We start from the raw sequence: 121,791 nt of genomic DNA, 5'->3' as shown, positions 1-121,791 counted from the left end.
GTGAAACAAGCAACACTTAACAATTTCAAGTTATTCCATTTTCTTTGAAGAAATTTCTTTTGCTGAGACAACGCTGAAGGTATGAAAACGAAGTACAGACAACAAGATACGGTCCTGAGTTCAACCGTAAACCGCCTGTCTGGTTGAGCACGCACCCGCGTCCCTCGAACCTGAAGGAGTAACAAGGAAAGAAAGTGCTTGCACACTTACTTGCAAAAACCTGTTCCTTCAGATCTTTTTCGGTTTTCTTAACAATGATTTTTCTGCGTTAAGAATGTCTTATCTATTGAAAATCAATTAACAACATACAACTTCTCTAAAATTACACTACTAATCACACAATTGCGTCTCATGTATAGTTGTTATATACCTCCATGTATATCGTTTCTATTGTTTCTCATTCCTTTTTTCTTTTCTTTCTTTCCTTTCTTTCTCATTCTACCCTATCACTCCATCCTCTTTACTGTGTCTCCTTCTTTCCTTACTTTTCCTTTTTCTCCTATCAAGATCCGGTCTCTCTTCTCCTCCTCTTACCTTCCCTTCCTCTTCCCCACCCCAGCCCTTCTCGTATCCAGCCGTCCCTTCCTTTCCCTTCCCATCCCTTCCTTGTCCTACTCTTTCCTTCCCTTTCCTTACCGTCTCTACACTTTCCTTCCCTTCCCGCTGCAATCCCCTTCCCCAATGCATATACTGTGTATGCATGTACATACTGTATGTATGTATGTATGTATGTGTGGACGCGTCTACTTTTACAAAATTTATGCATATTATATTATTTAAATAATATAATACAAATTTAGAAATATAAAAATAAAACCATCGCATACATATATACGTAGATGTACTTACATGCATATAATTATGGAATTACTAGACAATACTATTTATCGCGTGACTGTTTGATATCGTCGCTGTTTTTACTAAAAATTTCATTTTATTTTTGCACATGTACTTTATGTATAGGTATTGCGATGTTGGAAATTTAGCACCATCAAATACGTTCCATTTGATGAAAGAAATACCCCTCCTCATAGTGTTTTAAAGATACCAATTATTCGTAAATATTTAATAGAGGATTAAATTCATCAACATTTTTAACTTTTAACTAACGAAAAAATATTTTTGGTGAAACAAAGATAAAATACACATTTCAGTATATGCATGTACATTGCGTGCACGCAAGTACACGTGGGAACACACATGTATATGTATAAACGCTAAAAAGATACGATGATATATATATTAATATACCTTATAAAATTGTTTCTCACGTTAATATTGAGAATGTTAAATCTCGTACCGGATATCAGACAAATTTTCTCAGGAGGTAAAGCAACAGCAGCAGAGCGGCAGCCGCGTTAAGCCATAAAGTAGAAGACCCCCAGCAAGTTGTCTCCCGGTAATACTTGTTTAGCTATGAGAAATTTTCTTTTCTTTGCAGATAAATAGGGGTGAACCTGTATTGGGACAATAATGCCAGACCGAGTAGAATACTGACATGGCCGGGAGAGTCAAACCCCTAGGAGGTCGTTGGACGAGAGCGCTATATGAATTACCATAACAAAACATATTTAAATGGTATCTCATATTCTGCTACAGTTTAGTACTTTTTCCTTCTTCTCTTCTGAAAATGCCACTTTCCTTCTTTCTCATCAATTGCAGATTACAGATAAGAATTGTATTCCATTCAATTCAGAAATAAAAAGTTACATATGCACATAGCGTATAGCGTATAGTGTGTGTATATATCTCATTGTCAGTCAGTATAACCAAAAATGAACACTTTCTATAAGCGTTAACAAATTATTACAGAATTGAATTTTCTTTTGCATACTGTAACGTAAAAACATTGGAACAGTATCGTGTCAGAGGGAACACGGTTAAAAACACTTTCGTATTAAATATGTATATGTAGGTATGCATTGTATAGTATAGTACACGAAGTGTGCTTTCATGCTTTTTCTTGTCTTGTCGATTTGCTAGCCTGTTGCTGGAACGCAGTGTAGCGCATGGTGTAGTAGAGTAGCTCGAATGAACATAGTATCGTCGGTTACTTTTTTCTTTTCGTTTTGCCTGTACTATTGTTATTTCATGTTTGCTAGAATTAGCAAAGTAATGATACGAATGAAAAAACGAAGTTAAATATTCTCTAGTCAAAATGAAATGTATTAATTCGAAAATCTATGCGACGGTGATTGTGTGTTTCTGCTGTTTGGGCGTTGTCGGGCAATATGAGTGGCAAGCTAGAGATGCATTTGACGAAATTCGGTTGAGAATGGATAAAATTGACGAAGAAAATTGTCCTATTCAACATCTCGGAGATCTGTATTTACCGGAAGACACGGTTTCGCATTTGCCTGACATCAAGGACATTAATATCAATCCTGTATTCCCAAATAGAACTGCCTTACTGCATCTTCATAATATGGCTCTTAGTAGATCTTTCTTTTGGAGCTACATTCTACAATCACGATTTATACGTCCAGCTATCAATGATACATACGATCCAGGCATGATGTATTATTTTTTATCAACAGTTGCTGATGTTTCTTCAAATCCGTATATAAATGCTTCTGCTATATACTTCTCACCAAATATGTCCTATTCTCCATCCTATAGAGGCTTTTTTAACAAAACCATGCCTAGATTTGCTCCGCGAACATTTAGAGCTGATGATTTTAATGATCCAATACACTTGGAAAGAATATCCACAAGAAATACATTTACTGTAAAAGATCTTGGTGCATTTGCCAGTGATAGTCTTAGCGAAGACTATACAACGGATTATTATCGTATAAATGAATGGTAAGCGAATATTCTAACGAAAATTTTCATTATTTAGATGGTATTATGTATCAATATTATGAATTTAGGTATAAGAAATGGCTACCAGATAATGTTGAAAAAAGGCACGATACTAAAACTACTTATCAAGTTGAGATTCGTTATGCTAATAATACCAATGAAACGTTTACATTTCATGGTCCTCCAGGTATAATAATGTAAATAATAGACTAATATTAAGAAGTTATTCGCTCAACAATTTCACATGTTCCTTATTCCTTTGTCTTACAGGGGCAGATGAATATCCTGGGCCTGTAAAATGGACCAGACCTTATTATGATTGTGGCAGATCAAATCGATGGCTTGTGGCAGCAGTTGTACCTATTACAGACATATATCCAAGACACACAGGATTCAGACATATAGAATACCCAACGTATATTTTAATAAATCATCATACCTGAAATTGTTCCTTTAGAGCCTGTTGTAAACCACTTTCTTCTTGTTTTAGATACACTGCTATATCCGTAATAGAAATGGATTTTGATAGAATAGATATAAATCAATGTCCTAAGGGGAAAGGGAATAGTGGACCAAATAGATTTGCAAATACTGCTAGATGTAAAACAGAAACTACCGAGGTATTGAACGTAAACGGAAGTGCAATATATTGTACACCTTATAATGTTGCTCCAGTCAATCTTAATTCATATTTGTGTGTTTAGTGTGAACCATTACAAGGCTGGGGCTTTCGAAGAGGGGGATATCAATGTAGATGTAAGCCAGGTTTCAGACTACCAACAGTAGTGCGACGGCCGTATCTTGGAGAAATTGTAGAGAGAGCAACTCAAGAGCAATATTATAATGGATTTGATTGTACTAAAATAGGATGTAAGTTAATCTTCCTTCTATTTCTCTTCTGTCTCCTTTTTTTACGGTTTTAGTCGATTATAACGACTATTTTTGTATTGTACATTTTACCTTCTAGGGATTCACAAGATGCCAGTACAATGGGAAAAGGCAAAGCCACATATTAGAGAAAAATATCTTGAACAATTTTATCATTATAGAAATTACTCCGTTGGACCAGAAGCATTACGATCCGCAAAAGTAAACATAGATCAAACAGTTAAATTTATTTTAAGCGTCAACTCGAAAACGTGCAAAAAGTAAGTTTTAATGTTCCTCTATAATATTCTTCAAAACTCTAGATTCAATGAATAAAAGAATCAGAATTATCACGTTCTACATTTCAAATTACACGTATGCAGTTACACGCAAGAAGATTTAACTTTGCGCGGAGATATAAGTTTTGGTGCCAAAGAATTCTTTGAAAATGAAGCAAAAATGGCGACTAGATTGGCAAATTTTATTAGCGCGTTCTTGCAAATTTCTGATCCCCACGAGGTGTATTCCGGAAAAAGGGTAGCGGACAGACCGCTTACAGAAGATCAAATGATTGGCGAAACTTTAGCATTAGTTCTTGGAGATACTAAAATATGGTCTGCTGGGACATTTTGGGATCGTAACAAATTCACGAATAGAACGTTTTTTGCTCCGTACGCTTATAAAACTCAACTAAATACCCGTAAATTCAAGGTTGAAGATTTGGCCAGACTCAATAAAACAGGTAACGCTGATGCAAACATGTGTCTTTCGAATGAAAATCTTTTCTTTAAATGCGATTTGAACAAATGTTTGCAGATGAGGTGTACACTGAAAAAAGTTATTTCCAAGTATTGAAACAAAGATGGGCAACAAACTTCGATGAACTGGAAAAGTATTACATGAAAATAAAAATTCGGTATAACGAGACCGGGGAATATTTAAAAAAGTATGAACATTATCCAAATTCGTATAGGTAAGAAAGAACGCAAGCAGAGAATATAAAGAGGCGAAATTGATGAGATTGAGAAGAACGAAAAAAATTTCATATTCGAAATATGATGTATTTTAATGTGTGGGAACACATGTTTGCCGTCTGTACAGGGCAGCAAACCTGAATCATGGCCACTGGACAACTCCATACTTCGATTGTAACGGCAGAGTGAAGAAATGGGTAATTACATATGCATCCCCGTTTTTCGGCTTGGACAGTTTGAAAGAGAAACTGGAATTCAAGTAAGTACTTTTATCCACACGTACAACTGAACCGAGTCATAGTATATGTACATGAGGAATCGAATGCGAGATACTCTACAAAGAATAGAAAACCTGTTTGATTACAAAGAAAGAAGACAAGCAAGATTGCATTTTATAATACAATCCTTACACAGGGGCGTTGTAGCTGTTACCATGGACCTACTTCAGCTCGATATCAATCAATGCGATGATATGTTCTACGCATCGAACGCATTCAAGGGCACTCATAAATGTGATAGAAAGACATCATACGTAAGATATTACATTCTCTCTAAATCAATTATTCGTTATAAAGAAGAAATTACATAAAATGGACGATAAACACTGGATAACTTCCTTCCTTCCTTCCTTCCTTCCTTCCTTCCTTCCTTTCTTCCTTTCTTTCTTTCTTTCTTTCTTTCTTTCTTTCTTTCTTTCTTTCTTTCTTTCTTTTTTCTCTAGTGTGTCCCAATCCTTGGTAGAGGTTTCGAAATAGGCGGTTATAAATGTGAATGTAAACAAGGTTTCGAATATCCGTTCGAAGATTTAATCACGTACTATGATGGTCAGTTGGTAGAAGCCGAATTCAGCAATTTAATCAGTGATCAAGAAACTAGGTAATTAGAACTGATCACGTGTGATAGAAAAATTGCTAAATCTCAATTCAAATAATAATACAGTGGAAATGATACATATTTCTTTCATAGGTACGATATGTTTAAATGTCGTTTAGCTGGTGCTTCATCGACACAAGTTAGCTGGATACTGCTCTTCGCATCGATACTCAGTTATTTAATTAAAAGTAAATAATTTTTTACGATAACAATATCAGCAGATATTTATGTACCGTTATGCCGTCCATTAAGCAAACAATTTCGAGTTTCATAAACTTACGGTAAATGAACAGTATTGTAGTCCGCCCAATGATGTTCACACGTTACATTTTATACTTCTTAAATAGTATAATTATCTGAAAATGTTTTTTCATAAGATGTAGAAATAGGAAAAAAAAATTTTATATATTTATATAGTATTGTTTGTATGAATATATGCTTTTTCATGTGCAAACAATGGTTTATCTAAAGATAGAAAATGACATTGTATATTCATGTACATGTAAGTTTGTTATATTTTTTAGTACAGTGTGCCAGCAATTATAAAACTATTTCTCTTACTGTATATTTTAAAACACACATTTTATACCTTTTGTATACATGTTATGACAAAATATATGCCATATATAATCACGTTTAATTATTTTCAATGGATTTTTCTTGTTTGACAATCTTTCACCAATACATGCAGTGACTTTACTGTTCCTAATAAATATACTATGGAGTCTGGCTTGTACACTATTATTTAGTTGTTTTTTACTGACCTGTTTGAATACTTTACCATACTTTATCTTAGATAACTCTTCCGAAATAAAATTTATCTTTCATTGCAAACAGTTGTTTATTATTATATATTTACATTTGCATTTCATTCTAAAGATAACTAAGACTATAGTTAAGAAGATTAGAAAAATACTTTATACAAAGTTAATACTTCCTATCATTCAGTCTTATCTAGTAAGTGATACTTAATAAATCTAAAACCTTGAGTGAGTTGTGCACCTTCGTTTACAAAGTGGCAGGCAAAGAGAAGCAAGTTTCTTGGCTGGACTTTGAGAGCAAATCGCATGAACATTGCCGAATATAAGCATAAAGCTGAAAAAAATGATTATAAAGTCTCACAAAAATATTAATACTTTTGGCAAATAACTCATTTCTGTTCTATATTCTTTGCGATGTGTCATATTATATTTACAGAAGAGTTTGATCATTATAAACTTCTGTGACTGAAGTTTGAAACTTGGAAACTATTTGATACTTTTTTCAAAATTCTATTGCTTTCAGATATTTTAATAACTTTTTAGTCTAGTTTCGGATATTAAACGATTAATGTGTAAAATTTAGCAGTGAATAACAGTATCAAAAAACAATAAAATTATCGATAAACTAACCAAATGTCATCTTGCCGCTGATGTATCTCGGATCTCTTTGCGTATCGATGATCGCAGCAACTGGAATTCCCCAATTAGCCACAGGACCCCAAAAATGTGTACTACAAACAAAAGTATGACTTTCAAATGTCAATTTCTTTTCAGTTTAAAGAGCATGACAATGCATATGAATATGTACCTACATATTTTTAGTACCTGATGCATACACCACACACAGCACACGAATGCACACACCATGCACACGCACGCATACATCTATACGTAATATATAGATTTAGAGACAAAAATTTTTAAGTAGCTTGCCTCATTAAATATTCTCGAGTTTCTTTACTGGAGAAGAGTTTCTTAAGACGATTCATATTGGCGATTTATCTTTTTTCTTATTTCTTCAAGAAATAGGCTTTTCAAAACAAAGTGGCCGTAAGGTACGTATCTGTATGTATACCAGTATACCAGTAACCCGCAGGCGCACGCGGAGTCAGTAACGTATATATAGCAGGATGTATGTGTGTATGCATATACTATGAATGTTACTTCGAAAGCACACACGCGTAGATCTGGTTACATAAACGATAAATGTGATAAAATATTCCTCAACTAATAGGAATTCATTTCCGATAAGAATTCCATGGTATTAAAACCCTTTAATGCACTTCCACCAGATCATTGTAATATTCCATGATAGTGGATATATATTCTCTTTTTCCACAATCTTGTTCCTTACACTGTTCTACGTATGTAGGTACTGTTTAACCAATTGATTTTAGAGTACAGCGGCTGGATTACGTAACATCGAGAAGCCCGCGGATATTTGAAATTTTTCTGATAAAAGGTCAATCACCTTGAATGTTAACCGAAAAAATATATGTATATTTACGAAATATATGTACGTTTTAATCGTGATTTCATGTTTTCTTTCTCAATGATAATCCAACGATTCAATAGACACTATCAACTTTAGTGGAAAACTAAAAAAGAAATTTTTTATAAAAAGTTTATCACTCACTCAGGATAGTCCAGGTTTCATAATATATAAGATTCTCTAAATATTTCTATGAAACCTGCATCTTATTTAGACCAGAGGATTTATTGATAGCATTAGACAAATTAGGATGACATAAATTGATTCATGGTAATGTGACATATATAATAACTTAGAGTATGTAAGCGCTGCGTATTGTTTTAATTTAGAATAATTATCCAAAATATATACAAAATTTAATATATATTATAATGTGTTACAAAACTAACTTGTTTCTCTTTTCTTACTTTAATAATGTAGGTAGTTACAAAACAGAAAAAGATGATACAAACTGTACAATTATATCTAATTTGAAATCACTTTCCTTTGACACATGGGTTAATATACCTCTATATTATATTATCGTATAATTCCAATAGAATATAATAGAATATAACCTGTAAAATAATTCTATGATGTGAAACGTCTTACACTTGTAAGGATATTACAATTTATTAATCGAACTGAGTTTAATTCAGATATATTTAAATCAATGGATATTATTTTATAATCATATATGAATAATGTTTAGAAGTAAGTTATTATATACATATACATATATTTTCTGGTATAAAAATATCTTTTTTTCAATATAAGGTGAGAGGTACCGACTTGTCAATCATGAAATGTTCGAATCTAACACGTCGACTGCGAATAATTAGTTTGTAGTCAGAAGTCTTATTCCGTGCGTACTTTTTTATGTAAAGTACCAGAACAATGTTTTCATACAAATGTTTCGACAAATGCCACTTTTCATGATAAATCTTCAGCCTTATAAGAAGAAGTTAAGTGCTCTGTTTTGTATATCGATCGATGCTTAGATACTATTTCAAAGGGTCGTAACGTATTAATTGTCTCGCGATGTGTGTAATCGATTTCAAAAAAGTCTCTTTAAGAATCCAATCAAGATAGAACCATGGATATTACGCAGAATATGTTTTACACGAATCGTGTCAATTTATGGCTGACCGTTTGTGATCTATTATACAGAATGAAAATTAGTGCTTATCGACGATTTCTGTTAGCGTCTTGGTCACGTAACTAAGCGACTTAATATTTTTTTGCAATTGCTTCTCACACATCTATTAATTAAAACTACACATGCAAAATTCTGTATACAACGAATAAAATTAGCGATTGTAGTATACAAGGATTACTTTCATGATAATAAGAGTAAATCCCTTTGGTATTCATTATTTGTCAAATGTGATGTAACACAGTATTTGATTCTTTCGTCAAGCAACAATTTACCACGTTGTAAGTCTGATCTTTCTTTCTTTTCTTCCTGCACAATTCAAACAAATGAATATTTTACATACATACTATTGGGTACAAAACGACTTAAATGCGTTCTATATAAAATTCATACTTCTATTCCATCCATCTTCCCTGTCTTTATTCTCTTCCTTTTCTTCACTCTTAAAGCATTGACACTCTTAATGGACGCATCTATCGTCCGAAATTCAAAAGTATAAAAATACTTGCTTTTTTTAATAGTCCCTCTTTCTCTTCCTATATGTATATCTACATACTGAATTTACATCTAACAAAAATCGTTCGTTAGTCGTATGAACGCGTTATTGGTAACAAATCTTAAATCGTTCCTGGCTTTTCACTTGTTTCTTTCCTTTCGTTCTGTTCTTTTTCATATATGTAGTACCCTATCTTCTTCATACGCACAGTAATGAATAAATCATGCGATACGAGTACTTATTAACATTAATCATATATTAGTGATACAGTAACGTTCAGATAACCGTCGCTTTCACCAATTTCTTTGTTTTTTATGGTCTATTTGAAATAGGAGATTTGACGTTTTTCCTCTTTTGTTATATACAGCATGAATGTGAAAATTTGAAGTATTTCCAAACGAATATCTATGGAAGAAGGACCATGAAACTTAGTAAAGCTTTGGATCAAATTCAGCTGAGTTATTTTTTTTAATACTGATCGTTACTGTTCCAGTGTTACATCATAAAACATGCTCTCATATTTGTCAATCTTCATCAGTCATCTGTAAATATAGTTAGCCATTAAAGATTAATGATCCACTTTCTGTTGTCAATATGTATAACCATACATAAAACAATTTATCTTTATTTTGTACACAGTACACATATTTTTGATGCAGTAACATAGTACTTCCCTCTTTTTCTACAAAATGAGTAACGTCAACATCCTTGGAAAGAGACTGATAAAAAATCTAAATGTTTGATGAAGAAGAAAAAAGAATTAGTAATGGTAATTTATTATTCTAGGCGCTAAATCTTGTTTATCAAATGAAAAAATAAAGAAGAAAAATGAAGAAAGAAACATTTATCATTCATATTATAAATAAAATATGATTACAACGTTTTGGATGTTATACATGAATGAAACAGGCTATTTTATAAATGTTACTTAGTTGACGTTACATTATTTACTTGTGTGTTCACTTAAATTACATTTAGAATTCTTTTGTATAATTCATCATTCTAACTGTTTGCCTCTTATCATAATTATCGTTCGCCTCCTGTCTCGTAAATTCTCTCCAAAGTTTTTAATCAAAATTATACGTCTAATCTCGTTGAGAAAATGTAAAAGGCATATACGAGACATATACAGTATATGAAGCAAAATTATGTAGTGTAAAAAAACAGAGACGAAAGACAAAGAAGAAGGAATGAAGGGAGGGAGGGATGGAAATAAGTAACAAAAGGAGGAAGAAAGAGAAAAAAATTGAAGAAGGAGAAACACATTGGAAGAAAGAAGGCTTGACAATTAAAAGCTGCATAAAATATGCAATGAACACATTACATCCATCCAAGAATCTATACAGTAACAATTAATATTTAGCAATAATAATTATTTATATTTGTTGTAGCATTCGATGTAAAAAAAAAAAAAAAGAAGTTAAATAAGACCGATACATTTAAAAGCCACATTATTCTAATTATCTGCAATATCACAGTACTTGCTGAAACATACAAACACGTGTTTCCAATGGGCACAAAAGCCAGTACCAATGAAAATGGCAAGCACAATACCTTTTCTTTAACATAAATATACTACGTAAGAGTATATGTTGCCTAGCCATCGATCATTTACTTTCCTTTCTCTTGATTGACCATTACGTTTAATAATTACATTTGAGATTGCATGCGCTTCGATGCAAGCGAATTTAACAGATATTTTTAACAAAAAAGGGGGAGGGGATAAAAAAAGGGAAAGATGTTTTTTACCACGCATTATGGGATTGTGGGGTTACGTGAAAGCTATCGTAACTGAAGACCCTAAATCAATGTATGTATATTGTGTCACGTTGTGTGACAGTAAAATTATAACAACTGTACCATAAACACACCATAAATGCCCATAAATTTGGATTTCATAATTCCATGTAATTCCGTTTTACATTTATTTCATCGACTGTTCTAGCCAAAAGAAAAGATTTAAAAAAAAAATAAAAAAAAAAAAATAAACGTAGATGTTTGTGAAAAGGCAATTCGAAATTCCAACGATCTCCGATTATGAGAATAACTTGAGTTAAAAGGGTAGACACGGGGTTGAAGGATGGAGATCAGGGAAGCGGGGATAGGAAAGAAAACAAAAGAACACGATTAATGAAACGCGTGAATATATGTGTATCGTATATATATATATATATATATATATATATATATATATATATATATATATATATATATATCGAGTTTAAGGAACAAACGCGAGGGTCCCGTTTTACGATCGTAGTACTTTTTCACTTCGTCTAATATAGTACGGTATACGTTCGTTCACGACTTAATGTTTTTTTTTGTTTTAATCACCCGTCAGCGATCCTGAATAAACCCTTTCGAATAATATTTACAAGTAATAGCGTCCAATCGAACGTGAAACGATATTGCATTATCTTATCTTTGACGTGAATGAAACTTACATACCTATTGTCATACGTAAACAGGACCTTGATTGTCATTATCGTCCAAACTTATTCGACTAGGATACGCAGGACCACCACCGTCGTCAAAGAAACGTCTAAAAGTGAACTCGAAAAAACCGTGAAATGGTTTTCCATTATCCAATAATTCATCCGACTTGTTGGAATCAGATGATTCTGAATTCCGCAATTTATCGGGATCCACGGGATCGAAATTACTCGTATCGGTAGGATACTGTATTCGAGGTATGTGAGGGGCCACTTGGCGACGTAAACCTTTCTCAAAATCGATACTTGCAAAAAATGGATGACTTTTTACTTCATCCGCATTTTTACCTAATCGACGATCCGCACCAACGCAGAGCTTTAATATCAAATCCATACCTTCCGCAGATAGGTTCGCTTGTTTCGGGATATGTAGAGTCGTTTCCCAATTAATCACCTGCGATGTAAAATAGAATTTTACGTAATTCTCTACCTTTTTCTAACTCTTCCTCTTAATTACACTCTCACTTACTTTGTACTGTGTCTCAGCAGGAGTATTTGCAAGGAATGGTGGAGATCCAACTAACATTTCGTACAAAATTACACCGACACTCCACCAGTCGCACAACTGAGTGTATCCTGTCCTTTGAAGTACTTCAGGCGCGATATAGTTTGGTGTCCCAACCAAGGAATGCGCTAAACACCTTTGATGTTCTCTGTGCCTCCTACGTTCCAATGGCTTCAACTGAATGCAACGACATTCATTATTCCAGTCATCAGCGGGATCCATAGAATCTTGTTTCCCGTGACCTGTTTTCACGGTAACACTTATTATGTAATCGCAATTTTATACGAATTATCATCGGAAATAACAATAAAAAAAGGCAAATAACTAAACAACGCCGACAGACGTACAAAAGAAGTACAACTAAGCAATAAAACGCTGAATAATTTGCTTCTTTGTTCTTCTTACCATTTTGTTGATAATATTTGGAATTGTGAGTCCAACGAAACCCTGTACATAGGCCAAAGTCTGTCAATTTGATGTGGCCGTCCCGATCGATTAAAATATTATCCGGCTTAATATCTCTGTGAATAAAACCCATTTTATGAACACTTTCTACTGCACACGTAAGCTCGGCAATATAAAATCTTGCCAGAGGTTCCTTAAAAATTCCAAATTTGATCAACAACGACATCAAGTCACCACCAGGAATATAATCCATTACAAAATATAAGTTATCCTTATCTTGGAAGGAATAATAGAGCTTCACTACCCATTCATTGTCAGCTTCCGCTAATATATCTCTTTCGGCTTTAACGTGGGCAACTTGATTTCGATTCAGTACATCTGCTTTCCTCAATGTCTTCATTGCGTAAAATTGGTTGGTATCAAGTTTCCTAACGAGCGTTACTTCACCGAACGCGCCAACGCCGATCGGTTTGATTTTCGTAAACATGGACTTGTCCATTTTCGCTCGTTTCAATCGAATGTAATTTGACTCCTTTTGCGACAACATTTTTCTCATTTGACACTGTGCTTCTGCACTAAGACCTATTTTAGCCATTTCCGTTTCCAACTGTAGCCGACGATAGAGTCGTTGTTTATGCGACTTCAGTACATTTTCAACGTGCTGCTCCATAAAAAATTTAAAGGCTTGCGGTGAATAATTGCGAACTTTACAATCTCTGCGTTCTTCTTCCTTTTCTTTGCTCATATGTTTTCGTTCAGGTATTGGGGATTGATGTTTGATCTTGTAAGGTGATGGTGAACTGCTACCTCCCTTCATCCCGTTACTATCTGGTGAATGATTGTTGTTGTTGCTGTTGTTGTTGTTGTTGTTATTGTTGTTGTTGTTGTTGTTATTGTGGTTACTATTGTTGTTATTGTTACTATTGTTGCTGCTGCTGCTGTTGTTGTTGCTGTTGTTGCCGACGCCGCCAACGCCGCCGCCGCCGCCGCCGCCACCACCACCACCACCACCGCCACCACCACCACCACCACCACCACCACCACCCCCACCACCACCACCACTACTACCACCACCGACGCCGGCGCCGCCGCCGCCACCACCACCAACGCCGCCACCACCACCACCGCCACCACCGCCGCCGCCGCCGCCGCCACCACCGCCACCACCACCACCACTACCGCCGCCACCACCGTTACTGTTGCTGCCAACACCGCCACCGTTGTTACTACCATTACCGCAGCCACCGTTGCTGATATTGTTTCCATTGTTATTATTTCTTATAGGTATAGAAGCTGACACTATCAACGGTAAAGACGGTGTTTCTATTGGATGTTGACACGTGTCAGCTGGTGAATATTTCCTTTGTAAAGGAGGATGAAGTGCAACCGGAGATGATCTGAGAGTCGTATTGTTTTCTATTACTGCGATTCCATTTGAATCTTCAGTGGTGGGTGTTCCATAAGGGGGTGGAGGCAGCGGATGATGTATACCCCGTTGTGCCGCTAATGCTTGCATCGTAGTCGCATAGCTTGGCGGTTCTGTGGTGGGTACTCCAATTGGCACTCCTACGTTTATGTTATTCGGACACGTTGTACCAACATTATTCACCGGTGGATAAGCAGGTGGTGGCTGCTGTTGGGTCGATGATTGTTGTTGTTGGTGTTGCTGTTGTTGCTGTTGCTGCGATTGTTGAGATTGTGGTTGTTGTTGTTGTTGTTGTTGTTGTTGCTGCTGCTGCTTTTGTTGAATGGAGGAAGCATAAGATGGAGGAGGTGGAGGTGTGTTGCTAGTGGTGGAAATCGGTTGCGGAGAAGTTGGTGCAATGGCTGTTTGTAAAACTGGTTTTTGTACTTGAGTACTTTTAACGGATTGCATGATTATCGGCGGCTGTGTTTTAGCCTGTCGCGCACCCCAAGCTTGTAACGGAGTTGGCCTAGCCATAGAAGATTGGGTAGTTGGTGACATGGCGGAGACGGTAATGGGGCTTGGCGATCCGGCGGACGTCGGGCCAGAATAAATTCCAGAGGAAGGACTCTTGCGGTAATCTTGCTGTGATTGCGTTGGACTTTGTCTGTTCTGTATAGAAGCAGTGTACGATGGTGGCTGCACCGGGCCGCCCGACGAAGAAGAGACTATAGGATACGGCGGTGGCGGTTCAACTTGAGTATTAGAATTGTTGTTGCTCGTTTGATATATGCTAAGAGCCTGCATTTGTTGAGAAAGCTGCTGTTGAACTTGAGGACCGTTTTGAACTATCATAGGTTGACGAGTGTTGGAACTGCTATTAGAACTTGCCACCGGACTCGTACCTCTTTGTGGTATATTGACTGACGTTGAAATTGGTCCTGTATTACCAGGTGTAGTAGGAGGCGGACGTGTAGGAACGACTGGGGCAGGAGACATACGTTTGAGCATTTGCTGCATATTAGTAGGTACGTTCGACTGATTATATGGAGCGTGAGGCGGTGGTGGCGGCGGTGGCGTGGAACTACATCTAGGAGGTGGAGGGGGAGGTGGTTCTCGTTCCACAAAGTTGCTCGGAGAATACTGCCGACTCAACTGCGGATGCGGACTAAGCTCCGTCAAACGGGGACTATCAGATCGTGAGCTTCCCGCTCCACTGTCCAATGCGGGACTACCACGCTGTAAACTCAATTCCCTTTCCAAACTAGGTTTTCTGATCAATTTGCTGTTGAGTTTACCAAGACCGTTCAGCGATTCTCCTTGCGCTTGCTTTAAAAACTCTATAGCAGCATCTAGTCGCCAGCCAGCTAGCTTTAAAGCTCGCAATGCAATTTCCTGTACATGCCAAATTTTACATCAGACATCAAAATATTTCTTTGGGACACGTTAAATATGTCATTTTGATTTTGTTTTAAAATCAACATACCTCTGAATAACCCATGGTTAATAGTTGGGTCAACAACTGTCTCTGATCTGACTTATCAATGGTAGAACCGGAAGCTCCAGAAAGACCGCTAAGACCAGAGGCTGAACTAATGCCACTGGTTGTTGATAAAGTAGATATAGTGCTAGCGGCACTGGAACCCACTTCACCTGTTCCTCCAATATTTGCAAAAGGTAACAGAGAATTACGAATTTCAGCTAATGCCTTTTGATGATATCCAGAGCCACGAGTGCTCGATTTGCTAACTGCGGGTGGATTCATAGTGGCCCATGCTAGGTCTTCTTAGACCCAGCTTTAATCTGGCTGTGACATGTATATATACGTACATACATCTAAAACACAACACAAGTTATTCTCTTATGATATCATACAAATTCTACAATATATTTATAATATCATTTATAGTTTGTACTTCTTTTAAATGTGCTATAGAATTCTAACCCAATATTATTTAGAAAAGAGCACGAAAAAAAACTGATTGAAAGAAAATGATTTTTCAGATACTATAATTTTAGTTACAATAAACTTTATAATGAATTCTTTAATTGTAAGTTAAACAAATATACTCTGTGTGCGTGCGCGCGCGCGCGTGTGTGTATGTGTGTGTTAACAAAATGCTTACTGAACTAGATGGTTTGATGCTAATAAGCTTTTAGCTTAAATCTTCCATAGTGTCATTGTAGTGGTAAAACTATATGCCAAACGCCACAGAAACGTTGATTCAATGCAAGAGTTATAATGTACATTGCTAATTCTAATATTACTTTGAACCAAATACTTGCTGTTAAACGTAATAACAATTATATGTTGGACGTTAATGAATAGACGGATAACAAAATACGTTATTTGTTATGTTACAGGCTGTAACAATTTCAGTAAATGACGAAATACGTTTTACTTGTGCATCCATAATTTGACATATATGTTACTTGAATACACGGACTACTGTAGATCGAAATAAATTTGCAAATCTCATAAATATTTATCCATATCTATAATGTACGATATTGAGATCGTTCGAAAATCTAACCTATTCGTTAGGTATGTAACACTTTGATTAAGAAGATCCTTTGTATATAAAATAAGCCACAGTAACACACTTTTTTTGTACATGAGAAAACATTAGTTGAAAAATTTCTTCAAATAAGTTCGATCGAAGCAACAATCAGGACAGAACGACTTCAGAGCATATTCTATTCTCACGTTTTCGCACAACTCATGTGATGAGAGTAACGTGTACATCAAATCTTCAATCCACTATTTTTCTTTAAAATCAATTCCACAATCTTCCAATACACAGTTGTAATTACATTAGCAACAACAAAGAAAGATACAGCCGTAAATTACCAAAGTAACTGGCAGCCATTTTGAAGTGCCACATTCCTATACAGACTTGACACTCTTTTTCGTAATTTACGGTGTACAGAGCTGCTGCGTGAAAAAACAAATTGATGCTTCGCAATTAATGTTCTTCTATATACAACGGATAACGTCTATCTTTTCTTTAGAAAAGAAGAGGATGACATACGGAAAGCTACATTCAAAAGATCAATCGTGTAAGCATTTCTTCTGAGATTTACAATTGCACATTCGTGCTAAATACTATGTGTCAGTATCGTATCAATTACTTTATTTCTTTTTCGTCAGCAGTTATTCTTTGCATTTAATAAATTTATATACACACAAAGAATACATCGAAGTATTCATCGAAATTGTATTATGTATTTTCAAATTTTAACAATCCCCCCCACCACCATTTTTCCTATCCCTCTCTTTCTCTCTTCTCAGTATTTTCTTCATCACCTTCCTCGCTCATGCTCTTTGACTTTGATACAGTGATTCAACCGTCTAATCGATACAAGAAACAAAACCAACAGATATATAACATTTGGCACAGACGAATATATCCAATACACTCTTTTGACAGGTCACTCAACAAAACATGGAAATATCGAAATTACGTATATATTTTTTACTTTATTGTAACATTTTTTGTTCCTTTACATATCAACATATATTTATATACGTACATATAATCGTTGCTAAAGGGCAGAAGGACACAATTTATATCTTTTCATTTTCAATACACGTACATTAATTATCAGAGTTTTGAATTTCATCATCAGTTAAATAGCTTTGGATGTACACATGCAAACATACAATGTATGTTATAATAGACTTGTATCCTGCGTTTAAAATTTTCCTCCCTTTCCGTTACAAATGCAAAATGCACATTCGATCTTCTGGATCTCCATCAGAATGAAAATCAGATGCAAAAATTATAGACAGAGATTGTCAGGCAGCTCGATTTTGGTTCACGTATGTAGTACATATGTACACACGCGTGCGTAGGAGAATACTGTGATACTGTGATGATTCCTCTACGTTATAGTTCACCAACGGTAGAGGAATTTCAATTTGTATATCCTCCAAATAAATATATTCTCTGAAACACTTATAGGAATTCCGCAACAAACACAGGGTCTGCTAAATCTCCTGCTAGTGTTTTCTGCTACACCTATTTAACATTTTGTCATCATATCGATTGGCTACTAAATAAAGCCACTGAAACTGCAAACTAGGAAGCTTTTTCGAAACAACTTGCTTACACATAAATTCGAACGAGTCGATTACCGACAGAACGACTATGCGCGCCTGGCGCTCAAGATCACTTAAGACTACGTCACGAAATCTAATGTTATACATAGATGGGAATACTGTTTCTCATAGCGTCTCTACCTGGACAAAAGTTAGCTAAATATTCTTTTTTACATACATACAATTGTAAGCATGTGTAGTGTCACATACTCATAAGAACGTAACAAATTTTGTATGTACAATACATATGTACGGGAAACGGGCTATGTACATAGAACATACGTGAGCTGCGCATGCCAAAGCCACCGAATATGTACGTATTCATGTATGCACCAATTGCTTAAACCTAGTATTGATATATGTACATCCAGCTCAAACGAATTTGCCCGCGCCAACACTCTATTTCTTTCTTACACGAGAGTCATTGAACAAGAGAGAGGGTAAGAGATAAAGAGTACTATACTAACCACTCACATGCATACATATAATATAAGCTTTCATTAATTGGATAGTAATTATTAATGATTCGCGAAGAAGGTGATAAGTTTGTAATAGTGTTATGGAAAAACTTGACCCGAGGCTTTCGGTCACTATTACATCTATTACAAACTTGTAGTTAAATAAATTCAAGATAGAGTATGTGAAAATATTCTTTGTTTGTTGGGAAAACTACATGGAGTACTGTTTCGGTAGTAGAAAGAAGAGAAAGATAAGATGCTATTTTATTTTAGGTTTTAAGTGATATATTTTTCTTGCCATATCACACGCATGATAAATGAAAAAGTGTAAATTTTATACTAATGGAAGGTCAAAGTACATCATCTAAAGTGAGTAATTTGACTAAATGACATTCTGTTTATTGCACTTTTCTAGTAAATAGTAAATATCTAAGGTTTGAAAGAATATTGAATTTATTGATATTTCAAATTGAACGAACTTGTAGAAAATGTTAGAGTTACCGATAAAATCTGAAAATTTGACAAATCTAAAAGAAGAACTGGTTCAATATAAATTGCAAAGGGATCAGTTTAAACTAATGGCAGAACAAACACAAGAAAGGTTTTTACAATTAAAGAAACAGATAAGCGATACACAGGATTCAAGTGGGTATGGAGTTGTTACATATAAATATTGCGATGAATAAACAGTTACAAATTGAATTTTGAAAATTAATAGTTATAAATGGTGAAATATTTTTTAGGTGTTATAACTTAAACGATCATCTGAAGACATTAGATCTATTAACAGAGACACGGGAACAAAATAAATGCCTTAAGCTACAAGTAGAAACGTTAAGACAAAAATTAAGGGACATTCAAAGAGATGCTGCAGTGCTTTGTACAAATGATAAAGAAATTCGTAAGGGGCCACGAGATGCTTGGTCTACCCCTGCTGTTCATCAAAGAGAAGAAATGATAGAACAGCTAGAAAAATTAAATATTAAGGTAATTTAATGTTCAATAGATATATAGATTAAATTTTTGTACTTATGAATACAATATTTTTACAGTGTACTCAATTACAAACAGATTTACAGACAGTACTAGATGAGAAACATGAATTGGAAATGGAAAGGGATGCATTTAAATGCAAAGCACATCGCTTGAATCATGAATTATCGAAAGCATTAAATGCGTCAAAGCCAGTAGATCTGGATGCGCTTATTAATGAAAATAGGTAAGGAATAAGCTGCAGAAAAGGTTGATAGAAAACTAAGGAATACGATACTAAATTCCTATATGTTGTAGATATCTTCAGGAAAGGTTGCAGCAATTACTGGAGGAGAAGGAACTGGCAAGACAATCTCTTTCAAAATACAAAGTAACAATATATAATACGTACGATGTTCTCAGTATCTTGTTCAGTTAGGATATGTTACTGCTCCTCAATGACGGTTCAATAATATTTTTAGAGCATGCTGGATAGTAAACGCGTGAAAGGGTCTATGAAATTAGGTGCAAATACCGCAGCTGGCACGATTATGACCCATAAACAAGGTATCTGCTTACTGGTTTTGTGCATTTCGAATCGGTATTATTTCATTGTGTAAGATGAAATGCATTCATTCATATTCGTAGTCGAACAGTTATTGTATCACGAATCCCATGTACCGGTTCAAAAATCAGCAGCAGCGATATCGGACTTGCGATGTTTGTGCATAGCATTGCTAGAAGCATTAAATGACAAAACTTTGGCTCTGGCGCATCAACGAAAAGCAAACAAGTTTGTAGAATGTGTTACATTAGACTCATTTCATACTTATTTTATTTTTGTCAAAGAATATGAATTTTATCCTTCTTTATGATGTTCATTATAGAATATTAGCATTGAGAATATGTGAACTGGACAATGCAATACAATCGCCGACAACGAAATTATTAGAAGGATATACGAGTGCGAATGTTGACGTGAAATGTAAGTAAAATTATTTTTTAAAATAAATGCTTGTATACATTCTCTGTATGTATACATTACAATTATATCATCATTGTAATTTTGTTAGGCGAAAAGAATTTTTCCGAATTAATACGGACCTCTGACTACAGTGCAGATCCTATCGAAGAATGTGACATTATGACGGGTAATAACGCAAAAGGTAATATGTCTGTTCCTGAAGGTCAAGTGATGCAACATTTACATTCTATACAAATGAGTCTCCCGAAAAATTTGGGAGTTTTAGTTCAGAAAGCGATAAACAACTTGAAAGAAAGTGACAAGGAGAAAATTTGAATTGGAATGAATATGCGAATGTCTAATTGATCGGTCGATATCGCGATCGTTAAGTCTGTCGTAATTAAGACGAACGTAACATCGTACACTGTATGCTTTAACAATGGATTCTGTATTACCGTTGTTGGACAATTATTTAGTACATCACGTTACAACATTTTAAGATTTCCACAGCGTAAAAAGAATTATTACGAATTACAAACAGAAACGCGCAAACAAACTATATATGGTACGAAGAAGTGAGGTAAGACTAAAAGGGATCTCTATCACTTATCTTGCACATGCGATTCTATCACCATAGTAAATGGGTTGACAATAGAACGATCGCACAAGATGTCGTCGTTCTCTTAAATACTTTTCATGCAGAACCCAATTCAATTGATGTAACCACGAGTCGAACGTAACATTTTCCATAAATTGTATCCTAATTGCTTTATCCTTTTGTTGAATCTTCACACGATTCGATTTTCTGAAAAGTATCAACAACAGATTTTAGATCCTAATTCTTTTGCTTCTTGAATGTTTCGATTTAAACAGTGATACCGCATCATTTTCGTTGTCTCTTCATTAAATTTGATGCCTGTCTGTTTTTTCGGTTCAGTGAAACCATGTCGTTCGGTAACAGTTCGTTTTTCGTAACTTCGACTACGATCAAACGTCGTAATAGAATTTGTTTTACTTATTGCTTTCAGATGCTTCTTCAATAATTTACGGTTTCGCTGTTGTTTTAGATGTTGTCTATTGTGCGTCTATTTATGATCGTAGAAATGACAAAATTATACGGAGATATTTAAAACGTGACCTGTGTTACGTGTCGGGAAAAGCTTGAATAATTATAATTCACGAACCTGTTGATCGATTTTTTTTCGTTCCCTATTTATTAAATTTGCAAGCAGCCGTTTCACGTCTCCTTCTTTTCTCTCTAACAATTGCTGATACGCTATGGTTTTCTGTTTTTTCCAAACTTCAAAAGTTAATTTCTCGCGATTTGACTGTTTTTTCAATAATCTAGAACGCGATCATTCTCTTGTTAGGCATAAAATTCGATAAAATCAGTGAAAATCGATTGTTGGCCATGTACATACATTAGTTGTAACGAATCGTAATAAGTTTTTTGTAAAGGAAAGAAATCCTGGAACTATTACCCGTTGTCACGATTGCGTGCTGAACATTTCTCTAAAACATCACTTATCTTGACCTCTAATTCGTTCGTTTCGCAATGTTTAGTCGAGTGATTCCAAATTTCGATAACTTTCGTATGATTTCGAACGGTTTTGCGAGCAGTATCAGTTCGATCGAGTTGCTAGAAATAGATCGATAGGTGTCTAGATACATAACATGTTTTTATTTTTTCGTTCATGTTCGCGGATGCGTTTAACACGATCTAACGAGATGCTTTACTTGAATGTCATTGTCTCGAGGAGATTCCGTACGTTGTAGATGGAAAATAACATTGTTCCCGAGATTTAACGATCCCTTATCGTTCGTCGAAGAAAAGGTATTCACCATTAATATTTCTGAACGATCGCTTACAACACCATTGTTATCTGGGTTAATCAGCATAGACGATTGATTGCGTTGACGCTTGTAATAACTTTCTCGAATTCTTCGATGCGCAACAGTTGCTGAAATAGCCTGGAAGCGAATCGGTAAAATAATAAGATTCGAAGAGTTATAAGATTCTGAATAAAAATACCAGTTCTTCGACTTGTTGCAATTTCGTGTCATTTCCATCATTTTCTCCGTATTCTTCATCCATTAATTCGAACGGTTTTTTCAAACGGTATTCTTCATCGGTTGTCATTTGATGGAATTTCGTCGAATGCTCTACATTTGAATACGTAACATGTATGAAAGCAGAATTGTAGTTTAGTTGTTCGCAAAAGCGTAAAACTAACCGTTATCTTTGAATGTCCCATTCGCTATATGCTTGATGAGATTTTCCAAGTTTTGAACTGATACACTTCCAGCTATCATTTTCGAAATATGAAAGAAACGATGGTTCGATGATGGTGCAGACTGTGACGACGAGTCGATCACGATGGTTCAATAGCAACTAAATTTCTCTTCTTTTATTTTCGCGATGTACGACGTACGCGTAGCGTACGATTGATAAATGTAGTGATAAAATATACATCGAGTACAGTAATTATACGAAAATTTAACAAGTTTGGAGGTAAAAAACATTTCGGTCCATAGTTGGATGGATGGATGTATGTATGGATGGATGGATGGATGGAAAATGAGTGGATTTTATGTATGGATAAAAGAATGTACAGGCAAACGAATCGATTTAAATAAATGATTCTCGAATTGAAACAACCGAACACGTATCTATCGGGTAATCGTCATATTTGCATATACGTGACGTGTGGAATAGTTAAGTATCTTGCGTATAAACGAAAAAAATGAATTTAGTCATTGTCGATATTGAAGAATTGTAATGGTATTAATTCGTAATTGAGTCGTAATTGAGACACAGAACGTAAATTGGCAGACGTGTGTACGTAGAAAGAAAAAAGGCGTAGAAAAGAATAGGCGAACGAACCGAGGTCACTTGAGATTGCTCTTAATCCAATCGATGTATTCGGTAACGCGCGTATAAACTCCTGGGTATCCGGGTTCTCCACATTTATTGCCGAAGGAAACGATACCGATTTGAACCCATTTACCATCGGCCCTGAGCATCAATGGACCACCGGAATCGCCCTGACAGGCGTCTTTGCCACCTTGACTGTAACCAGCGCACAGAAAGTTGCTCGTGATCGGTTGAAAGTAAGCCGCGTTACAATCCTCGTTCCTCCATACCGGCAGCACCGCTTGTCGTTGCACGGTACTCTCCTTTCCACCTATTCACGCACACGCGATCGATCAGTGCGATCAGAAACGATTCGCATAAGGGTTGGAAAGAAGGTGGATCCGTACGTACCGTAATAAGTAGTACCCCAGCCAACAACGGTGGGCCTGGCGCCGGCAAATCGTTCGTTTCGATAACGCAATTGCGGCAGGCAAATCGGTATCACGTAAGGCGATCTTCGAACGGGTCTAGCCAGCTCGAGTACCGCGATGTCGTTATAAAATCCGACCCTAGAGAACTTCGGATGCGCGTAGATTTGCTTGACGGCGTAAGTTTCGGGGGCGGATGGTTCGTCGTTTCTCTCGAGATCTATGTCCCCGAGTCGTACGGTGAACTGTCTCGCCGCGAATCTATTCAAACGTTTCAAATCGATCTGTTCGCTTTCGAGTTGTTAATCAAATGGGTCTTACTTACGAATTGGTAACTTACGGCCGTTGTCGTTGATCGCGTGTACAATGGGCCGCTGTAAGAATGTGTCGAGGTCCGATTAAAGAACCGCCACACCAAAATTCTGTGCGCTTCGACCCGTGTAGAAATATCGCTGCCATCCAAGGCCAACGTCCTGGCAGAGCTTCCTCACCACCGACTACTCGATACTTGCCCGAGTTTCTTACACCACACTCTGCGAAATCAGATGGTATTACGATGAATCGTAGATTTCGACTGTTGTTCGAGAATACGTATGTATTTACCTTCGTCTTCCTGAATGAAATTATTATCCACGGTGGCAATGGTCGGCTCAGTAAAACTGTTCGAGTTGTTGATAAGCTCTGTTGCGACATTTACAGGATTGCTCGTCGTCGTCGTCGTCGTCGTCGTTACCGCGGATGCAACGGGGAAGAGCGGAATGGGCCGCGGAGTCTGTGGCTTAGTCGGACGGATTGGTGGACGTAACGTATGTACTCCACTCTCGATTCCTACAGTCGAAATTACGCCGGATGTCGTGCTGAAATGTCCATAATTTGTTGACTTTCTTTCCATCCAACTATACATAGTTGATCCAACTATATTCTATTATTATTCATGAGTTATGCATACCCCGCGCCATCAGTTTTATTTAACAGTGGACAACAGACACCTGGTACGAATAAACTTTTGAAGCATAACGATTGTCTGAGTTTAGTTAAATCTAACAAAAGCTGAGGACAGTTGCTCAGATCTCGACATTTCCCAGATGACCCTTCTGCCGTGATACAATCGCTCGACGTCGACGACGATTCCTTTTCTCGTTCGACAATTTCTGTTGTGGAAGGTAAAGTGGAGGTAGACAGATGTTGATCAGACACGTGAGGTGTTGCTCGAAGCGGTAGCGTGACTCCGCGCACTAACGGCGCTATACTGTCCGTCACGTTGCGACCTGAAAAAACCGATACGATGTCCAAGGAAATGGTTTTTCATCGATCCGTCGAAAGAATGGAAAAGAGGAGAGCAATTGTACCTAAAATATTTTTTGAAATGGTATATATAGCTGATGGTAACTCTTTAGGAGGATAATTGGAGTTCTCGACACCTCTGGTCATGTTAACTATATAACTACCGACTGTGTTTAAAGCGCCCAAAGTTTCACTGATCGCGATTAACGGGTCAGACTCTACTCGTCGCTCTACCGTTGTTAATCTGTTGTACGGTCGCCTCTGGATTTCTATATCCCTTCGGAATACTCCAGATCTTTCTAATTCGACAGGATTCGTAGCAAGCCACCTTTCCGTTTCTACCCACGTTCGCATCGGTGTCAGGGATCCCAATGAACTGTATCTCGATACTATGTATAAAAGTGATACGAAGATGATCGGTAATGAATTATACAAATACCACCAACAGATACTGCAAATAGTCAAATCGAGGATTACTTACACTGGTGATAACGCATTGGTGACACATCTGCGGTGTACGACCAACACCCATTCGTTAGAATCAAACTCCATATCGCGTAAACTTCTGAAACATTTACGTTTGCATAAATCCCATTAATAGTGCATCGTCCAGAATTTGTAAATCGTTAAGTGCGACCTCGCTCCGATTTAGATCCCTCTGCTACCGACCTATTAACACGATTTCCCAAGCTTTGCACCTCAGTAGAAGTAAAGATCGATAGAAAAATCGTTTCAAGTTTGAACCAAAGCTAAATCGATTATTCGTTCAATCGACTTAATGGAAATATAACGAAATTTTAAGTGAAATTTCTTATGCTCCAACAACTAAATTACCAATTTATTATACGTATGTTGAATCTTCGAGTTGATGCCAATTCTTAGCAGTGATATGATAAGGAAATCGCCACGTAGAAGATGAAAGAGAAGAAAATTGAAGGGAAATTTTTAGTGGATTCGTCGCGCTTATATTAATTTTGTCGTCGAACTCGTTCCTCGAAAAGGAACGAGTTAACGCTTACAGGCTTCATCGATGGTGAAAGTTGCTGGATGAGAAAGCGCGCCTTTCTTCCGTTCACTGATTCATCGTTGATACACGTCGAGTGTTTCGCGAAAAGAAGAGAGTCAGATTGTCTTTTGTTGAAACTTCAGGGAACAAAAGAAGGGTCGTTAATCGATTGGAAAATGATCTATCCGATTATAAAGATGCGAAAACGATGCATACAAGTTTTTCAAATTTTCTACACCGATATTTACTTCTACTTCTTTTTTCTTCTTTTTTAACAGTTTAATTATTCGAAAGTTTCTTTCCAATGACACAGGTCTACATACGCATGTTTCGCGCGTGTTTGAACCCGTAGCGTGCGGGTTTGATGTTGTCATAGGTCGGTTGCAATCTCTTTCGTTTCAGCTAATACAATACAAATTTTCGGTGAAAATGAAATACAGTCGATACACGCGTACGTGATACCCTTATTTTCATGAAAAGAAAAAACTTTGAATAACGCAGAAACAACAACAAGAGCGAGAATACGTTTAGGAAGCTGAGAGGAAAGTTGAAATGTTCCCCCGGTGTAACCGTGATCGTGATCGAACGTTCGATTCAGGACGCGCGAACGAACAAATGAACAAATGAACGAGCGAACGCGTGCAACTTTCAATTTTTTTCCTCGAAATCAGCAAGAGATCACTTACCGAAAAGTACGGTGGACGATGACATCCTGATTAAATAAAAAACGTTAATTATTCCCTGTCACGCACATTTCAACTGATTCTGCACATTTGGCACATTTGGCACATTTGGCACATTTGGCACTTGTAACAAGATGTGTGGTATCTAACTATTTCGACAAAGTTGTCGCACTCGTGACACTACCAACCAATTGTCTGTCCATCGTCTGCCTATCGAGGCCCGGCAGGGAGATGGAGATGGAGATAGAGATAGAAATAGAAGGAAAAAGTTGAGGGAGGGGAAGGAAGAGAAAGAAAGAGAGAGAAGGAAGCAGGAGTAGAGAGGGGAGGAATCGTTGAAAAAATTTCAGCAAAGGAAGGAAGTGTCCACGCGAATCGCAGAATAGGAATGACTGTACACGGGGCAAATCCCGATGTCGTACGATGGACTGTCCGTGAAAAGACCTCGACACACTTTGCTTTTCACCGACTCCTTACTCTCTCCGTTCCGCTTCTCTTTTTCCTCCTATACTTTCTTTCACTGACGAACGCATCTCTGATTCTACTCAATCGAGGGAAAGTGTTCTCTCCTACCATTGGCTATTCATTGCGAAGCATCTCAGTATGTCATCAATTTATTTATGCTGTAATTATTATCGCTACACTGAAATCACGGATACGTGTGTTTCACGTATCAGTATAGATTTCAACCTTCTTGGGTATACAATTTTTCTCGAATTCAATATACAAATTCAGTCATATTCTCGCAGAATATGTATTTCTTGGTTCTATGTAGTCTCTAAGAATTGGATCAAGATACACAATGTAATTGCCGATGATACGATCCTCTATACGATCATATCTTAATATTCTACAAGAATATCTTCTGATCGATGTAAACGAATACGTGTTATCGTTCGAAATAAGATGCAGCAACAATCGATGGTATAGCGTTGTTGTAAAAATCTACTTGTCAACGGACGAAATCCGAATTTTTCGTTTCGTATTGAGCGTCCCTTTTTTATTTCAATATCTAACTGCGATATCTCGCGTCTATTAACAAATGTACAAAAAGTCACTTCAATTCGGTGTGTCAAGAGTATCGTATATTGTACATGTTACGTACACTTTGTAGAAACTATGTATGGATTCAATCAAATAAATACCGTACAATTCACTGAATGGTCTGAATGGTGTTAAACGTCTGATGTTATAAAACAAGTGTTTTAGTACCTCTTTTAATTTTTTTTCGTAACTTGTCGTTCTAATGAAGAGAATGTTTTGTTTCTTATATTGTAGCAAATTGTTATAACCGAAAATGCAAGTATAATCGACTTTTGTATAGATATAGAAATGTAATTTACGGAGACGTAGGCAAGTAGCAAATGTTTCTTCTGTCCTACGTTTGTGTGTACATGTATATACATACATACACGCACACACCGCGCGCCCGCACACGCACGCACGCACGCACGCACGCTAATGTGTACACGTACGCATACTAATATGCGTGACAAATGCGTTAACATTGATTTTACTGTTATTTATCCAAGTGACATGTACCAATACAACGAGATCAATATTTTCTCATGCTTGGCATAGACGATTTATATGGATCAAAGCGATCGTAAGACGGCGTCGTTCCTGGTGCTGTTAACCCCATGGATTGAATAGGACCGCTCTGATAGGTCGGTGGCACTGGATGTCGTAATGTGTTTCCCATGCTGCTCGAATTGCTCCATCTAAACTCAATCAATTTATACGTCTTACATGTTTATACAGCCATCTTAACGTTTAAGTATTCGATAGATGAAAGGATTAGCATGAGAAAGTAGTTCTCGTCAAGTACCTATTTACGTTTTCGGAGGACCTAGAACTCCAGCTGGATGGTTCGTTTCGAGGATCTCGGGTTCCACTACTTGGTACGGAATTAAACGATTTCGTAGACGGAGGTCCGGAGTGCCAGCTACTAGTTGTTCTGTTGCTTTCCACGTAACGACTGTCACCTGTAATGTGCATTAGCACGAGCACGTTTTTACAACGTTACTTTTCTATTTCTCTATTTTCTTTACTCTCTGCTTTCTTTCATTTTCTTGCATTTTCTTCTCCTACTTTTTTAAATAAACTAAACGGTTTCAAATCATAACACATTATACTAACGTGGTGTACTCGAACCTGTTTGCTTGAAACTTTCACTATATCTTGTGTGACTATCTCTGGAGCTTCTATGACTCTCGGGTTCGGAACGTCGAACTTCGCGCTCACGTGTGTAACTAGTTGCACTTGGACGTTCATACCTGCTATAAAGTTACGATATAAGAGTTTCATATCCAACATCGGTTAATCTCGTTTAGTGGAACTTGAAACGCTGTAATTGACACATCTTTTTCTAACTTACCTCTCTTTCACTTGTCGAGGATCGATCGATGACGTCGAACTAAGAGGTTCTCGGCGAACTATTACTTCCCTTCCGCGAGATACCTCGGAAAAGCTTTCCGGCCGACTGCTTCGGGAAGTGAAATCACTACTGCGTTTAAATTCCTTCTTCAATCCTAGATCTTGAGCCGATCTGTAATACACAGAGATCACTCACCGTATATATTCGCAATCAATCAAATTATTCTTTACCTGCTGGATTCGTAACGCGAAGGAGGCGATGCGTCTAACCGTCTATCGGATACACGATCCAACATTTCGCCTCGTCGATCGCTAACTCGGTCTGGCGTGTGTCTTCTACTGTGATCCGTCGTCATACGTTTTCTGTCCGGTTCCACGTACATGTCTCTTGGATCCCTTCTATCACTGGAAGATCGCTTTATAGACGGTGGCGGTGGAGCGCGTCTACTCTCCTCCAGTCGCATTTGTTGCCTTTTCAGTTCCAATCTCTCTCGTTCTAATTTCTCTCTTTCCAGTTTCTGCCGCTCTCGCTCGAGTCGAAGTAACTCGGCCTTTTCTTGTTCGATCTTTTCTCTTTCCCTCCGTAATTTCTCCCGTTCTCTTTCCAATCGTGCAGCCTCTTCTCTTTGTCTACGCTCTATCTCTCGCTGTCGTTCCATATCCTCCCTTCTTCTTCGTTCCTCCTCGCGAAGCATCCGCTCTCTTTCACGTAATCTTTGCCTCTCTCGCTCCTCCTGAAAACACACCTACTAATCTCGTACCAGTTTCTTTTTCTTCTTCCGATCATGGAAAGATCATGGAAACAGATCATGGAAAAGTCAACTTTACCCTAATTTTTGCGAACGTCAGTACATCGTCGCGTCTACGTCGTTCACGACTACGAGATCGAGTATGAGATCGGTGATGATCCCAGGATCGAATTCTCTTCTCGTCGCGTCTTCCCCTTTCGCTCTCTGGTTTCTTACTCGTTGACTTGGTCGATCGAGAATCAGATTCCTTTGAAACTTCATCCTTCTTGTCCTGTGCTTCTACCTTCTTGCTTTCACCGCTCTCAATTTTCTCATCTGACTTTTTTGCTGTTACCATTAAAACGTTCCTTTCTTTTACACCAAGTCAATGAATTTTTCTTTTTTCTGACTAGCTAAATCGTCGCTAAAAATAACTTACTTGCTTCTGAACCTTTATCTTCAGTATCTTTCTTTGTTTCTTTATCCTTTCGATCGCTCACTTCATGATTATCTTTCGATTTCTCCTTTTCCTCCTTCTTCTCGGACTTTCCGTTCGCAGTATCTCGTTTTCGCATGTGACTTTGTTGTGTATCGCCTTTTGCCTTTAAACACAAAGAAATTCGGCTTAAATAAAAAAGATAGATAAAACGCGTCTAATAAAAACGCATGTATCTCTTACATCAGTTACCTTTTCTACGGATATTACACGTCCGTGAAGTTCCGTTCTATGCAAATGCTGTATACATTTCGCGGCATCCTCGCTTGTCGACATCGTCACATATCCGTAACATCTTGCACCAGGCGTCCTCGCATTCGTTACCACCTTCGCGCCGATAACTTTCCCGTATTTAGAAAATATCTGTTTCAAGTCTGTAGCGCGAGTGCTGGATGACAGTCCAGATACCCACAAATTTCTGCTACTCGCATTGACAGGACTGACTTGTGAAATCTTTTTATCTATGGATATAAAATCAAAATCAAGAATAAACGTACGAAATGGTAACGCGACCTACATACGTATAGAATCATAATCGAAGTTAGTACCTTTGTCGTCCCTTTTCTGGTTCTTGTTACTAGACTCCACGCTGAAAATAATTATTTCCATTACCAATCAACGATCGTGTAAAAGACACTTATTACGCATGAAACATAATACTTTAAGAATTACGTGTTGCTGTCTCTCTCTCACTCTCTCACTCTCTCACTTTCGCTCTCTTTCTCTCTCTCTCTTTTTCTCGCTTTCTCTCTCTTTTTTGGAGGCTTAATAAGTACCTCTGTAACTATGTTAAGCATATAAATTTGGCTAGCAACTTTTTGTTTTGTTTTGTTTTGTTTTTAATAATCATTGTTATAATGACGACGATGACAACGACGACGGTGACGATGATATAATAGTAGTGAAAACAACAACAATAGCAGCAATGATAGTAAATACTATAAACAGTATTACTTTGTAACGATTAAGCATTTATACACTTTGGCGTTCACTTTGACATATCGTTGTTATATAATAGTGTTACCAGTTTACTCGAGTTACAATTATGCATATTTTCGTTGTGGTCTGGATCCAGTTTCATCACTCGTGTATAACGAAAATATGTAGCCGTTTGGAAACGTTCGTATTGTGCATCCCCTCTAGGTATGCTTTCCAAAAAGGGAACATCTCCTTGGTAGTTCTTCCGGGAGGGCACTTCTTGTCGAGTTCAAACAGGTATCGATACGTACGAGCGATATTAGATAGTGTGGCAATATCTTCTGCAAACATTGAGATCACTTCTTGTCGCGTTAGGATTTAAGAGCAGTCTGTCAAGTGTACAATTTACCTCGAGATACAAAACAGTCTTGCTCTATCGTACTCGATGAAACATCACTGTTTGTTTTTTGTAAGTGAATGATCTTCGTCAGACATTCATTTACGAATAAGAGCGATATAGGACTCAGTTAAGTTTGCTAGCCAATTTCTTCATTTCTTAACATACTTTCCAGAGTTAAGAATTACAGCCTAAACGTACGAACGGAAAGAAAGTTCGTATGCGATTGAAAAAAATGGAATAAAATAATCTTGCTTGCTAGTTTGACGAACAACTTCATCTTGGGAATCCATTTTCCGACAGTATTTTAATCCTGATGGTATATATCATATATGCGGTGGAAGAGATCATCGCTAGCATAGAGGTGTGTGACATTTCGTTGTCGTACCACTGTGAACCGTTTAGCAATGAGAGACCAACCTCTTGCTTCCGTCTCCACCGTCCTGCTTGTTCTTCGTCCCGACATTCGCACCCGAAGTCGTCCCTTCCTTGCTGTTGCCACCGGTTTCTGCTCTACTGCTCCCTTTAGACTCTCCCTTCTTGTTCTCTTCCACTTTCTTCTTCTCTCCTCCATCTGCAGAGACAATCAAGGTACCACGGTCACTTTCTGCGAGGCCAGATTTCTTCTCCCTCCCTAACACTCCTGTTTAGCGGTTTGTATTTCCTGTATAGAATTTTTCCGAGCCACTAACAGATTGCGCGACGAATTACGATGAAGATCGCATGATCGCGACATCACAAATTTGTTCTTCAATGGTATGTTCCGTAACGACCCCAAATTTATTTCTCTTTACCTCTTTACACCCCCCGCCCCACCCCCTCCCTCACTCTTTCTCTCTCTCTCTCTCTCTCTGAAAATTACCTCTACATATAAAGTTCGAAATTGAAACCTGAATTGACACAAGTTAGAGAATAAGAGGCTGAGTTGGAACAGTGGATCAAGGGTAACACCCAGAGAGAATAAAGAGCAGGAGAAGGAAGACGCAACATTATGTTACTGAACATAACAGTAACAGCAAAACGTCCACCCTAGAAAAATTTGTCTAAAACTATACGATTTTTTCCTGTCTAGAGTTCGCGTAATTCAGTTTTTTCCCGTTATAACGAACAACGTTGCACCTGTAACTGTGCGCGAGGAAGGTTTGTGGCTTGATACACAGTTGACTCTTCTTGTATCCAGATAATTTGAAGGCAGCACGATCCAACGATGCTCTATGCGGTTAGGTAGAATTAATGTAACTTTATATCAAACTCTAGCGTTAACTAACTTATAGACTAGCGCTTATCGGATAGACTTTTTTTTCTATGAAACATGGTTCAGAAAGAAGGCTCAAGGACAACGATGATTATACGTTTCTTTCTGGGTGAAACCTTGTTGATTGCCGTGCCGTATAACAGTTTCTGGTTAAATCATTGCCGTGTGCCAGTTCCGTATAACATGCCGTCGCATCGTATCCATTGTACACGTGATTGTTCATGGAAACACGAAGCTCGAAGAACAGATGCAAGACGAAGTATGAAGTGCAACTTTGTAGGCAAATTCATCATGATTGCGGTTCTGGGTAGATGAGATGTTTTACACGTAGAGGAACAAGTCCCTTGCTCTTGATGCCGTAGATTTAAGTAACTTACTTATGACCATGTACAAAAGTAGTTCTATATCTATTCTTTGAAATCTTACATCTAAGTATATACGTATTAAGAGCTTCGTTATGTAGCAAAACTTACCCTTATGTCTATCGTGCGATTCTGTCTGTAACATAAAAACACACCGTTGATGAAATTCATTTTTCGTAATCGATACAATTGACGATATTGTACACCGATTCTGCCGTATAATATCCTGCTTTCTCGGCCAAAATACATGGCTTATCGGTGTACAACGTGTTAATCTAATTTTAATCAATTTTATTACCTCCTCAGCGAGGAGATTTTCTTCATCTTCTCCAATAGTTAGATTGATTGAATCTTCATTGTCGATACCGTTAGCTTCGACAGTAGAAGCTGAATTAGTCGACGTTTGATTTACCAGCACGGTTGATTCAGATTCGATTTTTTTTTCAGTAGTTTGTGCAATATCAGTTGTCACTTTATTAGATTGAGCTTCTTGATTGCAATCTATTTCTTTATTAGCACTGTTCTGAGTTTCATTTTCAGGTTCCTAAAGCAATACTTCTTTGTTAAATAGTTAAATGAATATAGCTTTCAAACATTAAGTAACAATATTTAACAAATACAATCTCTGTTTTAAAATTCATTCTGATCATTTTGATACGCCTACCTCTGCTTTAGGTACAGTTCCATCGTCTTCTACTGGACTCTTTACTTCCAGTTTGGGTTTTGTTTCGTTACTATCTGCTGTCTCTGTCGTTTCTTCCTTTTGACTGTCCGATACTTCAACTGTCTCGTCTTGACTCATAACACCTGTTGCTAAATATAAATAGATTGAATTAAATGGAATAATTAGGAATACTGTGCACATCTTAAACGATACATTGTTTCAAATGACTTACCACTATTCTTTCGAGGACTAATTTTACACACTCCACCGCATGGTATAATCAGATATTCATCAGGATCTTCACCTTCCTCAGATATGGCCTTTCCATATGAAAACAACAATATAGTTTATATGATTAAGATACTTAAAATAATAAGTAATGTATAGAAACAATTAATGCATTCGTTACCATCGTCACGTTTACGTCGTTCGATGTATATGAGAGTTAATATTCTACTAAGAAAAACTGTTAACGAATGCAATAACAGTTTATTCTACAATGTATGTTAGAAAAAGAAAAGAAAAAAAGAAAAAATGGACAATATTCGATTTACTTAAAAGATTAACATCCTTCAATAATATGATACTAGACTCGTTATGCTGGCAATAAACTACTAACGAAATCAATAGGGTTAAAATGGCGACAAAACAGCAAATGATATGTATGAAAGGTTCAGAGCAACACTTTTAATCGAAAAGGAAATTTACTTTGGAAAGACGTTCCAGGAGTGCAGCTTTATTCCCACTTTTATCAAGTCCACGCCGTTCAAGTTCTGTTTTTAGATCTATAACTCGAAGTTCAGTTAGCTTTTTCCCTTCAACATCAGCCATTATTCTTGGGCAAAAATGTGTCCAATACACAAGGCACGCTTATGTTTATAAATCTATTCGTTTTTCACGCACACGATTCCAAAAGAATACCCATACAGATGCTTAGAAGAATAACAGAGTCGCTATGTGAAGAAAGACGAGTTGAAAAATCCTTTAAAACCACAGAAACAAATTCACCACAATGCACTTCGAAACAAACTACCCATCGCCGTCGCCATTTAACGGAAATGACCGGAAGTAATTCCAACGCCAAGTGGACAGAATCGCCAATTTCAAAACTTAAGAATAGAAATATTAAGATATTACTAGGATTACTTCCGCCATTCTAGGTTCTAAATGATTCTTCGATCATTTTAAAATTACGAAAAGTTATAAATACAATAAAAATAAGTACGTATATAAAATTCTTTTCTAAATTACTTAACTATTCTAATAACATTTTTTATTTTAGTTGAATTTAAAATAATAAAAGAAGCAATCATATGAATGAATGAATGAATATAATTTTGCCGCGCATGCGCGAGTGCGATAAATGTATGTGAATTACATTTTAATATAGAAAATAATGAAATGAAATACCTAAAACAAAAAAATACAATACAGTTTTAGAAGATTAATATAAATTTTACTACTACTAAATTTTTCCCAACTTCCTACGGAACTAATTGCGAGACATGACACATCCTGTTGATTTTTCGTTAAGCGATAGCTAGGAAGAGTGTACTCGACGAAGTGCTTCCCTATGCGTAATTCAAGGTGCTATTTCGATATAAAGTTTTCGAGAATTAATTATTGTCAATAGCATATTTCCAAATTAAGTTATCAATATGCCGGTAAGCAATAGACTTGAATGTAACAGCGACTTATAGTTTATAAAAAGTTTCAGTCATTGTTTGGGCGTTACCCTAACCTGCTTGAACTATCATGTGTCAAGATTTATACGATCTATCTATGATTCGTTTTGTATTTAACAACAATAAGACTGGTGAAGACGTACTTTCAAATAAACGGAATGAATATAACCATACTTCGAATGAAGTGTAAACAAGATTGATGTACAACGGTTTCAGATTATTCTTACTTTTCTTCATAGGCTTACCATTCAAGTTTCATAGAAAACAATGGGAATATTGGTAATATGGCACTTTTACCAATTAGAACACATTTCAGAGGTCCTGCACCTTCTTTTAACAGCAAAGATCTAGATATAATAGATGAAGCATTATACTTCTTCAAAGCAAATGTGTTTTTTAGAACATACGAGATAAAGGTAACTTTTACTTGTACAACTGTTAACTGTAATATTTACAAATGCGATATGATTTTACAGAGTGAGGCTGACAGAGTTTTAATTTATATTACATTATATATTACCGAATGTCTGAAAAGACTACAAAAATGCGCAACTCAAGCTCAAGCCACAAACGAAATGTATTCCTTGGCTATCTCAAAGTTCGATATTCCTGGTGATCCTGGTTTTCCTCTGAATTCTGTATACGCCAAACCAACTAACCCTACAGAAGCTGGTAAATATCATATCCAAATTGTTATATTTAAAAAAAAAAAAAAAAAAAAAAGTTGTTACAACGTTATTCTTTTAGATATTATGAGACAGTATTTACAACAAATAAGGCAAGAAACGGGCGTTAGACTTGTAGAAAAGGTATATGGGGAAGATGGAAAACCGAGTAAATGGTGGCTTTGCTTTGCTAAGAAGAAATTTATGGATAAATCATTGTCCGGTCCAGGACAGTAAAGCACATTTCCTACGCTCATTTTAAAAACTGTATAGATTAAATAAATACAAAAGTGCATTATATCAGAGATTCCAACTTGTCTAAAGTATAGGAGAATGTAAACAATATTTAAGAAAGATGTGTTTATTTCGCGCAAGACATACCATAATATTGACACCGAAATCCTAATTATACCAATAAAATGATTTATCTTGATCATGCGAAAATGTGTGTTATTAATATTCCAATAATTTATCGCTTTCTGCGAAGTGATAGAGAGTTTCGCCTCAACCATGCGGCACGTCGGGAGCCACCGATAGTTTGCGAGTAGCGATGGCCTTTACCTAAACCTCGAGAGCTTCGGCCAGCTGACGTTTTTCCACGAAGTTCACGGTGTTTGTGTACAGCGTTACAGATCCAATTAACTTTAGGATCGTTACGAATTTCCTAAAACGGAAGATGATTATCGATGTTAACGGGATACTCGTTATCGTAAAATACAAGTGTTAGTTGTTTAAATAATTCAGACATCCAAGGAAGATATGATAAATCATGTGCTATCAATAATACATAACAGTTTCATCACTTTACTTAAATTCATTCTGCAAAATATCAGTTCGAGCCACAGCAAAACTGAACTAGATTATTGTATTACCTTGTGCGCTGGATCAACCAAGATAACTTCATAATATTTGTACGAAGAATCTTGAGCAACCCAATAGCTGTTCAGTACTCTAAGACCCCCGCAACGGCGTCCAACGCGTTCCTACACGGATTGCCAAATCGTACGTAATATTGTCAGCTGAATATTTCAAGTAATTGTTTACACCAAGGAGAGCATATTACACACAAAGAATACTCACTTCAGCAACAGATTGTAGCTTTCTAGTCGGTTTCAACTGATTAACCCCATGGCTTTTTGGTTTTCCATATGTTGCTCCTTTGGGAACAGGGCGTTTACGTCCTCCTCTTCTTACACGAATTCTGAATATGACAAAACCTGTATATGAAAATAGAATCTCTCATTTTCTTTTCGTTTCATAAGTTCAAGAAAGTACAGACATGAAAAACTCGAAAACTGTATCAGTATCAATACATATCTCAGCACGTAGTTATAAGAGTGGTGCATGGTATGTTTCATCATATACAGTAATGTAAATTTTTGCGGAAAGAAATGTTTGCTAAGAAAATTAGCTCTACCTTGTTTAGCTTTGTAACCTAAACGGCGAGCTTTGTCTGGTCTGGATGGTCTGGGTGCACGGTGCATTTTGGTTAACTGACGGTACTGCCAACATCTAACTCGAAGTAAAAACCGAAGCACATCGCTCTGCTTCTTCCGATACAGTTCTTGCATGTATTTGTACGCACCCATTGCGAACCCCTAGAAATATAGGAATAAATGTTTCAAATGAAATGGTAAATAGAAGAAGAGAAACGAGAGAACATAACTGAATGAATGATATACGATCAGTAACGTAGAATATTAAACAAAGAACGAGGTTAACTTGAACGAAACGGCAAATGGAACGTTTTTATCGGAATAACGTATAAAAATCATAAGAACATTTTATACGATTGAGCCTGGTAACGAATCTCCTTTCCACGAGGACTGGGAAAAATCATGGATGGTCAGGATATAACAAGATTTCCAACGCGTGGCACTCACCCTTTACGATTGGAACACAAGGAAAGAACCCGGGGTCGTGCCGCGTCGACGTAGTAGACGACTTATACAACAGCATGAAAGATGGTGCACTCGATGCCTAAAATATGTACCGAAGAGACATCTTTAGATGAACAGATTTACTAATTTATTTTGTACTCTATCGATAAAGTCGCTTCAAATAATTTTATATGTTGTGTTTTACGTTCTACACTTTCGATATATTATATGGATATATGCTATCATTTTGTAATCGACGTAATCGAACATCCTATATCGATCAGACGAAACATTTCAGTTTAAAATACACTTAAAGCTAGGTATATATGTACAACGTTTAAGAAGATGAATGCAGTACTACACACATATGTATGTGTGTACATATCTATTCTATATATACGAGCATATACGTTCGAGATTGAATGCGTCGTTACGCGTTATTCGTTATTGACAACAACTCCTAGAAATGATCATGAATAGTTTGAAACTGATAATTCTAAATCTGATCGCGATAAAGATAAGAAATTGCGAGAAGGCAGGCTAACGAAAAGAAGGTCGAGGCTCGAGGAAAGTCACAAGACGTGCGGTTAAGCGACAAACGAATGCGACTGACGCGTTTGTTATCGAGCGACCCGGTGACCTCTCGTCAACGAATTGATTACTACTTGCACAGGTAGCCGTGCCATAATGTATTCTCAGGAAGGAAGCGTAGTTCGATATGGAGGGTCGTTCGGACAGCATAAAAGATCCGATTTATTATCCTTCGATGCAGGATGCGGTGAATGGGCAGGGAACGGCTACAGCGACCGCGACCGCGACCGCGACGGTGACAGAAGTTGAGAGTATCGAGAGAAGCAGAAGTTCTGCAGGAAGTCAGGAGCTTAGTCTTGAGGAAAGCAACGCATTGAAAGTACCGCGGAAATTTATTACCAACTGGCGACAAGCTTGCGATCGTACACGTGACAGGACTAAAGACTTGTTAAAGAGATGGCGAACGGTTGCGACCAACGTTGACGAGATTGTTGGTGCTCCAACAGTCGATGACAAACAATTGGAACAACCTGGCTGGAGTGTACATGTTTGGAGTAAGCTTTCTTAGCTGTCGCATGTCTCGTCGCGTCGCTTCGACAAGAAATGCGTAGAAATACTTGCTTCTAGAACGGAAAGCATGATTTTCACGAAAGCACAAGCATAATTGATTAAAAAAACACGCACTATAATCTTACACTTATTGTACAACACGTATACCTAGATATTTCATCGATACGCTAATAAAATCTATTTTCCTTTTTTTCCTTGCTTTTTTCACCTTTCGGGTTTCGCTTTGTCGTTTTTCGCTCGGATACATGTACAGCGACTTGGGTGAGCCGCTATCCCAGCGATGAAAATCTCACCGCTACAGAAATTGGCAAAAGAGGAAAACTAAAGGATCTAGCTGCCATTCAACGTGACAAATTCTCCCATTTTTTCACCTACCTGTTGGATCATGATAAAGACGGTTTCATCGATCGAAAAGATTTTCGAATATTTTCCGAGGTATTTGTCTACGACTCTACGAGTCAATTTTTATTCGAATCAATATTTTATCAAGTCCCCCAAGTCACCTTCAATTCCAACGATCAAATGGTTTTACTTTCTAAAAGCGATTAAGAAGATTCGCGGACTGGTCGTGGAATGGACCGGAGTATTTGCGATTAATGGAAGCCGAGCAAGGACTAGCCGAATTGATTCTTCAGGAAAAGAAGTACGAGAGGGATCAAGGAAAGAGGATTAGTTTGGAAGACTGGTTGTGTTGGTGGGGACAAATCGTCGCACAAACCGCTAACAATAGCAGCGGCGGAACAACTTACAACGACATTCCCTTTTGGCTGAAAATCTTACCACGGATATTTTTCCTCGCGATCAATAGTTCCGCGAATGGAGTGATTTCGAAGAAAGAGCTTGGATCGTTTTACGGATCCGTCGTTGGCTTTGATTCCAACAGGATTTCCAAATGTCTGGATATCGCTTACAATTCCATGACGTCGGTAAATACTTCTTGCCATTCTAAACAAAATAATTACCTATGTACGTAGTAGGTACATACCTACAAACAACATTCGATTCGTCTATCTACCTATCTAGTGCATACATATGAAATATAAAGAAGAGATATTCAGAGATGCTTATGTTCTAGGAAATTTCTCAGAGAAAGAATAAAGCGTAGGAGAGAAGAAGTTGAGAATAGATTAGTAGGATCACTTTTGTTTTTTCCTTAGAACGGAGATCATCCTCTTGGGTGGCCGCAATATCAGCTCGTGTTCGCCAACTTCCTCTTTGGTCGAGGTCCTTTTGGTCCAGGAGAGCATTTCCTCGGGATGACGGATTCCTGTTTACTTCGGGGAAATAACGTACCATTTCCAATCGATTATTCCGCGATGAACACGCCAAAGGACAAACTGGAAGTGTACAGTCCACACTGTAGAAGTACCCGGCGTAGCGTAGTAGTCTAATTGCAAAAATGATCAACTCAATTATTAGTCGATTGCATACCTAACGGCGAACACTTGTTTGGCTGATACCTACTATCTGTGCATGTACATACTTATAATAAAAACCATTCCATCGCAACTAAAAAATTCAATTCCTTCGTTCTTCTCTTTTCATAGCTATCAATTACGTGTATGTAGGTATATTGTAGTATGTACCATTTTTATTCTAGGTATGTTAATTAATTTACGTGTAAATGAAATATATTATTGACCTTATATTCCTTTCGCACGCATAAACGTATGCATGAAGGTTGGCGTACATGACAGAATTAATGCGATTACTCTACAGTAAAAGCGTGCAAAATAATGAATAGGTATTATTACTTGGCCCGAATCAGAGTATATACCTACTATAATTACAAGAAGAATAACGAAATTGTAAGGAGCATTTCTTTTGACAGTTCTACGAAGATTCAATAAATGCACTGCTGTTCACCACAAAAGATTGAAGAAAAACCTGCATTTTTTCTAAATCGTTTTTGCCCACACGCCTAGAACGAACGACTCAATTTCACACTCGTTTGTGCCTCTTTGAATTCGGAAGAGACCATCTTCGCCCCAGTTACGGCCCCAAGAATTCACGACGAGCTACAACAGAAGATTGAACGAAGATGGGAATTAAGAGAAAGGTAGCAAAACAGAAGAACTATATGATCGATGAATAAGGTAAGTAGGTAGATACTTAGTCTTAGTTACCCAGTATTTAAGCGGTGCACCACGATGTGACGGTTCTTCTCCCCATCCGATTATTCTAACAGAATGGTAACCGGATTCGTAACGTTCCGCAATTTCCAAATGTTTGTATACTCCTGACGCGTAATAGAAGAAATCTTGATAAACTCTCATGGTAGCTGCAATCGTTACAACGTGGGCTGGTAAGACCACTTCTATTCCGAAAAAGTATCGATTTGTAATGCTTAAGGTCGGAGCAACGAAATTACCTTGCACAGGACCCGACGTCAAGATTTCTTGCATGATGTCCGTTTCGTTTCCCAAACGATAAGCTGGTCCGACCTTGTATAATTCTGTTCGGAGAGGATTCGATGGAGCTCGGCAGCCGGCGTCTTTCAAGTTGGTTCTTTTTCTAAGTTTACATTCCTCGTTGATACCCCTCCACGGGTAGCAAGATTCATCGACCAATCTAAAACAGATAAAGATCGTTTCGATTATTTAAGATAAAGCTTGGTACGATTGATAATAAAAAGACAGCAACAGAGGAATTACCCAAATTTTCTTAGAAACATCCAAGCTCTGTCTAAGTGGCCCCCGTTACAACCCTCTTGTCCTCTCTGATTGCAAGAAATCAAATGTTGTGCACTGAGGGCGACGGTTTCGGCACCCTTACTCATGATTGCAAATCTGTCGGATGCAACGCGTACGGTAGAAATTGCCCAGGATGCAGCGCACCATCCTTGATCTTCGACGGCCGTTATCTGTCGGGGCCAACGTGATCTGGCGTCGAAACGTTGTGGCAATGATTCCGGGTCGTAGATTCGTCGTACAGAGTTCATCTTGTAGACCTTACATCGAATGCAAGTCGAATTCAAATTGAATGCCTTGAACGTTCAAACCTGAGACCGGGCGAAAACGATCTACGCAAGTATACAGTATGTAGAACTTTTATTCTTACTGATTGCGATGGATTTAGAGTGCCCAGAAGAAGCTTCACGCCTTCCCTGAGCGTTCTACCATGGAATTCGGAATAATTTCTTGCCCTCCATCCCAATGTGCTACTCAATAGATTGATCTCGTCTATTAATTCTGATTCCTGAAGGCATCGGTTTTGCTCGCATAGCACTTCGGCACGTCCATTTAACGCGGAACATTTGCTGAAACCGAACAATCGTAAATAACTTTCATTGACAAGCATCAGTCGTTGTCGATCAGAAAGAAATTACTAAATACTATACCATTTGTTACAATTCACTTGAAACGTTTCTCCGTGATTGTAATTCTTTCCTTCGAAGTAGCACCCTAGAAAATATAGATAATTGATTTGACACTGTTTCGAACAGTGGATCGAGTTCATCGAGTACAAGGTATCGTATGGGTAAAGTATGTATCGTTAAATATACGAACTCCTTATTTCTTCCGGTGGTTCTGGTATAACGTCTGATTCGATTCCTTTGCAATGTCTCCAATAATCGGGACAACAGTCTCCTTCTTCGTGTCGGTCACAGAAATCGTCACAATAACACGTAGTATTAAGGATCGGAGCACTGCATTCATCCTGTCGTCCTGGACAGCATTCATAGGATCGATACCTTGCCTCGCAATACGGACCAGGTGGTAATCCCGAAAAATCAGGTACGCCTTGCACGGTCGATAGCAGCAGAATAAACATCACACTAACGTTTTCGTAGGACCGCATCTTCGAGGCGTGCGCTCGAGTCTGCAACGGATTCGTTCGAATCAGTTCTCGTTTTTCTTTTTCTTCCTCTTTCTCTTTCTCTTTTTTCTTTTTCTTTTTCTTTTTCTTTTTCTTTTTCTTTTTCTTTTTCTTTTTCTTGCTTTTTCATTTGTCACACGAGGTCGAGCAGAAGATACCGAGTGATATTATAACAGCGGTACGATTAAGGTTTCTCTATAGAGTTCCTGTTATATTTTATTCAACTATCATCCAAGCGTATCGGACCTCAATTCGGCTGCAGCAGCTGCTGGCATTGTTTTACGATAAAGTTGCCAAGTACAAGCGCGAGCACTTAACTAATTACCGTCATCAAAGCCATCGTCATCGTGTCTTGTTTGGAACCGCTTCAAAACATCTTTCTCTCTTCCTCTTCAAATGTCACGATTGGACGCTATTTTTCGCGCAACAGTTCTAAAAGCAAACTAGAGGAAGTAGATCACGTTGACCATGACATCGTTCACCACGATATCTTCTGCTTTTCTCTTTCTAACATTTTCCTGATTTTGGACATCTGGTATAGAACGAAGCGGAGAGGCACGATTGTAATGCGTTCAACCGACAACAACCGTCTCTAACGTACGGATGTACTTAGATTACCAGCTTCATTATAATATTGATGAAATTTACTAGACTGGAACGCATCGAAATCTATTCTTTTTTCTCAATTTATTGACATTACCTACTCAATAAATGCTACCCATGCAGTACAATAGTACATCATCGATTTGATTCGATCATTTCTCGTCCAATAAAGAACGTTTCTCTAAATTTTAGAGAGAGTTTTATTTTGCACACAGCATATACCGAGTGAATGATACGTATATCTTTCGAGTGGGGTTGGATTACGAGATCAGCCGCTTAAATTCTTCACGTGTCGCGTCAACGCATCGTCATCATTATTCCTTTGTGATTTTTATCTTCAAACCTAACGTCCCGTAAATGTTAAACAAACTAGTCCCAGATAGAAGCTATTTTATATTGTATAAAATATCATTAAAGCGACAAACGTAATACAGTTTCATTAAATAATAAAATCGTGCCGAGAAATTTCATTGCTATGATTGATGCGACCAAAAAAATCAACTGAAATATTGTTCATTGTTAGTTATTTAGCTCCGTCAACAAGTGAATTCACTTTTATGATAAAAGAAAAAATCGTTGATAAGCGTAATCGCATCGATTGGTATTCATTGTTACGTTGAGTAGCATGTGAATCATCACGATTCTATAACAGTTGTGCAAGTCGTTTGATGATGCACACACACACACACACACACACACACACACACACACACACACACACACACACACACACACACAAACGCGCGCGCGTATATCTGATTTTCTGGAAGACAATCGATCTCGATTCCATTTTTATCTTTTATGTTTCGTATTTTCAAGTACGGTCTTCCTATCCCCCCCAATCATTTTCTGCTCGTTTTTCTTTTTTCTGTTTAATCAGTTTATCGTTGGCATGGCGTGGCGTGGCGCGACGCGGCGCGCCAATGCTTATACGCGATCTTTCAAATTGTTCATGCTAAAAATAATACAAACGTCATATTAACACGTATGCGCCCGTTGCCCTAAATTCCAGTCAATCTTTTCTGTTTTAAGAATTCAATATAAATCGTCTGTTCAAGATTACATCTATTTCAAAGATTGCTATCGTTATCCTCTATACTCTATAGGTACAGGTGCGTTTACGTACATGCAGGCACGACTCAACATAAACAATGCATTGAAATGCAACGACGTTTCTCTTTTTATCAGCATTATACAATTTTTTTCAGTATTAATTAAGCAGCTGTAGCATTTTCTTCCTTGCGTGACCCTGGAGCAAGGGTCAAGATAAGGAACGAATGGATGATGATTGTGTATAACAAACTTCTGATATACTTGTGTAATAGTGAAAACTGTCTGTTTTTCGATATCTACATGTATAAATATTGCATGTCTCGAAAATATCTCGTGTATTCATATACAAGTTACTTTTATCTCGGATCAGAATATCAACTCACTATCATTTTCTTTAACCTTTTTTTCAAATAATCAAATTCGCGTTCAACTTTCTTTTCATTTGCGCAGCCCCAAACGGATTTAATAAATGGAAATAATTCATAAATTATCTAACCGAATTGACAAATCGACCAGGTTCAAGATTCAGTGTGCAACACATACAAAACTTACTCGTGGTCAGAGCCGTTATCAGAATAATTAGATCTTGCTTTCGAACGAGGAGCTAGTTCCTTCGGCGTGCATCCGTTATCATCTGATTCGAAGAGTTACGATGTCCCATTCAAAGTACGCTTCGAAAGTCTTCGGGCTCACCCGATCGAAACGAACAAAAAGGTTCAAAAAGGAAGAACGTGAATTCGCGTCAACTGATAAACTGTCAAATTGGAATAATAAGAACAATAATTAGCGAAACGTTTCAAAATGTTTTGAATGATAATTAAAAAAAAGTCCAAGTTTACGGTTAGGAATAATCGGAAAAGAAAAAACAGTGGTGACGACTCGAAAGCACGAGCCTAACTGACCTGCGAACGCACTAAGTAAACGTGAGCCAAACGCGTCAACATGCGCTCTTACACTGTCTTGTCTCGTGCGATTCATCATGATTCGATTCGAAAGATCACGCGGTAATCGAAGCACTTTTTTCGTCTCGCTTACCTACTGGATCTCCTTGCGACTACTTCCGTAGAACTTCGTCATTCCTCTGATATGCACAAGTCTTTCTCGATCATATGATTCAACTTGCGTTCAAATTTATTTAAGCTCTTATAAGCAACTTACAGCTTTTTTATTCAACTTTGCGAACATACATTTACCTTTGTATTGTTTCACTTTGATACATGTCATTCGATTAAATAATCAAATAAACTATAATTACGAATTCAAGCATCATAATGTTTAGATTATCTACAAAAAAAATGTTAAGAAAGAAAAAAAGAAACGTCGCGGGCTCGTCCGGGATTTGAACCCGGGACCTCTCGCACCCTAAGCGAGAATCATACCCCTAGACCAACGAGCCACAATTGAAAACGATTTTTAAAATTTAGTACAAAATGAGTGATTAATTAAAGTTTTCATTTATATATTACGTATATATTTTACATTAATCTGCTAAGAAATAACGCGAAGAGCAGCGGTATACGTATAAGAGTAATTTTATAAAATATATATTTTCTACACGTTTCAAGTAACATTATTGTGTTTTTTCAATTTCTTTCAATAAAATATAATGTTATTGACGTATGTATATGGATATAGATAATAATTATTATTTCAATAACTGATGGAATTTTTCAATCCATCTCTATACTCGTATGAAAAAAAACACCTAGCAAATGGGCGCCGTGGCTTAGTTGGTTAAAGCGCCTGTCTAGTAAACAGGAGATCGAGGGTTCGAATCCCTCCGGGGCCTTTGTTTACAGTCCATTTTTTTCCCTTCGCTTTCTTTTTACCATTCTTTCATCTGTCGAAACAATTATTTTTTCTCTTAATCTACTAATTATCTGATTAACGTAAGAAATATATTTCAATACACTTAATTCTGTTGCTATAAAATTGATTCCGAATCAAATATTCTGATTGATACATTATCGGTAATATTGAATCGATTACTCAGAGTTGAACAAGCATAAAGTAATTTTCAATTACAAATATTGCAAAAAATATTCGACGAGAAAGAATTACGCGATGATATAGTAATGTCCTGTACATGTCGTATATTGTACACAGCTAGAGTGCGAGGTATTCGTGTGATCGATAGCTAAACGATACTCTATGGTAACAAAGTGGTTGAGAAGACGCTACATACATTACAAGATATCGAACATTTTCTTCTATTTGACACTGTGATTCAAATTATCGTAAATTCGTGAAAACATGGGTAATACGGAAGGTAATGTAGCTAGCGGAGTGAAAAAACAGACAGATGCTTCATCCATCTTAATGTACAAATTAGTTGATCTAAAAGGTAAACTGGTCAAAGCTTACTCTTTCGGTCGATTATTCTTATTTCTTAATGCCTACAAGTGTTCGCGCTGTTATGAAAGACAAAACTTTCTCTCGCTACCATTGAGTTGCTGTAATATCATTCTGTTTTGTATTCTGGAACAGGAGGTGGTTTATTGGTTGACATGATGAAAAGAGCTACGCAAACTAAACAGTACGCCGAACTGGATCATGCGCTCCGAACGAAAGTAGAACCGTATTTGTACAATAAAGGAAAAGGTAAATGGATTCCGATCGAAAAGTTGGTACTGCTGCGAAACAAGGATCGTCCAAAGTACAAAATGGTAAACGAGCTAACACGTAACGCGTTATAAATGATTAGTTACATTTCATTCTTTTCTCGTGTACAGCTTCCACCGTTAAGGGCTATGGAGAATCCGGCTGATTACGACATAGACAAAGATATGGACAATGAAGAGAAAGAAGAAAACGGAGAAAAAGAAGGAGAAGAAGGAGACCACGACGACAACGGCAACGACAACGGCAACGACAACGACGACAACGACGACGATGACGACGACGAAGAAGAAGACGAAGAAGTGAACGTAACAAAAATAGGTGAAAGACTTGAAAGGAATCGAAAAAGTTTTCAATCGATTCATGATTATCTATGTATGTGTACCTATAACGTGTACCTACGTACATTTTTCTTAGATAAAAACAAATACAGATTGGTCTGTTGGAGTTTGAGTCAAAGAGGCGCGGTTGGAGAAACGATTTTACATTTGTGCATGTTACATGCAACTGCTATTCACATTGACCTGGCGAAACGTTTGTTACGTTTTTATCCAAAACTTATCAACGATATCTACATCAGTGACGAATACTACGGTTAGTCAGCCCAAACTCCAAGAACCTTCACTTTTGCCACTTTCCTAGACCAGCTATCTCTACACTACAGATTCTCTCTCTTTTTACACTTGTCATTGTTCTCTATACCTAGGCGAAAGCGCGTTGCATATTGCGACAGTAAACGAAGATCCAGCTTTGGTTAAGTTCCTGTTAGATAGCGGTTCTGACGTTCACGAAAGATGCTTCGGAAACTTCATGTGTCCGGAGGATCAAAAAGCGTCGAGATCGGATAGTTTAGATCACGAATGGGTTTCTGTGACCCTAGAAACTAATTATAGCGGGTAATAATGTTTGCTCAAATGTAAATAGATTGCAAATGACTGAGCTAATAATAGAATCTGTAACCCACGTATGCAGGTACGTTTATTGGGGTGAGTATCCTTTAAGTTTCGCAGCGTGTCTAGGCCAGGAAGAATGTTATAGACTGATCCTCGCGAGAGGCGCAGATCCTGACAAACAAGACACTAATGGCAATACCGTTCTACACATGTTGGTCATTTACGAGAAATTGGTAAGCCAGCAGTAGCGCTCGAGTAATCATCACGCACCAATATAACGATCAATTAGGCAGTTTCTTTTAAATGCAAGACTACATTCGACATGGCATACGAAGTCGGCGCCTCTTTGTCGATAAGAAACGCGCAGCAATTGACGCCTTTAACGCTATCAGCTAAACTGGCCAGAATCGAAATGTTCTTCCATATTTTAAACATCGAAAGAGAAATTTATTGGCAGATCGGAAGCATCACATGCGCCGCCTATCCTCTGTCACTCGTCGACACTATCGATGTTACCACGGGAAGCATCAGTCATAATTCCGCCTTGAATTTGGTGGTTTTTGGGGTAAGTTATTCACCTCCCCTGTCCTTTATTTCTTTTTTATCGTTAACGAAAAAGTCTATTGAAACATACGAAATTGGTCGCGTTCTAGGAGAAGGATGAACACTTGGAACTGATGGACGGCATCCTAATTGATTTATTAAACGCGAAATGGAACACTTTCGTTAAATCTCGCTTTTACCGTCAATTCTTTCTCTTCTGCTTCTACTTCATCCTGTCGCTGATTAGCTTTACCCTTCGACCTGGACCATCAACTATCATGACAATTGCAACAACTGCTGTTATCACGCCCCCCACAGAATCGTCAATGATAGCCAGCACACCGACTTTTCCTTCGAATCTTCCAACCCTCTCAATCCATCAACCCTCGCAAATGTCGAAGATTTTACAAAATTCAAGTCTCGTTGAATTTCTTGATAAAATCATCACCGCCACATTCACCACAAAACTACAATCTCTATCGAATGTAACACAAGCTTCTTCTTTCGAGAAATTTAAGCTCGACATAATAACTGACGTAACATCTATGTTAAAGAACCCTATTTGGTTAGACCGAAACGAGAGCCATAGTCAACTTTTCAACCATTCCCATGAATTATCACTCGACAGAACGACAGAATATACGGAATACGGTAAAAACATCACAAATTATTCTCAACATTCGAACAATGAAAGTTCTTTCGTGACGGAGTCATTGTTCGTCGACGATAACGACAATAGGAAAAGCTGGTACGTTGCGTCACGAATTGAAACAACTTGGCTTTTAAATTGCACTTAATCCTGTTACTACAGTAGAATTTTCAAAACTATTTTATCTTCTGTGCCTTAAAAAATCAATTCCACTGCAAAACATGTTTATTACCTATAAATTATAAACTAGGTGGAATAATCTCACCGAACAATGCAGATTGATGCAATTAAAAACGGTATCGACAAAGATTCGACTAACTGCGGAGCTGTTAATGGAAATTGCAGCTTTACTTTATATTTTCGCAGCCCTACGAGAAGCCAGATTCCTAGGTCTTAACATGTTCATTGAAAATCTAGTAAGACGATAATATTATAATATGAATCGATGCAACAACTATTGCTCTTCACTGATCAACATCTGTACTCTGATGATAACAATTATTTTTAGATGACTGCACCGTCACGAGTAATGTTCCTTTTCTCCTGTTGCTTATTGTTGTCCTTTCCATTCTTAAGACTGACTTGTACCGATCAAGTTGAGGATATGCTAGCCGTTGTCGTCATGTTAACTACAGCACCGTATTTCTTATTCTTCTGTAGAGGTTTCAAGACAGTGGGTCCCTTCGTCGTAATGATCTACAGAATGATCATGGGAGATCTGCTGCGTTTCGTTTCCATTTATTTGGTATTCGTCATGGGATTCTCTCAGGGTAAATCAAACTGAATGAATTGCTCAAGTTTTCAATAGGTAGTACATAGGTATGTAGATGTATAGCTACGCCTGAGTACGTCGCGCGTCCCGATCGTTCCGCTTCCTTGGCCTAAAACTTCTGGCACACGATAACAAATATACAGCTGCATATGTATACCGCGCCTTATTTCTGATCATGAATAGAAATGAACTCAAGTGCCGAGCCATTGAACCGGTCGGCAGTTTTTCTGCTGAAATAATTGACGCACTATTTAATCGGTAACGTAAACTACTATCGCTGTCATTGCCGAGAGTTAACGTTAGCTAATTGTTGCGAGAATTTCTACAATAACCAATTTTCTATCATGATTAATTAATATCTCATCTTGACTCGTACCAAGCTGCTCTTCTTTCAGCTTACTACATCATATTTCTATCTTTTGATAATCCCAATACACCAGAAGGTGTTGACGATTCGATCAGCAACCCGATGCCATCGCCCATGGAGAGCGTTATGGCAATGTTTTTGATGAGCATGGCCAACTTTGGAGATTATTACGGTGCATTTGAGAGAACGCAACACGAGATGGAGGCTAAGGTTCATCGAATTCTATCCTTCTCAATTCGGTAGAACGAAGTAGAATGAATTAGAATGAAGGGACACATTAAGGTAGACTACCTTAAATCAACATACATCATTTTCTTCTAGCTTCTGTTCGTTTTGTACATGGCGATCGTTGCGATTTTACTCGTAAACATGTTAATCGCTATGATGGGAAACACGTATCAGAAAATCGCAGAAACCAGAAACGAGTGGCAGAGACAAGTACCTATTATCCATCTCTTTCTTCGACTTTTATTAGTCATTTTATTTCTAGGCATACATTGAATCTTTCGACACCTAATTTTTCGAAATATTTGCGTTACAGTGGGCACGAATAGTTTTAGTAGTAGAAAGGGGAGTAAGCCCAAAAGAGAGGCTGAAAAAATTAATGGATTATTCGCAACCCATGTCCGACGGTCGCAGAGCGTTAGTGCTTCGTTTGAATCAATCGGTAGAGAGACACTTGCTCACTGTTTTAAGATTATTCTATTATGGAACTAAGCAAATTCTACGTATATATGTACATTTGTAGGAAGACGATAAAGAGGAAATGAAAGAAATTTTAGAAATGAAGAGAACTCATGATAGACTATACAAAAAGAGACAAAACAAAATGACGAAAGAGAAGGCTACCACACTGGACGACAATCTTACTCTGTAGTAAATACGTATATGCATACATATCTCATTCATCAGTTATTTAATCAATTTAGCAAATTTCTCATTAAATAGATTCAATGTTATCCTATCATGTCACAGTCACAATCACTGTATGTATAGCTATCATAGTAACCATGGTAACTATTTGCCACAATTAGTAACAGATACTTAATGTGTTGTGAGTTTGGTAAGATTAAACCGCCTCTTTAGCGCATAAACTACAGAGAAAACAAATATCCTACAAATTTATATGAGTATGAGTAAGTTAGAGTCACAGATAAATTACAAAAATCTGGAATGGGAACTTCAGGGAGCACTTAGAGCAGACAACTTGTACCAATTACAGAACGATGCTAAACTTAGAGCCATTGAACAAAATGTACCTACGTACGAAGATTTCAGGCAAATGGTAATGATGCGTTACACATTAGGAAAATGTATGATTTCTTCATTCTTGCAAATTCATTTTATCTAAATAAAACATGTTATTGTTTAGGTAAATGCAGCACACTTGAAGCCATTCAAATGCAACAACAGTACATATAAGATTAAAGGACTCTGGAATCCTGTTATTAATAATAACCATCCAAACACAACAATGGAACTGATACAGCTTAAACGGATACAACCCGATAAGAACAAAAATAGTTACATCTTGGAAGATAAATTAGCCAATACGTGCGAAGAATTTATACATGTTTGGAAAACTATAGAGGAAGACGAAAGAAAATTTAAATATCTAAGAGAATTGAGGTAAAATTGACAAAACATTTGGTGAAAATGGTAAAAATCTAAACGAATGTAAACGTTCACATGTTCGAAAATAATTTCAGGCATATCCTACAGGAGAAAATTTTTCGAACAGAAATTCCTTCCATGTTATTTGCCGAATTAATAAACATATGCTCCAAAGCTGTTGTGAACGCAGATAACATCATGGACATCCTTGAAATCTTAAGTATTTTGAGCAAGTGCAATAGATTTCACTTAACGATACGTTTCATGTGCGAAAACGAAAGAGAAATGTGCACGAGACTCTTCCACGATTTGGATGCTAGAATAGGTCAAGACAACGTACAACTCGGAGACGCGATTAAATTGTTAAGATCAAGTTATAGAGTTATAAGTACTATCTGAGTGAATAACCAATTGTAGCGATAGCGATCAGTGAAAATCTTTTTGGAAAAATAAACGATAGATATTGTTGAAAAGGGTTAATTATTTAAAACTGTATATATGCACAAATGTATGCATAAGCATGCGTACCGCCGCCGAGAAGAAAGCCACGTGATTGTCAAACGCTCAATATGGCCGCATACATCTATCGTAACGTTTGTTAGGACAAGTATCGTGATCGTATCTGATTAATATCTCGTTTGAAGATCAATCGGAATTTCGAGAGATTCGAATTTCTGTCTGTCTCACAGGAAAATGACTAGGAACCTTAGTAGTATTAATTCCTTCCGCTATCGTCGCCATCATAAAAGCACCTCGCGATGCGTATACGTACGTACATACGTGAAAATGTCGAATGTTGTATATGTGTGCATACGCATCGTATGTGCACTCATTTTATAAACAGAGTTGTCGTTAAGTCATCCGACAGAATGTCAACTTATAGTTTCACCGGCAGCAGATTAGAAGGAAATGCAGAATTAGGCGTCAACTGTCGGAAATCGTGATACGATCTAATCGAGAGCAATTTGATAAGATACACAACACGTATGTACGAACTTATTTTTATACGCGTTCATAGAGACATACATGTGTGCATTTATACGTATTAATATCACGTGACACGTATGTAAGTTGTGTATACAGCGTAACATAATGAGGAAAACAGAAAATGTTTATAGTATGTATAATTGTTAGTTTAGTCGCGAAAAATAATTATGTATATGCGTTGTTGTATCGTTGCTTAACATATTAGAAAGATAATATAGGAATAGGAATTGTGATCGGTGGAAAACGAGGAAAAAAATTTACCGAGTGACTTGTCAAAACTATGCGGTTAGAAGAAATGCCATTACGCTTAAGTTCGGACGAGCGGGATTTTGAAATGGACGAAGAGACAGACTATCTTCTCCAACCTTCCGAAGATAGTATACGATTGTTGACATCAAGAAAGCGACGAATCAACGATTGCTCCATATTCCTCAGAAATTTTCTTTGCGGGTAAGTTCTTCTACGCGAAATATGTACAATATACCATATAGAAAGACAAAAACAGTATTAGCGAACGATTTATATAGAGAACGAGTGAACGAGTGAACGAATAAACGACCGAACTAAATGGCAGCCAACATGATAAATAGTAAAAACCTATATCAAATTAACATGGTAATTTTCTACCATATATTATTCGTCAATGATTATAACGTTATAATACTCTCTATTGGCATAATCATATTTTATATTCTTAATATCAGCTTTATATGTACGTGGGAATTTTTCACTGCTTATAATCTTATCTTGTCAAAGTTTAGAAAACAAAGTTTAGAAATGTATCATTTCTCGTTTTCTAATGTACATAGTTCGTGCATATATACATACGTTTGCATGCATGCATTCGTATTAAGAAATGTTCAGTTCTGAGTTTGTCTTCTTGTGAGTGCGTACTTCATGGATATTATGATGTCATAATAAAATTGTGTTGAATATCGAAAAGTATCTGGTATAGACGTTACAAGTTTTTCTTAACTGTTCTTAACAACGGGATAGGTGCTTCTTTATATGATTTTTAACGAGAAAACGTCTAAATGGAGACGCAGAGCAACGTTATAAGACTTTCGAAAGAAGATATTCCATTAATATCTAAACCGCGAAATGACAATTCGTGGACAAGGTGATGTACATTTTGACGCAACTAGAAGGAACTCTAATTTTTTTGATACTCCGACTTTAAAAACAAACTGACAAGTTTTAACTTTGCCTTTCAAAACATATATTTCGAAACCTTTTTTCTAAATCCAGTATTATTTAAATACGTCTCATGACTTACATATAACTGTTGGTCGTTGTATACAAATTCTCTATGCATTTTCATTTTTCTTAATCTATTTAACGATTATTTTTTACAACGATTAAATTTATATCAGTATTTTATCAGTCTGTCAACTATCTTCGCTCAATGTCTTTCCTTTTATTTTCCGATTTTATGCTATAGATGTTGCACATGGATGTGGAGAAGATGTTGCAAGGAACGGGAATTGAGAGCTAGAGTTATACACATTGGTCAACTGATGCACGAAAAGTTTCCCACTAATGTCATACGAAACCAAAAATACAATGTTGTCACATTTTTGCCTTTGGTTAGTTTGCATGCTTAATCTTAAAACGTGATATAGAGAATATAGGTTTAGAGTATGATACGATAATATTCCCTTCATTTTCTTCTTTTAGGTTTTATTTCAACAGTTCAAATTTTTCTTGAATCTTTACTTTCTACTTATGGCTATATCTCAGTTTATACCTGATATAAGAATAGGATACTTATACACATATTGGGGACCATTGTGTTTTGTGTTAACCGTTACCATTTGTCGAGAAGCGATCGATGATTTTAGACGATATAAGAGGGACAAAGAAGTTAATGCCCAAAAATATCGTAGATTAATAAAAGGTTTTGATACGCCAGAATTAGTGCCGAGTTCCAAATTACGAGTGGGAGACTTGGTAAGCTATGTACTCTAAGCATTCTTCAGATCATAAATGTAACAAAGTAAATACAACAAAATTCTTGCATTTTCTGATTATAAGGTAATCGTAGAGAAAGGTCAAAGAGTACCAGCTGATTTGGTTTTATTGCGCACAACTGAAAAATCTGGAGCATGTTTCGTAAGAACAGATCAGTTAGATGGAGAAACAGATTGGAAACTACGACTTGCTGTACCAGCCACACAAAAACTGGAAAGTAATGTGCAATTGTTTGACATAAAAGCAAGTATATACGTTGAAAAACCTCAAAAAGATATTCATAGCTTCATTGGAACTTTCACACGAGTAAGTGTTTGCATATCTCATTTATTGTACTATTTCAGATATATACGTATAATATTGTTATACATATTATCTGTATTGTTATGCTATCGTTTGCAGTATGATGGTTACAGTAGCGAAGAAAGTTTAGGTGTGGATAATACATTGTGGGCGAATACAGCTATCGCGTCAGGTTCGGCTCTTGGTATTGTCGTATACACGGGACAAGAAACTAGATCGTTAATGAACCACTCTGCGCCAAGATCAAAAGTTGGTCTATTGGATCAAGAAATAAATCAATTGACGAAGGTGTAGTATACACGAGGAAAATAATCAAAATATATACATACATATACATATGCGTGCGTGCGTGCGTGCGTGCGTACACGCGCGCGCGCACGCACACATACACACACACACATACACGTGATTATTGATTTTATATTACCTTTACCCTAGGTCTTATTTTGCGCCGTTATCGGACTTGCATTAGTAATGATGTCTTTGAAAGGATTTAACGGACCTTGGTATCGGTATATGTTCCGTTTCGTCTTATTGTTCTCTTATATAATCCCAATTAGTTTAAGAGTAAATTTAGATATGGGAAAGGCTTTTTACGCGTGGTGCATACAAAGAGATAAAGAAATTGCTGGAACTGTTGTAAGAACCACCACTATTCCGGAAGAACTTGGTCGCATTTCATATTTGTTGAGTGATAAAACTGGTACGTTAACACAGAACAAAATGGTTTTCAAAAAGTTGCATTTAGGTATGGTATCTTACGGCCAAGAAACGTTCGACGAAGTTATGGCCGTACTAAAAACGTGTTATTCTTCTAACTCTGAAACATCACCGGTCAAACCATCGGCATCTGTACACAGTGGAAAAGTAAGAAGATCCGAAAGTACTAGAATATACGATGCGGTTCACGCTTTGGCATTATGTCATAATGTAACACCAGTTTACGATGAAGTAAACAAGTCCACTAACTTAGACACGATCAGCGTACAAACAGGAGAGACAGGAGATTCTGGTTCCATTCAGAGGTAATTCTCGTAAAGATAATCGTAAATTTTGATTATTTAACATGTAATAGATGTACATGTTCAAGTACTTTGATTACTTTTTAGTCAGACAGAAGCGGACCAGCATTATTATTTGCCGGAACAGAAACGTAACTACCAAGCTTCAAGCCCAGATGAAGTGGCATTGGTTAAATGGACGGAAGAAATGGGATTAGCTTTGGTGAAACGCGATTTAAATTTTATGCAGTTGAAAGCACCAAATGGCAAAGTTTTAAACTACACTATTTTACAAATATTTCCTTTCACATCGGAAACAAAACGAATGGGAATAATAGTTAGAGAAGAATCTAGTTCTGAAATAATATTCTATTTGAAAGGAGCGGACGTAGTAATGTCTGGAATAGTACAATACAATGATTGGCTAGAAGAAGAGTGTGGAAATATGGCTCGAGAAGGTTTGAGAACGCTGGTCGTTGCGAAAAAGAATTTAACGGAGGAACAATATCTCGATTTTGAAGCAAGGTAGTACGGAATTTAATCGCATAATCGCGCCCAATCATGCACAATCAGTTGTAACGTATTAAATATTTTCTTCTTATAATTAGATACAATGCAGCGAGAATGAGCGTGAGTGATCGCGTTTCAAGAGTTGCCGCAGTTGTCGAAAGTTTAGAAAGGGAAATGGAGTTGTTGTGCGTAACCGGTGTTGAAGATAGATTGCAAGACAGAGTGAGGCCTACGTTAGAATTTTTAAGAAATGCTGGCATTAAGGTTAGCGAACATGTAGTGGTTAGTGGTTAGGAATGTAGTGATACAACACATATATAATCGTGCATTTTTCGTTCTTTAACTACTACTGTATGCTGATACATGTACATACACGTATATATGTACGTATATCTTTCCGTGAATTTCAGATTTGGATGTTGACAGGAGATAAGTTAGAAACAGCAACTTGTATAGCAAAATCTTCGTGTTTAGTTTCACGAACGCAAGGCCTGCATGTTTTTAAATCCGTGGTAACTCGAACAGACGCTCATTTGGAGTTGAACACATTTCGTAAGAAGCAAGATTGTGCCTTAGTTATCAGCGGAGATTCTCTAGAGGTATGTCTGCAATACTATGAACAAGAATTTTTGGAATTGGCATGCGGTTCACCAGCTGTTGTTTGCTGTCGATGTTCGCCAACGCAAAAAGCTGAAGTTGTAAGTCTTATTCAAAGACATACAGGAAAAAGAACCGCAGCCATTGGTGATGGCGGTAACGATGTGTCCATGATACAAGCAGCAGATGCTGGTACGTATTTTTCTCGTGGTATTCTACTTTCGAATGAAATGTGTATGTAGATTTCATTTCGTTTTTGTATATATCGTTTCATAGGTATAGGTCTTGAAGGTCTTGAAGGGAGACAAGCTTCTTTGGCTGCAGATTTTTCTATTTCACAATTTAGTCATTTAGCTAACCTTTTGTTAGTCCATGGACGAAGGAGTTATAAACGTTCTGCTGCTTTAAGTCAATTTGTCATTCATCGTGGTCTGATCATATCAACCATGCAAGCTGTATTTTCTGCAGTTTTTTATCTGTCATCGGTATCCTTGTATCAGGGATTTTTAATGGTTGGGTAAGCAGAAAAACATTAGGGGACTAGTTTGTACGTTCAGTTAGTTCGTAACGAAATAATTCTTTTCAATCCAATCTCAAGAAATATGATTTTACAGTTATGGAACGATATATACAATGTTTCCTGTATTTTCTTTGGTATTGGACAAAGATGTATCAGGAAAAATTGCACTCACTTATCCAGAGCTTTATAAAGAACTTAGCAAGGGTCGATCATTGTCTTACAAGACATTTTTCATGTGGATTTTAATAAGTATATACCAAGGTAAGCGACTTGAAAAATTTGCGCAACTCTATTCTTCTTACGAACGCGTTAATCTTTAGATTACATAAATAATGTATATATCGTATATTTTAATGTGTTTTAGGTGGAGTTATAATGTATGGTGCGCTTATAATGTTTGAAGATGAATTCATTCATATTGTAGCCATAAGTTTCACGGCGCTCATTTTGACGGAATTAATTATGGTCGCCTTAACTATCAGAACATGGCATTACATTATGCTGCTTGCAGAGATTTTCTCATTGGCGCTTTATTTGCTATCTCTAATCGTCTTGAAAGACTACTTTGGTACGTTAAATCCGCATACTTTCAAAGAATAATAATATATACATAGGTACATAATATTTACTTCAGAATGGAATAACTAATTCTTTCTGTCTTTAATGCAGATGCCGAGTTTATCAAGACTACCGATTTCTTATGGAAAGTGTTGCTGATAACTTTAATTTCTTGCATGCCACTCTACATCTTGAAATTCTTACGAAAAAAATTCTCGCCTCCTAGTTATACCAAGTTATCTTAAGTTCCATCTATAGTAATCTCTCTTTGTAAAAATAGCACATGCTATGAGTCGAAACAATACGAAAGACGCTATTTTCAAACTTTATCTTCGATTTTTCATTCGAATGACTCGTTCCTGGAGAAGTTTAATCAGAATTATTGATAATTATCATTCGGTGACACAAATAGTACATATATTAAACTTTTCGATATTGGACCAAACTCGATGAATCGAGGATCGATTTTGTTTTCAATAAAATTATCGATTTCTAAATTTTCATTGCTTCATACTTAGTTATATTTATTCAGGTTCTAAATTAAAACAGATCGATACTTCTGTGACTGTAAATAAGTACCTTAATATTTCAAACGCGCTCCTCTGTCGTACGTACTGTTAATGCTAATTTATCAAACCGTAGAGTAAAATTTTCTACATTTTTTTCTTTTACGTGTATTCACGCTACGTATAGCATTTAATTCAATTTTATATCGCAATTATTGTTTTACATTTCAGTTATACCATTTACAGTATTTTATATATTCAGTTTATTTACTACGATTTTTGCTTCAACGACATACTTAGTTACTGTGAATACATAAACACTATCATAACGGAAAGAAACTGATTTTTATATTCATGCGTATATCATAAATATGTAGAGCTAGTTGTAATCGTTGTTAGTTATTAATGTTGATGATACCTATTGTATTGCATTGTATTGTATTGTATTGTATTGTATTGTACAATAGATGACAGTTTCTCCCTTTTTTTTTTTAGTAAAGTATTTAATCTAAGGACACGTTTGTAATTAATTTATGTCCGAATAAAATAATATATACCTTTGTCAGATTAATTTTTTTGCTTATTGTTTTGTGCATATTGTCTTGACCTCATAAGGCCAGATTGCTGACAATAGTTATTGCTTGTTTCGTTTGTTCATTGCAAAAAACAGTGTTTGAAAACTATATTGGCTTATTGGCGATGCCATCTAGCGATAGCGCCCACGAACTAATACTTAGTTTAGAATCGGTCGCATAAGTTACGGGTGTGCAACAATAAATTGTTACGCTATATACTGCTTGTTATAGCAGTAACTATTAAAATTTTACGATAAATTACGATCACACTTCAAGAATCTTTCACAGTTTTCGAAACGAACGAAATGAGATCATCGATACTATGTGCGACACGTGCATATGCCTGTAATATCGCTGAATGTTGAAAAAGGAACGAGAAATTGTGTATGCACATGTACGAAACGTTGACGAAATGGCAACTGGTAAAAGCACGAAAGAAGTACTATTGTCCCTCGTCGATGACATCGAATTAATAGCAAAGTAAGAACTAAGAGTATCTTAAGTAATGCATTTTGTTCTTTATCTTCTTTTTTGACAAGAGAATTTGACGTTGCATTCTAGAGAAATGATAGAGAATACTATTGTTCAAAAACCTTTGAAATTGTCGAACGAGGAACACGCTCGGTTGACTGAACTGTTAATAGCCAAAGACGAGGAATTGAAAACTACTCTAAAGAGAGCAGCCGAACAAGCAAAAATTAATTTGAAGATGGAGACCTTAAGGGCAGAGGTCGAAAGGCAAGATCAAGATATTCGTCGACTGCAACGTCAATTAAAAGAAGCAGAACAAATTTTAGCTACAGCTATTTATCAAGCGAAACAAAAATTACGATCTATAGCTCGTGCTAATAAAAAGCCTGTGCCATCGGAGGAACTGATTAAATACGCACATAGAATAAGTGCATCCAATGCTATTTGTGCTCCTCTTACGTGGCAACAAGGTGATCCTAGGAGACCATATCCGACAGGTTAGTCTTCTACATGTTTAATTTTCCTATTTCTTTATTGCTCTGCACTGTATCTAAAGAATAACAAAGCTTCTACAAGGAAGTGTATTCGTTATAGATATCGAAATGAGATTAGGATATCTTGGACGATTAAGCGATTTACCTTTGAATGGACAAATGTTAGGCTCCCATCCTGGAATACCATCAGATTTGCACCGAACTGGTCATCCTGTTGGTGGTACGTTTGCTGTGTACATACTCTACTGGTAACAGCAATATCTATAATCGATTGTTCTCCTACGATTACAAAGCTTCCGTCCCACTGACTTCAATCAAATTGTTTGTTAAGAATCACATTCACGTTGGTTATTATTTCAGAACCACCAGTGTCACAGGCTAATCAATTCGCCTGGCACCCATCGGGTGAGATTCACATGTCGGTGACTGGACAAGGAAGCGTTACTATGAATACACATAAACAGGAAACAGAGGATGTCGAAGTTATGTCTACGGATTCCTCGAGCAGTTCGTCCAGTGATTCGCAATGACTCACTATTCGCGTCTTGTGTCTGTCCTTTACTCTATCATACATATGCGTGGTCTGTGATTTTGAACTGAATGTAGATCGAATGATGCTTGAACATTGATTGGGACTGATAGTTGAGATGTACGAAGAAAACACTTTTATGGGATTTTATAATTATATTACGTTTAATATAATTATCATTGTCATGCGTATGTTCTCCCCCTACTTCTTCTCCCACCGATGTACCTGCGATGCAAATTCTGCGTATAATTTCAATTTTGAGAAGGTGAAGAGCTACCGCTGCTTCTTTTACGTAGATCCAAAGAGAATTCGTGGCAAAAAGTTGTGCAGAGATTGATGATTGTAATACGCTTCGGAATTCGTCTGAAGCACGGATAAAGACGGTTTATCGTTGAAGAAGAGGTGTATGCGAATGGCGAAAGAAAATTATTCTTCTTACCGATTGTGCTTCGTCTTTGAAATCTGTTTTTCGGAACGAGATATTCTGATCGATCGTAAACGTGAGTCCGAATGTTTCGCAATCTGCGCGAACCTTATCTATGTCTTTGTACAGTAAAAGTTCCTGTAACTTTGAGCCTGGATATTTAAGTGCCTGGCTATTATATGCAGAACTCATTATTTTTAAAGCTGTCCTGAAACGATGTTTTACAATTGTAAGGATACAAACTATGCAAATAGGTACACCAGAATATGTACGTACCTTCTTAAACTTTGTATTTTGATCATGGCCGCGCAAATAAGTAGGGGAGAGAGTCGTCGAATCAAGGAACAAACTCGTGCGTAATTGTTTAAGTAGCAGGCTAATGATATTTTAGTCGATAGTTGAACTTGCGTGGATCTCCTATACAAAATATACATGATAATGCTGATAGTGAAGAGAGACGCAGAAATTAATGACGATTCGATATAGTACTGCGTTCTCGTACTTCAGATACAGCGGAAGACCGAATGCCCTTCTTAAACTTTCGAAATCACCCATATTCAGTAGGATATACATCGCTTCGATCTGTTGACGGTGATCGTTGTTGCGGGATAATTTCGATTCCTTCTCCGTTGTCATCGAACAGCCTGTTGCTATTACGGCAGCATCCCGTTCGTCGTATAGAATCAACAAACGCGTTATGCATTCGAAAAGATGCTGATTATTTATTTTTACGTTGAATTCGGATGTACTCCGATCACACAATCTACAATTACACGCATTCCTTGTATTCACTTCACTTCGATTCAATTCAATCGAACCTTACGTTACGTATGATAAAATAAATACACATATGTATATGTATGTGGTCATACCTTTGCGCAGAATAAACCAAAAATCGAACGATCGGTTCAAGAATTTGAATACTGGCATGAATGCCAATTCTTTGAATCACAACATCTTGTCTCACCGATCTCAAACGATCGAAAATAAAGTCGTATATTATCAGCCAATCCGTGTCGATTCGCGTAGCTATCCTGAAACGCGTATACATATGGTATTTCTATCAAGGAATTCGTGACTCTTAAGGCAACGAGGATAAACGACATTAAGCATACTCCTTGAATAAATATTCAATGGTTGATAAGAGTACAGGTGCAGGACGCAATTGATTCGGATCGGTCATAACCAGCCCTGCTGCCGAACGACTGAAACATTTCACAGTTTTCCTCGGATCCGCTTTCGGCCGTCTCGTCTTTTTCGTACTATCATCGATCTCGAAACTGTGCAGCAAACCTTCCCTTTCTCTCCTTTTTTATGGAATCCAAAACCAAAAGATCCACGAGAGGTTTTCATGTTAAGTAGCAGCAGAAGAAGTAGCATACGATGACAGGCAAAAAGAGGAAGAAAATGAGCTGTAGTCGGTAGCAGTTTTTCGATGGTCAGTATTTTTTCAAAAGAAAAATAGGTATAATATTCAGGTCTATTATGATTTGTGATACTCGTCATTTCATCAAATCGTTTCGTTAAACGATTCCATTCAAGTCGAACAATTTTACAATTATTACTCTACAGTCTACAATATTCTATGTATATTCTTTATTCTTATCGCGCGATTCGGCGATACACATACGACTTACATTACGCGTTCCTTCTCTGGACACATGGATTGACATGTTCCTTCTATTATTTCGCTCATCTTACAAGACTGATCGAACGATTGTGATTTTTCACGAGCAAGCATCCGTTTATTTTATGCTGACGCCATTAATACGAATTTGTCGTCGGACCTAAATATCGCGCGATCGACGTGTGGGTCGCGTAAGCAATAATAATCAACCATAGAGAACAGGGCAGGTTATGTCGCACAGTCACAACACAACGGTTACGCGATCGCAAATCGAATGGCCGCTGATGCTGATATGCATGTATATGTACATACAACCATCTTACATGGTATACGTATAGCGAGTGACGCGATGAACGCGCCTGTCCCCTCGTGTACATACGAGGAGGCGCACATCCGCAACCCGTTCATGCACTCCTTTTCCTTTTTTCTTTCTTCCTTGTTGTTCGATGAGCGGCGATATCTATCTTGTATACTTTATACCCACGTCTTATAAACGTGCCATATACGCGATGTACCGTGCACATCCTCAAATATTGCACTATTGCACGTTTTTATTACGAACGTTAGTGTACTATCTTTCTTCGTTCTTAGCGTTTTTTATACGTATACATTGATCATAGTTTAATATCAGCAGAATTAAATCGAGCTTAAATTGCGGACGATAAAGATCGAGATAACAATCTTTCCGTAAGATTTACTCGAAGTAAGCTACGTGAAGAAGATTTTCCAAAGCGGCAGTAAGATAACGGGCCGCGCGACGCGACGCAACGTTGGTTTCGTAGGATTTGAAAGCAATCGAGGGGAATGTTCTTACACGTCCTTGTGGATTTTACGACACACGATATCTACATATTTGCACGATGCATGTGATATCTTCTTCCCAACACCATTCGAACGCGAAAATTGATAAATTATACTTTCTTTTCTTTTTCCTCCATCTCCTCTGCTTTCATTTTTCGTGCCTTTGCTGCGTTGAACCAATTGTAATAGTCCAGTACAAGTTTTCGTATTCATTGTTCTTTCTCCTGTTTTCGTCGTTTCTCTCTTGCCTATTAGAACGATCTGTTTTCGGGACACGAAACTCACTCGCTCGCTCACTCACTCACTCACTCACTCACTCACTCACTCACTCACTCACTCACTCACTCACTCACTCACTCACTCACCTTTCTCTTCTTCTCGCGTATTCACTGCTAGGTAATAGATATTTTTTAAACCGACGGATAAACATTCCGAATCGTTTCGAAAGGAGCTGTTTGACCGGTACCGCTTGTATTTCTATAAAACTGTTACAGACTGTGCATGGGCATGGTCTTTTATCTTGAGGCAAACAAGTGAGATGGGATCATTGGAGTTTTTGGGAAAACGTCTAAGTACATATATACATATATATGTACTTACATATATGATAGAATGGAAAAACAAGTTTCAATGATAACGTCTTTCCCTTCGTAATTCTTTTCACTCGTATGTAACTCGTAACGCGATTCAATTTCTTTCTTTACGATAGAGATGGAGAGAGAAAAAAACTGGTCGTACGAAAATGGCCTCCATATAGAACAACAACATAAGTACAATTCTGAGGTGCAGCGAGTCTCTTGTATGCGCGCATAGTTGCATACTGTACTAGTATAAGTAGTGACGTTCTTTCTTAGGTCCGATCTACCGACGACGTTCGTCGTAGAAAATTGTGTTTATATCTCGTTACATGTGGATATAACGTATATCCACATATTCTTGACACGCCCGAAATGTATCTGTATGAAAAGGAAACCCAAAGGCATTTCGATGGGACGAACGACACGAACTGCGGACGATACTTGACTGCTCTACATCGTTTAATCGTTAATAGTTAGATACGTTAGATATACGATTATTGCTCGTGAATCGCGGAAATGTTGAAAAGCGAGCGATGATGATTATATCACGTGTATCGCAGACGTACCGAGAAAATCCCATGACGCGTCTCGTGCACTGTATAGTATTTGATCCTCTTTGTAAAATTTTCTAAAATGAAGATTCGGTTTTTCGAGGACGTATTGTGGCGATTACCGCAACGCAACGTCGACGACATTTCCTTCGTGGCAGTTTGCATGACGTTCAGTTCGAAATTTACGATGAACAAAAGCTGTAGTCAAATTCGTAATGTCTTCTTTCGCGAGTCGATGAATAAGCATCATTTCACAGTTTCACGGTTTCACGGTTTCACGAAACATCTATAAGTACGGTAACGAACGCTCTGGAGAGACTGTAAGAGATTCGTCGAGTACTGTGAGAATACGAGATGAAATATCGAAATGATCCTTTTCTCGGACGATCACGCGAAGAAAAGCGTTTACGTATGAACTTGAATTGTACCATTTAACGCGAAAGATGAATCCAAACGAAGTTTACATTGCTTCGATTTCGATTATCCGTACGAGGAAATGTGCTTCATCGATACGGATCATTTCCTTCCCAACATACCGATGGAAATTCCCCTGTGATACTTTTACAGGGGAAGAACGATTGCAAGAGGAAACGATACATAGCTATGTACGTAAATTGTGACGTTCGTCGTCCGTCGTTCGATGCACGTTGTACCGGCTCTGCCTGTATACAGAGGATCCTGCTACTACATCGAATAAAGTAAGAGGACCGTTGGTGATTCGTGGGGTACGTGTGACCTCCGGGCAATTCCTGTATAAAGAAACGGACGATGAGTTACGTTGGTCCAGTCTTTCGTGAAACATCGACTATTTTACTCAGTCGCGAGCGCTGGATCGAGAGGATCGAAAGTAACGAGACCAAACAACCAAGAAGGTTGTTTCAAATCCGATTCGGACGGTTTGTAGTATTCCAACTATTCTCGTCACATCAACTACTTCGTCTGGTTTTGTTTTAACGACTATAATTATATAATACCGCTTACGCATTTTTATTCCCTTTTTAATGAAATTTTCACTATTTTCATCGTTCACATTGGTAGATGAAAACGAGAACATGAGTCTGTGCCCATGATACCTACTATACTTGTTCGCGATACGTAACGATCAGATAGATACGTAGTGTCGCCGCTTGGGACAACAAAACCCGACCGAATCTTAAAATTTTCATCTCTCGGATATTTTCTCCTACTATCCAGATTAGATAAGGAAAAATATTGAGCCCCTCTCCTTCTCTTTCTTGCTCGCTCGCGCTCTCTGCTCGAAAAGTTGCTATACTTGTATGTAAGTAAGTAGTCCTATTGCCCAACACGTTGCGTAGATCATGATATTTCTAAAAATTTCTCCGTCTACGAAAAATTGTCACCGCGATTGAATCATCCATATAGGTGCCTACTTTTCTTCTGTGCATACACAACTCTAAATAGACTTTTCCTTTACAGAAACTTTTCAACTTGGCTACTTCACTTTGGCTAAGTCAAACATGACAAATTGGAACGCGTTGCTACTTCTTATAAAGCTTTTTCTACTCCTGTTTCGTGGCTGTTGCTGTTCGTCCGGTGAGTAAAATGAAAAAAAGATACGATAAGTATGCAAATATCGTGCAGGTACACGTGCATCGTACAGAGTAGATACGAATACTGTCGTAAGCTTGTAAGATTAGATTCGTTGCGTCGATACTTGATAGACGTTCGTTCGAAAGAGGACGGCTGAACGTTGCGCGACTTTTTCTACATTTTTTACGGATCAGCCAAACGACTAGACTCCTGCAATGAATACCTGCAACATAATCGAACAAGTAAGTACATTTGTTGTTATAGCGACAGTTGTCGCGTTCCTTCTTGCTTCGTTTCAGAGGATTTCGATGACGATCGCATCGATTCGGATACAGCTGACGAGTTAGATTGGAGCACGCACCCTTGCCGGAGAAACTGCGAGGACGGAGCACCGCCGATGGAGTGCCGTTATGTCTTTAAATTAGAGACTTACCGCACAATGAGTAAAGCGTGTTACGATTGCCCGCATAACATCACCGACTGTTTTCGAAAACACTGCGTTCCAGCTGATGGAATCGAAAGATCGATTTTGGTCGTTAATCGACAAATGCCTGGACCGGCAATCGAGGTACGGTAAAGTACTTCGGTTATAAGTATAACATTTCTAATAGTTTAATACCTCTGAACCGATTTCATCCGATACCGCAATACCGATATACCGAAACTATTTTCTTCCTCTTTTCTCTACATATGTATCTCCTAACTCGTTCGTAGGTGTGCCAAGGTGACAGAATTATAGTTGACGTGATAAACCTATTGCATTCTGAGAGCACCACGATGCATTGGCACGGGCAACATCATGTCGAAACACCGTACATGGATGGTGTTCCATACGTCTCTCAATGTCCGATTTTGCCAGGATCGAGTTTTCGGTATGATTATATTGCTACGGAGGCGGGCACGCATTTTTGGCATTCGCATCTAGGTGCGGTTCGCAAACGATACCTTAATAACGCACCCAAATTTCGAATAGTCATTTACCATCACTCTTAAAGGAGCGTCGAGTCTATGTTAACGGCACGGCACGACCCGACGCGACGCGATTCATTGTCAGAACGGAACGTCAAGCGAAACACATCCATACACGAGTACCTACCTACCTACCTACATACGTACAATTCACACGATTATTTTTTTTCAAATTGATCTCACCGTTTAGGTTTTCAACGAGGTGACGGAGCGTTTGGTTCTTTAATCGTTCGTGTACCTCCAAAGATGAATCGGCACAGGGATTTATACGATATCGATGAGCATACCGTTTTGATCTTAGACTGGACTCATGAATTAGGAATCGATAAATTTATGGCCCACCATTACGCTGGCGGTGACAACAAACCACCGAATTTACTGATCAATGGTTTGGGTCGTTTCACGACGGAGAGGGCTTCTTTTTCTTCTCCTTCAACTACAACAAACGATTCGTCAACAGTCGCAGCGATGCCGATTGCTACGTTTAACGTTAAACCGGTAACGTATTCAAGAAAAACAACGTCAAAAACCGACCAATTTATCCAACATTTCGTTAAGATAACTTCTACGTACACATGTATACTTATTTTCGATTTTACCTTTGTATCTTTTTACAGAACAAAAGGCACAGATTTAGACTTGTTAACGCAGAATTCCTCAATTGTCCTATCGAATTGTCGATCGACGATCACGTTATATGGATAATCAGTTCGGATGGACGCGACGTCGAACCAATCGAAGGTACGTGACGAGAAAATAGGTTAATTTCTATTCCTATCTTATACGTGTAATGATTTTTGTTGCTCAGCGAAATCTCTCATAAGTTACGCCGGCGAGAGATTCGATTTCATCGTTGAAACGACCCGAAATGTGGACAACTATTGGATACGAGTTCGAGGATTAATGGACTGCGACGAAAGATTTACGAAGGCTCATCAAGTCGCTATTCTACGATACGAAGGTGCGCTCGATCAAGATCCAAAGGGTAAAGTATCGTACGAGCACGAATCGAACAGCTCTCTTCCAGGAGTGGTACGTACACGTGTTTAACAATACGTATGCCTATATATGCTTCTGCGTATACGTATTCATATAAGCGATTCATATAAGTACCTTAGTAGGTAGAAAATACTTTCTACTGTTTGACACAGTACATAGAATACACTACATATGTGGAAAGACGCGTCAATGGTAATAATTTCAATACGTGATGGTCTTTTTTCACAGCGAGTAAACGCTTTAAACGAAGGTACTGAAACGAACAGTAGCGTTAGTATACCTTTACTAAGAGCTATGGATGAAAACGATCAATCGAATACGATGGAACCAAATTATCGCTTTTATGTATCTTACGATTTTTATAAAAAAGATAATCCTCATTTTCATCGCGGCGAACTCTATGGATTTCATCAAGGTACAGTTTTATAGTTTCATTCGTCGAATGATCAGAAGGTAAAGATACGAAATCAATATTTTACTACTTTACTAACGTAAGATCAACAAATTTTCAGTAAAAGATGCGAAGCGAGTTCTTACTCCGCAGCTGAATCACATCTCGATGAAACTACCGGCTGTTCCTTTATTGTCTCAGAGAGATGCCGTCGATCAGAATAAATTTTGCAACGCTAGTACTGTAGAAGGCTGTGAACGGAATTACTGTGCTTGCACACATGTGCTCCAAGTCAAACTCGCCAGCATAGTGGAAATTGTTTTAGTGGACGAAGGTACGTAAGCAAACGTTAGAGCCTTTTCATTTTTCTACCGTATATACATAGTATGTAAGTATTTCCCCTTATCCACTTAACTTAACGCTCTTTAAGCACACTAACATTGCTTGTTAGGCCTCGCCTATGATGCGAATCATCCGTTCCACCTTCATGGATATCAATTTCGGGTGATAGCGATGGAAAGACTCGGAAGGAACATTACCGTGGAAAAGGTGAAGAAATTAGACGAGGAAGGACTCATACGCAGACATCTCGATCACGCTCCACTGAAAGATACGGTAACGGTACCGGACGGTGGTTACACGATCGTACGGTTTTACGCAAACAATCCAGGTATGTACATAGAAAGTAGCTACATCTTTCGAATTTTCGAATTGTTTCGACCTTATATTGTTACAGGTTATTGGTTGTTTCACTGTCATATCGAATTTCACGCTGAAGTTGGAATGTCGTTGATTTTCAAAGTAGGCGAAGACGAAGATATGCCACCAGTACCGTACAATTTTCCGTCCTGTGGTAATTGGCGACCCGAAAACTACTACAAACAACAAACCATTTCCCACGGAATTTTATCATCTACAACTATCGACAGTCTAACGTTAGAAACCTCGAATACTGCTATGAATGAAATGACCAAAAACGATACGCAACAGATCGTTGCAAAACTATTGGTCCAATTATTACGTACACTACGAATTTCTTCTTCGCCCCGTTTACTAGCTGATTCATATTTATTCTTTTGCTTTTGCTTCGTTCTTACCGTCATCCATTGTCAATTTTTAATATAAGAATAAAAACGTAAACTATCGACAAGAAAAAAGCTCTCAACCCTACTTTCGTTAACCATACGAATCATGTTATATCTACCCGTCTGTTTGTCCGTTGTTGTTACGTTCAATTAGCGAACGATCGTCACTGAAAAAGGAATTATCGCGAGATGTCGACCACCATGAACAATCTGATGCTTCGCTGATCTTTCGCTATACGGTAACGAGAAAAACATCGATAAAACAAGTATCATTACTACTGAGGTGGTAGGTAACAAAAATAAGAATTCACTCCGTAAATATATACCACACTCTTTTAATCGTCAAACATACGACGTGAAAAACAAGTACAAAAAAACTGAGTGATAGATCGACAGCGACCTGGCGGGTTCGAGTCTCGGTCAAGGAATGTCCGCTCGTCTATCCTTTTGACTCTTGTCCCTTCAATACGCGCGGAAAAATTACCTGGCACGAAACGCAGGCCTACATACATCTGGTTCCCAGATGGGTAACCTTGGCGAAAACTCCTCCCTACAAACCTTCGGGAAAAACCCCGGCCGACTCGTCGCTTCCCGATTTTATGATAGGGTGAATGGTAGTGCTAGTCGCTACACTACGAACGAAAACGCTTCAACGATCGTGTGTACATACTTCTCGATGGAGAAATACATATTTCATAATTACATATACGATTTTCATGGATGAACCGAGTTGCTTGCGTCCTCTGTTCCCCTGTGCAAAAAGTTAATGCTTCTTTGCGTTTTCACATAATTTCGATTTAATTCCCTGTACTTATTTCCTCGCATACATATCAATCTCTAAGTTGACCGATACGTGCTTACGTTTATACATTACCGTTGCGTGCAACGATCCACTGTATTATATAATTTCGGTATATCCCGTTTTATCAATATTTGTATATATATTATACTCCTGTTATATTTTCTATTCAAATTGTTCAAGAATCGATAAGTATCAATGGATCAATACATATAGTTTACGCGTATATTTGATAAAATGCTTCCATCGGTGTTACAAGGCACTTATACGCGCACACACACGACACGCACACGCACGACACGCACACGCACGACACGCACACGCACGACACGCACGCACGCACACGCACGACACGCACGCACGCGCACACGCTCACACTCACACACACATATACATATATACTGTTTATATATCGACTTATACGATTAACTTATACTCACTGACAAACATTATGGCTCTATACATTAACGTGTACCTCTTGCGAGCTAGAAAATGGATAAATTGTGTAACAAGCGTCTTTTTGAGGCGGCCGTTGCAGAGGATGAGCCAATAACTTTGCCATGTTGTCGTGTAACTTTGCCGCGTTTCTTCCCACTTCCAATATGTACGACAAGTTTGTCGTATCTAACGTTGCTACCTCTTTATAGATTTCTTCGCATAAATTGTCCGAGCATGGAGGTTCGTGTACGTATAACGCGTCGATGAATAAATAAGGATTTTCTGTAACCTTCTCTAACCATTTTTTATCTGTCTGAAATTTTGGAACGCAATTAGATCGTGAATATATCAAAATTACTCTGGTGACAAACATCGGTGGAACGAAAATGCGTTTCTTCGGCTGTAAACACTGTAACTTCGATAATATTTGTTCAAACAACTGACAAAAATCACAAGACTTTTCATTGTCTTCCAGAATGTCTTCGTCGAAAACATCCAATTGATTAACGATGCTTTTGATATTATTGGTAAAATCACTAATCCACAGAGCACCCTGAGAGTTTAGAATCATTAACGCATATTCGTGACTGCGTTGAATGGTCGATTTGATACAGATAAAATTTTCAATGGCCCGTTTGATCATAAACAAAGGCGTATATTTGGCTCCTGTGGAAAGTTTGAAAGGTGTGCAGTTTTTTTCTCTTACAGTGTCGATCACGAATAAAATTTTTTCGGGTAAATTCACGCTCGGTAAATGTCGCATCGATTCAACGTTTTCTTTGGCTACATAAGCTGGTTTATTATCCCTACTATTGTTATCGTTATCGCTGCTACTGTTGTCGTTGTTGTTGTTATTTCCATTGTCACTACTGTCATTGCTAGTACTGCTGTCGTTGCCTTTGTTGTCGTCATTACCGCTGTTGTTACTCATATTCGACATTTTGTATCGTTCTTTTTCATATAATGTTCGACAATATCACCGTCACGTTAGTTTCGTATAATTTCGTACGCAAGATTTTGTAGCACAGATAGGAATATCGAATACACATGCGATTGCATGCGATATATTTGCGACGTTTGCTCCCGACTCTGACTCCGGCGAAGTGACGATCACTGACGACAGTGACGACCAGTGACGACTGAATCTTCGAATGCCACGAAATTTGGTGTCCTAGATTGGATCGCTATTTCATGCTGTTTTTCGCAGCGTTCCTAGCGAGGACAGGAGACAGATTAGGTGGACAAGATTTCCGTTGACGCTGATATTGCTCGTCTCTAGTGTCCCTACTATATACTACTTGTCTCGTGCTTTGTCTAGTGTTCGATGATGTCGACGGGTGTCGCCACGAAATCGACTTTGCCGAATACCTATCATTGTTTTCGTCTTGTGAAAGGAAAGTTTCTGCCTTATAGTTATGTGCAGTTATGTTATTTCGTTATTGGTTATGTTATGTCGTCTGTTGTCAACAATCAGCGTTTACGCGCGATTCATTTTGGAATCGTTCAATGATCGCGACCAGATGAATTTTTAACTATTTCACGGACGATTCTATCGAAAGGAAATGCTCGCTTTAAAAGATTACGGTAGCAGCGATAATAACAGCGAGTCGGAAGACGAGCACGAGAATGCGAACAGCAAGGTTAAATGTAACGTTGATAACACAACACTCGATGCTGTCCCTACTACCATCGACGAGCTTTTCTCTTCGTCGGAAAAAATAACAACAATCATCAACCAGCGTATTTGCTCTGCGCCGGAAGTGGTGCCGACGGTACGTTACGTTTGTGCATTTACCGCTTTTTCTATCGCGATCGTTTTTCGAAATCTGATTCATCCATATTATACGAATGACTTGAACTACTTGAATATATTGCAGGGAACAGAATTATGCGCGAGGCATGTAGATTCGTGCACGACAGAAGTGTTGCACAATCCTAAGTACGAAGAACTGTTCGCTCCGGATATCGGACCGGAGAATCCGTTTAAGACTCAGCAACAGCGTGCCGTCAAGAATATGCTCTCCGGATACGTAGAAAAAGCACATATAAGCGAATTTCAGTTTGAAAATCAGAGACGGACTTTTGCAAGTTACGGTACGTATTACCATCGAATCGATCGCGTATCGTGATTCTTTCTCGACACTGCCTACACCTCTTCATTCGTCGGTTACTCTCGTCTGTTCTCAGGATATGCATTAGATCCGACCGTAGACGGTAGCGCGGAGGAGGGTAGAACGATTATCGGAGCGAAAGAAGCGGCAGAAGAATCAGGTGGAAAAACTGTATTCGAAAGTACGACGTTGAGACCATCGGATAAGAGAAAAAGACACCGAAACGACGATCCTGCGGATATAGAAGGATTTTTGGGTCCATGGGGTGGATATGTAGATGAAAAGCGAGTAGTAAAACCTACGGAGGAAGAAGCTGCGGAATTGGAGGAGATATTGGCCAAAAGAAACAGAAGAGGAAAACCAACGGAAGAAAAACCACTAGAGGAAAAGACAGTGCTACACAGTATGATCGTAACCATTTTTACTCTGAATCTAACATGGGCCCTCTAAAGATGAAATTGTTTTCTAGTCAAAGACAGTGTGGATTATCAGGGAAGATCGTTTTTACACGCCCCTCAGGATGTTGGGGTGAATTTAAGATCAGAATCGCCGCCTGACAAATGTTTCTTACCGAAAGAGCAAATTCATACTTGGGAGGGTCACACCAAGGGTATTTCACAAATCAGATGGTATCCGCGTACAGCGCATTTATTGCTTTCTTGTAGTATGGATTGCAGAGTGAAGGTACGTATTCCATCTATTTTTTACGACAATCATTATGAATAATTAGATACGAACGAGCTTGAAAATTTTTCACTTGCATCATTTTGGGCACAGTTATGGGAAGTTTATAAAGACAGGAGGTGTATTCGAACCTATTATGGACATCGCCAAGCCGTGAGAGATATAAGCTTCGATAACGATGGAAAGAGATTTTTGTCAGCAGGATACGATCGTTATGTAAAATTATGGGACACGGAAACTGGCGCTTGTATAAGTCGATTCACAAGCAGAAAGATTCCGTATTGTGTGAAATTTAATCCAGATCCGGACAAGCAACACTTATTCGTAGCAGGCACTAGCGATAAAAAGATTATTTGCGTAAGTTGCAAGCATATGCGCGACAAATTTTCTTCGAAATTCGATTAATCTTTTAACAATCATTTACACGCATTGTTTCTTCTAGTGGGACGTTCGTTCCGGCGAAATAACACAAGAATACGACAGACATTTGGGGGCTGTGAACACGATAACTTTTGTGGATGAGAACCGCAGATTTGTAACGACGTCAGACGATAAGAGCTTACGAGTTTGGGAATGGTACGTCGTTCAGGTCGTTTGCACTGATAGTCACGATAGCTACGGATCTATTGTCATCGTTGTCGTTCTCCTTTTCTTTTTCCTCCTTCTCCTTCTCCTTCTCCTCCTTCTCCTTCTCCTTCTCCTTCTCCTTCTCCTTCTCCTTCTCCTTCTCCTTCTCCCTTTCTTTCCTCTTTCCCTTTTTCTTTCCTTTTTACTTTTCCTTCTTTGCGAAAGCTATCTTTCTAACCGTTCCTTTCTTCATCTATTTCATTGAAATTTCATTCATGTTTTTCAATATAGGGATATACCAGTCGATATGAAGTACATAGCCGATCCTTCCATGCATTCTATGCCTGCGGTTACACCTTCTCCGAATCAAAAGTGGCTCGCTTGTCAGAGTATGGACAACAAAATTGTGATATTCTCTGCGCTGAACAGGTTTAAAATGAATCGTAAGAAAACGTTCACGGGTCACATGGTTGCTGGTTACGCGTGCGGTTTAGATTTTTCTCCTGACATGAGGTGAGAGGGTTATTTCTAACTTACGATTTCGCTTGCGCGACGCGCCTTCTAATCAATTATTCGTTTTTATCCTTTTCTTTAGTTATCTCGTGTCGGGCGATGCAGACGGAAAATGTTACATTTGGGATTGGAAAACGACAAAGTTGTACAAAAAATGGAAAGCACACGATGGTGTCTGCATCGGTGTATTGTGGCATCCTCATGAGCCTTCGAGACTGGCAACGGCCGGTTGGGATGGAAAGATCAAATACTGGGATTAAGAGACCATTCCCGATTTTTCTCTCTAGAAACGAATGTAGATGTAACTGTCTACTTGTATATAATTTTTTCTATCGCAAAACGTACCTACTAATAAGGATGGAAATATGCAGAAGGGAGGTTTATTCCAACAAATATTTCATAACCGATTTGCGATTTATCAGTTATTTGTGAATCGTCAACATTTTTCAACAATAAACTGATATATTAATTTAATAATGCTGACGATCACTTGTTTCTCTTATTACCCGTACATACATACATACATGCATACATACATACATACATGCATACATACATACATACATACATCATACATACATACATACACGTGTAGTTTCTGCAACGATCGCGGTTGTTTTCGAAAAGTAATATCATCTTTACCGTGATCTGCATATGTATTTCAACTAACAACTTAAATAAACATTTATTCCAGCTGCTATTCCACCAACTGATCAACGCTTTTAAGTATCCATAATCTATGTTATGCCAATTTTTCTTCCAATTCGAGGAACCAATTGTTTTATCGCTTTTAGAATCCATCGTTCGTCCAATTTGTTCGTCCAATCCAATCCATATCATGCGAGAAGAAATGTTGGCGAGGCCATGCGACACGTTAGCAACCCTCTATGTATCGTGTCGCATTAGAGCTCGTAAAAATCAATAACAGAACTGAGAACTGAACAGAACGCGTCGATGTAATGTCTGTCGTTTTCGTTGCGCGCATCGTACGTGTTTCATCCTATTTTTTCTTTATATTTCCGACTATATCTTTCAAACTTCATCCCTCAATGTTTAACTTTTCAAGCTTATAAAATTTTGGTATACCGGCCAATGTTGTTGCAAACATTTCTAGACCGCGAAGAAAAAATCTGTCGTACCGTCGTTGTTAAATGGGAAGGTAATATGATTTCTGCTGCTACGTACATACCAATATATTTGTTGTTGCGCGTTATAAACGCAAACTCTTTTACGAATAAAATTTCTTTTATTTGAAACTTTGTCGTAGGATCGACGTAAAGATGGATGGTTCTGGGTTAGGATACTCGTATCAGCTTCCCTCTCCAGGATGGAATCTCAGAGTCAGAAACGTTCTTTCGCAGTTTGGTGATCTTTTTGGCGAGTTCAACAAATACATTGCACCTGCTTACCATCATGATCGATGCGAAAGGTATTTACATTAAAAAGAAAGAAAGAAAACACCATATGGTAACTTTAACACATTCTACATAATGTCGATTACACGTTACAGATCAGTGCAGATGCGATTGTACTCTATGCATAAGAGAGAGTTCGTTATGGTATTTGTTGCTTTCTTTGCTTGTTTCGGATTAGCTGTATTCATTGGACTGGCAGGTATGCAACCACTTGCTGCAGTTTCTAGAGAAAGGTGATAATACCGATGATACGCATACTTTTCTTCTGTCGTTCCGATACAGGTCCCCCTATTACGTCCACTATCGAACAAAGGGCTCGCTTAAACGGTAGCGAAGTAGCTACTGGCCCCTTTATCATGAAAACGCCCTTGTTATCAGCTTACAGTCAACAGTTATGGGTCATTGGAAAATTGCTGACGTCTAATAACGATGGTATCACGGTTACGAAACGATGAAAAAGTTTATAGTAAGTTTCTTCTTAAACGCGTAAATCATCATCGTTGCTGTTTGAATGTTGCAGATGAAAGATACGACGAAAGTTTCCAAATTGGTATCTCTATAGATGGTATTACTACCGATCATAAGCTTATGCCTGTTCTGCCTTCGGAAACCGGTCGCAACAGGTGCGTAGCGAAGACTAGGTAGTGCGTTGTACGAATTCGACTAAAAGGCGACGCTTTGCTTGTTTCCTCCGTAGAACCAGGCATTTGAAGTGCGAGAGACAGACGTGCGAGGAACTCGTAGTTGCTCACCTCGGATTTCTCGATTACAGTCGCTATATAATTACCGTCCGTTTTCATGGACTTGAGAGCTTCCATCAACGTTATAACATACGTGAACTCACATTCTACGTCAGTAAGCGCTACGAACCAAAATAGGACGTCGCAACGTAATGTTTTCCAGAATCGAAACGGCGATCGTACTTAAATAATATTCTTGTTCGTTCACAGTTCAAGAACTATAATCCAGCGTTTACGGAGCTCGAGATTTGGTTTCGTTTTATCTTCCTATTGACCGCATTTGGAGTTATGGTAAGGAACAGAGCTGTTCATTCGGCTGTCGTTATTCGGAATATCGACGCACATAATATGTATACCGTTTTACGCTTCGTTGATGTTTCAGTGTTGGTTTGGACATTCCCTTCGAAAATATCCGCTGCACGATTGGTCGATAGAACAAAAATGGATCTCTATATTACTTCCATTACTAATTTTATATAACAGTAAGACCTAACACAGTAGATTAACGATAGATACGCGTCTATGCACGCGCGATATAATTACTTGTGCTCCCATTTCTATACTACAAATATTTCTATATTTCTATGAATTGTAACGGACACATATATGTATATTTTTATATGTATCTATCCAGATCCATTGTTTCCTATGACGTTTTTGCTCAATTCTTGGGTACCTGGTATGGTAGATGCAATTTTGCAAACGACCTTCCTCTGTGCAGTTCTCATGTTTTGGTTGTGCGTCTATCACGGTCTCCGACAGGTTCGATCATTTCCTTCTGTTCGTACGTTGCGCACAAATCCTGTCACACTGTGTCATACAAGTGTATTCAACCTAATTATAATTTCTTTCCTCCTAACAGAACGAAAGACGTCTTGTGACATTTTATTTGCCAAAAGTACTAGTGGTGGGTTTATTATGGTGTTCGGCCCTCGTCCTAGCAACTTGGCTTCGTTGCACGGAATTGGAAGATCCTACTTACAATTACGTTCTCGATACATCTAATTATTTTGTAAGTTTCGAGGGTGGGAGGGAGAGAGAGAGAGAGAGAGAGAGAGAGAGAGAGAGAGAGAGAGAGAGAGAAAGACTCGATCTGACCGATGATACTAGCGAATTTCTAGCGAGCAATAAGGATCTACATGATTACAGGGATTCAAAGTGTTTTTCTTCACAGTAGGAGGTTTTTATATTGCGTATCTGCTTCTCCTGATATTAAGAGCGTACAGCGAATTGCGATCCATGCCGTACTTTGGTATCAATTACGTTACCCCTTGCTTTATATCACGCGCTTTACATTTGACATCTCTCTATGCACATCATCGTTCCTTCCAGATCTCCGTTTACGCTTTCTAACATTACTTGCCGGAGTTGTTTCATCGGTTTGCGGTTGCGTGACTGCGCGACAATTCGGAGCTGGTATTTTCGAAGATAGTTTTGCATCTCGTCTCACAACTTATTATCGTTCTTCGGCTCAATTTATGGCTTTGTACGGGCTCCTGAATTTTTACTTGTACACAATGGCTTATGTGTACGCTCCTTCGCATCAACAAGTCTACGGTCAACGTAAGTACATCGCGTGTGTATTCGAGTCAAGCGAAAGATAAACTATGCATACGTATCTCATCAGAGATACAAGATTCTCCGATTCATTTCCAGACTCTACTATTACGAAGGATAATCCTGCATTTTCTATGATCAACGATTCCGACGAAGATGTTATTTATGGATCGGACGAAGAGATTACATACGGATCGGATGAGGACAGTCGACGGCCCTTGACTCGCGCATCTCGAATGCCGGCCGATGATGTTTAAAATCGAATTCCTCGGTGTCCTCGTCGAGTACATAGAGCGAGAACAAACAGGAGAATGTCCTCATCAAATATGAAAAGTGTGATACTAAATTGACAAATGTAACGCAACGGAACGAGGATGATCTTCGATGATGACGCGTGTTCTTGTGAAATACAAGATACATTAGATCGATATTATTTCTATACATTCGTGTACATACGAAAGTACGATACGAGATACGAAATAAATAACGCGTTATTGTCACGAGATACTACAAATAATATTTCTAGTCGCAAACATGTAGCTATAAAGATGTCGCATCGTTGCACCCCTTGTTCGAGCAGCGTATTTATGTATGTAGAAGAATTACGTACGTTTCACGGATAATAACGCGTATCGTTAGCGTTACGTGTTCGATAGGAATTATGGGAATGTTCGATGTATGTACAAGGGCGAAAGCAATTTGCTTCATCTTTGTCATTAACTCGACGTTAACACGTAACGTATATACTGTGTAATACGTTACAACGCATCGTTTATAAGGGGAACGAATCTTTTAACGTTACAAATAATTACATGTAAATGTACATTGACAAAAAAAAAGAAAAGAAAAAATAGAAAAATTGCTTTCTTATTTTGTTGTACCTTTACTACTACGTACCTACATGCAAAATTTGTTTAGTATAATATGCAAATCCCTATGTATCTCTTAAATGCCTAATCATTTATCGGCTTCTTTTAAAAGTTTAACGCAAAAAATGTTTTCCCTCCATCGTTACCTTGTAATACGGAGTTGTAAACTTTAAAGAAAATTTTCTAAAAATTTGCAAAAAATACCTAACCAATGGACGTCGGTGTTTAATGCTCTCCATACATTTGATATTACTACACATTTTCCCCTCGATTTCCTCATTTATCAAGGGAAGACGTAAGTAGCGTAGCTCGCGTCGACAGTGAGAGAGAGAGAGAGAGAGAGAGAGAGAGAGAGAGAGAGAGAGAGAGAGAAACGGCAATCGATATTCGCAATTCGAACCGGAATTTGGACGTCGTGAATGGTCGTGAACATGGACGTAACACGAAACGTGAGAATAGCTGCTGTAACTGTTTAACCGTGTCTTTAGAGTACTGCATCTTGAGTCCTTCTTTAACGTTTCGTTCCTCGTTGGTGAAATTCAGGACATAATTGTATCCTGACACGATTCAGTGAATCTTTTTTCTAAATCGCTGCATCGCTTTACATTATCGGAATATATTTATAGAAGGTACATAATATAAGTACATACGTATATATTTGTACCGACATATTGGTTACAGCTTCAACATAAAAGATTATAGTAAACATTAATCGTATATATGCATCAGTAACTTTAATTTTCGTTCTTTCTCCATTGTCGCATTGAATTCTCATTCTTAAAAAGTGACTCGTTTAATCGATGTTATTCGAAGGTTACAAATTCTCTTTTTCTCTCTCGTTTTTCCTTCTTCGTTGACCGCTCTCGCCCATTTGACTTTATTCAACGTACCTAACAATTTCATTCATTCATCGCATTAATTTTGCATAAATAATAATAATAATATTGTGTGTAAGTAATGTGATTTTTTCATTTAAAGATGATCTTTTGCTTTACCTGAGATTGTTTTAGGTGATCACGCTAGTATAAAAAATGCCAAAGTCAAAAGAGTACGTGTCGAGCGATGACGATAGTAGCGAAGAGGTACGTATCGTATCGCGAATATTACAAGTGTTCACATTATAGACAACCATCGCATTTGAGATTTAGTTGACAGGTTTTAATACCTGAAAGAGCACACTGACTCAGCTTCTTATCTTATGAATTTTTTCTACAATGGGCTTTATTTTTTTTCAAAAGGAAGTACAAGCAAAGAAAAAACAAAAGAGACAAAATGATGAGAAAGAAGAAAAAGTATCAAAAAAGCCAAAAAAAGAGTCAGTCGAGGATGAAGACACTGTTTGGGATCTTGGAAATAACAGACAAATCAGCGTACGAGACTTTAAGGGAAAATTGTATGTAGACATTAGAGAAATGTATTACGATAAAGATGCGAATTTAAAGCCAGGAAAAAAAGGTATTAGATAATTATAAAACTTCAAACCAAAGGTAAAGCAAAAGAAACAAGTTCAAAAAATATTCTTTTTCTGTACAGGAATCTGCCTTAACATGGCACAGTGGCGAAAATTGTTATCCGTTGTGGAAGACGTAGACAAAGCTGTAAAAGCTAAATGTTAAACTTTCGGTTTTGTCAATGGACAGCTTCAACACATTCAATGTCATAAATCGATGCAACGTCGACGCGTGACTATTTCACTGTCCAAAGAAAGAAAGAAGTGTGTATCGATTTTTCATTTTATCGTATTTCACGCGATTTTTGCTTCTAGTTATTTCCCCCAACGTTTTCCTCTGTTTGTCAAGTACAAATGTTTCTAATAAATATCGCAATTAGCTATTTTTACTTATTTAATGTAAAACGTTATGTACAAAGTGGAGTGTAACACGTTCGTTAAGTTTCATAACGAGTTTAGAGAGCGAACGTGGAACGAAACGTGTGTTCACACTCGTACCCTTTTCCATTGCGTCGAAAAAGGAGATGTCAGTTACGAAACACTGGTTTTTAAACGATTACGGCAAATTGTAAGGAGCGAAGGAAATGAAGGAAGAATAACGATGTTTAATTGTACTGCACGACATCAAACGTTTCAGACTTTCTTTTCTATTAAATGTATATACGCGTATATAAAATCTAATTTCCAATCGAGCTTTATCGTCAGACACCTTGAAAGGATTCGATAAAGTTCAATTCTCGTCATATATAAGTATGTATGTGTGCGCGCGCGCGCGTGTTAATTCTAAATATGATCTCTGCCTGTACAGAGAGCAGGAAGAGAACGAAAGAGAGCAACACCGATGTCGTATATATACATCGTTGCTATGAGAGCGTATAAATAATACGCTCGACGTGCTTATAACTTTATCAACACTGTATGGAGTCGATCTCTTAATTATCAAACTGGTCCGTGAACAGACGTTAAAAACTTATCCAGATCTAAATTATTCAACAACGTTCGCGGATCCGTTGAACAATGCCGTTTTTCGACCTGAAAACAAAGCTTTTCTTGCACCTTCATTTCGCAACTATGAAAACTTTTTTTTTATATAAATTACGAATCAATTAATTACGAACCTGTTTAGGCTCTTTTGCTTCGGATAATTTCATTTTTTTAACTTTCGCCATACAATTGTCTGTGAATCAATATTTCGGTAAGTTGACGTCAAATTTTTTACCTAGATAATAATATTTTAAACGAACAAACAACAATTACCTTTATCGATTTCGCGAATCTTTTCCATTTTTATTTTCTTCTTACAGTCTTGTTGCAGCTCATTATTTTTTTCATTTATGGGGAACGTTTTAATAGCAACTTTTTTCACCTTATGCCTAAACGTTTTATCGATAGGAGACGATGTAGCTAAAGGTTTCACATCTACCGTTTTCATCGTTGATACGCTAACAGACATTTTCTCAGGCAATTCGAAAATACTTTCATTTTTAACGGGTGACTTCCTAGCTGTCAGTCGTTTTCTAGATTTCGGTGGTAAGTTGAATATTTCCTCGTAATCGGTAGCTGTCATTACTTTAACACATTTTGAATAATCTTGATCGTTTAAGATTATATTTATTTGAAATTCTAATTCGCGACTACTATATCTTCGTCTTCTTTTTTTAAAGGACGTATTCTCATCGTATAGAAAATGGTACTCCACCGAATTAGGTATAGTAGTTGCGTTAAGATCCGCTTTATCATTCTGTTCAGCTGATTTCGTACAAGCATTTTTGTACGTAGGAACTAGTTGCAGACATTGAAGAACGTGAGACAAATCCTTGGAACTTTTCGAACCTACACTACTCTCCGTAGGTGTTTCGATAGACGTGCTATCACTGGTATTAATAGCAGCAGCATTAGTAGCAGTAGTACGTATAATAGTGGTAGAGACGGTAGCAGTAGCGACAGTAGTAACAGTAGTAGAAGTAGCAACAGTAGCAGTTGTAATGGCGGTATTACAATTAACAACGTTAGCAATGGTATCATTACTATCGATAGTAGTTGCAACGGCGGCAACATCATTAATAACAGGCACTTGAACACAAACAATACCGTTTTTATCATCAAGCGGCAGCTTCACCGAACTAGACGTTTTATGATCATTCTCTTCGTCGCTAAATAAATCTCGTTTTACTTGATCCACCTTCGATTTTAATATATTGTTCGGTTTACTACTACGATTCGAGTACTCCTTTAGTTTAAACGCGTGACCCTCGTTGTAATTATGCGCGCTTTGTATCTCCTCGGACTTTTCTTGCCAAGTAATTTCGCCGCTAATGATCGTGTTACTTGTCGTTAATTGTTCATCATCTATACCTACGGTTACACGTTCTCCTCCCTGATTCTCTGTCGCTTCTAATTTCTTTGCGATTTGTCCTTTCTCCGTAACATTTGTCATTTTCAATATATTATCCTCAATATTAGTCGCGATATCTTTAGCAGGCACGTCGCTACCATGTTTCAGATTCTTCTCTGCTTCGACGTTCGTATGCTTTGCGACTTTTAAGTTTGAAAACTTATCGCGTATGATCTTATCGTCGTCACGTTTTTCACTTTGCATTTCCAAATTTTCCGAAACACACATCGCTGCATCGATCGCGCAATCTGCGAACGATGATTTTGATACTACGTCGTTGTCGTCGTTTTTGTTCTTGCTACTAGACTCCATCTCCTTTTTCTTCTTCTTCTTCCTCTTTTCTTTCTTTTCATTAAACGAATCACTATTTCTTTTCTCTCGCTTACATTGCTCATTCCTTCGTTTCAGTTTACCTTCATTTCTTCCTTTTAGAATAGTGTGCCTCTGCTGAACTTTTACGCCAGTTAAATTAGACTTTGGAATTTCTCTAAATTTGGCCATTATACGCTGACGTTTCGCTTCCAACTGTAAAACTAATTTGTCATCTATGGTCTTAGATCTCTGTTCTTTCCGCAAAACGGAAGAACGTTTTATAGGTTTAACGGATTTGTAGGCAATTAAGGCGTTTGATCTCACACGTTGTACGTTTACTGCCTCCGATTTCTGCTTCGTTCCAACCAATTCCTTCGATAATTCTTCATTCGAGAATTTTGTCCTATTCTTTGAACTTATGAATGCTGAAATTTTTGAAGACAAATTAGTTAGATTTTCCACGCCAATCTTAGAACTGCTAGGAGTTTCAGAAATATCCATTTCGTTCAATAGAGTTTCATCTTTAGCAGGCGTATCCTTACTACTGTACTTCGACTCTTCTTCGTTCTTCGATATTGAAAATACTTTTGACGGCGATGATTCACACTTCCTTAACGCAACAGTCGCTTCTTTCGCGTCATTTGTACACAGCTTATCCATTGCATCGATCTTTAACTTTGACGAACTATTTTCCGAGATGATCGTTTCTATAACACTCGTAACATTTCGTTTCGCAGTTTCGCTCGGACCTGTATAAATCTCGTTACAAATTTTTTGACACGTTATCTTGGAAAAAGGCTTTGTCGATGTGTTCTTTGGATTTGCGTTATCGGAAGCAGAAAAAGGTGGAGGTGGAGGTGGAGGTGAAGTTGCCGTTGACGACGACGAAGACGAGGATGTTGACGACGAAGACGATGATGACGACGAGGATGACGACGACGACGACGACGACGACGACGACGACGACGACGACGACGATGAAGAAGAAGAAGACGACGACGACGACGACGACGACGAAGAGGATGTCGAAGACGAATTAGATGAGGATGAGGCATCGCTGTCGTTTGATTCTTCGCTGTTCGTAAATGTGCATTTATCGTCGCGATCAGTTATCGTACATTCACTTGTACGCTCTGTTATACCATCGTTGATAGAATTGTTTTTCGATTTCGTACGAGACGTCGAAGATCGAGAATTAGATGATATTTTAAGTTCCTTCACGGCATCTTCTTTTGGAAGATTTTCTTTGATCACTTCGAATTGCGTTATTTCTAATTTTGCAGAAACACAAGTTTGATACATGTTCGTAGAGTTAATAATGTTGCAAGGCACACACTGTTGTTCATATTGCGAAATAACTGTAGATGATTTTTGGGGGCTAGCAGCAGTGAACGTTGATTTTGATAATTTTTCAGCCTCTTCGTTTTGTTCGGAAGTAGGTTTGTAGTATGGAGAACAAGAGTTGAATGTTTCTTTCTTCGTATCATCCGTTGTACATGTTTCCTCCGACAATTTAGGAGTTAAGGCTATGCAAGGAGTTGTCGGAAATTCTGGAGTGTTTATGAAGCTACGCACTTTACTGGAATCTTCGTTATTCTTCAGGAATGGCGTTGCATTGCTGCTGGGACTAAGTAACCTGGGCGTTGGTGGCACACCGAAAGTACTTTCAAATTTTCTCGGTGTTTCTAAATCAACCAAGTCGGACATTTGTAGCGTTTGCTGCGCAAATTCTGAGTATTGCATGGCATCCATGGAAATTATATTACCCCCTAAATTATGTTTCTTTTCAACGTCGTATTTAGTTAAACTAGTTTTCAATGTTTTCAATTGTGCGTACTTCTTTACGCGTTTTTTTTCGTACTTTAAATTATCAGTTGTTGTCAGTGTCGTTGTCGTCATTGTCGTCGTCGTCGTCGTTGTCGTCGTTGCCATTGCCGTTGCCATTGCCGTTGCCGTTGTCGTTGTCATACGCGACGCCGCCACCGTTATCGTCACTTCGTGTTCATTTTTTTCTATCGACAAATCACTAACGTTCTGCTCCAAAACATTTTTCGATTTGTCGATTATGTGTACTTGCAAAGTGTTCCGTGTCTTGTCGCTGTTATCCATTACAATGCGATCAACGTTCGTGATTACGGTATTTGTTTTCGTCGACTCTGGGGCTAGTGTATTCGTATTCTTCAACTTTATACCTTTTATCTTATTGGGTTTTCGTTCCATTACACACGAGTTTTTTCTATCGATCGTATTTTTCCTCATTGAATTTTTATACCTCGCTTTTGGCATTCTCAAACCGCATTCTTTTTTCTTCGATGTACCAATCTTATCCTCTTTCCTCTTCGAAACGGACAATTTCATCGTTCGATCCTGATTTTCATTGTTTGTAGATATTTGTAGAGCTTTTCGCAAATCTGCGTCCCAAGCGTCTTTCGAAGCTTTCAACGGTTTCGACAAACTTTCATTTTCGAAAGAGACATTTACAGTTTTCTGTGAAAAAATATTATCCTCCGTAACGACTGTTACATCGTTACATTTCCGTAAATCAGTCATCAATTTTGTCGCAGGACCTTTCATAGTTATGGGAAGCTTGGAAGGCCGACAATGTTTCAAAGGACTCTTAATTTTATGCGCGGATACTGCAGTATTGGAGAATGGTGGTGATTTAAAAAGACAAGTCTTGCGTACAGATCTAATAGCTGCGTGTTTCACAGATCTAGGTGAAAACTGTGCGTTTTCGTTTTCATTAATTATCTTGTTACTGGACGTAGCGAGCACTTTCATAGGGGTATTGAAATCGAGCGCTCTCACGTGACTGTTTCTTCTTCTCGGCGTTGACAAGCTCAATCTATGATTCTTCGATCTACTTCTTAGCAAAGTCCTCGGAGTTCGTTTGCTGATTATATCGTTGTCGGTGATTTTTGAAGTCGTAGCAGACTGATCTTTGACAATGTTGCTTTTAAACGATGCGATTACTTGCGCGTTTTGCATCGCAATAGGCGTCAAATCGATATCCGACAAGCTTTCACGTGGGTTGTTACTTTTATTACAATTAAATTTGATGTAAGGAGATAATCCGGTACCGGATAGGCTAACGTTGTCCTCCACGTTTATCGTAGGCATGCTGGAACTGTCTAAAAGTGTTCTCGCGCTATTTTCGTTATTATAAAGGGTTACCGACTCTCCGACAATCAATTTATTATTAGCAGACACGATGGGATTTACGATCGAATGACTAACTAAACTGCTTATATTCCGAATAGTGCTTTTTACTTTATCGTCTGTTTCATTCTCACTTCTTGTATGACATTTCTGGAATGCCGTGCAAGATGTCAAGTTCTTCGGATCATTCGCAACACTAGGAAGTGGTGTTACTGATGCTGGTGGCGGTGGCAGTGGTAGCGATGGTGGTGGTGGTGGTAGCGATGGTGGTGGTGGTGGTGGTGGTGGTGGTGGTGGTGGTGGTGGTGGAGGCGGTGGAGGCGGCACTCTTTGAGCAACGTTCACAGTTTTTAAATACAATGTTTCTACGTGACCTTTGCTAACTTTATTCGTAGGATCCTTAGGAACGATAGGAATAAACCGTGAATTTATAGTAGATGTTATAGAATGGGTTGGCGGTGGATAAACTGAATTTGTGGTCAATATATTGCTTATCTCTTCTTTCGAACACACTATTAATGTTGGCATTGTCATTACGTTTTGCTCAGGTGTCGCGTAGTCTTTTGCGTTAACGATCGATTCACGTTTAGGTTTCGCCGCTCGTGGTCGCTTCACCGATAATTTTTTTACCTTCGATTCCAAATTATAAAGCGTATTTTCAACCACTGTATCGTTACTATTGCCTTTACTTTGACTATCGATGCCTATCATTTTCGCGATTTCTATTTCTTTGACCGCACCGCCATCGAAAGTTGGCAATCTTCTTTCACTATTCGTATTGTCCGAACATGTACTTTCCTTAGAGGCGTCCAAGATGATTTTCTCATCGTTGGTCGATGTACTGTTAGCAATGTTGACATTTATTATGCTCAACACAGCGGCAGCATTTTGATCCTCCAAGCTGCTGCGTTCTTTCTCTTCGTTTTCTTCTCGTTGCTCGTCCTCGACTCGAATATTTTGTTGTCTAGATGAACTGCGAAGTCTGTGTTTCAACGGCAACTCTGTTTCGTCCATTTGATTAGTTGCTAATTTTACGTCTAGGATCACAGGTTCTGGCGAACTAACGTTGTTCGAGTTCATTTCCAATTGTTCTTCACGTGACCCGCCGTTAAGAAATGTCTTCGACTTACAATTAGCCTCGGTATCCTCGTCGGGACTCGTGTCGGTTTCCATGCACGGTCCAATAATTTCATCTAGAAATTCTTCAAACACCGGATCGGACTCCGTAGCCTCTACGATGGCTTTAATCGCGTTATTTAATTCCGCCACTGTAGAAGTATTCGCTATTTCACCGTTCACAGAGTCGTTCAAACTTTCATCTCTCACAGAGGTATCGGTTGGAAGTATCGCTTTATTAATATTCTCAGCGATACGCTCTTGTAATTCTGTACGATTCAACAGCTCTTTTGTCAATAGCTTCAGTAGTAGAATATGAAAGATTAGTTAAGCAGCCAAGTAGTTGTTCTACGAAATTCTAGACTACACTGTGATACTTACGCTGAGATTTTCTATAGGCTCGTCATTGGTTTCCGATTCCGATTCAGGAGTATCGTACGGGGTATTCGTTTGAACTTCTACGCACGAATAACTTAATAATTCTTCCGTGCTTGTAGCAGCAGTACATTTCTCGAGCGAGCTCTTTACGTTACTCTCTTCGCGACAACTATTCGTCGCAACGTTTCTTTCTACGTTACGAGCTTCTATTTCATCTTGATCTGGATCGTCACCTATCGAGTTTATAGAATACCGTATTATCATTACAGTTACTCTTACCGTTTAATTTCACCATTTATCGTTCTCGAAATCGTACGAGATGCACGATATAACGATGTATTGAACTGAGAGAAACAGACCTTGATCGTTTCGTCGAAAGCTAGCGTTCTCCGTTTCCTTATTATCAGCGGTACGCTTAGACTGCTCAAAAGCATTCGCGTGTCCAGGCAGACTCTCTAATGGAGTAGTTTCGATGCTATCGATGCTCGTCACTGTAACGAACGTAATCGTTTACAGTTAGGAAGTTATTACGAAAATATCTATTTTCAATACGCGAACCTGTACTCGAACATACTGTCTCTACCTCGAGAGGAGGGTGATTCGGGTTGTTGAGACGCGTCCGATACTACTTTTGTACGTTTACATCTCTCGCGATCGCTATTACTGTGACGTCTCTTGCGAGTACTGCTAGATATTATCGGGGAACCGTTGCATACTTGGAAACTAGTCTGCAAACACGAGACTGCTATAAAATCAGATATATACATAGTACGTACAAAGTTAAACAACTATTTTTTCGTTACTAGTTTCCTTTCCTTACCTGTGACGGCACATTGATATTGACAACAAAACGTTGCCCACGAGTTTCTTCGATCAGAAATTTCAACTGTTCCAATAAATCTCCGCAATGCTTCAACTGTTCGCAATCCATGAGTTTACTAAGCCGTTCTTGAACTATCCCAACATAGGACATGTTTATTACTTAACCGATACTTACAGACCAATTGTTCTTTTACGTTTAAGTGGAAAAATTATGAGAACGAACATACATCTACTCTCTATACCGGTAAATTTCACAAAGATTCTTAATTCTGTTTAACTTACTCGCTGCATTTATCGCAACAAATTTTTCAATGACATCTATCAAAGACATTCCATTGACTCTGGTACTAAATCGTTTTCCATTGGAAATTACTGTACGACATTCTTGCAAATGCGTGGATGTTTCTAAAAATATTTTAGCAGCTTCAATACATTTCTGATCTTCAAGGTAGCCTGAAATCAATCGTTCAAACAATCGTCGAAATTAAAATGAATCAACTAAAGCAGTTGTTCGTAACGACGACGGTAAACTGTGCATTGTAATTTGCACAACATCTTTTTATGTACGTAATATAATACACGTTTCATTTTACAATCTGAACATATATCATTATACAATCGTAAGGTATTTATATTCCCGCCACACAGGTTATCACGATAAGACGCTCAAAATCCTCGTCGTGACTTACCGAGAACCAATCGAGCTATTTCCGATGGCAATAATGTTTCCATAGCGTTTTAACAATCTTCGCGCGATTCGATTTAATCACACGTTCATGACGTTTCGTCACAGCTTCGAAAACCCAAAAGGCACTTTTAAAAATGAGCAGTACCTGCTAACCGAATCTTGAACGTTCTCTTCACGCCAAGGGAGGAATTTCGTATTCTCGTATACATACACACTTGTACTATACTTATGTATTCCGCATACTACATTTTATGCATCTATATATCATGCATCTTTTATACTTTTATTATCTTTTAGCCCAGCAATCGTACCAACGTGACAGGCTGTCACTACGATATTTTCCCTACCTACGCTACAAAGTACCATAGTGTAGTACACTCACGGCAATACCATCGTATAAACACGACGACACTGTGCGAGACATTTAACAGGAAGAAGCCCATTTTCTTAAAAGTCGATACATAATTCAAGTCGTTAGAAGTCCTTTTCCTAGGAAATTTGAAAAATTGTGTACTTCGCGAGACTTTCATTTTTTATCGCGGTTAGGAAGATAGGAACGTAGTAGTCACACGCATATGTATTGTTTGTATCGTACAGCGTATATACATACGTTTCGTAGGCATAAGAACGAATAATCACAATTACTATCGATTACTTGTGCAAATAACGAAACGAAATAATTACTCTGTTTATAGTGACACAATATTTGTTCGATAGAATTCTTTTTACGAATATACGAATCATGGGAAAGTGGCAAACGGAGGTTGGACGAATGATGTTATACGTTTCGTTTCCAGTTGGAATATTTCATTATTTCAATCACGGAGAGAACATCGAAGGATGGTTAACCGAGCAAAAGAAAAAATATTACCCTGCAAATATAGCGAAGGAGAAAGAGGAATTTACCGAGTATATCGACAAATTGAATCGGCAAAAACAACTGAATCAATTGAGAAGAATGGAAGAGCAATACCGTGAAACAAAAGCGAAACAAATGATCGAAGCGTAACTTGACACGCATACATTTCTCAATTTAATTTCGATAGAATCTAGATCCTCTGAAATGAAAATGTTAAACGAGTTGCTTCGTGTACTTACGTACCTACGTACGTTCGCTACTGTATCGTTTTATCGTTTCTATCAATTGAATTTGTTACATGGAAAAAGTATTCGACAGACTTTCACAACAACGTATCGTTCGGTTGAGAGATGTCATTCTAGTTCAACGTCGATAGAATTACCGTAGCATAAGATGGATTCAATAAATGAATAATATTGACTAACAAAAATTCTTTATTTATCGCAAGAAAAATATTTTCTAAACTTGCACATTTTTAATTCTTTCCTTTTCATTAAATCCTCGTCAAACGTTCGGTAATACCAGATACGTTGACACATAAATTTATCATGAACCACCTACGTTAGTTTTACCGTAAAATTTCTTAACCAAATATCGCAGACATCACCACCACCACCACCACCACCACCACCACCACCACCACCACCACCACCACCACCACCACCACCACTGATCTGTACGTATAGAGATCAGTAATCTGACCGCTTGATCACGGCGTGGTGTCGACGACATGTCTAGAGACTTTTGATTCAAGGGTTAGGTTACAGCGTCATCGTACGATCGGTAGACGAATTAAAACAAAGTCGCACATGGAATCAGAATGCGTGTAAAAGGAACGGTAATCCGCTGGTATGCATTTTGTCAACCGTTTATCGAAATTCGCCGAAGCTGAAATAATTAAATGTATAAATGACTAAATCGTTATTTGTAGGATCGAAAGAAATTGTAACTAAGGAAGCTAATACCTCGAACCTATCTCGGACGATAGGTTCGACGTTGCGTTTCAACTTCCATCGTTCTCTCCACATTCAAATATTTATTCCTTGGAGTTATAGAACAGGATATACCCTAAATTAATAATGGCACAAGTGCGGTATACTCGTAATTTATTTTTACGAGGTATATGCGTCATATATCTCTTTGCATTTCTTAGCTTTTATCTGCAAATACCCGGTGAGTAGATGAAAATTTCATTTATCTTCTTTATACCCTCGCGTACTTTTCCTTTATCTCTAACCCTTAGTTTTGAGCACGACGTACCGTCGTTGCGAGGCAATCGACGAACGTTTGAGTTTAAAACTCTGTCCATACGTAACATGTATATATTCCTATGGGATAGGACACGACAAATTAAATTGCAATTTCGTTATTTAGTTTTTTCTCTTAAATCATGTTCTACATAGAGATAGAAGCAGGCTATAGATGCTTCATGTTATCTTATTGTCGTTCCAACAAAAGAATTATCTCCTAAATAAACATACGTACGTATCTCTGTTTTGCGTGAAAAGGATTGTACGGCGACAATGGGATCCTACCAGCCAGGACACAATTAGATCTGAAAAATCGTACACCTCTGCTTCACAAATTAAAACAGAAACCAACGTTATTGTGGTTCGCACCCTACCTTGGACTGAACGTAGAATACATGTTGGATGTACTATCGCTCGTCGGAGTATTCCTTTCCTTCGCTGGGTAAGAAATCTTAAATAGCACGCTCTCGATTCGGTTAAAGATAGTAACGTAACGTGACCAAATGTTCTTCTATCGTATACAGGTTCGTTTCGCAAAGGTTTTGTATCGCACTAGTGTTCGCGTCGCTCTGGTCACTATATTATTCTCTTTATCAAATTGGTCAGACATTTATGTGGTTTCAATGGTAAGTACACCATTGATCTTTCGTATTAATATCAAAGGTAGTTCGTCTTAGAACCTTTCTTATCTTCGCGACTCATAAGTCGAAGCAAGCGTACAATTATAGGGTGCATAGTAACGTTGTATCTTTCTTAATCTTTACAGGGATGTGCTTTTATTAGAAGCAGGATTTTTATGTATATTCGTATCGCCGATTTGGTACATTCAGCGTAGTAAAACGAACACGCCAAGCGACGCTGTGACTTTCTGGACAATACGTTGGTTACTTTTCCGTTTAATGTTTTCGAGCGGAGTAGTGAAACTTACTTCCGGTTGTCCAATATGGTGGAAGTTGGACGGTAAAACGTTTCCTTCTCTTTTTCAAAGAAGTATCATGTATAACGCGTAACGAAAAGTAACATTTATTACGTATTATAAACCTGTTTCAGCTTTAAACGTGCATTTTGAATCGCAATGTATACCTACTCCATTAGCATGGTACGCACATCATTTGCCAACATGGTTTTTACGCTTCACCACTGTCGTTGTCAATATCATCGAACTCGTTGTTCCATTCTTATTTTTCTTCCCAAATAGAAAAGTGAGAATAACGGCATTTTACACGCAGGTAAATCTATACGATTCAACACCAAAATTAGATTCGACAGCAAAACATCGTCACGAACCTCGGTTCTTTTCTTAATCTGACGCTAAAGATGTTCCTCTTATCATCATCATCATCATCATTATCATATCATCATTATCCATCGTCCATTGACCTTATCGTTACTACTAGAATTTGATTTTGTTTCAGGTGTTTCTCCAAATACATATTATAGCTACCGGCAACTATAACTTTTTTAATTTCCTAACTATTTGTTTATGCATCTCTTTGCTCGATGACCAATTCTTTTACAAAAAAAAATCTAAAAACGTCACCTACGATGCCATCAACTATCTCTCGACGATATTATGTGTTCTGGTTTATATGAGAATATTGTATGGAACGTATGTATATTACGATCTCAGAATTACAGATAATTGGACGATTCAAAGCAATATCAGTACGTACACACGCTTGCGAAGCACAACGAGTAAATCGTATCCCACAGTTTTATCATTCTTTCATATTTCTAGCATTTACACAAGAGCAATTCGATTACGTTTTATCACGTGCGATTCTAATTTCCATCTACATCGGCGTGGCGTCTCTCGGTTTTACGATAGCAGACGCGATAGTCAATTCATTGTTAACGGTGAAAGGGATACGAAATAAAATTTTTACCACGTTCGTTACGAGCCTATACGCAGCAGCAGTTTGCTTTATTTTTACTATAAGTATCGTGAGTCTATACAAGATCATACACGTATTTTAACGCGTTTACCGTGACCGTTTAGAAGTTGAAATTTATTCTACACGAAATTCACGTTCTTCATATTTTACTCAGGTACCGTACGCTACGCTGCACCCTTCTCATAACTCGACCGTACCGGTTGAACTGAAACAGATACACGGACGGATCGAACATCTCCGTTTGGTGAATAGTTACGGATTATTTAGACGTATGACGGGAGTGGAAGGTAGACCAGAAGTAATCATCGAAGGCAGCGATAACATCGATGGACCGTGGAAAGAATATGAATTTTTGTATAAGCCGGGAAACATTAACAATTCATTGCCTTTCGTTGGTGAGTTTCTTTAATAAAATTGTTCCACGCGTACGCTGTAATACGGGTAAAGCGCGCGAGGGTACGGTCGCGATACTATTGTTACGAGACTAGCGCAAACAGGTATCGATTGTTTTTCTTTTTACTTTTTTTTCGTTTTCTAGCTCCTCACCAACCACGTCTCGACTGGCAAATGTGGTTCGCCGCATTGGGTACTTATCACCAGAATCCTTGGTTAATGTCGTTGACTTATCGCCTTCTAAGCGGTCAGCCGGAAGTGTTAGCTTTAATGAATAACGTGGAAAATCCATTCCGCGAGAAACCGCCGAGATACGTTAAAGCTAGCCTTTATCGTTATCACTACACCCCGTGGAGTCAATCGGAAGTATCTTTACATTTTATGCGTGCTGCTTCGATCGCGTCCAATCATATTATTCAATCGAAAACATGCGTGTACAGCAGCATCTTACCTATTTACCATTCTCTTTCCTTATTAGGTGGAATAAGCAAGCTTGGTGGACAAGAGAAAAGATCGAAGAATATTTCCCTATATTTAGTCACGACCATCCGCCTCTCATCGAATATTTGTCAAAGATGAAGATTATTCAGGACAAGCCAGCTTTCAAAGTTACGAACGAACCACTGAAACTACTTCTAGATAGCGTTAGATCCGTGGTTCATAAAATCGAAGCTAGTCTTCAGTTGTGGGCAGTATTTACGACAGGCTGTGCAATTATTATGACTAACTACAACGATTCGATTTTAAAGAAAAAATAATTAACCAATTAGTCTCTAGCGCGTGTTCCAAGCGTGTATCGGCTAACGATGATATTGTATCTAACAACGAATCGCATTTAAGTACTACATTTATATACACACAGTACGTCACGTACGTACCTCTTACGTCCCGATTTCTCTCATAAAGTAGCGTACTACATACGTATATTCTATATCCCATATTACGACGTACGAGTCATTCGACATACGATAATTTATTGTTTTTTTCTTTTTCATACGTACGAGCAACGCGCGCGACGTACTCGTAGAAACGTAGAAGTAACTGCTGCAACGAGTATGTTTGTATGTATGTATGTACGTATGTACGGTGACGAACGTCGTTGAAAGAATACGGAAAGTATCGATATATTTATTTTGCGCGATTAATTAAAAAATTAAAAATTGTCATCAGAATTGTTCGCTTAGAGTCAGTATCAGAGTAGGTAGAGAGTTTCTTCTTTCGTTCACGTTATTTACACGTATGTAAAAGTAGGACGTTCGTACGAGTAAGTAAATTTGTATACGTTTCTAACAACAAGCAGTAGAGATATAATATAGCAGTCTTAATGCAGCAGTTCGATTTCTTCTGTTTCAGGAGAAAAGCGTGTATGTGCTGCACGCATTTCTTTTCATGAATGTGTTGCGTTTTAGGTATAGGTCATATACATACACACAACACACGTAGGTACATACGTTTCAAAGGTCTCGAAAACAAGGGGATCGTTCCGCTGGCAGTAGAAGCAAACTAACAATTACAGGGTCGCGCATTTTATTTCGAAACGGTCATCGAACATCGAGCACTACCATAGCAAGCTAATTCTTTACCGATCAGCGGACTCGTACAAATTGTAGGTATTAAAAAATGTTACTCCCTGAACAACTTTTTGCGTTAAAAAGATAACCAGAGGGGAGAACCTCGTTTCTCCTATTTTTTAATGTACGTCACAGAAGCTTATTACCTTAAACGTTTGCTACTTGTATTACTTTTATTACTTTTATTAAACGATCGCAATTTCTTCGATTTGTGTTTTTCCAACGTATTCGATACCCGAGAAGAAGCCTCACGCTTCAACGTAACATCATCGTACGAAAATGTGTCCATCACGTAAACTTCCGGTAATACAGTTTTCGACAGAGCAATGGGATACTTAAATAATTGTTCCAAACGCGTTTCTAGTAAACGAAACGATTCTCGAAATGTCTTCGATTTCGCGTAGAACTGATCTCGATTAAAGTTTACTTGGCTCAACTGCTTCAAATATGTCAGATTTTTTAAGCATAGCACGGTCGCATGCGTCGCTTCGATCGTAGCTACATCCTTTTCTTTTAATGTCGTTTCTGTGCTAGAGCTAGGAAGAAAATGTTGCGCGCTTTCGAACGTACCAAATAACGCGATATTCGTTGTCGTCGCTTGCTCGATCGATTTCTTACTCTTTTCGAAACGAGTATCGACGATTTTTTTACTACTGTTCCGTTGTCGTCGGCAACAACGTTGTTGTCGTTGTTGTTGCTGCTGTTGCTGTTGCTGCTGCTGCTGCTGCTGCTGTTGCTGTTGCTGCTGCTGCTGCTGCTGCTGCTGCTGCTGCTGCTGCTGTTGTTGTTGGTGCAACAATATCTCTTGTCCGAATTTACGAAAGTTGCGCGTATCGCATTGCCTTTGACCTTCCGCGAACAATTTATCGATCTTTTGGAATTGCAGTTCTTGCTCGTAACCACCGATTTGAGATATCACAAAATCCGGTGTATCGAATTTGATCGGCTTTTCAGCTAAATGGCTATGCGTCGTACTCAAATTATAATCGATAGATCGCGTTTCGTTCGATTTCTTTAATCTTATCCGCGAATCGAAAGGTAACGGTGGCACGAAACGCGAATCTCCTTCTTTTACGGCGCGATTCGTCCCGAACATACGCGAGCTACATTCATCTATAATTTCTAGAGATCTACTCTCGTCATTTTTCCTATACGTGTATTCTATGAACGAAGACAAAATTCGTTTCTCTTTATCACCCACTTTCAAATCGTTCACGTCGTTGGGTATACGAAGTTTACCGTTTAGCAATCGTAAAATGCAATATAAACTCGTTACGCGACACCGTAGGTCTTGTACGCTACGAAGTTTTTGCTGACCAACAAATTTCTCCGGCACGCGTTCCGTACGAAAATACTCTATCAACTCCTTATCGACGTCGTCGGTGCGATACTTGTTTTTCGCACTGCTATACAGATTAGCGACTACTGTCTGGCAACAATCATTATCTTCTTCTTCTTCTTCTTCTTCTTCTTCTTTCTTCGCCTCCTCCTCCTCCTCCTCCTCCTCCTCCTCCTCCTCCTCTTCTTCCTCTTTCTCTTTCTCTTCTCCCGTCTCGTTTTTATTTTCTAAATGATTTCTATTCAAGTCAAATATGGAGATACCTCTGTTAATGTATCTCTGCAAAGCAGCGTGCCGGTGTCTCAACTGAGTCCTAGTTTTACAGGAAAATGCTTTAGATATTTTCGACCAATTTGGTCCGAACCGTTCGAATAAATCTAGCAATTTCGAATCGTCCGCGACCGTCCACACGTTCCAATTTTTCGTTTGTTTACAGGTTAAAGTTTGATAACGATCGTGAAGTTGAACGGTCGATCTATTAGGCATCAATGCAGCCGATATTTTACGAAAATTTGTACCATATTTAGTGATTCCATCTCTTAGAACATTATCTTCGCTCTTGCTGAATCTACCTTTCGTCAAATTTGGCGCTAAACTGTACGTCCATCGAAAGTAAGCTTGCTGTTTGGTTCTGTTTCGCATCCAATTCGCAACCTCTCCCCAAGGAATAAAATCGCCAATTCGAAATATTTCTACTAGTTTCAGCAATTTTTCATCCTCTTTGTTTTCCCAAACACAATTTCTTGGTTTGGGCAGTCTCTTCGTTGTATTATATCGAATAAAACATTGATACGCGGTACGATCGGTATTCAGTTGTTTCGCAATTTCGTCCCAGTTCTGAAATTTATATTTCTTCGCAATTTCTCTCAACTTCGTATCTTCCGACTTCGTCCAACAATTCTTGTTGATGTCCGGATGAAGAAACACGTTCCACATGACCCGACAATCGAGCGGCGAATGTACATCCTCGAAATGAAGAGAGGATATTTTAAACCAGTTGAACTCTCTCTTTTCTTGCAACGGTCCGATCGTTTCTTCGAAGTCTCTTAGCGGAAAAAACCTTTTCCTCGCGTACTTCTCCTCCTTGGAAGTCCGTTTCAATACGGCAACATCGTCTCGCTCCACCAGTTCCGTCTTTCGCAAAGACAGTATGTCCGAGATGGCTTCTTCTTGAATCGCTTTCAAAAATGTATCTCTTTCTTTCGGAGACCACGGAGAAACTTTCGGAAGAATTCTAAGCTGTAACTCCTTGTAGGACTCTTTCAACGTTTCGTCCTCGTTGTTAGGAGCGTAGAAGTAATCCCTGTCTTTGAAGTAAGGTATGCCGGCATTGCAAATCAACATTTTCGTATCTCCAGTCGTACGTTTTCGTAGGCTCGTTTCCACGACTGTCAACTTTCTCTCGCATCGTTCAAGAGCAGAGGTTATGCATTCCTTCAAATCCAACAGAGAAGAAATAATTCGTTTGTTCAAATTCAACGTACGTTCGCAATCTTCGATGTCGCTTTCCATAAATTCATTTGCGATTCGACGTCGCAAGTTTTCCTGAAAACACATAGGAATCTTTAATATAGTATCGGAGCCCCCCTACAGTTTTTATCGGTTCAGTTCCGTTCATTTTAGAAGTACGTTTAGAACGATTTTCTTACTCTACCTGACTGAAAGATACATTTTCGGATAATACTATCCCGTTTACATCATCATCGTAACTATCCGTTAACTTGTCCATGATCGCGACAAATCCGTTTCGTTTCGCTTTCAGCGTTTCGGTCGAACGACATTTATTTTCTCGGTGCGATCGATTAATCGATAGCTCGTCTCGCTTTCGCAGAGTACCTACCATTGTTGCCAACGTATAAAGCAAAACATCAGGCAGGCAGTCAGGCATCTTAAAATCCCCCCCCCCCGTGTTCACGAATCGGAAATAAGAAGCGCGTTTGTCCATCGTGGCGAAGCGCTTCTCGGCGAAATTTTTATTTAAATTTCTTCGTTTATTCGTACGAATTATTTTTTATTTCAAATCAACAACGCCCTTATAAAATACGTACATCTATGGTTCTCTACACAGTGTTCGTTCAAATTTACTAAGCTTCGAAATATGAAAATTAGTTGTATGTACTAGAATAGCATGCAGCAAACGTACCTACGTACATACATACATAGGGGTACATACGCACTATACAAAATACGTATCGCAAAGTTATCTGCCTCGTACTTATTTATCAGAGGTCTCTTAGTTCCTCGTACCCTTCAACTTTTCGATAACAACGATGCGTAGCATTTGTCTTTACTTTTATCGTAATCTATACATTATTCGTTAACTTTACGATTTGTACACAATCAAAGTTTCCAATCCCACGGTATGCATAAGACTCCGTCGCTCATAACGGAATAATAATGCGTCACCCAGAGTCTGACACCCTCCATTAAAGGAGCTAAAACATCTTTATGCGATAGCAAACGTTCGCAACATTGTATCATCAGATCCGGAGTAATACTGTCGTCCTTATCGAGTGCAGTCAAGCCCAATTTTTGAACCGCTTCGTCGTGAAGTTCACGCTCAACATATTTTATGCTGCAACAAATTAAAGAATCGCAAAACAAGGGATAATCGATACAGGTTGAAACTAACTCGCGAGATAATCTTACTTGTTATAATGATGTAATCTTTTGGTCGCTTCTTCTAAATTTTCAGTAATAAAATTGACTAAAAGGAAACTTGGACACGAAGATGGAACTATAAACTGTCCAGTAGGAGAGAGCATCAGAGGACCTGCTTCACTGAAAATATGTACAACTTTATGTTAATTCTTGAATTACGCGTACATACTTATCGTTCGCATACTATACTTACACAACGAACGAACGAACGAACGAACGAACGAACGAACGAACGAAAGTATAACCGATCGAAATGTACGATACATACACAGAGGAACTGACAAAAGAAGGGACAGTGTAAAAATATTAAATAGTCCGAGCAATACTAACGCTTCGATCACAATTTCATAGGCCGACAAATCGGCTGGCCATACTTTCGGATAGCTTCTTCTTCCTCGATAATCCGATAGGGTTGTAGTAAGTTGTCGAAGCTGGCGCTCATATTGGCTAACCATTACCTTTGGCATGAATTTCCTGCACATATAGAGTACCCTGAGCCTTACCGTCACTCAATTAATGTGTTGTATTACGCACCGTCGGCCAACTTTAATGTCGAGAAGCACTTGCGAAACTGCCTTCTCAAAAGCTGGTAATCTTAATAGCACAACATCGTGCTTTTGAACATTTTTTATTAGCTATAAGAAAAAAAAAAAAAAATGGTAGCTTCAACAACGATCCGACGCGCGTGTTAATAAACAGAGCCTATAGAAACTTATCAATTTATTCTTACATCGAGCCAGTTGTGTCTAACTTCTCCAGAATTCAACGTAACGTTTCCCTCCAGATTAATACCCGTATCATTGGCGAACACTAACGTTCTATTTTTTAGTACTTTCATCGGTTCGGGATGATGTTCGACCAACGCCTTGAAAGCTAGCAAACAACCTCTGTAGTGAGCTATGTTCCATCCGCAATCCCATACAATATTTTTTAAACCTAATTTGGAGCATAATATCTTCTCCAGTTTCTGCACTTCTTCTCGCATCGGTCTACAGGTTTCTAACTTTACATGTACTTCGTTAATATGCTTATCTAAATACGCCCTGAACAGATAATAACAGGGAAAAAATTTATATAGAAATCCACGTTTACATAGAAGAGAGATATGTTATAGGTTAAAAGCTTAACCTACTCACTTCAGAGTATCCGGTTCCAAATTAATCTTTTTTCTCATTACGATAGAAGCATAAATAGGATCGTCCTCTAATTCTGAAAAATCTATATTCTCTCCAGGCGTTCCTCTCCTCTGCCAAAATCTGGATCCGTACTTCACAGTTTCCTTCGATTTCTGTTGTTCTTCAATTTTGTCAACAAATGTAGTCGGCAAATCGCAGGTTTTCAAAATAGAGATTATAGTTTGCCTCAGATCTTTTTCATTCAATCGTATCTTTACAAGCGTGAATTTACCAGCCTTAACTTCTTTTTCATCTTTGGAACGTAAATAAAATGGTAACGTTGTAGGTCTTATCGGTCTCTGTTGTTGTAAACATTCCAGGATGGAGCTTAACTGTTTCAGAGAATTTTCGTTCACTGTCTGAAAATTGGGTTGATAGAAATTAAGCGCAATGTCGAGATACATGTACGCGTACTTGCGTACGTATGCATAAACTTTTGCATAAGCATAAATTCATCGTATATGCAATACGCACGTACACGTGCATACGTGTATATACATGGTTTGCACAACAGTAGCATCGTAACTTTCGTTCGTTCTATAAATAATTTTATCCACGACGCGACAGTCACGACGTATTTTCACGTTTCGGAAATTATTTTTCAAAGGTTCTTTAAAGCTGCTCGACGATTAGCTTCGACTCACCCTTTGCGTAGGATATTGTCCGAAAAGATCAGGGTGAACCGTAAAATAGAAAGGTCGAAGTGCAGTGGATATCTCGCCAGTACTCAAAGCTCTCACTGCGTCTCTTTTGTAAAAACTGTGAAAAATAATAATCGTTGCGATCAACAAGACTAATAACGGAATAAAATTAATTCGTTTACCATCTCCCTAGCGTAGAAAACATTTTCGTAGTTCACCGAAGCATTATCGCATCACCATATCGCGCTAAAACTTACGAGTATGATGCGACAAGTACCGCACTCGTACATAGTAGCTCATCGAGTTTACCAAACACACTAGGTATTACTCGTTGTCGTTGTCCGTCGTCGTCGCGTACGAATAGCAATCGCTGCGGCTCGTTAGCCATAGAATATGATCTTTTTTGGCGGCATATAGTAATACCTAGTACTTATAAACTTGTTTATGAGATATACGCACTACGCACTGATGATACACGCTACACACGTATGCACTGCACATACATTTGTACACACATACATTTGTACACACATACATACGGTAGTATAGATATGCACGTATCACGTTTGCGCAAAAATATATCGATATATTTTACGTAAATAATTTGCCGAATATAAAGTGCCTTGGAACGCGTATATAACGTAGGAACCGTTTAAAAATTTATACGTCGTTAACGCTATCGGCTATCGGTTATTGGCTATTGCAAAGTTGTAACAGAAATACGACATCTTATTCGCACGGTTAGTTTTATACGATTATGCAATATAATATAATATAATATAGTATAATATAATATAATATATATATATTTACTAATTTGAAAAAACTTTATCATTTCAAAAATACCCAGATTCCCAATACCCAATTAGAACGACACGCGTCGTTCAATTGCGAAGGATACGCGATGTACGTACTTATTTATTCGTATTCATCCGATCTGAACGTCTATATAATAGTAATTGTAATAATAATAATAATAATAATAATAATAATCATCATCATCATCATCATCATCAGACTATCGTCCCTCGCGTATTAAGCTTTATCGAGTGAAATAATCGAAAGATAGTGTTAAGATTCGAACGAAATAGAGGTACGATTTTAGTACGCAGGCGTTCATTCAACTACCGTACGTATTGATTTAAATGCGCAATGTCGGGCAACGATAGTTAGCGTCTAACAACACGAAGATGCGGACATCATCGTTCACGAGTTGCTACATCTCTCTGTAAGCAGGCTATCCGCTCTAATACAACCGGTCGGAACGAAGAGGAAGGTGTACAGGAGAAAGAGATTCGAAAAACATGGTTGGACCAAACATTTCCTTGTGACTAACCGTCCCGGAAGGTGGGACGACGTCTACACAGGCCGCATCCTTTAGAACACCTTCCGAACACGAACGTGCAAATACAGAACTCGCAACGTTTTGTAAGGTGAACTAAGAGCAAAATCTTTTTCGTACGATAGAAAGATAAGATTAGAACCGTTAATCGAATCTTGTACAGTGTAGGATGCAACGAGATAATAGGGCACGTACATACGTCTACCTACGATCGCGAAACCTTCGAAACGACCGGCAAATTTCAAATTTATGGCGCGCAAGGGACAATACGAAAGCTTTTTCTCTCGAAATTTCTATGTCAACAATCGCTACAATTTCGAACAATCATTTTATGTACATATTATTGATTCAGGTGTATCCTGTGAGCCCTGTGACAGGGCCTGGTGCAGCGAGATCCGTATGGGAACTAAGTCCCGACCCCGACATGGTCGGGCATCTACCAAACACTCCTATTTCTAGTACCACTCATCAGAATCATGGTTCAGCGAAAGGAGTCGACTTGCGATCGAGAAACGGCCCGGACGATAACATTTACGCGGATGAAACTGCTTCCGATCAGATCCCCTCCGACGAAACGAAACATATTTTCGAACTCCTCAGATCTGGGTTAGACAGAGTACATTTACATATCGTGATCTATTATAATTTAGTTTCCGTACGCTATGGGAGAGCACGCGCGCGCACGCGAGAGAGAGAGAGAGAGAGAGCAAACTATGAACATTGCTTTTTACAGTGAAATTGGAGCCGTCGAGGAGCTGGTAGAAAAGAACGGTTTAAGCGTATTAAGCGCGAGGGACGAATGGGGATATACTCCTGCTCATTGGGCTGCACTGGATGGAAACATGGAAGTCGGATATTCTGTCTCATTAATACTAATTATTCCGAAGAGACAAATTATTTTCTCGTTTCATGGAAAAATCATTTTCAGGTAATGAGATACTTGATCGAAAGAAACGGACCAGTCGATCTTTCTTGCCTAGGAACACAGGGACCCAGACCGATTCATTGGGCCTGCCGAAAGGGTCATAGCGCGATAGTTCAATTATTGTTAAAGGTATATACCCAGTACATATGTGCAAAACATATCGACGAATAACACGAAAAAGGACATTTCTCAGATTTCGTAAAATCTGATTTTTAGGCTGGAGTTGCCGTGAATGCAGCGGACTTCAAAGGTTTAACACCTTTGATGACTGCTTGCATGTTTGGAAAATTTGTAACAGCAGCGTTTTTGTTGGGATCCGGCGCGTTGTGTCATTTAACGGATATAAACGGCGATACTGCTCTTCATTGGGCAGCATACAAAGGTCACGCAGAATTAATCAGGTTGCTCATGTACAGCGGAGCAGACTTGGAAAAACCGGATTACTTTGGATCCACTCCTCTTCATTTAGCGTGCCTCTCCGGCAACGTTAGTTGCGTCAAAATACTATGCGAGAAAAGTAAAATCGAATTGGAACCTCGCGATAAAAATGGTAAAACACCGTTACAACTTGCAAAGAGTCACAGACATTCGGAAATCGTAAGAATACTCCAGGCCGAGCAAAAACGAAGATCCAGATGGATTCCACCGATCAACGAACTTTGGTTCGCATTCATTCGTATTCTTTAGCGAAATGTCGGCGTCGCGAGCACGTTCGGTTAATTCGGTACACGTTAACGCATTTCGACTTTCCTTCAAGGGCGTTACTATTCGGCGGGGCTGGAAACAGTAAAGGTCCGATACTGCTATTCATGATATCCGTTCTATTATGGGGATATCCAATGTATTTGTTAAAATGTATCCCGCTCACCTGGAATCTCTTACGCGGAAGTCATTATTGTTTCATTTATTGGAACATCGTTATGTGGATTTCGTGGATCGTAGCGAACAGGAAGGATCCTGGCTATGTACCGCAAAACAGCGATACTTATCATAGAGCTATTAAACAAGTACGATTTCACGATACATCGCTATTCCCGTAAATCGCTATCGGGTGACAGATCGATACGTTCTCTCGTTCGTACGCTTGTTTCAGATCCCGTATTTCGACAAATGGAAGAAACGGAACGTGTTATTGTCTCGATTATGTCACAGCTGTAGATGCTTCAGGCCTCTGAGAGCTAAACACTGTAGAATCTGCAATAGATGCGTTACGTATTTCGATCATCACTGTCCCTTCATATACAATTGCGTGGGTTTAAGAAATAGGTAAGAGAAAAATAGATATTAAAATATTCGACGATAATACGTACACGAGCTTCGCGTCTACGCAAGCTATCTCCTCGATTATCGTTCGTCGTGCATCGTTATTCCAGAATGTGGTTCTTCCTTTTCGTTATGTGCGTCGCAATCAATTGTTCATTCACCATTTACTTCGCCTGCTATTGCATGGCGATAGAAGGAATTCAATTGTTGTACGTATTAGGTGTATTGGAAGCTTTGGTTTTCTGCGGACTTGGCTGGATTTTGACATGCACCTCGGTAAGTAGGAAACAAACGATAATAATTGCGCGATACAACACTCGTCGCGCTACCGCGTAACGATCTCTGCGCATCTATCGCAACGATTCATCTTTTCACGTATGTTGTACGCACAGGTGTTACACGCATGTATGAATTTGACTACGAACGAAATGTTCAATTACAAACGGTACTCGTATCTGAGGGACAAGAAAGGCAGATATTTGAATCCGTTCAGCAGAGGTCCAGTTCTTAATTTCATCGAATTCTTCCTCTGTCCACCGAACCATCGAACGAACGATCCGCAGAGCTATCATATACTTTCGGAAGATATCATGTGAACGGAGACACGCGCCGGGTGCGCGTCGCATTCATCGTTTTCGTCGGTTATGCGAAGAATACTATCTTCTTTCTTTCGCTTTCGAGCAATCGCAACATATCTATCCGCACACTGAACGTAATTACTTACATTCTTAACACGCTTCTAATATCGTCATTTTTTATCGATCGCATCGTTCAATAAAAAGGAAGAAAAAAGAAAAAAAAATAATCGATCAGACGCAAATTCGCGTCTTTAAATTTATTGTACCTTCGATATACACACTTAAGCGTACGACTTGAAATAAATTCTCGTTACAGTTATAAAACGGGGTGGACGTATGCCGGAGAAACAGCGATCGACGTTAAAAAAAAAAAGAAAAAAAAAAAAGAAAGAGTATCATATAAAAATCTAATCGATATATGTACAAATAATTATCAATTATAAAAAATCATTACACACCTACAACATCATACGTGTACGTCAAACGTTAAAATACACATTTATGCACGTCTTTGGTAAAATGCGCTGCGATTTCTCGCATAAGGAGAAAAATGTAAAAAAAAAATATGAAATATATTTTAGTCGACGCGCGATCGAAAACTCGAAAAGTCGCAAAGAAATACGATGCTAACGTAACGAAGGAACGAATGCTACTATAAGAAAAATTTCCTCTAAAATAGAATAATATCATAGCAGCATTTCGGGCGATAACAAGATATCTCCAACCTTTCTTCGTTCACGTCGGTGTCGAACTTTCGTAAAAAATTACTAACGATACACGATGGAAGACGTTTACTTCAGTTCATAGCAAAAATCATAATTCGGTGGTGGATCAGGAATAACAGGTGGTTCCTGAGGAATATCGATTCCTTCCGCATCTAAGAGTCGCAACTTAATATCCATGGACAATAACGTCTCCAAATCGTTTTCCGCCTCTTTGCTGGTCATTCTGTTCCCTGTACATAGATATTTGTTCGTTCGTTGTTTATTTTTTTTTTTTTTTCAGTTACCGATGAAGTTCACACAACACGAACATAAACGTCGCGCGTACGCGAACGATATTCGCGCTACGTACCAAGTAAGGCGTTAATGCCATCGGTCCAGTAATCGAAAACTTGTTCGTCGGGAGCGACGAAATCTAGACTCGATACTTCCACGGAATCCAAAATTAAGGAAAACGCTAATTGGTGGGTGGTTTTTCGCCTCTGCAAATCTTTCATGTGAGGACAGTCTCTACCAGTCCGTAAACCACGTATCTCAACAACGGCTAATTTCGTAGGTAGCTCGTCTATCGTTGGAACCGATTTTTCGTCACAGTCTCCGTAATGGAACACCTTATGATTGGGCGACAATCGAACGTACCAAAATTTATCTTTGATTCTCTGTACATATTAAAGATTCAATTAGAAATATTAAGCGGTAAAGAAGGACGAGAAGCCACAACAAGATTCGTATCGGAGGAGGAGGAGGAGGAGGAGGAGGAGGAGGAAGAAGAAATAAACGGAGAAAAAGTAACAAGCGCGCATAGATACCTGTCCTCTCGCACTGTATTTCATGAATCTAGTACCCTCTACTAGGAAGCCTAAACGTTGTTGCTGAATCAGCTCTGAAATCTCAGGCGTAATTTGTTCTCTGAGTTCAACGATCGGTCTCGCGTGACTTTCCCATTCTTCTCTGCTAGTCCTTTCTTGTTGCCAAAGATTAGTGATCGTAGAGTAGGTTAACTGTTGCAACTTATTCTTAAATTTATCCAATCCCGTGGGCTTACACTGGAGCGCCCTAGTAATCTGTTCCCTCACCACGGAAAATACTTTTACGAAATCCTCCGTAGTGGCTCTCATTTCCTTCCAAGTTTTGTTCAACAGAACTATGCACACGCAATAAAACTCTTCGAACGGATGATCGTGCGTAAAAAACATAGGATGATAGGACTGACCCTGCTCGCTAGGCGCTTCCCCGATGCGCAACACCTAATTCAACGAAACACGACCAAGTGAACAAACATATATTTCGTACGGTCGACATTCGAAACACTTACTTCGCAAAGCAATTTAACGAGCTCCACGCTCGTTCTACCGAAAGGACACTCGTGTTCGTCCGCCCTACAGGAATTCTCTAAAACAACTTTCGTGTAAGCTTCGGTATGATTACGCGCGAAATAAACCATACAATCTAGAGCGAGCATTCCGGGAGGAGTTTCCGTGAAATCGAGAGCAGGATTAATGTCATATTTAAAACCTAACTTTTTGTAGTCTTTCGCGTATAGGCCTTGCTTACGAGCAGTCACGTCTCCGCCAACTATACCTTCCGTGTCGAAAGCGATTCTTCGTAGCTCTTTAATCTTATCGTGCGCGTCTTGATCCTGAGGATCCATTTTCGTCATCATTCGTTGCTCCCACAAGCTCAAGATCAACGTCTGCAACACGTACAGTTGATGCGCCATTTCCGCGCCAACCTATGACGTATAAATCGATCGAATCAACGATAGCATTTGTTGTTTTTTTTTTTTTTCCATTTCTTCGTTTACAAATCTCACCGCGCAAAGAACGCCCAAGAATATTCAACGAATCTTACGTACCTGACCAGTGGATTGTATAATATTCGTTAGAAACACATTTCTGACTTGCTTAGATTGGAGAGTCGCGGCAACGGATCTACGTTTCAATAGATCAGCCTTAAGAAACAGAGCATTTATCAATGCTATCGCGTTTTGCTGTATCTGCGGGCGCATACTTTGTAAATGCATCACAAGATTCGGGAAAGTCACTTCTTTCTCAACCTGTCCATACTTCCCGGAAGAATTCAATACTATATTTTCAAGAATACTGAGCGAAGCTTCGATAATACTGGTATCCTGAACAACGGCTTGATTATTCACGTAACCGGCTACTTTGTTAATGAAAGGCGTCTCCAATATGTCCCAGGACACGATTCCATGGTCCATCAGCTCTACGAAAGACAGAAGCGCGTATGCGAGCGCGTTACCTTTGTACTTTTCCCCTTCCACCTTTGAAAAAAAAAAAAAAAACAAGAACAAGAACAACAACAACAACAATGTATCAAATACGAAAAGAGAAAAGACAGGAAAGAAGACGAATAATTCTAATAGGAGAAGCGGTTGTCGATCGAAATTTCGAATACCTGCGATATAATCAAAGCTAAGCCTTGCTTATTAATGAATTCTAACGCAAACGTCATATCGGTACTACGAGTACTCAATTTATGGAGAGCCGCCGTTTTTTCTTCCGCAGTTTCATCATTCAGTTTCGCTAGAATGTCACTGGCTGTTTTAGCAGGCGAAAACTCTAATCTCAAGATGCTACCATTCTTCACTTCGTTACGATTTTTCTCCGTAACATAATTTTGATTATTATTTTCCGAGAATTGTAAGGAATACGATTCAGGATCGGAGAGACACCATCCATTGCACAATTCCTAGCGGAAGAAGAAAATTGAATGAAACGTTAACGAACAGCGTAGCAGTAACTTTTATCCCGTTCTTAAAGAGTAAACAATTGCGAAGCAACGAGACTCATCGTCATCGTTTCGAGTACCTGAATAATCCCAGTCAACGGATGCTTTTGATTAAATTCAATAAGTTGCGGTACTTGTTCCGTCATTTCGACAGCGATTTTCACGATATTCGAATCCTTTTGAACCGGCATTTTCGACGTTTGCGTGTACATCAAGGAACAAAAATGGAATCTTCCTCTCTCTTTAATCGTCAAACGCAATTCGCGAAATACTGTAAGTACCGCGGTTCGATTCCTCACTAAAAGAATATCGCAAAAATTTTGACGTCTTTCTCCTCCGTTGTCACTGATCACAACAACCCGACCGCCATCGCGTTCTACAAAAGACGACGCGTAACTGCCTCTGTTTTACAGATTCATTCCGTAGCGGCGCTGCCAGTGAACTACGAAAGCGATAGGCATCGCTAGCGACGCCAGCTAGCGATACTGCTCCGGAACTAAAAAATGGAACAACGAATTATTTGTAAAATTACGAAAGATCGAACGATACGGAATTATCGTAAAGATTCTATGCATCCTCGCAGAATTGTCGGAACGAAAGGAAATCGTACATTCGCGTAGAAAACGGCGCTTAAAGCAGTCGAGGAACTGTTAGCATGACGGAACCATGGTAACTGGACGCAGTGCCTTACGAGAACACCGAAGCAGATACTGCCAAGTTGACGCGGTTGCAAACAACCAGAGAGAAACCACTCGAAGTTGGCTCGCTCAGTTACGAGGATAACGCACAGAACTATACCAAGTCGACGTGGCTCCAGCTCTTATATCAAAACTATGCGAACTTGACACACCTGTTACGGGGATATCAAAGAGAACACTGCCAAGTCTATATGGTTTCCAAATAGTTGTCGTGAAACGCAAACGGTTGCAGAGAAACCACCCTAACTTGACGCACTCCTTTACCGGTATAACGCAGAGAACTCTACCAAGTTGACATGGCTTCAGACTCTTGCATACGAACTATGCGAACTTGGCACATCTGTTACGGGATCGTCGAAGGAAACACTGTCAAGTTTACATGTTTCGAAACCTGGGGTAAAGAGCCGCGTCAATTTGGCAGTGTCCTCTTCGTAATCATCGTAAGGGGATGCGCCAAGATACCGCGGCTAAGATTACGGTTGATTTCTGGTTAATAAGCGATTAGCTGAACGTTGTAGAATCTTCGTAGGGTCACTACACGTGATTACTAAGTAAACGTTTTCCGAGAATATGGAGAATATGGAAAACGTTTACTTAGTCGAGATGCAGAGTTTAGAATACGTATGTAACTAAAAAGCAGTACGAGCGGTGCTATCTGGCCGTGACGCCAACGAGCGAAAAGTGGAAAAAAAAAAAAAAAAAAAATGAATTAATCTCTGAATATACTTTCTTTGCGTTTTCCACTGATCCGGGATTTTTTTTTAACTTCAAAACAACCATTTATCATATTTTTTATCCTGTTTGCGTCCTTATTGACCAACCATTTTATCAACTCCACAGGAATGCCGTCGATGCCTGGGGCCTTTTTATTTTTTAAATTTTTTGCCGCGTATTTTATTTCTTCTTCGTTCGTACATATATTATCTATTTTATCTGTTTCATATGGATCTTCAGTTTTATTTATTTCTTCTTTTAGTCTTTCGAATTCTGCTATGTTTTTATCATTTTTAGGAAATAACGTATTTATTATATTTATAGCTTTTTCCTTTCCAATTTTAGGTGTTGGTAATTTATTTTTAATTTTATTTATCATTGCCTTGTAGGGTTTACCCCACACGTCCTTATCTAGGTTATTACACAGCATCCGCCAGGCATCGATTTTTGCATCACTTATTTTATATTTTAATTTTGTCCTCGCTTCTTTAAACTCTTTTTTCTAGATCTTCAACTTGTGGTTATCCTCTCTTTCTCGCCCTTTGGAATTTCCTTCTTTTAGTATTCATTTCTGTTCTTAGTTTTGTCAATGTGGAGTTCCACCAGGGATTCGGTACACGTGTACTATTACCAGACTTTCTTATTTTCATAGCTTCCGAGCATGCAATACTTACGGCTCTTAGATATTCTTTCACTTCACTCATATTCATAGACCTATCTTCCATTTCTCTATATGTTCCTAGATACGCATCTATAGTATTTTTGAAAATTTCTTCGTTTAAAGTCTCAAATGACCACATTTTAAAATTATCTTTACATTTTATCTTTTCTCTGTCTTTTCAAAAAAAAGTGAACGACATATCTGTGATCCGAGGCCGTGTATGTATCCAAAACTCTATTTTCAATACTTCTTTCGTATGTTCTTCTATCGCAGCTTAAGATGTCAATTTTTGATTTTCTGTTGTTCTTCTCAAATGTGCGTCCACCTGCCGCTACAATGGGCACTAGATTTATATTATTTATGGCCTCGTATAACAGATTTCCTCTTTCATCATTTTGCTTAGAACCCCACGCAGAGGATTTTGCGTTAAAATCCCCTGCGAGTATCATGTCGCCTTTTGTTTCTTTCCTAAGTTTCACGATGTCTTCAAGTATTGCAGTATATTCCATTTTTTTAATATTTGGCGAGATATAGACACTCACGATCATAATTTCATCTACTCTGGTACCTACAAACCCGTTTCCATATACACAATCTTCGTCATTATTAATATTGCCATTTATTTCTGTTATCCAGATAGCAGCTTTTCCACTTTTGTCAACTATCCATTTAGGTTCTCGGTATAAGTATTCCGATAGGATTACAACATCGATCCTGAGTTCTCTGACCTTTTGTCTCAAAAGATCTTGTGCAAGTCTACAATTGTTTAAATTTATTTGCAACATTCTTAACATTTTAGTCCTTTCACTATTTATCTTTTGAACTTTGCATGTAATTGTTTTTTTATCCGCGGTTTTAATTTGTGTTTTCTTAGTCGCCATATCTATTTATATCGCTATATACGTCGCTATCTGTCTTTTCTCTGTCTGTTTTAAACCTATTTTTATTATTATTAATTCCGTTTTTAGCGCTGCAGTACATATACTTATTTTCCTCTCTTACTGCATGTTTATACACGGGACATCTTATGGCACCCGCCACAGCCTATCTGGCCGTGACGCCAACGAACGAAAAGTGGAAAAAAAAAAAAAAAAAAAAAAAAAAAAAAAAATGAATTAATCTCTGAATATACGCATAATCGACAACTGTAAAGTTGTCACGAAAGCGGCGTTTTAAAGTGGCCGAAGAAAGGTAAGGAGCGAACCATGTTAATTAGACGCATTCCTTACGAGAATATCGAAAGGGACAGTGCCAAGTTGGCGTGGCTCCAAGAGGCTGGTCCGAAACCACACGAGTTTGACGCATTCCTTTAGGAGAACATCGAAGGGAACTCTGCCAAGTTGGCGTGGCTCCAAGAGGCTAGCACAGAACCACACGAGTTTGACGCATTCCTTTACGAGAACATCGCAGGGACTTCTGCCAAGTTCCACGTGATTCTGTCAGCCGCTCAGGACCGCGTAAATTTGGTAGAGCTGTGTACGACGGCTATTAATGGTACCTGTTAATGGGCTATTATTGGGCATGTAGAAGGTAAGTGTTACTTCTGATTATTCGCTGCATCATCGATTATATACATACATATATATATATATATATTTTTTTTTTTTTTTTTTTTTTTTTTTTTTACGCAGACGAGAACGGGCCACAGACGAGAACGGGCCACAGACGAGAACGGGCCACAGACGAGAACGGGCCACAGACGAGAACGGGCCACAGACGAGAACGGGCCACAGACGAGAACGGGCCACAGACGAGAACGGGCCACAGACGAGATTCGGGGGGTTAGGGTCTTCGGGGTTAGGTCTGGGTTAGGTCTGGGTTAGGTCTGGGTTAGGTCTGGGTTAGGTCTGGGTTAGGTCTGGGTTAGGTCTGGGTTAGGTCTGGGTTAGGTCTGGGTTACTCAGTGATGAGAGTTGGGATCACTTGGATCTACGGACTGCAGAGGGGCCGGGCGATAGAAGCACGAGGTAGATTGCTCGAGGGGGAGGAGGCCGAGGGTGGCTGTTTCACGTTGCTACCGAGAGGCATGCGAGTAGAAGCGTTGCCCACCTCCTCACCCTGAGGGCCGTTGATCGGGGCGCGAGTAGAGAGTTAGAGTCAGCCGTCGGAGGAACGAGCCGAGAACCGGGGGCTCAGCCGACGAGCAGGGAGGGTTGCGAGGGCGGGGGGCGGCGGGCCTCTCGCGCCTCAGGGTAGATTCGTGCACACAACTCTTGCCGGGGAACGCGATGTCGAGACAAGGTCGAGAGGCGGGAGAGCACGTACAGAGAGGTTGCTGCATGACGGGGTAGATTGCGAGAGAAAGGATGCACGCGACGAGAGAAAGTTCTAATTCGAGTCGAAGGGGAAGGGTGACGGGAGCTGCACCATGTTGTCGGAGAGATACCGACGAGTAGGTCTTCTCTCTGACCCCTCGTACACGCGTGGTTTATAGAACAGAGCACGATCGTGATTGCACATGCAGGCGCGGGCGCGAGTTCGCGGGGAGGGGAGGGGCGGGAGGCAGCGGACTGTCTCGGCGCGCCGGAAAACTAACAGTCGCGGGTCGTCGCGAGACCGAGTAAATTCTTAGAGGGGACGCGCGGCGCGAAGGTAGCGAGGGAATTAATATCCGCGAGGGGCCGCGAAGGGGAGAGTAGGAGAGAGAGAGAGAGATAAAGAAACGAGAGGTGGCGCGGAGTAGGAGAAAAACACTAAACCGGCGAAAATTAGTAAACGCGAGCTGACCGCGAGGCAGGAAGGGAAAGAGAGAGAGAGGTGAGGCGACGGCGAGAGACGCGAGTTAGGGAAATATATAGAACGATAAATAATATCGGTAACGAGCGATAATAATATTAGATGCATTCGAAAAGATCGGAGGACGCGAACGAAATCAACAGGCGCGAGTCAACCGCGACGAAGCGATGTAATTCGAGAATTCGAAAGTTCCAAAACACTCGAGCGGGTCGGGCGGTCGGGGGAGCGAGGCGACATAAACAAATAAATGCACGACGGGCGGGTGTTTACAGTTTCACGACTAGCTGCACGAACCGGCAATAAACAAGTAAAAGACGAGCAACGGGAAACACGCTCGGCGGTAGAGGTAGAGAAAAAAGAAATATCCACTAAACCGGAACAATAGAGTAGCGCAGGTAGACGGGTAGTGAGCGCTGGTAACGAGGCGAGCGCGCCGACACGGAGTCGGAAATAATATCTTGCATGAACTCGCACGCCGGCACGCACTCGCGTGCTAGCGCGGGAGAGGCCGCGGAGGCGCGTCACATTTTGAAAAGAACTCTGATCCGTGTAGGCGCGCTGACTCTGCGTGCACCGCGGTCACCTTCAGTGCCGCGGCGGGAGCGCACCAACAGCAGCAACATTAGTAACAGCCACGATTCAAGGTAGAGAGGCGCACGGGCGCACGATCGGGGACAGGGAACCACCGCCGCGGTGGACGTAGAGACGAGACGCGGTGACGGGTTGCGCGACCAGTCGAGAGGAGGCGCGGTAGGCTCGTGGCGCGGGACAGCGACGGAGGCGCCGCCGCCAGGAGAACGAGCGATACCTTGTACGGACAGCGCGGAGTAGATTCGGACGCGAGCGGTAAAACTCTGTTCGCGGACTCGCCTTGCTCGCCCGCTCAGTCGGGCCCGTTCGGGGAAGTTCGGAAACTCGGTAGAAACAGAACGCGCGGCGGCGAGGGTGATCGACCGGCTGAGGTAGGGAAAGAGAGGGGCCGGGAGTAGACGAACGGCTCGGAGGAGGTAGGAAAGTAAAGTCAAGTTAAGCAGCCGGGCCCACGGCGCCGTCCTAGGATGGGTGACCGTGCGCGCCGGCGGCGAAAATATTAGAACATGACTGGGCCGGTCGGCTGCCTTCGCGCGCAGGCGATTTCCCACCCTCATCCAGCACGCGATGTCGCGCTGGGGTCAAACGGGGGATCGCGGGGGCGGTGAGAGGAGCGAGCATCACCGTCCGAGGTAGCGCGGGGAAATTTTTAGACACAATTAATAGCTGAAATTGCGTTAAAGCGGATGAGAGAGTCTCGAAAATCACTTACACCTCACCGCTGGAGGTAAAGTGGGTAAGAGAATCTCGGAGGATAGTTCGAACCACGCGAAGCGGTAAACTTTTGCCAGCCAGATGCGAATTAGGGACAATAACGGGGAAAACACGTGTAACGGGAAAGTTGAAAAATACAAAACACTGAAGGGTACTCGAGGGAAAGCGTAGACAAAGAACCGTGGCCGTAAAATCGTCGTGATGACTCACAGATGGCCGCAGGGCCGAACACGTGCGTGCAACTCGAAATTTCCAATCTCTATTTTTCCTTACACTTCTTTCGCCTCGAAGACAAAGGGCGACCGTTGGCCGTGTACTTGACTCTCGTGACAGGCGTGTGACTTCGGGCAGAGCGTTGCTAAACAGGCACTCGGGCGACGCAACGTCCCCGAGGAAAATTCCATCTCTTCGGAAATATCGCCTGGCAACGCGGGCCCTTTTACTCTTGCGTAAAGATGGCGGCTCCAGCGGCGGGGGTGGCAACGAGGCTCGTGCGCACCCTCGGCGGAGTTCGTCGGGGAGGGGACACGAGGGACAGCCTCTGCCAGCGGACACGGCGGAGGCCTCGCTCAGTGCATCATAGTCTCGCGACCTTCACGCACTTCTTGCGATTCTCCAGCAACACACGCGTTGTCTCTCGAACATCGTCCGCGATCAGTAGTGAGCGTATACCAGCGACCGTTCCCTGGATTAGCGAATAGCCGAGCATCTGACTCTTGTTAGCGTATAAGCGAGCATCTGACTCTTGTTAGTGTATAAGCGAGCATCTGACTCTAGTTAGTGAATAAGTGAACATACTCCTCGAAGCCGTATACGAGACCACGTCCGTTCGTTTCCAGCCCCACGTGCGCCGAGTCGAGCCGGACCGTCGAGTCGCAGCGAGAAACCGAGGTAGGAACAGCCGCATTCTTAGGCGCGACAGGGACGCGATCGAGGGTGAACCGCGACACCCGCACACGACAGCCCCGTCTCTCTGACGGGATCAGTGCGATCAATGCTCATCCACTCGCTTAGGACCGAGTTGGATCGTACAGAGATCCTCGACGAGAGACGCATTGCGAGAAGAATTATTACAGCATGTGTAATAACGGTGGTGCAGGGGGCTTCGAGACGACACCTGGAGAATGTTTTCGAGCCTCAGGAAGGGAAGTCGTCAACGACCCTTCCACGATATTAGTTGAGAATAAAAGTAACAATACATTCGGTATTGGAAACTTTGTGGCTCGGAACGTCTCTGGGTAGAGTGCTCGAGGTGTCTTGTAGGGCCTCGGGAAACGCGATAAAATTTTAAGAATACTGTGCGTGTGAAACCTGTCTTTCGATTTCGCGGGGGGGGAAGATTAGAAACTTTGACTCGAGACGAAAAGATAGAGGAAATAAAATCACGGGATGCTGAAAGGATGGCGCCCACATTACGCTGCCCGAAAGGGTTAGAAAAATAGGGCGCTGTGCGGCAGGCAAACCGGCGATAACGCGAATGTTGTTCGAACAAGGTAGAGGTAGAATCAAGCGACACGAAAATGTGTCGAGTAAGACGGAGCTCCTCCAGCTCCATCACTTTACATTATTTTTAATTTTCTCTTGGGCCGGGCGATAGAAGCACGAGGTAGATTGCTCGAGGGGGAGGAGGCCGAGGGTGGCTGTTTCACGTTGCTACCGAGAGGCATGCGAGTAGAAGCGTTGCCCACCTCCTCACCCTGAGGGCCGTTGATCGGGGCGCGAGTAGAGAGTTAGAGTCAGCCGTCGGAGGAACGAGCCGAGAACCGGGGGCTCAGCCGACGAGCAGGGAGGGTTGCGAGGGCGGGGGGCGGCGGGCCTCTCGCGCCTCAGGGTAGATTCGTGCACACAACTCTTGCCGGGGAACGCGATGTCGAGACAAGGTCGAGAGGCGGGAGAGCACGTACAGAGAGGTTGCTGCATGACGGGGTAGATTGCGAGAGAAAGGATGCACGCGACGAGAGAAAGTTCTAATTCGAGTCGAAGGGGAAGGGTGAGGGGAGCTGCACCATGTTGTCGGAGAGATACCGACGAGTAGGTCTTCTCTCTGACCCCTCGTACACGCGTGGTTTATAGAACAGAGCACGATCGTGATTGCACATGCAGGCGCGGGCGCGAGTTCGCGGGGAGGGGAGGGGCGGGAGGCAGCGGACTGTCTCGGCGCGCCGGAAAACTAACAGTCGCGGGTCGTCGCGAGACCGAGTAAATTCTTAGAGGGGACGCGCGGCGCGAAGGTAGCGAGGGAATTAATATCCGCGAGGGGCCGCGAAGGGGAGAGTAGGAGAGAGAGAGAGAGATAAAGAAACGAGAGGTGGCGCGGAGTAGGAGAAAAACACTAAACCGGCGAAAATTAGTAAACGCGAGCTGACCGCGAGGCAGGAGGGGAAAGAGAGAGAGAGGTGAGGCGACGGCGAGAGACGCGAGTTAGGTAAATATATAGAACGATAAATAATATCGGTAACGAGCGATAATAATATTAGATGCATTCGAAAAGATCGAAGGACGCGAACGAAATCAACAGGCGCGAGTCAACCGCGACGAAGCGATGTAATTCGAGAATTCGAAAGTTTCAAAACACTCGAGCGGGTCGGGCGGTCGGGGGAGCGAGGCGACATAAACAAATAAATGCACGACGGGCGGGTGTTTACAGTTTCACGACTAGCTGCACGAACCGGCAATAAACAAGTAAAAGACGAGCAACGGGAAACACGCTCGACGGTAGAGGTAGAAAAAAAGAAATATCCATTAAACCGGAACAATAGAGTAACGCAGGTAGACGGGTAGTGAGCGCTGGTAACGAGGCGAGCGCGCCGACACGGAGTCGGAAATAATATCTTGCAGGAACTCGCACGTCGGCACGCACTCGCGTGCTAGCGCGGGAGAGACCGCGGAGGCGCGTCACATTTTTGAAAAGAACTCTGATCCGTGTCGGCGCGCTGACTCTGCGTGCACCGCGGTCACCTTCAGTGCCGCGGCGGGAGCGCACCAACAGCAGCAACAATAGTAACAGCCACGATTCGAGGTAGAGAGGCGCACGGGCGCACGATCGGGGACAGGGAACCACCGCCGTGGTGGACGTAGAGACGAGACGCGGGGACGGGTTGCGCGACTAGTCGAGAGGAGGCGCGGTAGGCTCGTGGCGCGGGACAGCGACGGAGGCGCCGCCGCCAGGAGAACGAACGATACCTTGTACGGACAGCGCGGAGTAGATTCGGACGCGAGCGGTAAAACTCTGTTCGCGGACTCGCCTTGCTCGCCCGCTCAGTCGGGCCCGTTCGGGGAAGTTCGGAAACTCGGTAGAAACAGAACGCGCGGCGGCGAGGGTGATCGACCGGCTGAGGTAGGGAAAGAGAGGGGCCGGGAGTAGACGAACGGCTCGGAGGAGGTAGGAAAGTAAAGTCAAGTTAAGCAGCCGGGCCCACGGCGCCGTCCTAGGATGGGTGACCGTGCGCGCCGGCGGCGAAAATATTAGAACATGACTGGGCCGGTCGGCTGCCTTCGCGCGCAGGCGATTTCCCACCCTCATCCAGCACGCGATGTCGCGCTGGGGTCAAACGGGGGATCGCGGGGGCGGTGAGAGGAGCGAGCATCACCGTCCGAGGTAGCGCGGGGAAATTTTTAGACACAATTAATAGCTGAAATTGCGTTAAAGCGGATGAGAGAGTCTCGAAAATCACTTACACCTCACCGCTGGAGGTAAAGTGGGTAAGAGAATCTCGGAGGATAGTTCGAACCACGCGAAGCGGTAAACTTTTGCCAGCCAGATGCGAATTAGGGACAATAACGGGGAAAACACGTGTAACGGGAAAGTTGAAAAATACAAAACACTGAAGGGTACTCGAGGGAAAGCGTAGACAAAGAACCGTGGCCGTAAAATCGTCGTGATGACTCACAGATGGCCGCAGGGCCGAACACGTGCGTACAACTCGAAATTTCCAATCTCTATTTTTCCTTACACTTCTTTCGCCTCGAAGACAAAGGGCGACCGTTGGCCGTGTACTTGACTCTCGGGACAGGCGTGTGATTTCGGACAGAGCGTTGCTAAACAGGCACTCGGGCGACGCAACGTCCCCGAGGAAAATTCCATCTCTTCGGAAATATCGCCTGGCAACGCGGGCCCTTTTTCTCTTGCGTAAAAATGGCGGCTCCAGCGGCGGGGGTGGCAACAAGGCTCGTGCGCACCCTCGGCGGAGTTCGTCGGGGAGGGGGCACGAGGGACAGCCTCTGCAAAAGCGGACACGGCGGAGGCCTCGCTCAGTGCATCATAGTCTCGCGACCTTCACGCACTTCTTGCGATTCTCCAGCATCACACGCGTTGTCTCTCGAACATCGTCCGCGATCAGTAGTGAGCGTACACCAGTGACCGCTCTCTGGATTAGCGAATAGCCGAGCATCTGACTCTTGTTAGCGTATAAGCGAGCATCTGACTCTTGTTAGTGTATAAGCGAGCATCTGACTCTAGTTAGTGAATAAGTGAACATACTCCTCGAAGCCGTATACGAGACCACGTCCGTTCGTTTCCAGCCCCACGTACGCCGAGTCGAGCCGAACCGTCGAGTCGCAGCGAGAAACCGAGGTAGGAACAGCCGCATTCTTAGGCGCGACAGGGACGCGATCGAGGGTGAACCGCGACACCCGCACACGACAGCCCCGTCTCTCTGACGGGATCAGTGCGATCAATGCTCATCCACTCGCTTAGGACCGAGTTGGATCGTACAGAGATCCTCGACGAGAGACGCATTGCGAGAAGAATTATTACAGCATGTGTAATAACGGTGGTGCAGGGGGCTTCGAGACGACACCTGGAGAATGTTTTCGAGCCTCAGGAAGGGAAGTCGTCAACGACCCTTTCACGATATTAGTTGAGAATAAAAGTAACAATACATTCGGTATTGGAAACTTTGTGGCTCGGAACGTCTCTGGGTAGAGTGCTCGAGGTGTCTTGTAGGGCCTCGGGAAACGCGATAAAATTTTAAGAATACTGTGCGTGTGAAACCTGTCTTTCGATCTCGCGGGGGGGAAGATTAGAAACTTTGACTCGAGACGAAAAGATAGAGGAAATAAAATCACGGGATACTGAAAGGATGGCGCCCACATTACGCTGCCCGAAAGGGTTAGAAAAATAGGGCGCTGTGTGGCAGGCAAACCGGCGATAACGCGAATCTTGTTCGAACAAAGTAGAGGTTAAAATCAAGCGACACGAGAATGTGTCGAGTAAGAGGAGGCTCTTCCAGCTATGCGATTAACAAAATCTCTCTGGGTGGGGCCTAGCCTCAGTGATGAGAGTTGGGATCACTTGGATCTACGGACTGCAGAGGGGCCGGGTGATAGAAGCACGAGGTAGATTGCTCGAGGGGGAGGAGGCCGAGGGTGGCTGTTTCACGTTGCTACCGAGAGGCATGCGAGTAGAAGCGTTGCCCACCTCCTCACCCTGAGGGCCGTTGATCGGGGCGCGAGTAGAGAGTTAGAGTCAGCCGTCGGAGGAACGAGCCGAGAACCGGGGGCTCAGCCGACGAGCAGGGAGGGTTGCGAGGGCGGGGGGCGGCGGGCCTCTCGCGCCTCAGGGTAGAATCGTGCACACAACTCTTGCCGGGGAACGCGATGTCGAGACAAGGTCGAGAGGCGGGAGAGCACGTACAGAGAGGTTGCTGCATGACGGGGTAGATTGCGAGAGAAAGGATGCACGCGACGAGAGAAAGTTCTAATTCGAGTCGAAGGGGAAGGGTGAGGGGAGCTGCACCATGTTGTCGGAGAGATACCGACGAGTAGGTCTTCTCTCTGACCCCTCGTACACGCGTGGTTTATAGAACAGAGCACGATCGTGATTGCACATGCAGGCGCGGGCGCGAGTTCGCGGGGAGGGGAGGGGCGGGAGGCAGCGGAC

At 39.5% G+C, this 121,791-nt stretch overlaps 29 protein-coding genes, 1 long non-coding RNA gene and 2 other non-coding genes across 52 annotated transcripts; 17 read left to right on the top strand and 15 right to left on the bottom strand.

The window, feature by feature from the left end:
• Positions 1 to 2,015: 2,015 nt before the first annotated feature.
• LOC143182196 (uncharacterized) lies at positions 2,016 to 6,070 on the top strand. 2 transcript variants are annotated; one of them, XM_076383049.1, is made up of 12 exons: positions 2,016 to 2,805; positions 2,874 to 2,992; positions 3,076 to 3,220; positions 3,296 to 3,425; positions 3,510 to 3,675; positions 3,773 to 3,953; positions 4,056 to 4,414; positions 4,489 to 4,645; positions 4,774 to 4,905; positions 5,061 to 5,178; positions 5,368 to 5,522; positions 5,613 to 6,070. In XM_076383049.1, the coding sequence occupies exons 1-12, from the start codon at positions 2,159 to 2,161 to the stop codon at positions 5,713 to 5,715; spliced, it is 2,412 nt and encodes an 803-aa protein (XP_076239164.1). In that variant the 5' UTR covers positions 2,016 to 2,158; the 3' UTR covers positions 5,716 to 6,070. The 2 variants fall into 2 exon arrangements, with proteins under 2 accessions (XP_076239164.1, XP_076239165.1); XM_076383050.1 differs by lacking the exon at positions 5,368 to 5,522.
• A 146-nt stretch (positions 6,071 to 6,216) lies between these two features.
• On the bottom strand, positions 6,217 to 7,647 carry Mpc1 (mitochondrial pyruvate carrier). Its single transcript, XM_076383057.1, has 3 exons — positions 7,214 to 7,647; positions 6,911 to 7,011; positions 6,217 to 6,614 (listed from the first exon to the last, which is right to left on the bottom strand). The coding sequence occupies exons 1-3, from the start codon at positions 7,267 to 7,269 to the stop codon at positions 6,460 to 6,462; spliced, it is 312 nt and encodes a 103-aa protein (XP_076239172.1). The 5' UTR covers positions 7,270 to 7,647; the 3' UTR covers positions 6,217 to 6,459.
• A 1,638-nt stretch (positions 7,648 to 9,285) lies between these two features.
• Positions 9,286 to 16,777, bottom strand: Wts (serine/threonine-protein kinase warts). The gene is made up of 7 exons (XM_076383059.1): positions 16,337 to 16,777; positions 15,697 to 16,046; positions 14,061 to 15,605; positions 12,806 to 13,721; positions 12,365 to 12,642; positions 11,852 to 12,289; positions 9,286 to 9,945 (listed from the first exon to the last, which is right to left on the bottom strand). The coding sequence occupies exons 2-6, from the start codon at positions 15,973 to 15,975 to the stop codon at positions 11,858 to 11,860; spliced, it is 3,450 nt and encodes a 1,149-aa protein (XP_076239174.1). The 5' UTR covers positions 15,976 to 16,046; positions 16,337 to 16,777; the 3' UTR covers positions 9,286 to 9,945; positions 11,852 to 11,857.
• LOC143182200 (uncharacterized) lies at positions 16,777 to 17,771 on the top strand. The gene has a single exon (XM_076383058.1). It carries the CDS (start codon positions 17,529 to 17,531, stop codon positions 17,748 to 17,750), a length of 222 nt encoding a protein of 73 aa, XP_076239173.1. The 5' UTR covers positions 16,777 to 17,528; the 3' UTR covers positions 17,751 to 17,771.
• Positions 17,772 to 18,634: 863 nt separating this feature from the next.
• On the top strand, positions 18,635 to 21,166 carry LOC143182198 (coiled-coil domain-containing protein 149-like). Of its 3 annotated transcripts, none has more exons than XM_076383055.1 (10): positions 18,635 to 18,752; positions 19,044 to 19,139; positions 19,256 to 19,419; positions 19,514 to 19,757; positions 19,823 to 19,989; positions 20,061 to 20,133; positions 20,225 to 20,309; positions 20,391 to 20,535; positions 20,630 to 20,727; positions 20,816 to 21,166. In XM_076383055.1, the coding sequence occupies exons 2-10, from the start codon at positions 19,113 to 19,115 to the stop codon at positions 21,040 to 21,042; spliced, it is 1,230 nt and encodes a 409-aa protein (XP_076239170.1). In that variant the 5' UTR covers positions 18,635 to 18,752; positions 19,044 to 19,112; the 3' UTR covers positions 21,043 to 21,166. The 3 variants fall into 3 exon arrangements, with proteins under 3 accessions (XP_076239170.1, XP_076239171.1, XP_076239169.1); XM_076383056.1 differs by lacking the exon at positions 18,635 to 18,752 and adding an exon at positions 18,792 to 18,948; XM_076383054.1 differs by lacking the exon at positions 18,635 to 18,752 and having other exon boundaries at positions 18,863 to 19,139.
• A 2,307-nt stretch (positions 21,167 to 23,473) lies between these two features.
• LOC143182197 (proclotting enzyme) lies at positions 23,474 to 27,074 on the bottom strand. Of its 2 annotated transcripts, XM_076383051.1 has the most exons (8): positions 26,965 to 27,074; positions 25,754 to 25,837; positions 25,338 to 25,661; positions 24,938 to 25,256; positions 24,592 to 24,845; positions 24,329 to 24,521; positions 23,972 to 24,249; positions 23,474 to 23,891 (listed from the first exon to the last, which is right to left on the bottom strand). In XM_076383051.1, the coding sequence occupies exons 1-8, from the start codon at positions 26,987 to 26,989 to the stop codon at positions 23,596 to 23,598; spliced, it is 1,773 nt and encodes a 590-aa protein (XP_076239166.1). In that variant the 5' UTR covers positions 26,990 to 27,074; the 3' UTR covers positions 23,474 to 23,595. The 2 variants fall into 2 exon arrangements, with proteins under 2 accessions (XP_076239166.1, XP_076239167.1); XM_076383052.1 differs by lacking the exon at positions 25,338 to 25,661.
• Positions 27,075 to 28,391: 1,317 nt separating this feature from the next.
• On the bottom strand, positions 28,392 to 35,197 carry LOC143182194 (uncharacterized). Of its 4 annotated transcripts, none has more exons than XM_076383045.1 (15): positions 34,866 to 35,197; positions 34,390 to 34,477; positions 34,158 to 34,306; positions 33,792 to 34,037; positions 33,605 to 33,629; positions 32,297 to 32,450; positions 31,110 to 31,150; positions 30,754 to 31,022; positions 30,505 to 30,667; positions 30,166 to 30,413; positions 29,569 to 30,071; positions 29,339 to 29,509; positions 29,101 to 29,240; positions 28,790 to 28,946; positions 28,392 to 28,682 (listed from the first exon to the last, which is right to left on the bottom strand). In XM_076383045.1, the coding sequence occupies exons 1-15, from the start codon at positions 34,986 to 34,988 to the stop codon at positions 28,517 to 28,519; spliced, it is 2,643 nt and encodes an 880-aa protein (XP_076239160.1). In that variant the 5' UTR covers positions 34,989 to 35,197; the 3' UTR covers positions 28,392 to 28,516. The 4 variants fall into 4 exon arrangements, with proteins under 4 accessions (XP_076239160.1, XP_076239162.1, XP_076239161.1 ...); XM_076383047.1 differs by having other exon boundaries at positions 29,116 to 29,240; XM_076383046.1 differs by having other exon boundaries at positions 29,101 to 29,237.
• Positions 35,198 to 35,570: 373 nt separating this feature from the next.
• On the top strand, positions 35,571 to 36,951 carry Arpc3a (Actin-related protein 2/3 complex, subunit 3A). Of its 2 annotated transcripts, none has more exons than XM_076383397.1 (4): positions 35,571 to 35,744; positions 36,082 to 36,258; positions 36,319 to 36,514; positions 36,590 to 36,951. In XM_076383397.1, the coding sequence occupies exons 2-4, from the start codon at positions 36,127 to 36,129 to the stop codon at positions 36,742 to 36,744; spliced, it is 483 nt and encodes a 160-aa protein (XP_076239512.1). In that variant the 5' UTR covers positions 35,571 to 35,744; positions 36,082 to 36,126; the 3' UTR covers positions 36,745 to 36,951. The 2 variants fall into 2 exon arrangements, with proteins under 2 accessions (XP_076239512.1, XP_076239511.1); XM_076383396.1 differs by having other exon boundaries at positions 35,572 to 35,821.
• Rpl15 (ribosomal protein L15) lies at positions 36,853 to 38,465 on the bottom strand. The gene is made up of 5 exons (XM_076383395.1): positions 38,391 to 38,465; positions 37,925 to 38,105; positions 37,588 to 37,724; positions 37,380 to 37,490; positions 36,853 to 37,171 (listed from the first exon to the last, which is right to left on the bottom strand). The coding sequence occupies exons 2-5, from the start codon at positions 38,094 to 38,096 to the stop codon at positions 36,977 to 36,979; spliced, it is 615 nt and encodes a 204-aa protein (XP_076239510.1). The 5' UTR covers positions 38,097 to 38,105; positions 38,391 to 38,465; the 3' UTR covers positions 36,853 to 36,976.
• A 457-nt stretch (positions 38,466 to 38,922) lies between these two features.
• Positions 38,923 to 41,022, top strand: LOC143182418 (uncharacterized). The gene is made up of 4 exons (XM_076383390.1): positions 38,923 to 39,472; positions 39,742 to 39,923; positions 40,031 to 40,414; positions 40,646 to 41,022. Exons 1-4 carry the CDS (start codon positions 39,106 to 39,108, stop codon positions 40,877 to 40,879), a joined length of 1,167 nt encoding a protein of 388 aa, XP_076239505.1. The 5' UTR covers positions 38,923 to 39,105; the 3' UTR covers positions 40,880 to 41,022.
• Positions 41,023 to 41,113: 91 nt separating this feature from the next.
• LOC143182417 (putative peptidase C1-like protein F26E4.3) lies at positions 41,114 to 53,817 on the bottom strand. Of its 6 annotated transcripts, XM_076383386.1 has the most exons (9): positions 45,866 to 45,883; positions 45,516 to 45,717; positions 42,998 to 43,310; positions 42,829 to 42,892; positions 42,549 to 42,747; positions 42,143 to 42,438; positions 41,860 to 42,059; positions 41,615 to 41,769; positions 41,114 to 41,506 (listed from the first exon to the last, which is right to left on the bottom strand). In XM_076383386.1, the coding sequence occupies exons 3-9, from the start codon at positions 43,287 to 43,289 to the stop codon at positions 41,387 to 41,389; spliced, it is 1,326 nt and encodes a 441-aa protein (XP_076239501.1). In that variant the 5' UTR covers positions 43,290 to 43,310; positions 45,516 to 45,717; positions 45,866 to 45,883; the 3' UTR covers positions 41,114 to 41,386. The 6 variants fall into 6 exon arrangements, with proteins under 6 accessions (XP_076239501.1, XP_076239498.1, XP_076239504.1 ...); XM_076383383.1 differs by lacking the exons at positions 45,516 to 45,717; positions 45,866 to 45,883 and adding an exon at positions 53,773 to 53,817; XM_076383389.1 differs by lacking the exons at positions 45,516 to 45,717; positions 45,866 to 45,883 and adding an exon at positions 53,669 to 53,685.
• On the bottom strand, positions 46,288 to 46,359 carry Trnap-agg (transfer RNA proline (anticodon AGG)). Its single transcript has one exon. It is a non-coding gene; the product is annotated as a tRNA-Pro (tRNA).
• Positions 46,679 to 46,752, top strand: Trnat-agu (transfer RNA threonine (anticodon AGU)). The gene has a single exon. It is a non-coding gene; the product is annotated as a tRNA-Thr (tRNA).
• Positions 47,217 to 51,691, top strand: Nan (transient receptor potential cation channel subfamily V member nanchung). The gene is made up of 15 exons (XM_076383378.1): positions 47,217 to 47,307; positions 47,451 to 47,629; positions 47,696 to 47,761; positions 47,879 to 47,903; positions 48,000 to 48,176; positions 48,289 to 48,478; positions 48,555 to 48,708; positions 48,786 to 49,040; positions 49,129 to 49,766; positions 49,918 to 50,083; positions 50,176 to 50,437; positions 50,835 to 51,016; positions 51,128 to 51,244; positions 51,348 to 51,473; positions 51,555 to 51,691. Exons 1-15 carry the CDS (start codon positions 47,217 to 47,219, stop codon positions 51,681 to 51,683), a joined length of 2,757 nt encoding a protein of 918 aa, XP_076239493.1. The 3' UTR covers positions 51,684 to 51,691.
• Positions 51,705 to 52,902, top strand: LOC143182422 (dynein axonemal assembly factor 19). The gene is made up of 3 exons (XM_076383394.1): positions 51,705 to 52,091; positions 52,179 to 52,435; positions 52,516 to 52,902. Exons 1-3 carry the CDS (start codon positions 51,933 to 51,935, stop codon positions 52,817 to 52,819), a joined length of 720 nt encoding a protein of 239 aa, XP_076239509.1. The 5' UTR covers positions 51,705 to 51,932; the 3' UTR covers positions 52,820 to 52,902.
• LOC143182411 (putative phospholipid-transporting ATPase IIB) lies at positions 53,653 to 59,118 on the top strand. 2 transcript variants are annotated; one of them, XM_076383376.1, is made up of 13 exons: positions 53,653 to 53,857; positions 54,849 to 54,993; positions 55,085 to 55,357; positions 55,442 to 55,684; positions 55,781 to 55,969; positions 56,120 to 56,706; positions 56,791 to 57,207; positions 57,291 to 57,456; positions 57,603 to 57,981; positions 58,066 to 58,306; positions 58,404 to 58,570; positions 58,674 to 58,877; positions 58,979 to 59,118. In XM_076383376.1, the coding sequence occupies exons 1-13, from the start codon at positions 53,688 to 53,690 to the stop codon at positions 59,110 to 59,112; spliced, it is 3,315 nt and encodes a 1,104-aa protein (XP_076239491.1). In that variant the 5' UTR covers positions 53,653 to 53,687; the 3' UTR covers positions 59,113 to 59,118. The 2 variants fall into 2 exon arrangements, with proteins under 2 accessions (XP_076239491.1, XP_076239492.1); XM_076383377.1 differs by lacking the exon at positions 53,653 to 53,857 and adding an exon at positions 54,400 to 54,527.
• Positions 59,119 to 60,138: 1,020 nt separating this feature from the next.
• Med4 (mediator complex subunit 4) lies at positions 60,139 to 61,633 on the top strand. Its single transcript, XM_076383393.1, has 4 exons — positions 60,139 to 60,428; positions 60,510 to 60,916; positions 61,014 to 61,133; positions 61,274 to 61,633. The coding sequence occupies exons 1-4, from the start codon at positions 60,307 to 60,309 to the stop codon at positions 61,441 to 61,443; spliced, it is 819 nt and encodes a 272-aa protein (XP_076239508.1). The 5' UTR covers positions 60,139 to 60,306; the 3' UTR covers positions 61,444 to 61,633.
• LOC143182419 (SAC3 domain-containing protein 1) lies at positions 61,578 to 63,756 on the bottom strand. The gene is made up of 7 exons (XM_076383391.1): positions 63,504 to 63,756; positions 62,982 to 63,173; positions 62,739 to 62,900; positions 62,369 to 62,629; positions 62,143 to 62,283; positions 61,882 to 62,074; positions 61,578 to 61,805 (listed from the first exon to the last, which is right to left on the bottom strand). Exons 1-7 carry the CDS (start codon positions 63,605 to 63,607, stop codon positions 61,731 to 61,733), a joined length of 1,128 nt encoding a protein of 375 aa, XP_076239506.1. The 5' UTR covers positions 63,608 to 63,756; the 3' UTR covers positions 61,578 to 61,730.
• Positions 63,757 to 66,174: 2,418 nt separating this feature from the next.
• Positions 66,175 to 70,490, top strand: LOC143182413 (uncharacterized). Its single transcript, XM_076383379.1, has 11 exons — positions 66,175 to 66,319; positions 66,861 to 66,977; positions 67,274 to 67,542; positions 67,689 to 67,899; positions 68,134 to 68,441; positions 68,561 to 68,684; positions 68,752 to 68,975; positions 69,171 to 69,357; positions 69,455 to 69,667; positions 69,785 to 70,003; positions 70,070 to 70,490. Exons 2-11 carry the CDS (start codon positions 66,902 to 66,904, stop codon positions 70,456 to 70,458), a joined length of 2,220 nt encoding a protein of 739 aa, XP_076239494.1. The 5' UTR covers positions 66,175 to 66,319; positions 66,861 to 66,901; the 3' UTR covers positions 70,459 to 70,490.
• Positions 70,491 to 71,305: 815 nt separating this feature from the next.
• On the bottom strand, positions 71,306 to 72,941 carry LOC143182420 (BRISC and BRCA1-A complex member 1). The gene has a single exon (XM_076383392.1). It carries the CDS (start codon positions 72,593 to 72,595, stop codon positions 71,675 to 71,677), a length of 921 nt encoding a protein of 306 aa, XP_076239507.1. The 5' UTR covers positions 72,596 to 72,941; the 3' UTR covers positions 71,306 to 71,674.
• A 172-nt stretch (positions 72,942 to 73,113) lies between these two features.
• Positions 73,114 to 76,013, top strand: LOC143182414 (pre-mRNA-processing factor 17). Its single transcript, XM_076383380.1, has 8 exons — positions 73,114 to 73,427; positions 73,533 to 73,749; positions 73,843 to 74,169; positions 74,236 to 74,450; positions 74,544 to 74,807; positions 74,893 to 75,026; positions 75,309 to 75,530; positions 75,613 to 76,013. Exons 1-8 carry the CDS (start codon positions 73,218 to 73,220, stop codon positions 75,788 to 75,790), a joined length of 1,767 nt encoding a protein of 588 aa, XP_076239495.1. The 5' UTR covers positions 73,114 to 73,217; the 3' UTR covers positions 75,791 to 76,013.
• A 523-nt stretch (positions 76,014 to 76,536) lies between these two features.
• LOC143182415 (transmembrane protein 181) lies at positions 76,537 to 79,499 on the top strand. 2 transcript variants are annotated; one of them, XM_076383381.1, is made up of 13 exons: positions 76,537 to 76,689; positions 76,798 to 76,959; positions 77,041 to 77,144; positions 77,228 to 77,377; positions 77,466 to 77,568; positions 77,643 to 77,796; positions 77,896 to 77,976; positions 78,068 to 78,167; positions 78,320 to 78,447; positions 78,548 to 78,697; positions 78,835 to 78,937; positions 79,018 to 79,248; positions 79,342 to 79,499. In XM_076383381.1, exons 1-13 carry the CDS (start codon positions 76,682 to 76,684, stop codon positions 79,497 to 79,499), a joined length of 1,632 nt encoding a protein of 543 aa, XP_076239496.1. In that variant the 5' UTR covers positions 76,537 to 76,681. The 2 variants fall into 2 exon arrangements, with proteins under 2 accessions (XP_076239496.1, XP_076239497.1); XM_076383382.1 differs by lacking the exons at positions 78,068 to 78,167; positions 78,320 to 78,447.
• Positions 79,500 to 80,598: 1,099 nt separating this feature from the next.
• Ssb-c31a (single stranded-binding protein c31A) lies at positions 80,599 to 81,946 on the top strand. Of its 4 annotated transcripts, none has more exons than XM_076383400.1 (4): positions 80,599 to 80,740; positions 81,112 to 81,193; positions 81,350 to 81,566; positions 81,645 to 81,946. In XM_076383400.1, exons 2-4 carry the CDS (start codon positions 81,143 to 81,145, stop codon positions 81,725 to 81,727), a joined length of 351 nt encoding a protein of 116 aa, XP_076239515.1. In that variant the 5' UTR covers positions 80,599 to 80,740; positions 81,112 to 81,142; the 3' UTR covers positions 81,728 to 81,946. The 4 variants fall into 4 exon arrangements, with proteins under 4 accessions (XP_076239515.1, XP_076239513.1, XP_076239516.1 ...); XM_076383398.1 differs by having other exon boundaries at positions 80,601 to 80,740; positions 81,122 to 81,193; XM_076383401.1 differs by lacking the exon at positions 80,599 to 80,740 and adding an exon at positions 80,870 to 80,924 and having other exon boundaries at positions 81,122 to 81,193.
• A 242-nt stretch (positions 81,947 to 82,188) lies between these two features.
• LOC143182410 (uncharacterized) lies at positions 82,189 to 90,790 on the bottom strand. Its single transcript, XM_076383375.1, has 9 exons — positions 90,433 to 90,790; positions 90,026 to 90,196; positions 89,742 to 89,875; positions 89,505 to 89,649; positions 89,281 to 89,412; positions 88,925 to 89,154; positions 82,819 to 88,843; positions 82,680 to 82,738; positions 82,189 to 82,593 (listed from the first exon to the last, which is right to left on the bottom strand). Exons 1-9 carry the CDS (start codon positions 90,473 to 90,475, stop codon positions 82,501 to 82,503), a joined length of 7,032 nt encoding a protein of 2,343 aa, XP_076239490.1. The 5' UTR covers positions 90,476 to 90,790; the 3' UTR covers positions 82,189 to 82,500.
• A 140-nt stretch (positions 90,791 to 90,930) lies between these two features.
• LOC143182427 (protein PET100 homolog, mitochondrial-like) lies at positions 90,931 to 91,444 on the top strand. Its single transcript, XM_076383403.1, has one exon. It carries the CDS (start codon positions 91,174 to 91,176, stop codon positions 91,438 to 91,440), a length of 267 nt encoding a protein of 88 aa, XP_076239518.1. The 5' UTR covers positions 90,931 to 91,173; the 3' UTR covers positions 91,441 to 91,444.
• Positions 91,445 to 91,993: 549 nt separating this feature from the next.
• Positions 91,994 to 93,312, bottom strand: LOC143182600 (uncharacterized). Its single transcript, XR_013002490.1, has 4 exons — positions 92,915 to 93,312; positions 92,776 to 92,821; positions 92,256 to 92,618; positions 91,994 to 92,178 (listed from the first exon to the last, which is right to left on the bottom strand). It is a non-coding gene; the product is annotated as an uncharacterized LOC143182600 (long non-coding RNA).
• LOC143182598 (lipase maturation factor 2) lies at positions 92,020 to 95,702 on the top strand. The gene is made up of 11 exons (XM_076383694.1): positions 92,020 to 92,139; positions 92,222 to 92,463; positions 92,799 to 92,982; positions 93,065 to 93,166; positions 93,307 to 93,500; positions 93,591 to 93,769; positions 93,956 to 94,205; positions 94,279 to 94,484; positions 94,590 to 94,830; positions 94,974 to 95,191; positions 95,308 to 95,702. Exons 2-11 carry the CDS (start codon positions 92,370 to 92,372, stop codon positions 95,584 to 95,586), a joined length of 1,947 nt encoding a protein of 648 aa, XP_076239809.1. The 5' UTR covers positions 92,020 to 92,139; positions 92,222 to 92,369; the 3' UTR covers positions 95,587 to 95,702.
• Positions 95,703 to 96,541: 839 nt separating this feature from the next.
• On the bottom strand, positions 96,542 to 99,627 carry Pbp95 (proximal sequence element A Pbp95). 2 transcript variants are annotated; one of them, XM_076383692.1, is made up of 2 exons: positions 99,393 to 99,627; positions 96,542 to 99,283 (listed from the first exon to the last, which is right to left on the bottom strand). In XM_076383692.1, the coding sequence occupies exons 1-2, from the start codon at positions 99,624 to 99,626 to the stop codon at positions 96,542 to 96,544; spliced, it is 2,976 nt and encodes a 991-aa protein (XP_076239807.1). In that variant the 5' UTR covers position 99,627. The 2 variants fall into 2 exon arrangements, with proteins under 2 accessions (XP_076239807.1, XP_076239808.1); XM_076383693.1 differs by having other exon boundaries at positions 99,388 to 99,479.
• Positions 99,628 to 99,720: 93 nt separating this feature from the next.
• LOC143182599 (T-cell activation inhibitor, mitochondrial) lies at positions 99,721 to 102,642 on the bottom strand. Of its 2 annotated transcripts, none has more exons than XM_076383695.1 (8): positions 102,398 to 102,642; positions 102,219 to 102,333; positions 101,536 to 101,933; positions 101,130 to 101,442; positions 100,934 to 101,034; positions 100,730 to 100,891; positions 100,388 to 100,519; positions 99,721 to 100,313 (listed from the first exon to the last, which is right to left on the bottom strand). In XM_076383695.1, the coding sequence occupies exons 1-8, from the start codon at positions 102,418 to 102,420 to the stop codon at positions 100,079 to 100,081; spliced, it is 1,479 nt and encodes a 492-aa protein (XP_076239810.1). In that variant the 5' UTR covers positions 102,421 to 102,642; the 3' UTR covers positions 99,721 to 100,078. The 2 variants fall into 2 exon arrangements, with proteins under 2 accessions (XP_076239810.1, XP_076239811.1); XM_076383696.1 differs by having other exon boundaries at positions 100,730 to 100,873; positions 102,398 to 102,641.
• A 775-nt stretch (positions 102,643 to 103,417) lies between these two features.
• On the top strand, positions 103,418 to 106,815 carry Patsas (palmitoyltransferase Patsas). The gene is made up of 9 exons (XM_076383164.1): positions 103,418 to 103,648; positions 103,910 to 104,163; positions 104,291 to 104,405; positions 104,486 to 104,611; positions 104,699 to 105,144; positions 105,240 to 105,489; positions 105,576 to 105,748; positions 105,856 to 106,021; positions 106,138 to 106,815. Exons 2-9 carry the CDS (start codon positions 103,982 to 103,984, stop codon positions 106,339 to 106,341), a joined length of 1,662 nt encoding a protein of 553 aa, XP_076239279.1. The 5' UTR covers positions 103,418 to 103,648; positions 103,910 to 103,981; the 3' UTR covers positions 106,342 to 106,815.
• Positions 106,816 to 107,114: 299 nt separating this feature from the next.
• Positions 107,115 to 110,157, bottom strand: Ced-12 (engulfment and cell motility Ced-12). The gene is made up of 7 exons (XM_076383163.1): positions 109,877 to 110,157; positions 109,464 to 109,757; positions 108,901 to 109,329; positions 108,361 to 108,777; positions 107,855 to 108,292; positions 107,398 to 107,704; positions 107,115 to 107,278 (listed from the first exon to the last, which is right to left on the bottom strand). Exons 1-7 carry the CDS (start codon positions 110,006 to 110,008, stop codon positions 107,115 to 107,117), a joined length of 2,181 nt encoding a protein of 726 aa, XP_076239278.1. The 5' UTR covers positions 110,009 to 110,157.
• Positions 110,158 to 112,021: 1,864 nt separating this feature from the next.
• Positions 112,022 to 112,876, bottom strand: LOC143182548 (uncharacterized). Its single transcript, XM_076383594.1, has 3 exons — positions 112,872 to 112,876; positions 112,773 to 112,839; positions 112,022 to 112,738 (listed from the first exon to the last, which is right to left on the bottom strand). Exons 1-3 carry the CDS (start codon positions 112,874 to 112,876, stop codon positions 112,022 to 112,024), a joined length of 789 nt encoding a protein of 262 aa, XP_076239709.1.
• Positions 112,877 to 121,791: the final 8,915 nt, after the last annotated feature.

The sequence above is a fragment of the Calliopsis andreniformis genome, chromosome 8, assembly GCF_051401765.1.
Source record: "Calliopsis andreniformis isolate RMS-2024a chromosome 8, iyCalAndr_principal, whole genome shotgun sequence".
Taxonomy (NCBI): Eukaryota; Metazoa; Arthropoda; class Insecta; order Hymenoptera; family Andrenidae; genus Calliopsis; species Calliopsis andreniformis.
This window is presented reverse-complemented; position numbering and strand designations above follow the sequence as displayed.

What these genes read in the sequence shown, in the direction of transcription:
- Nan (XM_076383378.1), top strand. Translation starts at nt 47,217, where the DNA reads ATGGGTAATACGGAAGGTAATGTAGCTAGCGGAGTGAAAAAACAGACA. An exon ending in CGTCATGGGATTCTCTCAGG is followed by an intron (nt 50,438 to 50,834) that starts GTAAATCAAACT and finishes CTCTTCTTTCAG; the next exon opens with CTTACTACATCATATTTCTA. An exon ending in GAAACGAGTGGCAGAGACAA is followed by an intron (nt 51,245 to 51,347) that starts GTACCTATTATC and finishes TTTGCGTTACAG; the next exon opens with TGGGCACGAATAGTTTTAGT.
- Wts (XM_076383059.1), bottom strand. Translation starts at nt 15,975, where the DNA reads ATGAATCCACCCGCAGTTAGCAAATCGAGCACTCGTGGCTCTGGATAT. An exon ending in TAACCATGGGTTATTCAGAG is followed by an intron (nt 15,606 to 15,696) that starts GTATGTTGATTT and finishes TGGCATGTACAG; the next exon opens with GAAATTGCATTGCGAGCTTT. An exon ending in ATAATAACAATGGAAACAAT is followed by an intron (nt 13,722 to 14,060) that starts ATCAGCAACGGT and finishes AACAATAGTAAC; the next exon opens with AATAACAACAATAGTAACCA.
- LOC143182599 (XM_076383695.1), bottom strand. Translation starts at nt 102,420, where the DNA reads ATGTTTTCTACGCTAGGGAGATG. An exon ending in TTGGAACCGGATACTCTGAA is followed by an intron (nt 101,443 to 101,535) that starts GTGAGTAGGTTA and finishes TTATCTGTTCAG; the next exon opens with GGCGTATTTAGATAAGCATA. An exon ending in AGATTACATCATTATAACAA is followed by an intron (nt 100,314 to 100,387) that starts GTAAGATTATCT and finishes AATTTGTTGCAG; the next exon opens with CATAAAATATGTTGAGCGTG.
- LOC143182196 (XM_076383049.1), top strand. Translation starts at nt 2,159, where the DNA reads ATGAAATGTATTAATTCGAAAATCTATGCGACGGTGATTGTGTGTTTC. An exon ending in AACTCGAAAACGTGCAAAAA is followed by an intron (nt 3,954 to 4,055) that starts GTAAGTTTTAAT and finishes ACACGTATGCAG; the next exon opens with TTACACGCAAGAAGATTTAA. An exon ending in GTGATAGAAAGACATCATAC is followed by an intron (nt 5,179 to 5,367) that starts GTAAGATATTAC and finishes TTTTTTCTCTAG; the next exon opens with TGTGTCCCAATCCTTGGTAG.
- Pbp95 (XM_076383692.1), bottom strand. Translation starts at nt 99,626, where the DNA reads ATGCCTGACTGCCTGCCTGATGTTTTGCTTTATACGTTGGCAACAATG. An exon ending in AAAATGTATCTTTCAGTCAG is followed by an intron (nt 99,284 to 99,392) that starts GTAGAGTAAGAA and finishes ATGTGTTTTCAG; the next exon opens with GAAAACTTGCGACGTCGAAT.
- LOC143182410 (XM_076383375.1), bottom strand. Translation starts at nt 90,475, where the DNA reads ATGGAAACATTATTGCCATCGGAAATAGCTCGATTGGTTCTCG. An exon ending in AATAGCTCGATTGGTTCTCG is followed by an intron (nt 90,197 to 90,432) that starts GTAAGTCACGAC and finishes GATTGATTTCAG; the next exon opens with GCTACCTTGAAGATCAGAAA. An exon ending in CTTTCGACGAAACGATCAAG is followed by an intron (nt 89,155 to 89,280) that starts GTCTGTTTCTCT and finishes TAAACTCGATAG; the next exon opens with GTGACGATCCAGATCAAGAT.
- LOC143182197 (XM_076383051.1), bottom strand. Translation starts at nt 26,989, where the DNA reads ATGTCATCGTCCACCGTACTTTTCG. An exon ending in CATTTCAAAAAATATTTTAG is followed by an intron (nt 25,257 to 25,337) that starts GTACAATTGCTC and finishes CGGTTTTTTCAG; the next exon opens with GTCGCAACGTGACGGACAGT. An exon ending in CGCGATCAACGACAACGGCC is followed by an intron (nt 24,250 to 24,328) that starts GTAAGTTACCAA and finishes ACGTTTGAATAG; the next exon opens with ATTCGCGGCGAGACAGTTCA.
- Med4 (XM_076383393.1), top strand. Translation starts at nt 60,307, where the DNA reads ATGTTGAAAAAGGAACGAGAAATTGTGTATGCACATGTACGAAACGTT. An exon ending in GACATCGAATTAATAGCAAA is followed by an intron (nt 60,429 to 60,509) that starts GTAAGAACTAAG and finishes GTTGCATTCTAG; the next exon opens with AGAAATGATAGAGAATACTA. An exon ending in TAGGAGACCATATCCGACAG is followed by an intron (nt 60,917 to 61,013) that starts GTTAGTCTTCTA and finishes TATTCGTTATAG; the next exon opens with ATATCGAAATGAGATTAGGA.
- LOC143182548 (XM_076383594.1), bottom strand. An exon ending in GAGAAAAGACAGATAGCGAC is followed by an intron (nt 112,739 to 112,772) that starts GTATATAGCGAT and finishes ATGGCGACTAAG; the next exon opens with AAAACACAAATTAAAACCGC.
- Ced-12 (XM_076383163.1), bottom strand. Translation starts at nt 110,008, where the DNA reads ATGTACACGCAAACGTCGAAAATGCCGGTTCAAAAGGATTCGAATATC. An exon ending in TTATACAATCCACTGGTCAG is followed by an intron (nt 108,778 to 108,900) that starts GTACGTAAGATT and finishes TATACGTCATAG; the next exon opens with GTTGGCGCGGAAATGGCGCA. An exon ending in TCGTTAAATTGCTTTGCGAA is followed by an intron (nt 108,293 to 108,360) that starts GTAAGTGTTTCG and finishes TCGTTGAATTAG; the next exon opens with GTGTTGCGCATCGGGGAAGC.
- LOC143182415 (XM_076383381.1), top strand. An exon ending in GCTGACGTCTAATAACGATG is followed by an intron (nt 77,378 to 77,465) that starts GTATCACGGTTA and finishes TGAATGTTGCAG; the next exon opens with ATGAAAGATACGACGAAAGT. An exon ending in GCGATCCATGCCGTACTTTG is followed by an intron (nt 78,938 to 79,017) that starts GTATCAATTACG and finishes CGTTCCTTCCAG; the next exon opens with ATCTCCGTTTACGCTTTCTA.
- LOC143182418 (XM_076383390.1), top strand. Translation starts at nt 39,106, where the DNA reads ATGGAGGGTCGTTCGGACAGCATAAAAGATCCGATTTATTATCCTTCG. An exon ending in CTGGAGTGTACATGTTTGGA is followed by an intron (nt 39,473 to 39,741) that starts GTAAGCTTTCTT and finishes ATACATGTACAG; the next exon opens with CGACTTGGGTGAGCCGCTAT. An exon ending in ATTTTCGAATATTTTCCGAG is followed by an intron (nt 39,924 to 40,030) that starts GTATTTGTCTAC and finishes ACTTTCTAAAAG; the next exon opens with CGATTAAGAAGATTCGCGGA.
- LOC143182200 (XM_076383058.1), top strand. Translation starts at nt 17,529, where the DNA reads ATGCTCTTTGACTTTGATACAGTGATTCAACCGTCTAATCGATACAAG.
- LOC143182427 (XM_076383403.1), top strand. Translation starts at nt 91,174, where the DNA reads ATGGGAAAGTGGCAAACGGAGGTTGGACGAATGATGTTATACGTTTCG.
- LOC143182417 (XM_076383383.1), bottom strand. Translation starts at nt 53,802, where the DNA reads ATGTCAACAATCGTATACTATCTTCGGAAG. An exon ending in GACGTCGGGTCCTGTGCAAG is followed by an intron (nt 41,770 to 41,859) that starts GTAATTTCGTTG and finishes TAACGATTGCAG; the next exon opens with CTACCATGAGAGTTTATCAA. An exon ending in GTGCACCGCTTAAATACTGG is followed by an intron (nt 41,507 to 41,614) that starts GTAACTAAGACT and finishes CTTCTGTTGTAG; the next exon opens with CTCGTCGTGAATTCTTGGGG.
- Rpl15 (XM_076383395.1), bottom strand. Translation starts at nt 38,096, where the DNA reads ATGGGTGCGTACAAATACATGCAAGAACTGTATCGGAAGAAGCAGAGC. An exon ending in AGGTTACAAAGCTAAACAAG is followed by an intron (nt 37,725 to 37,924) that starts GTAGAGCTAATT and finishes TTTCATATACAG; the next exon opens with GTTTTGTCATATTCAGAATT. An exon ending in AGCTACAATCTGTTGCTGAA is followed by an intron (nt 37,491 to 37,587) that starts GTGAGTATTCTT and finishes CAATCCGTGTAG; the next exon opens with GAACGCGTTGGACGCCGTTG.
- LOC143182598 (XM_076383694.1), top strand. Translation starts at nt 92,370, where the DNA reads ATGGCACAAGTGCGGTATACTCGTAATTTATTTTTACGAGGTATATGC. An exon ending in ACATTTATGTGGTTTCAATG is followed by an intron (nt 93,167 to 93,306) that starts GTAAGTACACCA and finishes TAATCTTTACAG; the next exon opens with GGATGTGCTTTTATTAGAAG. An exon ending in TTATTTTTACTATAAGTATC is followed by an intron (nt 94,485 to 94,589) that starts GTGAGTCTATAC and finishes TATTTTACTCAG; the next exon opens with GTACCGTACGCTACGCTGCA.
- LOC143182419 (XM_076383391.1), bottom strand. Translation starts at nt 63,607, where the DNA reads ATGCTTGCTCGTGAAAAATCACAATCGTTCGATCAGTCTTGTAAGATG. An exon ending in ATTGAATATTTATTCAAGGA is followed by an intron (nt 62,901 to 62,981) that starts GTATGCTTAATG and finishes TACGCGTTTCAG; the next exon opens with GATAGCTACGCGAATCGACA. An exon ending in AAAATACAAAGTTTAAGAAG is followed by an intron (nt 62,075 to 62,142) that starts GTACGTACATAT and finishes ACATCGTTTCAG; the next exon opens with GACAGCTTTAAAAATAATGA.
- Mpc1 (XM_076383057.1), bottom strand. Translation starts at nt 7,269, where the DNA reads ATGAATCGTCTTAAGAAACTCTTCTCCAGTAAAGAAACTCGAGAATAT. An exon ending in ACTCGAGAATATTTAATGAG is followed by an intron (nt 7,012 to 7,213) that starts GCAAGCTACTTA and finishes TTTTGTTTGTAG; the next exon opens with TACACATTTTTGGGGTCCTG. An exon ending in CAGCGGCAAGATGACATTTG is followed by an intron (nt 6,615 to 6,910) that starts GTTAGTTTATCG and finishes CATTTTTTTCAG; the next exon opens with CTTTATGCTTATATTCGGCA.
- Patsas (XM_076383164.1), top strand. Translation starts at nt 103,982, where the DNA reads ATGGTCGGGCATCTACCAAACACTCCTATTTCTAGTACCACTCATCAG. An exon ending in CCACCGATCAACGAACTTTG is followed by an intron (nt 105,145 to 105,239) that starts GTTCGCATTCAT and finishes CTTTCCTTCAAG; the next exon opens with GGCGTTACTATTCGGCGGGG. An exon ending in GGATTTTGACATGCACCTCG is followed by an intron (nt 106,022 to 106,137) that starts GTAAGTAGGAAA and finishes TTGTACGCACAG; the next exon opens with GTGTTACACGCATGTATGAA.
- LOC143182411 (XM_076383376.1), top strand. Translation starts at nt 53,688, where the DNA reads ATGCGGTTAGAAGAAATGCCATTACGCTTAAGTTCGGACGAGCGGGAT. An exon ending in TTGTCACATTTTTGCCTTTG is followed by an intron (nt 54,994 to 55,084) that starts GTTAGTTTGCAT and finishes TTCTTCTTTTAG; the next exon opens with GTTTTATTTCAACAGTTCAA. An exon ending in AAATAAATCAATTGACGAAG is followed by an intron (nt 55,970 to 56,119) that starts GTGTAGTATACA and finishes CCTTTACCCTAG; the next exon opens with GTCTTATTTTGCGCCGTTAT.
- LOC143182194 (XM_076383045.1), bottom strand. Translation starts at nt 34,988, where the DNA reads ATGGCTGATGTTGAAGGGAAAAAGCTAACTGAACTTCGAGTTATAGAT. An exon ending in CCTCGACAAGTGAAAGAGAG is followed by an intron (nt 29,241 to 29,338) that starts GTAAGTTAGAAA and finishes GTAACTTTATAG; the next exon opens with CAGGTATGAACGTCCAAGTG. An exon ending in AACAGGTTCGAGTACACCAC is followed by an intron (nt 28,947 to 29,100) that starts GTTAGTATAATG and finishes TGCACATTACAG; the next exon opens with GTGACAGTCGTTACGTGGAA.
- LOC143182414 (XM_076383380.1), top strand. Translation starts at nt 73,218, where the DNA reads ATGCTCGCTTTAAAAGATTACGGTAGCAGCGATAATAACAGCGAGTCG. An exon ending in GGAAAAGACAGTGCTACACA is followed by an intron (nt 74,170 to 74,235) that starts GTATGATCGTAA and finishes ATTGTTTTCTAG; the next exon opens with TCAAAGACAGTGTGGATTAT. An exon ending in AGCTTACGAGTTTGGGAATG is followed by an intron (nt 75,027 to 75,308) that starts GTACGTCGTTCA and finishes TTTTCAATATAG; the next exon opens with GGATATACCAGTCGATATGA.
- LOC143182422 (XM_076383394.1), top strand. Translation starts at nt 51,933, where the DNA reads ATGAGTATGAGTAAGTTAGAGTCACAGATAAATTACAAAAATCTGGAA. An exon ending in ACGAAGATTTCAGGCAAATG is followed by an intron (nt 52,092 to 52,178) that starts GTAATGATGCGT and finishes GTTATTGTTTAG; the next exon opens with GTAAATGCAGCACACTTGAA. An exon ending in AAATATCTAAGAGAATTGAG is followed by an intron (nt 52,436 to 52,515) that starts GTAAAATTGACA and finishes AAATAATTTCAG; the next exon opens with GCATATCCTACAGGAGAAAA.
- Ssb-c31a (XM_076383400.1), top strand. Translation starts at nt 81,143, where the DNA reads ATGCCAAAGTCAAAAGAGTACGTGTCGAGCGATGACGATAGTAGCGAA. An exon ending in ATGACGATAGTAGCGAAGAG is followed by an intron (nt 81,194 to 81,349) that starts GTACGTATCGTA and finishes TTTTTTCAAAAG; the next exon opens with GAAGTACAAGCAAAGAAAAA. An exon ending in TTTAAAGCCAGGAAAAAAAG is followed by an intron (nt 81,567 to 81,644) that starts GTATTAGATAAT and finishes TTTTCTGTACAG; the next exon opens with GAATCTGCCTTAACATGGCA.
- LOC143182413 (XM_076383379.1), top strand. Translation starts at nt 66,902, where the DNA reads ATGACAAATTGGAACGCGTTGCTACTTCTTATAAAGCTTTTTCTACTC. An exon ending in TGGCTGTTGCTGTTCGTCCG is followed by an intron (nt 66,978 to 67,273) that starts GTGAGTAAAATG and finishes GCTTCGTTTCAG; the next exon opens with AGGATTTCGATGACGATCGC. An exon ending in TTTTTGGCATTCGCATCTAG is followed by an intron (nt 67,900 to 68,133) that starts GTGCGGTTCGCA and finishes CTCACCGTTTAG; the next exon opens with GTTTTCAACGAGGTGACGGA.
- Arpc3a (XM_076383396.1), top strand. An exon ending in TTAGAACATACGAGATAAAG is followed by an intron (nt 36,259 to 36,318) that starts GTAACTTTTACT and finishes ATGATTTTACAG; the next exon opens with AGTGAGGCTGACAGAGTTTT. An exon ending in AACTAACCCTACAGAAGCTG is followed by an intron (nt 36,515 to 36,589) that starts GTAAATATCATA and finishes TTATTCTTTTAG; the next exon opens with ATATTATGAGACAGTATTTA.
- LOC143182420 (XM_076383392.1), bottom strand. Translation starts at nt 72,595, where the DNA reads ATGTCGAATATGAGTAACAACAGCGGTAATGACGACAACAAAGGCAAC.
- LOC143182198 (XM_076383055.1), top strand. Translation starts at nt 19,113, where the DNA reads ATGGAAGGTCAAAGTACATCATCTAAA. An exon ending in TAGAAAAATTAAATATTAAG is followed by an intron (nt 19,758 to 19,822) that starts GTAATTTAATGT and finishes ATATTTTTACAG; the next exon opens with TGTACTCAATTACAAACAGA. An exon ending in AATCTCTTTCAAAATACAAA is followed by an intron (nt 20,134 to 20,224) that starts GTAACAATATAT and finishes TAATATTTTTAG; the next exon opens with AGCATGCTGGATAGTAAACG.